At 43.2% G+C, this 119,718-nt stretch overlaps 1 protein-coding gene and 1 long non-coding RNA gene across 6 annotated transcripts; one reads left to right on the forward strand and one right to left on the reverse strand.

The window, feature by feature from the left end:
* Positions 1–17,566: 17,566 nt before the first annotated feature.
* On the reverse strand, positions 17,567–116,368 carry zeb2b (zinc finger E-box binding homeobox 2b). 5 transcript variants are annotated; one of them, XM_082523257.1, is made up of 10 exons: positions 116,270–116,368; positions 114,725–114,865; positions 42,848–43,099; positions 36,323–36,391; positions 33,000–33,188; positions 31,390–31,604; positions 27,480–27,588; positions 24,434–26,436; positions 21,539–21,719; positions 17,567–20,005 (listed from the first exon to the last, which is right to left on the reverse strand). In XM_082523257.1, the coding sequence occupies exons 2-10, from the start codon at positions 114,795–114,797 to the stop codon at positions 19,431–19,433; spliced, it is 3,666 nt and encodes a 1,221-aa protein (XP_082379383.1). In that variant the 5' UTR covers positions 114,798–114,865; positions 116,270–116,368; the 3' UTR covers positions 17,567–19,430. The 5 variants fall into 5 exon arrangements, with proteins under 5 accessions (XP_082379383.1, XP_082379381.1, XP_082379382.1 ...); XM_082523255.1 differs by having other exon boundaries at positions 21,617–21,719; positions 42,848–43,102; XM_082523256.1 differs by having other exon boundaries at positions 42,848–43,102.
* Positions 116,335–118,948, forward strand: LOC309699964. The gene is made up of 3 exons (XR_014274538.1): positions 116,335–116,424; positions 116,651–116,892; positions 118,350–118,948. It is a non-coding gene; the product is annotated as an uncharacterized lncRNA (long non-coding RNA).
* The last annotated feature ends 770 nt before the right edge of the window (positions 118,949–119,718 follow it).

Consider the following 119,718-nt stretch of genomic DNA (forward strand, 5'->3'; position numbering starts at 1 on the left):
ATACCCTGGAGGACGGGGCTGTGCCCCCCCCCACACTCCCTAGCAGATCGTTACATGGAGAAACCTTTGGAATACAAGCATGCTGATCCACACAGGTATGCACACGGGTGTTCACTGCTCGTAGACTTAAATTACACCTTTCTTGGCTACTACTTCGAAGCACATCTGTCCTGCGTACTGCACAACAACATTGAATATTTAGTATTTACTGCTGTTTACACTTAGCTAGATTAATGCGATGGTGTTGTGTTTAGTATGTTGCTTTGTTTTTTTTTTGTTTTTTTGCTTGTTTTCTATTCTTCTCTCAACAGGTGATCCAAGAGATTCTTATTTTTTTTCTCCCCCCCCTTTCTCACTGTCCCTCTCCCCTTCTGTTTTTCCTTTCCTTCCTCTTTCTTTCTCCCTTTCCTATCCCTCACTCATGTCTGTCCCATCTGTAACATCTGAAAATAAAATATAATAAATAATAAAAACAAAGATCGACCAAATGGACCAATACGGCAATGCCACGAAGATCCATTTGGCAAAGTAAATCCATTGGGTATCCTTGTTGGTCTTCAGACAACAATTCTGATGGCTAAAGAACCAAATGGGACAGGCAAAAAAAAAAAAAAAAAAAGAAGCAAATTATTGTGGAAAAGACCACCGAGTTCAACCCACGCAAGTGATCTCCTCCATACCTGCTTCATGGACGGGGCTGTGGCTCCCCACACCCTCTACCGATCATTACATGAAGGAACCTTTTAAATACAAGCGCGCTCATGCTCACAGGTGTACACACGTGTGCTCACACACACAAACTACACCCTTTTTGGCTCCTACCTCAAAGCACACTGTGCGCTGTTGATCTTATGTGCTGCACAATAATGTTTAATATTTAGTATTTACTGTTATATTCCCATAGATCATCGTGATGTTGTTTATTATGTTGCTCTTTTTTTTTCTTCTGCTTGTTTTCTCTTTTTTCTTTCTCAACAGGTGATCCAGATGATCGATAGATGTATTTTTGTCTGCTTATTTTGTTGGTTTTTTTCCCTTTATCCCCATCCCTCTTCCCCGCTGTTTTTCTTTCCCTCTTTCTTTCTCCCCTTTCTTTTCCCCAGCCAAATCTGTCCTGTATTTAGCAAGTGAAAATAAAATAAAATAAACAATAAAAGGTGAATCAAATAGACCAATACGGCAAGGCTGGGATGGTCCATTTGGTAAAGTAAATCCGTTGGGCATCTTTCTTCGCCTTTAGACAATCATTCTGATGGCAAAAGAGCCAAACGGGACAGGCAAAAAAAAAAAAAAAGTAACACACATAAACATTTGTCACTGTCACTGCTTAGGAGCTCTAGACAATGTAACTGCCACCACAATGCCCAAACCTTTTATGGTATTTAGTGTACTGAATATCTGACTAATAGGACTGTAATAATAGCAACTTAAAACACTTTCTCTACAAAAGCAGTTGCATTACTACTAGCTTTATGTGTCTGCTCCCACCCCCACAACCTCACCTGCAGTCAGCCTGGAATCCAGAGCCACACCACTGTGCCAGCCTCTCTCTTCACATGTTGCCTCCTGTGAGATTCCTGACACCCCTCCCCCACCCATCACCTTCACTCAATACCAGGTTGAGATGCAAATGAGGAAACTTCACTCAGGCAAGTCTGCTGGACCAGACGGAGTGAGTCCCCTTGTCCTCAAGGCCTGTGCCCCCCAGCTGTGTGGAGTCTTTCATAAACTGTTTATGCTGAGTCTGAGTCTGCAGAGGGTCCCGGTGATGTGGAAGACATCATGCCTCGTCCCTGTACCAAAGACGCCTCGTCCCAGTGGCCCCCAGGATTACAGGCCCGTGGCACTGACCTCCCACATCATGAAGACCCTGGAAAGGCTCATCCTGGACCAGCTGCGACCCATAGTAAGACCACATCTGGATCCCCTTCAGTTCGCTTATCAGCCTCGTCTCGGAACAGAGGACGCCATCATCTACCTGCTCAATCGTGTCTACACCCATCTGGACCAGCCGGCAAGCAATGTGAGGGTCATGTTTTTTGACTTTTCCAGTGCTTTCAACACCATCAGGCCGACCCTCCTGGGTGATGAGTTAGCAGCGATGCAGGTGGATGCTTCTCTGGTGTCCTGGATTGTTGATTACCTGACAGGAAGACCACAATATGTACGTCTCCCACAGTGTGTGTCTGACAAGGTGATTAGCAACACAGGGGCACCACAGGGGACTGTCCTCTCCCCCTTCCTCTTCACCCTCTACACCACAGACTTCAGCCACTGCACAGAGACCTGCCATCTTCAGAAGTTTTCTGATGACTCTGCGGTGGTTGGATGCATCAGCAGGGATGATGAGACAGAGTACCGGGCTGTGGTCGACTCCTTTGTCACGTGGTGTGAGCAGAATCATCTGCAGCTCAACGTGGCAAAGACCAAGGAACTGATCGTGGACTTCAGGAAGACCAGGAAACACTTGACCCCTGTTTCAATCCAGGGGGTCAGTGTTGACATTGTGAAGGACTATAAATACCTTGGAGTACACATTGACAATAAACTGGACTGGGCTAAAAACACCACAGCACTTTACAGGAAGGGCCAGAGTCGTCTCTATTTTTTGAGGCGACTGAGGTCCTTCAACATCTGCCAGAAAATGCTGAGGATTTTCTATGAGTCTGTTGTGGCCAGTGCGATCCTCTATGCTGTTGCATGCTGGGGGAGCAGGCTGAGGGTCGCAGATGCCAACAGACTTAATAAACTGATCCGTAAGGCAAGCAATGTTGTGGGGATGGAGCTGGACTCCCTCAAGGTGGTGTCGGAGAGGCGGATGCTGTCCAAGATAAAGACAATGTTGGATAACACCTCCCACCCACTCCATGACATGTTGGTCAGTCACAGGAGCTCGTTCAGTGAGAGACTGAGATTACCGAAAAGCACCACTGAACGACACAGGAAATCATTCCTGCCTGTGGCCATCTCCCTGTACAACGCATCCACTTAACACACTGTTTGCTGCTACAACTACACATGTTTCTTTCCAAATATTTATTTATAAGTGACTTATGTATGTATGTATGTATATATATGTATATATTGTACTATTCTTAGTTAGCGTATTGTCTGTCTTGTCTTAATGTTGGTTTAAAATGGAGCACTGTAACAAAAAATAATTTCCCCCAGGGATCAATAAAGTATTCTGATTCTGATTCTGATTCTGATTTATTTTAACCCTTATTCTAACTGTACCTTAACTCGTACAGCTTCTACTTGCTCCATTTCCTAGACGGTAATTAAAGTTCTTCCCAAATGTGACCCACATTACCAATGTTCCATGGGCCACATCTGACCTTAAGTCTGGCTGCCACAAACCATCCACAGGTGCACCTTATATTGCCCAGATGTCGCATGTATTGCAACATTGGGGCAACATCTGGCCCACACAACACTTGCCAGAATCCAAATCAATGCCAGCTCACGAGTATTAGGCCCGTACTTCAGCCGCAAGTGCCAAAATAAGCCCAGATCTGGCTCAAATGGGTTTTCCTTGTACTCCTATAGTTTTTGCCACATGTTCAATATGAGATGTATCAGTGACCCTAAAGCAACTCACTAGTTTTTGTGGTGGCAGACCTTTTTTCACTTTTCACTGAAATTTCCTCAGTTTTATATCCAAAACTGCCTCAAAATAAAAAAAAAATCTTGGTTTCCAATAAACTCCATCGGAGAAGAATTTTACAGGAGCACCAGCAGCAGAGAAGCTATTCCAGATCTCGGCAGGAGCGCTGCCATACCATGACTCCGCTGTGCCAAACATGGTGTTTCGGTGGGAGTGAGAGGATAAAACGATAAATGCAAATTAATAAAATTCCACGCGGGGGGTCCTTGCAGAGCTGTCCAACATCACCGCAGTGCACCGAACCCCCTCTGATGGTGAGAGCATTGTTGTCTTTGTGGACGCTCTGCAGCTGCTGTATTCACTGGACGAGGCAGCGATAGCACTCTATTCCCCTCATGCTCACACGGTCACCTCCAGCTCGCATGCAGTTCTGCAGAAAATAACTCCAGCACATCCTAAACAGACACATATATGTCTAAAGGATTTATGTGTAGCGCTTGTGATGGTCCACACTGTATAGTAAAGACTGAAGCTACCTAGTCACTAAGCATTCTGGGAAACGTGGGACATCAACACTTTAAAAATGAGTATTTGAAGATGTCTTTGCCCCTTACACCGCAGGAACACATTTTTTAAATTAATGTTTGATCAACAACAAGATCAAGAACAGTGACTTGGAGATGTTAATCACTACAGGAGCATCGGTCTTTAAAGATAAAATTAAAACAGCAGTTCACAACTTTTTTTAACCCTGTCAGCGGGAACCCCCGACTCAAATCTGCTCATTTAAATTAATTTTTAAAAAGGATCTGGATCATGTTCAGCTTACCATTTACTCTTGCTGATTATACTCAACTCAGGATTTACTATTATTATGTTAAGCTACACTGTCAGCTAATGTATTTAACAATACGTTTAAACCATTAGTGGTTTTTCTACTATTTAGGCATGCTTTTAGCTAAATATTTAAAGTTTAAAGTGGTTTTTTTAATATATTTTAGTAATGATTTTAGTTAACCATTTGTCCGGTCTGCTTAGCTAACATTTGGGGGTTTTTTTTTGTTAATTTATACTGCTGGTTAATAACAGTTTCAACAATTTAAACATGGTTTTTACTACGTTTAAATATTTTATTACTTACAATCATTTTATTTTTCTATTCAGATAGTTCTGGGTTTATTACTTTTACTGTAGTTTTAGTGAAACATTTTAACATATACCTATAAAAGTTTCACATTATACTTTCCAGCAATAATGTTGTTATTTTAGCTGGGTTTAATCAGTTAGCCAAGAATTTCAACTGCGTATCTACACTCACCTGTGACTTTGTTTGGTTCACTTGCTGAACTGCTGGTTGATGTAATTATCTAACCAGCCATGTGATTGGTGCATTAGGCATGTAGACATGCTCAAGACGACCTGCTGAAGTTCAAACCGAGCATCAGAATTGGGAAAAAAGGTGATTTTAATGACTTTAAATGTGGCCTGGTTGTTTGTCTGGGTGTTTCAGAAGCTGCTGATCTGCTGGGATTTTCTCACAGAGCATCTCTGAATGCACAAACTTGTCCAGCTTTGAAGCAGATGGGATATAGTGGCAGCAGAAGACTTAGACATGGATACCAAACTTGTCAGCTAAGAACAGGAAACTGAGGCTTTAATTCCCACGGGCTCACCAAAACTGGACAATATATTCAATATTCAGATGGTGTCAGCTGGTGATCAGCTGATCACGGGGCCGGGTTTAAAAGAGACGCCACCCACCTGTTCGCCGCTCAGACATCGTTCTCTTCATGTCAGGAGCTCCAAAACTTTGCCGACATCAGTCTCCGCCTGATTCAGCAACTGTGAGTGTTTTTCCCTTCGATTCTTTTTCTCATCCCGGCTCCGCTCGCTCTCCGTCTGTAATGCCAGTTCCGAAGCCACGCTTCGTGCACTGATCGTTACTAGAATAACTGCGTGTCTGTTCCAACCCACCGCTAGCCTTCGCCGCGTTTGGGTCTAGCCAGCACGCCACACGGGCACGCCGAATTACTGTGTGTAATTCGCCCGATCGTGACAGGATGTCTGAGCCACATATAGACCCAGCGGAATTCGAACGGCTGAAAGCTGAAGTACTATATCTTTGCGGTGTGGTGAATCGGATGAGCACAAAAATGGAGTCTCTCACCGAAACTGTCCTCCAACTTTCCACTTCCGTCACCTCGCTGCAACGTCAGCCAGCGCCAGTGAGCGCGGAGCCCCGGATCGGACTACCAGATAAGTGGAACGGAGTTGATGGCCGGCCTGATGGTTTGCTCGCCACTTTAGACATGAATGGGCCGCGGCTCTCTACAACAATAAATCTGCAGCTTGCAATGACTATGCCCTGTTTGTGGAGGAATTAAAAAAGACATTTGTTCCCCCGAGCAGTGAAGTGGAAGTGAAGTCACAGCTGCTTCATTTACGCCAGGGCAGTCGACCCGTCTGTCACTTTGCCTCCCAATTCCATACCCTGGCTGCTAAGCTAAAGTGGGGAGGCGCTTCTCCATTTTTCTGGAGGGACTGGCTGATTACATCCGAGATGAGATGACCGGCCGTGAGACCCCAAAAACTCTGGATGAGGCCGTGGACCTCGCCCTGAAGATCGACCAACGAGTGATGTCGCGGCCTCGCCACACCCCTCGGGCCTTCAAACCCTTCCAGCCTCAGAGGGCCACGTCTTCGCAGCCTCCTCCCCCCTCTGAAGGAGCCACTGCTAACCCAAGCAGTACATCCAGCGAGGAGCCCATGCAGCTGGGTAGACTCTCCAAAGAGGAGAGAGAGAGACGCTGGCGTGAGGGTCTCTGCGCCTACTGTGGATCAGCTCGACACCGTCGTCCCCAGTGCCCGCTACGTCCGGGAAACGACGACGCCAGGTAGACTGCGGGGGAGTCCCACCTGGCCCTTCCCACTCCTCTGACCCCTCTCGTTTTCTGTTACCAGTAATATTTCACCTGAAACACCAACAGTTCTCATCTAAAGCCCTCCTGGACACCGGAGCCGCTGAGAACTTCATGGACCAAAAACTAGCCTCTCGACTTCGCATTCCGTTAACTTCTGTTGATCAATTTCTCCTGGTGACCTCAGTAGATGGGCGACCCCTCCAACCCTACCCGATCCAGTTCCAGACCCAGCCGGTTCGCATGTCTATTGGGGATCATCAGGAGGAGGTCCGGTTTCTAGTAGTCTCGGCCACTTCCTCTCCTCTCATCCTTGGATACCCCTGGTTCCGTCAACATGACCCCCACATCTCCTGGTCTTCCTGCCAGATCCTGGATTGGGGTCCCCAGTGTCCACGCCGCTGCCTTCTCTCTCGGACCCAAAAGACCTCAAAGTCAGAAGAGGCCTCACCCCCAGAGCCCATTGATCTGGATAAGATCCCTCCGGCTTACCACGACCTATCTGAGGTCTTCAGTAAGAGGCGAGCCTCATCTACTCTACCTCCTCATCGCTCCTACGACATGGCCATCGAGCTCCTCCCGGGAGCGGTCCCTCCTCGTGGTCGCCCGCAGAGAATAAGGCCATGGAGGAGTACGTTGCTGAGGCTCTCCAACAGGGCTTTATTCGCCCTTCTACCTCTCCTGCTGCTGCTGGATTCTTCTTTGTCAAGAAGAAAGATGGCGGGCTCCGCCCCTGTATAGATTATCGGGGCTTGAATAAAGTCACTGTCAAGAACCGCCATCCTCTTCCTCTGCTATCCACCGCGCTCGATTCCCTCTCCCAGGCCTGCATCTTCACCAAACTAGACCTACGCAGCGCCTACAAATTGGTGCGCATTAGGGAAGGGGACGAATGGAAGACGGCCTTCATCACCCCTAACGGGCACTGGGAGTACCTGGTGATGCCCTTCGGCCTCTGCAACAGCCCTGCTGTCTTCCAACATCTGATCAACGATGTCTTGCGGGATAATCTAGGCCGGTGGGTGTTTGCTTATCTAGACGACATCTTGATCTACTCCCGCACCAAAGTGGACCATATTCGCCATGTGAGGGCCGTGCTGAGCAGGCTGCTTGAGTACCAGCTGTTCTGCAAACTGGAGAAGTGTGCTTTCCATCAGCGGTCCACCACCTTCCTAGGTTTCACCATCTCCTCCGATGGCCTGACCATGGACCCGCAAAAGGTCCAAGCCGTGACCCAGTGGCCTCAGCCCTCCAGCCTTAAGCAGCTACAGAGCTTCCTGGGCTTTGCCAATTTCTATCGGTGCTTTATCCGTAACTTCAGCACCGTTGTCGCCCCACTGACATCCCTCACCAAACCAGCTAACCTGCCTAAGCCCTTCTGCCTCTCCCCAGGTGCAAAACAGGCATTCCAAGACTTTATCCACCGGTTCACTACGGCCCCCGTCCTGCTCCACCCTGATCCTGCCAGAGATTTTGTGGTGGAGGTGGATGCCTCCGATGTTGGCGCTGGCGCCGTCCTTTCTCAACACGGCCCGGATGGAAAACTTCACCCATGCTGCAATTTCTCAAGGAAATTTTCTCCCACGCAGCAACGGTATGGTGTCGGAGACCGAGAACTCCTGGCCATCAAGTGGGCCTTAGAAGAGTGGCGGAATTGGCTCCTAGGAGCGAAAGACCCTTTTCTGATCTGGACTGATCATCAGAACCTGATCCATATTCGTTCTGCCAAGCAGCTCAACCCAAGGCAGGCCCGTTGGGCCTTATTCTTTGAGCCTTACAATTTCCACCTCGCCTACCGCCCTGGTTCCAAAAACGCTAAGGCGGACGCTCTCTCCAGACAGTTCGCCCAGGATGGCCTCACGTCAGACCCTGGACCTATCCTACCTTCTCATTGCTTCGCTGCCCCCCTTCGGTGGCCCTTGGAGGACTCTATCCGGGATGCCCTGAACGCCGAACCACCTCCGCCTGACACCCCTGCTGGGAGGCTCTATGTACCATCCCGGTGCCGTCAGGAGGCCTTGCTCTGGGCTCACTCCTCCCCACCCTCTGGTCACCCGGGGCCTGACAGGACCCTCCAACTCCTCCGTCGTGGCCCTCCATGACGTCCGTGAATTCGTTTCCGCCTGTGACACCTGTGCTCGGGCCAAGTCCTCCACTCAGCCTCCCGCTGGCGACCTTCGCCCTCTCCCTGTGCCAGGACGTCCCTGGTCCCATGTCGGCCTTGACTTTGTTACCGCCCTCCCATCCGTGGACGGTCTTGACACCATCCTCACCTTTGTAGACCGGTTTTCAAAGGCGGTGCACCTGGTCGCCCTGGCCGGTCTCCCTTCCGCCAAACAGATGGCCAAGCTCCTCTTGAACCATGTCGTCCGGCTTCACGGTTCCCCAAGGACATAGTCTCCGACAGGGGGCCTCAGTTCACCGCCAGGTTCTGGAAAGCCTTTTGCCGCCTGATTGGAGCGTCTCCCAGCCTCTCGTCCGGCTATCACCCTCAGACCAATGGGCAGGTTGAACGGACCAATCAACAGCTGGGGCGCTTCTTGAGGTGCTTCATCTCCGCCCAACCGTCACTTTGGCCTCGTTACCTGTTGTGGGCTGAGCTGTCTCATAACCTTCACGTCTCTTCTGCCACCGGTCTCTCGCCCTTTGAAGTTTGTCATGGTTTTCATCCTCCTATCTTCAGCCATCAGGAGGCAGAGGTCAACGTGCCTGCTGCTGAACGGATGGTCTGCCGCTGTCGTCTGGCCTGGATCAAGGCGCAGGTTGCCATTTCCCGAGCCAACGCTCTGTACACCAAGCAGCATCGTCGCCGCCACCGCCCGGGTCATCCATTCCAGCCGGGGGATCGCATCTGGCTCTCCACAAGGCACCTGCGGCTCCACACCGAGTCCAAGAAGCTCACTCCCAGGTTCGTTGGCCCGTACGAGATCGCTGCCCGGCTCAACCCCGTGACTTATCGTCTCCGGCTTCCACCCGCCATGAAGGTCCATCCGGTTTTCCACGTCTCGCAGCTTAAACGGCGCGTTACTTCCCCGCTGGCACCCCCCTCCCCGGCCCCGCCTCCGCCCAGGTTCGTCGATGGGGGTCTTGTCTACACTGTCCGGCGGATCTTGGACTTCCGTCCCCGGGGTTGAGGGGTCCAGTATCTGGTGGACTGGGCTGGCTACGGTCCTGAGGAGCGCTCCTGGGTGCCGTCCCACTTCGTCTTGGATCCTTCCCTCATCTCGGATTTCCGTCGCCGCCGTCCTGGACCGTCGGGTGCCGGTCTTCGGGGGGGGGAGGCCTGTCAGCTGGTGATCAGCTGATCACGGGGCCGGGTTTAAAAGAGACGCCACCCACCTGTTCGCCGCTCAGACATCGTTCTCTTCATGTCAGGAGCTCCAAAACTTTGCCGACATCAGTCTCCGCCTGATTCAGCAACTGTGAGTGTTTTTCCCTTCGATTCTTTTTCTCATCCCGGCTCCGCTCGCTCTCCGTCTGTAACGCCAGTTCCGAAGCCACGTTTCGTGCACTGATCGTTACTAGAATAACTGCGTGTCTGTTCCAACCCACCGCTAGCCTTCGCCGCGTTTGGGTCTAGCCAACACGCCACACGGGCATGCCGAATTACTGTGTGTAATTCGCCCAAGTTGTGACAGATGGTAGAATTTGAAACATTTATGATTATATTTTAGCATTCCTTTTACTTTTAGTTAACTCATTAGTTTCCATTTATTCAAATCTGGTAATTTCTTTAATCAAATGTAAACTCGTTTCAGTTTTATCAGCTTTATGTAATGACCTTTTTATTTTACATTTGTAGACTATGCATGACTCCTGACTCACTTTTACCTTTGCTGTCTTTTACTTAATTGCTTTTTCGTTTATGCTTTGTGAAGCATTTTGGACCCATTTCCCAAAATGGCCCATAAATAGCTGAGATATTCTTATGTCCCTGGAATATTTATGCATAATAATCGCAGGCAAAGGAAGCACCAGGCAGCCAAAAAAAAAGAAGACACCAAGTCCAAAAGTAATGCATTAACAGCTCTGCATTAGGCAAGGATGGGTTTCTTTTATCGTCCTCTTCTTCTTCTTCACCTCCTTTTTTCCCCTCCTCTGTAGCACCGCTGGCACCGGACTGCACCACCTGCTCCACAGCTCTTTTCACTCCAGCCAGAATGAACAGCTGGCTGCTCTTCTGAAGCTCTGATTGGCTAATCCCTGCTGGTCACTTGCGCTTTTCCTCCCTGCGTGTCATTGAACTTTCTCTCGCCGAGTGCCAGGTCCGAGGAGTGTTTTCTCTCTCCCGTCTTTGCCCAGGCCCGTCCTTCATGTGCCCTGCGAATGGTCCGGGTGGCATATGGGGATATGTAAATAATTTAATGAGGTCAAAAGTGTGAGAGTCTCCTCTTTTTTCCCTTCATTCAAACCTTTTTCATGGCATCGATGGTTAAATATGAAACGTGCTTGCTGGGTTGTCAGGAACACCACCTTTACACCTGCTATAACATGCATCTGCATTCACTGGATACTTAATGAAAGCTGCGCATGAATGCAAGACCTCCCCCTTCCTCGGCCAGGAAAGTTTCAGATAAAAACAGTGTTCAATGCACCTCAAAACACCTCTGAGTTCAGTTGTTTCTAACTTTTTCCATTCAGAGACAAATACAACTCCAATTCCAAAAAAGTTAGGATGCCATTTAAAAGAGCTCGGGATCAAACAACTAACCATCTGGTAAATAGATCACCTCACTCCACCTCCAAAGACACAGCTACCCTCTACTTTACAGCACCTGTTGTTCCCTGAAACTCTCCCATCCAGGTATAAACCAGACCTGACACTGGTTAGTGTCTGAGATCTGGAGTGCTCAGGGTGATGTGGTTACTCTCCACTGTGGACATTGATAGCTGGAGAGCCGATGGCCGAGTAGTCATTATTGTTGTACTTCTTTGAAGTTCGCCAACTGTCCATGTGGTCACAAAAACAGGCAAGCACCCAGACAGCCACACGGATCCTCGCACTCACCGTCTAATGATGTATGTCCTTTACACAGGAAGTTGTCATCAGCCTCATGCCGATTACGTCCGATCTCTGTTTCTTTACTTGTCAGGCTCACTTGATTTTAACCCCAATAAAACATGATTCAGACTCTTTAATGTTCTGTGCCTCGCCAGATTTGAACTTTTACACCTCAGCAATGCTCCACAGAAAATAAAAAGCTATTTTTTTAGTGCGTGTGTTCTGAAAGTTTGCTCACAGTTTGCTCAAACTTAAACGAGCTAATCTGACATGGATGCACCTAATTTGGAGCTTTGGGGACTACACAGCCACATTTTCATACTAGTTCTTCTTTACTTGAATTTCAGGTGCATTTCTACTCTTCTTAAGTCTGGATAAATAAAATGACTTAAAACTGTTCTGGACACACCACCGGCTCCAAGAACAGGTCTAGGATCAGCATTAAAAAAGACAAGAGGAGGAGATCACATGTAACTTACACAGTTCTAGATTGTTCCACTGAGGGTGGAAAAACTACAAGAAAGGAAGTTGAACCTGTTTACATGGATGCTAAACCTCTCAGTATCCTTTGCTTCACTTATTGGATTGGCTGGTCTTGTACAGCCTCCTCTTCTCCTCATCAAATGCAAAGCTAGCACTGAGTCATATACTCTGAATATTTCAGGGACTAATCTGTTCTCCAGTGGAGCCCAGACTGACTTCAAAATGGAAAAAATGCCCCTCAAATCCTCAGTTGCAACCAAACCTCAAACCTATTTTCATTCACTGGCCTCCGACGTGTTCTGTCATGCTCTATCAGTCATATTTTGTGCATTAAAGCGTGATCTTTTTTTCCCTTACGACTTCATTTCGCTGTTGATGTTTCATGCTCTGGCTCCCTTTTTCCATAATGTAACCCCTCGGCTTCTTAAAGCACATGTATGCGCCGGTTTTGTATTTATAAGCTGGTGTATAAATAGAGTTGATTGACAATCACCTACGGTATTTGACAAATGACCTTTGTGTCTCTCTGAGGATGAGAAATGCAGGTAAAGGAGTGAAGACGATGAATAATACAAGACGGACAAGCATTTTTTAAATGCAAAACGAGTCGATTTTACTACTAAGTGTATCTGTGGAGGCAGCAGAGTAGCCCGAGGCAAAATGTACACTTAGCTTTGGTCTATACAAGGCCCAGCACTGAATCATCAGAGCTCAGCTGTCCAAAATACACCACCAATCTGGCCGAGGCATATGGCTGCATGACACTCATATGAATTACTACTACACGCTTGTGTTGTTGTTTTTCCTCCCTTTTAAATGTTCTATGAGCCGGGTAGTGCTCCCACCACCGTTTTACATGAGAACAGATCAAAATCGCTGCCCCGATGCCCGAGAAGAGCGGCCAGACAGGTCTGCTTTTTCAGCTTCTTAACACCAGAGAGAGAGACATGCGATCAGGCTCAAGGTTTTCACAGATCAGTCTGAAAGATGTGAAAATGAATATTTGTTGGTGATAAAACTGCATTTAAAGCAGCAGACTTCAAATTTGCCTTGATAACAATAGGCCATCTTCAGTGACTTATTTTGGGATTTTTAGGCTCTCTTCATAATTCGTAACTCTGAAGGTCTTTCAATGTTTTTCTCTGCTTTTTTACTCATTTTCAGTCCAGTCCTGACCATCCTCGTGTGGATGGTTTTGTTTTTGTTTGTTTGTTAAGCTATTTTACACTGACCTAAAATTCAAGCATAAGAAAGGCTGATGAACCAGTGTTGTGTCTACACATGACTGAAATATTAGCAAAGAACCAAGCAGGTACAATAAGGAAGATCTCACTGGGCTGCCTGCTTTTCTAGCTGTTGTCTACTCTTTACATCTCATGGTATCAAACTCACTGCTGTAGTCCAGTCATCTTCATTCCCACCTTCTACTTCTTACTGTCTGTGGTTGGCATCCACGGTCACACCCCTACTACTGCATAATTTTAAGTCCTGAAACAATTGAAATGGGTAAGTTATTAAAAAACTCAAAACCTGTGCAGCTTTCACAAATTTGGGCTTCAGGTATAGAGATTAAAACTGTTTTCATAACCCTATATAATTGTGTTTATTTCTGCTGTAAAGTTGGACCTTTTAACATGGGAGTCTATGTGGAGAGACTCACTGTAGGAGCCAGCCTCTAGTGGCTGCTAGAGGGACTGCAGCTACTGGAATTATTTTCCTCTCTTATTTTTGATTTATTTGTTTTATGTATTTTTTTCTGTGTGATGTGCAGCTTAAAAATTTTAAAGGAGCAAATTTCAATTTTCTGTCAAAACATATTTATAGAAAACACACACACACAAACATACAGAAACACACAGACAGAAAAAAAATCAATTCAGGGCACCATCATGCAGCTTGATTGCAATTAAAAGCTGTCCTCCTCTGGGCCCAGGGCTAATAGTATGAGACAGTATTGATCAGTAAATGTAAGAGTAGACTGGATCAACATCAGTGTCAGTCAATATTTAAGAGTGACAGCGGGAATTCATACAGAAGGAAGAAACGCGCAGGAGCTGGATGGCAGACACACTTCAGAAATCAGCAGATTCTAATGTAAACAGAAGTGGAAAACTCATCTTCTGCCTTTTGCACCTTTTCCCTGTTTTATTTTCCTCTACACCATCTAATAAGTTGAAATCCTGTCATTTCTTTCCTCTGTTTCCAATTCACTCTCTGCCTCCTTTACTTTAGGGTTGCAGGAATGTTTCATCACTCCCATCTCGACCTTTGACCTTCCCCATTAGTGGCTTGTAAAGTTAGAGAGTGGCGAACGCAGTCTTGTATGCAAGTCTAATAGATGTAAAATGCAGAAGTAGAGGAAGGTTGAAAATTTCTCCCTTAATGATAGTGATATACTCCAGAGGATTCCCTCCTCACCCGCTCATTTTTCCGCATGCGTAATTGTCCAGGCGGTTCACGGCACATTATCAAATTCATCAGCTAATCATTTAAGACCCCCTCTTTTATCTGCGAGAAGGTCCGCGCATGATCCGATGGCGTGCCGATCGATAGGAAAATCGAGATATGCAAAGCGCGTTCTGATGTTTGGCATCGCTCAACCTTTGGCGCTTTTATCTCTGCCTTTTGATGTTGCTTTTAATCTGCATAATGCCGCGTGAGTGGATGATAGAAGCGAGCGTCTTCTCCACTGGAGAGGACTCCTCCGATGGAGTCCACCTGTCAGGGCAGAGGGAAGTTTCAAAAAAAGAGATTCAGGAAATGAGGAGCTGATTTTTGGTTAGGGGAGAAAAAAAATGTCAGAAAACGGTGAAAAAATGCAGGTCACGGGTTCAACATGAAACCTTCAGATGTCTTCTTCAGTCTCGCCACAAGTCCAAACCCAAGAAATCTTTAATGTCATGATAGAAAAGAAACAAATGCTTACATTTGGCATCCTTGAACCATAATTGCAGTGTTTGTTTTTGTTATATTTAATTATAATGTTGAATAGATACTTGCAAATGCTTTAATTTGAAATTGGTAGCTTTATTTTGAAAGGAGAAATTGAGTCAATCCTTGTTTACAGATCTTTGTAATGTGCCTGAAAAGGTAAAGCCATTTCTTATGCTAGACACGAAATAACCTAGTTGGAAAATGGTAGCTCCACACATTTGATTTGGCAGGTTTTTAAATGTAAATTTTTTTAACACGAGATATCATTCCAGACGCAGTCCCAAAGGGATTTGCATCTCTCTTCCTGGATCAAACCAGGATCTTTCACTTATTAGGTGACAAGGAAGACCACCCTGCAATGAACCCTCGGCTAACGAACCACATTAAGACAGTTAAAATTTGTTGGCAGCTCTGATTTGGACACACGATTTCACAAACTTGTACTTTAATTGTTCAAGCAGATTGCAGGATTGCTCAAGTTTTGACAATCAAGAACGTATAATTAATAGAAGATTATGTAATTTCACAACTTTTATATACTCACACACATTCAAGAAGCTTTAAAAGAGCTTCTGATTAACCCCGTCCATTGTCTCCATTAAAAATAAATGCTGTCTTGTGCAGACAAATAAATATTAATTGAATAAGTCAGGTAAAAACACACAGTTTCATCAAAGAAAAAGTTTAGTAATTTACCAAAACAGCTGATCACTGTAGTTTACACTTAATCAAAATGAAGTAGTGCATTTGGACTATTTATAAGTACTATTTTCAGTAGCAGATTAATACATGTGTTATTCTGTAGGCAGTGAATTTCATTATTAGTAGTTTTTTGGTCTTTCTGTTGGATATTATCAGTTTGATAGGGTTTAAACCCCAGGTGTCAAAAATAAGGCCTGGGGGCCAGAGTCAGCCCAGCAAAGGCTTTGGAAAATGGGATAAATTTTAAATTTTTACTCTATTTTCTAAGGTTTTACAACTTTTATCTTCTTATAAACACTTCCTTCATGTCCATTCAGACTACACTGAAGTAAACAATTGATAGATAAACAATTAAAAGGCAGAAAGTTCCTTTTTTTTCACTAGCTGTTATAAAAATGTTCAATTTTTAGAGATGTTTCACTGTGAAACTTTATAAAAAATCGAGGTCACATGTTTCATGTCCAATGTGACACTTTTAAATCTGAATGACATTTATTGTTTAATGCTGGTAGAACAAAAGCAGCAGAAAATTTTAGTCATCAGCTCCTAACATTTTATATTTGAAATAATCCTCACAAAACCATAAAAATCGCAGGTCCCAGGATCTCAGATAGTTGAACCTAACCTAAAGATGATACTTTCTTCCCTAAATGTACTTTCAGCAACTCAGATCAGCTGAAGGTGCTTTAATGTTATGTTGTCATACTTCAAAATAAAAATCACAAAAAAGTTTCTTTACATTTAAAAGCTTCTGCTCTTTTTATCTAGTGTTATTTCACTGATTTTGACAGTTTTGTGAAGCCTTTAAAGTAATCTGGGAATGCAGTTGCATTTGCTTGTTTTTTTTTTAATATTGGTTTTTAATTGAAAATCACATATAGAATATATAGAACTACCCTTTACTTCAAAAATGTGGAGAAACAGCAAAAGATGCCTTTAAATCACACATCTATTCTAGCTGAAAGCAATATAAAGAATATAGTTAAAGGCTCAATAAACACCATATTTTAATACTTTAATACAAAAACTTCCAAATGTGTTTTTATTTAAACTATTCGTGCTTTTTCAATAATCAGTGTTGATATTGAATGATACATGCAGCATTTTTATTACTGTCATCACTGTAGCTTCTCAGCTGCTTCACTATAACGGGAGGAAGAGGGGGGTTTATTATGAACTATTAAATATTATCATACAATCTCATACTTCAAAACGAGCTTTAAATAAAACCTTTAAGGGTTTTAAATCCTTTAAATGTGTCTTGAGTTTTCTTGTAGTAGCTTTTAATCAGTTATTAAGCGGAGGTGGTGTATTTATTTAGAATTATCAGGGATAAGTTGGATCGGTGCATGTTAGATCCTTCAGTTAGTCGGATCAATTCAGTGAAACAACAAGGAGTTTATCAAAATTGTCATGCGTCAAAATAAAAGCTTCAAATATGCTTTAAAAACCTTTAAATGTGTCTTCGCCTTGTGTTTTCTTGCCTTAAACCAGCCTTTAAATAAGTAGTAGTCGTAGGTTTGCTCTGGTGTACATTTGGTCCTCCAATCAGCGGGAGTAACTCAGTGAAACAAAGCAAATCATTTTGATTCTTAAACCTGCTGACAGCTACATAAGTATGTTATCTGCTTACAGCAATTTGCTCAAGATGCTTTAATTAAAGCGTTAAAATGTCATTTGTTTCAAAAGAAAAGCTTCCAAATATGATTTTAATATTTTTTAGAGGTTTTAAAAAGCTTCACTTTGTGTTTTCTTGTCTAAATTAATAATTTGTTTTATATGTACAGCATTTTTTAACCTGTAAAAGAACACTTCCAGAACAGCTGGACACAGCACATTTCAGCAAATTCAGTAAAAACAGGATGAGACTATTTTCATTGGCAGATTGATTCACATTCACACATTCCAGTGACTGGAATCCAAGTTTTAGTCATTTAATGTGATTTACTAAGAAACTAATACAGAATATTTTTGGCTTTATTGTTTAAAACTTTGGTCGTGGCATTTATGTTGTTTTCTCATCTTAAAATAGTGATAATCAGCAGGAGGGCTGGGCTCAGTTGACTTTAATCCATCTGAAAAGAAAGAGTTCATTGTGACGAAGCCAAGCACACCTCACCGTTTGTGAACAAACACGAAGCCCCGAGGGTTTGGTACTCTGTAATTTGGCTACTTTTATTCGAGCAGGGTCATTTTCAAGAGAAATTACAAATTAAGAATTCAATAATACTTTTACAAAGACATTTCAGGAAAGATTCTTCTTCAGTCATGATATCATACATAGTATTTAACAGTCCCTCTTCATTTTTTTTAGCTTAAAAAAAGAAACAAAGATGAAGAAAGTGGAATTTTTCAGTCGAAAATACAGTGTTTTCACAATTGTATAAAAGTTCCCAAATTTGGAATTTTCCAGTAGCTGGAAAATAAAGGAAAAAAAAATAAAAATAAAATAAGATTAAACTTCGCATTTCACAATGTTTCAAAACACAATAAATGCTCTCTTTACGTAAAATTTGCCCCTATGATCGACACCATGTTCCTTTTTACTAAAATATATCTATATATTGAAGAACTATAGTACTGTACACAACAGTATGAAATAAATAAAATTAGGAAATATAAAATGGGCCACATAAATAATGTTTTCTTTTCAACCTACAAATAAATGAAATGCAATTTGTTGTTTTCAAAAAAAAAAGAAGAAAAAATGGTTTGGTGTAATACTGACAAAGAAAAGAGGTGAGAAAACATTGCACAACATAATGTAAACTAAGGAACTGCTGCCTATAATACTGACACGGGTGCTTCAAAGAACAACGGTGAACCATTTCATCAATACTGAAGCTGGTGAAAAAAAGTAACCTTCCTTTTACACAATACGAGGGTGGCACTTGCAGAAAACACACAGGTTAAAAGGTTTGCATATAAGGCTTCTTTTTTCTTATCAAAAACACCTTACAAAGGCTTCGTCCTTCTTTTTTTTTTTTGACCCTCCCCAAAAAACAACATCTGTCCGTAAAACTGTATTTTCCCTTAAAATGAAGGTCTCTTTTAAAAAAAATAATAAAGAAACAAACAAAAAAATAAACGGGGGGGGAAAGCTCCTTCACACAGTCTTTGAATTTTAATTCCTTCATTTGATTCAAGAGGCCTAAAACAGTGTGGCTGGAGATGAAAACTAAAGACGACACCGTAGGTAGGTTGGTGATAACAAAGGTAATACTGAAGGACTGTAGTAGTGCAGATACTACTGCTCTTTTTCCAACACTGTATAAATATATACATAGGCAATACTTTTTATTATTTTTGTTCATGATTATAGAAGCGGAGTGCAATTTGTACAAGTCACTAGTTGTGCTATAAATACTATGGAACACAGGGGTTTTTATTTGAGGAGGTTAGCACCACACATATTTTTAGGCCTTAGTACTGTACATTTTTTGAAATGTATTCATTTATTCATTGTTCGGTTTGCATAATGCAGCTTATTTCACAAACCCAAGCCTCCCCCTTCCCCCTTCAATGCCTCCTTCTTCCTCCTCCTCCTCTTCCGGATTGATATTTGAGTCCACGTTGAGGAGTCCGTCAAGCTTCCCGGAAGCTTCAGGCACGTGCACGTACAGCTTAAAACACGGCGTTTTAAACCGAGCAGGTAAGAATACTTGAACCGAAAAGAGAGAAACTTAAAAACTTTTTTTCTTTTCTTTTCTTTTGTTTTTTTTTTCATTAGTTTTTCTTTTTTTAAACTTCTAAAGATGGGAAGCTTCTGAAGTGTCGCCGCCGATTACACGCCATCCTCCATCGCGTCCTCGTGATCCGATTTGGTTTCCGTTTTGCCGTCCAGCGAGCTATCGTCCATCGAGTGCTCTCCGTTCTCCTCCTCGTCCCTCAACGTGTCCGGGTCCGTGTCCATGCTCTTGCTCTCCTCCTCCTCCTCCTCAAACTCGTCGTCCCTCCGTCCAATCTTTGCGTACGTTCCATCCACTTCCTTTCGCCCTGCATCTCTGATCCCTCCGTTCACCACGTCATGCCTCAGAATAGCCTCTCGCTCCGCCAGCTCTGGGTAACCCTGAGGAGTCATGCCCTGCAAGTACGCCCTGCTCATGAGCAGCTCGGTGGGCTCCAGGTGGCCCTTCTCGCGGGCCTCCCTCTCTGCGGCCTCCCGCTCCTCGGCCTCACGCTTGCAGTAGGAGTAGCGGTGGTTCATGTGCTGCGAGTATGAGCCCGAGTGCGAGAACCTCTTCCCGCACTTGTCGCATTGGTAAGGTTTCTCCCCCGAGTGCAGTCTGGAGTGCTCGATGAGATGGTGTTTGTGTTTGAAGGCTTTCTTGCAGATCTGGCACTGGTGCGGCCTCTTGCCTGCGGAGACACAAAGCAGAGAAAAAACGAAAGGGACGTGAGAGGCGTCCTGCAGCCACAGCAAATCAAACACACACACACACACACACACACACAAGTCAGAATCAAAGCAAAATATTGAGGAAAAACTCTGATGAACTGGATGGCATGGAGTAAAAATGACATCACCGAGCATTAAATCCAACTTACGACTTTGGGCTATTTGTTTATTCAAATTGGGAGCACGATGAGAAAAGCGTGCTCGCATTCACAGGCCTACATTATGGAAATTCCCCTCCTGTGGTTGAAGCATGAAGAAACTCAACCGCAACTACTTATTTTAGGCCCTGCGTGCCACACTGATGAATGCAACATAAATAAACTACTGCAAAAGCAAACAAACAGAGAAGGCGACAAAGGGGTAAACAAACCCGAGATGGGGCTGTGGGGCGGGGAAGGCTCCGAGGGGTAACCCTGCTCATCTCCAATTGCAATTCGAGTTCATGGCGAGGCCTGGGACTATATTAGGTTTTGAGCTGGAGCTCCTTCCCTACCAAATATGACGGCGTGGCTCAGATGCCAAGGCTCAAAATGAGAAACCCGAGCTGTCCAAGAGTGCAGGGTGAGATAGTTTTATGGCTGGCTAAATGGCACTTTTTCCCCACACTCCTTCACCTAAAATATACCTGGATTCTTTTTAAAAAGCTACAAAGAAGCCTCTAATTTTGGCATTTCCCTAACTGCTGCTCACCACGTGTGGAAATATGGCTTCCTGCCTCGCACAAATCACATGACTCCCCCCTCTGACAGCTCCGAAACTGCACTCCAGGTCCAACATCTGGCACGATATTGTTAAAAACACACAGCGACGCATCAGGAGTGGAGATAACGCATCCCCGCGCCCCACCCCATATTTTCTCTTTTAAATGAAGAGGAGATCTGACGGTGGAGCCTCCCTCCCTTTTATGTCCAACCAGATAACACGAAGGCTGCGTAAAGCACAGAGCGCTTCTCTACAGATAGTGGATAAAATAAATGATGCAACTTGGTGAAAGAGGATCTCTGTATAATAACTATAATGAAAGACTTGTTATCGGTGCTCTGAAGCTTCTAAGCACTACTCCGCTGATGTGATCTATCGTCAATAATAGGGCCGATAAAGGCATTAGGGGGCCTTTTGCTGGCTTTACATATCTAGGTGAATTGATGTGTGTCTTTAAAGATAGCAAAGTGGTTCATACAGGAAGACATGATTGGGAAATAAATGGTACAATCCTGCCTATACCTGCAAAATTACAGAAAAAGAACACACAAAGCCTTTACTCATTCGCTGGATTTCAACCCTGTCAATGAAGAAGCAAGTTAGGTGTGGGTTTACATATATACAACTTAAGGGTTAAACAGAGAAGGAAAGAAGGAGGGAAAAGGGGGATAACATAAAAAAATATTTATATATATTAAAATATATTCATACTGATAGGATTTGGCAACACAAACATTTAAAACATAAAAAAAAGCATGGGGTTTAAAATAAGGGTCTAGAACAGTATATACCTGTGTGTTCATATTTGTGTCTTAGAAGGGAACTGCTCTTCTGGAATGTTTTGTCGCACAAGTCACACGCGTACATACCACTTTCGGTCTTCTTAATCTTCTTCCGCGACAGACAGGAGTCGGGGTCTGTCATGTCGTCCAGCCCTGACATGTAATCTGGTGTACCGTCGAGCAGGTCCCCCTAAAAAGAAAAAAAATCACAAACAAAAAAAAGGGAGAAAGGATAACACAATAATGAATTTAGTGTGATGATGAGATGTTGTATATTCTTTTAAAAGTGAGAAAACAGTGAGGTGGTCACTGTGTGTGTGGCAAATAACATGACTCTAGCTTAAGCTAGCTTCATGTAAATGTTGCTAATATCTGTTGCTGACATTATTCCACATGTAAACCCTTTAAATTTTTACTTAAATTATGAGTTTATGTTCTTAATGTGACTCAAACAAAAATGTATTTATTTATAGTTATGTTTAACCAGAAGACACCCTTTTCTGAAGTGTAAATTGCTAAGCTAACTGTAAATTAAGAGTAAATATCAAAATGCTACACATTGCTCAAAGAGCGTTCGTGTTATAATCTCAAAAGGTGTGACAAATTTTTTTTTAGCAAACACAATAAATATTTTCTGAGCTGCTGGGAGTTTTTAACCCCTTTAGAAGGGTATTTACCTTAAGCCGCTGTAGCAAAAAAGCTAATATTTGTTAACCCACTATCTGGTTTTAATGAAAAGTGGAGTTTATTTTATCTATAAAGCTATAAAACCTATAAGCTCTTTATAAGCAGTGTATACTTTTTTAAATGTGAAAAAAGTTTATTAGTTGTTTATTTTTTTAGAATATGTATGTTAGAAATGCTAAAGTTTATTTTTCCTGCTAACTTTGTCTTGCTAGAAAAACAACCTTGTACTAGTAGTTACATTTTCAAGCTATATAATCTTTTAAGGTGACAGTTAATTATAACTAAATTAAGGAAAAATAAGGTGCCTGTGTTCATGTGCCGGTTTATTAACTCCTAATACTAATTTGAGAGAAAGCTAATGTTTATAATTTTAGTTGCAATTTCTTATATTTAGGTTTGCTATGATATATCTTGAAAAATTGTATGAAGTTTGACAAAAAGTTAGCAATTAGGTGTCATGCTAATTGCTATATTAACAGCTAAGTGTTTGTTAGCTAATTAGTATGCTTTGAGAGTGTCATTTAGCAAAACTACAAACACTTTGTAGCTCAATCTACGTTGGTGGAAAAGCTCATACTTGATACTTATATTATTTTAAATTACATTGATTTACATTATTAGCTGATTTTTGTGAGTTTAGGTCATAACTGCTTCATATTACATTAATATAAAGTTACTGATAGCATGCTAATTTCTAAACTAACTGTTAAATTTTAAAGGAAAGTCCAGAAGATCAACGCAAAAAAAGGAAGTTATTTAGTTGTGAATATCCTCTTTTCTTTAAACAATAGCTGGTGAAAGATCATAAAAATATCTAGCCAGACACCATTTGTCCACATAGGATCATTACACTGAAGCGTTCCTCCCAAACAATCACACAACGCTACATGTTCTCATGCATTTTTGATTACCAGCACATACCGGCGTTTATTTCTTATAAAACTTTCAGCTCTGCAGTAATATCACCCATCTATAACTGACAGTCTCCTCATTATGAAACACCGCTATAATGGTGTATTCAGTGTGGTCTAATTTTGTACACGAGCGTTAATTCTGCACATTCCTTTAAAATTCTCTTTTATGATGAAGATTAGTCTTAAATATGAATTGATGGAGAACAATATTATAACATTAGAGGAGGCACAGTGAGCCATTCTTGACATTGCAAACTCATATAATGATTAAAATCAGAAGGTGCACCTTAATGGCCAATATTGAGCCACTGAAGCTTTCCTTAATGAATATGTGTGTGATAATGTGGGGACAGCACTGCACTGTGTTTTAAGAAGGGACCACTATCACTCTGCAATCAATTTGAACTAAACGCCTGTAGCTGTATTTTTAAAATCTAATTTAATAACTTAGAATAGGAAACATTATTAATACTTTTTTTCATCAAAATGGCTCCCTCTATGTTAAACAGCCTTCAGCATTCACTGGTAATGAACATGGAGACTGTGCATTATTAATCCACATGTAGAAGCTCATTTTGGCTTTGGCTCTCTTTAAAATGCAGCAAAGTTGCAATGGGAAATTTCAGAGAAGTGCACAGCTCCGGGGCTCACCTTTGTCATTTTTACAAAGGCCTTTCACCCATATTTAATAACAAAATATGTGAGTTCAGGCCAGCTCTGGAGGAGGACTGGAGTCGAGAGCATTAATGTACTCCAGCGGGTAAAATTTACTGTGCAGAGTGGTAACAATTAGAGCTTTAACGAGATTAAACTTTAGGGCCAATATGGGTCCTGTCATATATTTTAACCTGATGCTGTTTGATATTTTGTGCCAGTGTTTTTTTGAGGGTAAAAATTAAAACACCACTAACATTCATAAATCTGCAAATGAAACTCTGGTAGAAGGGCTGGAGGCTCATTAAGACGGGATGAGATAATCCAGTTAAAATGAAGTCAAGGAAGTAGAAGCAATCCTCAAAGCTTTTTCTTTTTCATCACTGAATGATATTACTGCTAAAACAGCTGAACACAGGCTGCACAGGCCCTCCTTTCCTCCCACTAATGACGCCTCACTTTTTCCACCCCGGGGTTGTGTCACAGCTGTTTATCTCCATCGCCTATGCCAGTTCAGTCTACCTCAGGTGAGCGTTTCACTCTCCTAACTCCTGAGTGGTTTTTTAATTAGTACAGAAATGAGTTCAGATCATTTCAGAGAATCTGAGTGAGCCTGGGGCTTTCACAAAACCACAGGTGGCTTATTTACCTGGAAACCTGGTTTCCGCTGGTACTTTCTCCTCTGCTGCATCTCGGCAAGGGTAGCTGCCCCTGCTGCATAAGTGTAGGCCATGTGTGGTAGGAAGCCCATTTGATCCATGCCCGGATAGGGCCTAAGACCTGGTATGCTGGCCTGCATCGGGGGCATGAATGTGGCGGGTGGGAAAGCGCTCTGAGGTGGAAGCGACGTGTACAAGGGTTTGGCCGCAAACGGGTTAATGCCGAAGATGGGGCTAGTGCTTTTTTCTAAGTTTCCATTGTTGGTAGAGCCTGAGAAATCCTTTTTGAGATAGGCCAAGTTCAAAGGCTCTTCGAAGTGCTCTCGGGGAGAAGGGATGCTGTTATGGTCAATGGTAATACTGTTGACTTTAGGTCTGCTTTTGACAGTCAGTGCATGCTTGGGTTCCTTCATGAGTCTCGGCAGAGACAGGTCCAGCGGCTCAGCCTGCAGGTCTTCTGAAGTCAAGCTGTTTGGAGTGTAGGAGCTGCTGTGAGAGTTTTTGGAAGAAGTGGAGGACAGATTTAGCGGGGAAGGGGTGTTGCTGCGGGAGTGGTCCAACTTTTCACCTGTGGGTTTGGTTTGGCTGCCGCTGAACTGGTGGTTTTTCAAATGTCTGAGCGAGTTGTCACAGTTGTTCACGTTGTTATGGAGCTCTGCTATGGAGGGTGATGTGATGCGGTCAGTAGGCTTGATTAGAGACAGTGGCGACCTAGCTGCCAAAGAGTCTTTTGGTGGAGTGTGGTGGTTATTTGTTCCGACAACCATATCCATGTTGTTCCTGTGCTCTAGTGGTGGGGTCCTGTTAGTGCCGTACTCGTACATCTTTCGCTGCTCAAACCACTCCTTGACAAATTCCTGAGGAAGACCGACCGCTATGGAAATCTTGAGCAGCTCCTCCGAGTTGGGCTCCATGTTCATGGCAGAGTATGCCTTCAACACAGACATGTGGTCCCTGTAAGGGTTAAGAGGCCCAGTGAGTACCTTCTCAGACAACACGGAGGAGGGTAAGTGAGTGTTCTTCTCCATGAATATCCCTGGTTTATTGGGCATCAAATTCTCACTGGGCTGCAGCACAGCTTTGATCTCCTCGTTCATTTTACACAGGTAGCGTTCGTGCTGATGCAAAGGTATTGGCCCGGGGAAGGTTTCTTTGCAGTATTGGCAAGCGTAAGGTGTAAACATGTTGTTTTCCTGCACCTTCTCATCCACACCTCCTTCAAGCATGTGGTTGGGTTTCTCTCGTTTGATATTGCTAATCTGTCTCTTTGAGTCTGTAGTCAAGCTCTGGAGGCAGGCTTTGGCTTCGTTCACTTTTTCTAATGTGTAGTCGATGATGCTTTTGGTGGCGCCGTTGTGATTGACAAGTGGAAGACCGACCTGAGCCGTTGTCAGCGCTTGTTTCTGCTCCTCTATCTGGGATCCCAGCTCCTTCATGTGGGCTTTGAGCTTGGAGAGCTCTTCTGGCTTGCAGTCCATTTTCTGCCTGCACACAGTGTTGTCCACGATCTGGAGAACCTTCTGTACTTCGCTCAGGTTATTCCCCAGTGGACCCGGGTAGCTCAGGAGCTGCGCTTCAAGTCCGGCCATCCCAAGATGCTGCAAGGGGCTCTGGGCCGAGCTGTGGTGGATCCCAAGTGGGCTGTTTCCCCCCACTCCTCCATTCATGAAAGGCCCAGGAGCGGCAAATCCATGAGAAGCCATCATCAGCTTGTAGTCGAAGTCCAGCGGCTCCGTCTTGATGTTCAGGTGGTTGTTGTGCTCGGCGAGGCTGAGTGGCTTTCCGTTCTCAAGCTTTTGTCGCAGCTGGGTGATGGCAGTGTTAGTGGGGGAGGCGGAGGCAGAGGTAGGGGAGGAGCCTGTCTTCATGTTGCTGCGCATCCTGCCATTGACTGCAATCAAGCCAATACACTTTTTGCTGCTGATGTGGGAACTGTAGGAGCCCGAGTGAGAGAAGCGCTTCTTGCAGTTGGGGCACTCATAAGGTTTTTCACCTGAAACAAGAAATATAGATGGTTAGCCAAGACCAGTAAACAACCAATTGGCTCAAAGGGGGGTCATGCAATTTTGCTTTTTCTCTCATATTATTTTACGGTCTATACTTTACAATATAAAATGCCTTGAGGTGGCTGTTGCTGTGAACTGGTGCTATGTAAATAAAACAGAATTGAAATTAACTGAATTGTGCCAAGATGTGCGATATGCGCTAGAGCCGGTAATCTTCCAGTATAGTGTCTGCGTTTTCTTTATTTTCTGCCAAACTGAATTGGTTTAGAGATCTTTGCTCTTTTTTTGTACTTACATGTTTTGAGTGAAAGTAAACCATTCTTTAACATTTATTAGCTTTAACATTTTCTGCTCAGCTCAGTGAGCACACAAAGACACTAAACACAAAGGCATGGAAACCTCACTGACTACTTTTGTTTTGGACATTTTAAGCATGTTCAAACAAGTGTGATGACATGAAATTATTTTTATTTGATTTTATTTGTAGGGAAAAAGGCTCCCATCCAATAAACTGTAGGAATTAATTGAAAAAACAAATTCCTTAAGAGTTGGGGCACTGTTAAGAAAATGTAAAAGTTATTTAATTCTTCATGTTTTGCTTTGAACCTAAAGTCAATATAATCTGAAAAAACTGCATTAAAATTAAATTAAATTATATAAAATAATAAATTATAGTTGAGCAATAGGGCTTCCTAGGTAAGGATACTATTTGTTTCATGCTTGTATTACCAGAATAACAGCTCCACAGTACATGAAGTTTTGAAGTAAGTTTAATGTACACATCTGAACTCTGCAACAAAATACTCTTTGTTTAAGGCTGATAAAAAGGAAAGTTTGCAACAAGTAAACAAATAAATTCAATTCAATTTAAAAGCTTCACACACATAAGCAAATATTGCACACCCCGAGGACTTCAGTGTCCATTAACAGCTGACGAGTGTCCAAAATAAACCAAAAGGAATATCTGTGGATCCTTAAATCACCGTTATGAATATTCAAAGAGCAGGGCAGCGTTCTTCCTGCAACTCACCGCTATGAATCCGGAGGTGTTCCTTCAGATGGTGCTTGTATTTGAAGGCCTTGCCGCACTCGGTGCATTTGAACTTGCGGTTGCCGGCCGCTTGGTTGAGCAGTTGGTGCTGTGAGAGAGAGAAAAAAAAAGAGCGAGAGAGAGAGAAAGAGATTTAAAAAAAAGAAAAATGTACAAACATGGAGGGGGTAAGAGTTCAGTTCACGCTACAAGCCAAATGGCTCCTGTCGCAAACGAAGCATCTTGGCTTTCTACTCCCACCTCCATTGAGCAACTACAGGCAGCGGCGGCGATAACAGAGAGAATCACATACCTTTTAATTTCCTGGCTGCACAGCCAAAGGAGGCCTGCCTTTAGAATTTGGCAGCCCAGAAAATAGAATAAATGAAAAGAGTCTTTTTTTAGAGCGTTTCTCCTTCATTAGAGGTGCCGATGTGATCTACTTTTCATTAATTTGGGGTCTAATCAGTCCAAAATGTATTCAGAATCATCTGTGAGCTCTCTCTCGCCAGCATACCTGTATTCACACCATCTCTGAATTTCACTTTTTTTTCTTTCCTCCCCTCTGCAAATGTGTTGCAGTAATTAGGTCCCCCCCCAAAAAAAAAACAAACAAAAAACCCTCAAATGTCTTTTTAATAATCTTGGGATAAAGAAGCCAGCACATGAGCCCGGCCTTGATTTTGCTGTTCAAAAAAAAGGTAAACATCAGTTGCAATCCATCACATTTGCAATTCAAACAGAGCCTTCCTCTCTTAAAAAAAGGGAAAGAAAAATCAAAATATAATAATACTCAGCAACAACAACACGGGGTGTGTAAACCTGGCTCGTCACTCACAAAACAATTAATTCCAAGTGGGAGGTAGGGATGTTAAATGGTTAGTAAATATGGATAAAAGAAAAAAAGAGAGAGAGACACATTTTCTCTGAGCTTGCTAGGGGGAAAAGCAGAGCGACTCCCTCCTCCCAGTTCAGCCTTGACAAATGCTGGGGTGTGTGCTGACTCTACCCACATTCCTGGGGAGACAGATGGTGGCGCGCAGGACACTGGGAGGACTGGGAGGAATTGTTCAAACAGCCCCAACCTTCAAAGATCAAGCAGGGAGAGTCGAGGCCCCGCCAAGCGCCGGAGAGGGACCCCACCGCTCGTATGTTGCTGAGTTGCATAAACAAACAGCAACAGCTGCTTCGCTACCTCCGCCCCCACCTCCATCGCCACCGCCACCACCTTCCTCTTACTTCCCCCTCCCTGAGGACCCCTGCCCGGTTAAGTTTAGTCTCGCCACCACTGCTAATAAGACACAATTGCTCCGCGCTCATAATTGTGAATGGCACTGGCGAAAACGCTCCGTCTCTCCTTCATGGCTTGTTGTCTGTGTGAATGCCACCACTGCTGTTTGTGGGCGGGGGCCCGACTGGATTGGACTGGATGTTTGCATATGTATAACCTCTAATTAGTCATATTTCAGCTAATTGCTTAAGAGGAGGAGGAGTATTAACGCTTGTAAACATAGCAGACAGAACGGAGCAGCACATGTTTACCTATCAGAACATTTCTCTTTATGTTAATCTGACTGCGGCTCGGCTTGTTGTTAATTGCCAAATGTACATCTAATATAAGCAAACAGTGGAGTTTGTCAGTGTCGATAATTAGAGGACAGGCTAAAAAAAAACAAGAGCGCCACCTAGGGAAAGGAATCAAAATGAGTAAGACATCACCTCAATCTCATCTGGAGGATTAGCACTTAAACAATCCAGCTCATTTACAAATCAAGATAACCGGCTTTGTAGAAGGAGCCACGGTGCTTGAATAGGAGTCTTTGGCCATTGACTGGACTCCGGAGGGGAGCAGCAACAGCATTGTAATATGAGGATTGGGACAGCGGCTCAGTCGGCCGGCCCATCTGCTCACGTTTACACCCAGCTGGTAGATCAGGTGAAAGTGCTGGCTGCTGACATCTGATCAAATCAGCCACAGTCTGAGCCTGTCATCCTCGCTTCAGAGAGCACAACACAACACCCACGACCTGGGACTGAACACCGCAAAGCATCAGAGTACATGATATCATCTGTTATTGGCTGAATGGCTCAGTTCTTTTTTTATAACTCTACTTGCATCACAAGGTTTTTCTAGCAGAGGAAGTCCAAGAGAAAATTGGACACCGAGACGTGACAGATTATTTTTCTCCAAACGGGGCTGACCCATTTGAGCTGTAGTTTCTCTGTATGTAAAAGAAAAAAGTCTAACATTTTATAATAAACATTGGTAATAAACGATAAATTGGTAGTTACCTTTGTATCTCTCCAGGACCAATTCATTCTTGATTTTTCACTTAGTTTGGCAGACAAGTACATTACATTCATTTTGGACCCCCTACATTAGTCTAGTTATTATTACAATCCGCCAAGTTATTACTGCTATTAGTTATTAGTAAAATGTTTAACTAAGTTTCTTACTGAGACCCATACATAATCTGATTACTGGCATGTCTACAATAACCATTGCAACACAGATTTACATCAGTTTTTCTACTTTTAACAAACCACGAAATGACAATATTATTTGCTACTTAATAGTTTGTGTTTATAGATGGTTAAACATCATTTCCTGTCTTACTCATTGTTTGGTTTTGTTTGTAGTCTAGGTTCACATTAGGCTGGGGAAGGCTGTTCAGATCAGGGTTGACTGAATCTGTGGTTTTATAGGTGAGCTAAGAAAATTAGGAAAGTAATGGTAACATTTATTAATCATTAATAGCTTGTTATATAATCAGAATGTAACTATTACAGAATTGTATTATTTATGTAGTTAAAAATAATAAATTAACAAATTTTTACAAATTATTAGCCAATGATTTCAGGGTGTCTGAGTGAAAAAAAAATTCTGTTTTTTTTTTTTTTTTTTAAAGGCCAAACAGCTGCCTGCTAGAGGTCTCTTCCTGAGAAAAAGGGAGTTTCTTGTCCCTACTTTCATCAAGTGATTGTTCATAGGTGGATCAATGGATTGCTGGCTGAAGTGTCATTAACTCATAATACGATACAGTTTGGCATGACTGTTGCATGGCGCTGTTTACATGTCTGCATAAGTGGATTCTTTACATTTAGAGGTTAAGTCGCAGTTTTTAATAAAGCAAAAATTCTTCAATTATAATTATCCTCCGAAGCAAAAACATCAACTTCATCTACTTTGAAATTTACTGCTCCGATTTTAGCTTACTGAGAACTTATAATTATCCCCAAATGTGCAAAAACTCTGAAAGCGTGCAATTTTTTTTTGCCACAATCTATCTCAGCGCACATCTTCAACTAAAAGCTGACAAGCGAGTTAAACACCCGTAACTGCTGGATGCGTTTTCACCTCACAGAACTTTAAGGTGATTCATGCTAACTGCCAGCGGATTCACATTATATTTCAGACGTACAGGATATAAATCGTGGGAGAAAAAAATTAAAGTATACACAGATGTTTATGCAGTGCATGAAATTAGAAGTGGAGGGGGGTGGAGTTTGATGGAGTGCTACGACTGCGGGCTGCACCAGAAGAACATTAAAGGCCAGGAGTGAAGTGAAGTTAAGGAGCTGATAAAAATTTCCAAATTGGAAATTAACACAATCATTCGATCGTGAACACGAGACTGGAAAATCATATCAGGGAGGGCCATCAAAAAACCATTTAGGGCCTCAATTAAAGTTATTACCATTAAAGGATCTGCATCTTCAAAATGCCATGAAAAATTAATAATGATTGCCAATCAGAAAAAATGATCTCCCTTCTCTGAGGGATCGGGGCACATTAGAAATGAAATGAAACAGGGGACAGGCAGAGGAGGAAAAGGAAGGAGGGAAAAACAGGAAGAAGGGGATGGGATGAGGAAGAAGAAGGAGAAAAAAGAAAGAATATCCCCCTCACCTGATCCCTTGCAGGCTTGTGTGTGGCCATATGCCGCTCAAGCTGAGTGCGGTAAGCAAACGTGTAGTTGCACAGGGGGCAGGCGAAGTTCTCCTCGTTCTTCTCATGGCGGTACTTGATGTGCTCCTTTAGCGATGTCAAACGCTTGTAGCCCCGGTCGCAGTAGGGGCAGGTCAACAGTTGGGCGAAGGCATCTGGCGTTCCAGGTGGCAGGTCTGCACAGGAGACAGCGGGAGGAGGAGAAGGAGGGAGGAGGAAGGGGAAAGGAAAGCGGGCCAAAAGGTCAGCGAATCAATGGCAACTAACGGGCGGGCTGCCCAGAGTGGTATGGGAGTTATCTCTGCAATCTGCTCCACATGAGAGTCACAGTGTCAGGCTGGCATCCGCTGCACTACGACCTCCTCCCGACTCACACACAGCACTCCCACTCGTTCTCACTTTCCTCCACATAGTTACAAACACGTACACGGTACTGGATGCACACACTATTCCACAGATAGTCCGAATTTCTTTAAACAGCCCTCATTTTCTAGTCCCCCCACACCTAACCACCACCGCTGGCACGTTCATAGTGTCTGTAGCGTGAATCACAATCCCGCTCAAATTCAAGCCCCCCTCTTCCAATTCTTTCCCTCCGGGGAGCTTCGGAGGTGTGCTATCTGATTTCAAGCCCCTGCCCAGCTGTTGCTTAAGACTGTAGGTAAACACCCAGGCATCCGGCGAATCTGTGGGACCAACAGCTGCCCGGTCGTGTCAGCGAGAAGACTTTTTCTCCCCCTTTCTTTTCTTTTTTTTTTTAACATTTGCCAGGACATTAGCTGAGCAAGCACCCTCAGTTACTGCAGCAGTTATGCTATAAGAGTAGGCACATTTAAGGCTGGATATCCTTTAAAATGGTCTGGAGTAATAGGAAAGGTTTTTAAATGCATCGGTTTAAAGAACGTTTTAAGACATTCTTCAAGTTTAAAGGTTATTGTGGGTGTCTTTCTGCAAAAAACATCCACCAAGCTGCTGGCAACACATCTAGAGTTAAGAGCAGGGTTTGGGTTAGGTTTTGTCTACTTGGACAACCTTGAACTGAAAAACTATGATGCCAGAACAAATGCATGAGGCTTAATTTGAAAGATATCATATTATCCTTCCTGAAAATATGCCTGTTTAGCCCTGTGAGGTCTAACCCTAAACCTACTTATATTTTAGAGGAAAAAAACTTTAATAGATTTGATGCTTGCCATCTAGAAGGATCCTTTTTGGTATCCCATGATTGTGAACATTTGGAAGAACAATTAAAAAAACATAATGACAAATTCTGATAGGTTAGGGTTCGGGTTGGGTCAGTGCCAATGACCCCAATGACTTAGACTTTACTTTCTTTTAACACGTGACTAAAAATAACCCTAACCCTGACTCTGAGAGGTTAAACCTACCTGTAACTCTTCCTTAACACAGGGAACCATAGATAGGTTATCAAAATTAGGTCAAACTTAGCATCAATTCCCAATATTTTCTGAGTCATAGCTGTTCTGGGTTACATCTTGTCTTGTTTCCTTCCTCTCACCCTAATCTTTCGACCCAGATCCTTCCTACAAACCCTTGGACAGGACCCGTACCGTTCTCCTCCGGTCCAGTGGCTTCCGGTGTGCCCAGGCGGGACAGCTCCTCGGGGGCTTCCGGGTAGATGATGGCGGTGTCACCCCGCTGCAGGTACTCGGCGATGCTCACCACGTGGCTGTCGCTGTCATCCAGCTTCCGCTTGGCAAAGAAGTCCTCCAACTCTGAAGTGCAATCGACGCTCTTGACTGAAGTGACAGAGAGGAAGAGAGAGAGATGGAGATTGTGAAGGAGGAGACTGAGGACAGGAGGGTGGGGGGGAGGCGAGAGGAATAAATTGGATTCCCTTCGTCCCCAGAGAAATGTCTTACAGGAGGATATTGGGAACATCTTGGTGGAAATGTGATGAGGATAGCCACCCTAAAACATTACAGCCGTGCTTTGGGGAGAATGCATCTAAATTACTGGGCTTGCTTGTCACGCCACGTCGGCTAAAACAAGAACTGTAACTTAATCCGAACAAAAGTCAGGAGATAAAGGTGCTACCATGAGCCTTGAAAAAACCTTCACTGACCTAATTTACTCAAATAATTTAAAAAAAAAAGAGCCTCATATACATACACATACAGACAAGCCTGGTTTAATCAGCAACAGAGCCACGTTTCTCAGTATCGACTTTCACATATAAGGTCAATCAAGAGGCTGTGGCTTTTGTTGATTCTGTGTTGAACAGATTACCAGGGCCAAACCACAAAAAGAGAAGAAAAAAAGGGAAAAAAAGGGCGAGAGAGGAGAGAGAGTGTGGGGGGTGGGGGCGGGGGGCATGCTTTGCCATAGCTGAGCTGAATGAATCTTAAGCCAACCAAAGTGCTGAGGCCACACAATGCATTTTCTCAAATTATTTCCCAGTCCCTTCTCTTCAGGGAAACTCTTAAGCTGCAGCGTGGAGATAGCTGCCTCCTAAACAACAAACCGGAGCAAAAAGAAAATCAGCAGCCTTCATTAGTCAAGGGGATGGCCGACTTTCAAAACATCACACGTACGCGCGCACACATACTGTTTACAACCTGGAGAGATCCTGGAGGATGTTTGGTGACCAAAAATATATTTTTTAAAAAAATCCTCACAAAACAAAAACAACCAAGTGACATCTCATCAGACTTCACCCCCGTTAATTAGGCTTTTAGACTGCGAGCCAAGGTGAAGTTTAAAGAGCGATTTGTTAGACCGTGATGACTTTGCAGGCCAATTTGCGAAAGGTCAAGGTAGTACATATTTGGATGTCAAAAATGGCACCGAAATGTCATCGGTGCCAATGGATCGCTTTTGATAACCGTGATGGCATAATTCTCAGTCTTCTCATTAGATGATTCTTTGTAGCTTTGGAAGAAGTCCTAAGCTAATTGTGATGATTGACTGATGATTGACTGGGTGCGGCTCAGTGCAAGCAGTTCCTGGACTTAAAGCTGAAAAGCTTCAGGGTAATGAAACATGGTTTACTTTAACATTCAGCTGATGCAAGCGACCAAGCTTCTATCGTCAGGAATAATAAAATGAGGACATATTCTGGATGAAAAAACATACATGCAAAGTGTTTCTTTAAGGAGAAAACGACCAGCTTTCTTTCCAACGGACGAGGAAATCACCTGGATCAAAGTGTGCTTTGGCATCGGGGGACGTGATCAAACTGCTCATGTCTTTAAATGAAATCACATGTGATCTAGTGGCGGGGAGCTTCCACAGCGGTGCCACAGTATTGTTTCCAAAAGTCCTTTAAATGGAAAACATTTGCTGGGCTTGAATTTCCAGAACATGAAGAAGGGGAGAGGAGAAAAGAAAGCGAAGAGGAAAACACCAGCAGAAAGTAACGGTAATTAAAGCTGAAGGGAGGATTTTGATTCAGGGCTGCATGGCGTTCTGCGGGGCGAGTTCGGTTTACCATAACGGCGTCCGAGGCCAATTGTCAGGGTGGCCAGGATGATATCATGGAAGGGAGGGTATGTGGCGACAAATCAGCTTTGGTGGCTTAATGAAAAATGGCAGATCGTGTTCGACTCCACCAGAAGAAACACTTAGCTAACTGGGAAAGCTGAAAGTAGCATGTGTAATCAATGGTTATTAAAATCAAAATCACTTCAGCTGCCTATAAACATACACGGGATTGCCTCAGTGATCACTGAGTCAGCAGAGGAAGATTTCCTTTTAATTACAGCGCGCAGTTTGTGGATATGTTTGCTTTGTTCTGTTCAGGAACTCCTCCAGGGACTGCAAAAAGCTAAAAAGGCCTGTATTAACTTATTAACATTCACCAGGCCACCAGCAACCCATTTAGGTTTGATTTTTCTTTTATCCACATGTTAATTAGGCAAATTTTCACAAATTGGAAACCCATAACTCTAGCTCTAGATCAGTTGGCAGTGACCTGGTAGATCTTAAGAGATTCAGGTTCTGTGGTTTAGTGGTTATAACTATTACAACCTTTTATGTTACAGCCAAATTTAGTCTAGTTTTAAACCCAGTTTTGACTTGGAATTAGTCATTTTGACCCCATCAGTCTTCAGCAGGTTATCAATAAACCGTTAAGGTTAGAATTACAAACTAGTGACCCTTCAAATTAATCAAATGTCTTACATACATTTTGGCATTACAGTTCTTCTTTTTTGAGATTATCCAACTGAGTATCTAAAACAGGCAGAAGTGCCATCAAAGGGCTGGATATTAGCTGAAATCCAACCCCACTGAAACAAGCCACATTCAGCCTGATGGCACATCAAAGACCTTCTAACCTCTTAACATCCACCAGGTCACTAGCAACACATCTAAGAAGGAGGGATTTGTTTAGTTTCAATCACTTACTAAATAGTCAATTTTTCATAAACTAGAAACTACAAACATATGCTTAGCCTAACACTAGATCAGTAGTCGGTAGTTTGGGGTCTTTAAAATGTACAACTTTAGCTGAATTTGAACCCAGTGTTGGGCGTGAAATGGTCATGTTGAACAGTTCACTTTCAGTTTGAGAAGCTCTTAACATCTACGAGGTCCTACAAGTTGCAGCTGAGCTGCTGGAAGTAAGTTTTTAACCTCTTAACATGACCTGTTAGATGTAAAGATGGTAAAAGACAGTAAGAGAAAGAAAACTAAAATATCCAATCCTTGACGTAGAGGTAGAGAACCCTTACCCTATATTTCGGAGTTAAAAACAAAGGACTTCCATTATTATGTTTATTTGTTCCAATAGGTTAGAGTACTAATCATCAACGATAGGGCTGTCAGACCTTAAAGACTTGCAGACTGACAAAGAAACATGCACGTAAGGCACCAGACAAGAATGGCTTAATATGAAAGGTTTGACACACATACAGCAAATATCTGAACTCACCTGTACCATTTCCAACTGTCTGCAAAGTGGTATCAGGCCCCAGGGTGTCAAAATCATCTTTTATTTCATCTGCACAAAAACAGAAGAAGAAGAAAAAGCAGAGAAGGGAGGGTGAGTACCTCGATGTACCATGCACGCTGACAAACGCTGACAATGAGGCCTTTAAGAAGAAGGTATGGTGAAACCAATAAAGGCACCGCTGTGAATCGCAGTGCACCACGGCTTTATTCAGCATGCTTAATGAATGCTATCATCTGAGCCAGACAGAGACTTATTTACCTTTAACGTGACAACAAGCGGCGGGGGAGGCGAAGAAAGCTTCAATCGCCAAACAGAGCGATTAAATACAACACGGAACACATCCACCTGAGCAATCATAGAGCTCCAGCCAACACGCAGGCTGAGCTTATTACTCCCCGGCTGTGACGCCGCTGCAATCCGCTGCATGCAGGATCACGCTTGTTTTTTATCATATGTCATTTTGGTGGATGCTTTTATCCAAAGCAGCTTGGAGTATTGTGAGCGCGCACATTTTTGTGATTCACCACAAGCCCTGGCAGAGACTTAGTAGTGCCTTGCTCCGAAACTAAAAGGAATACAACCCTTAACCACAAATTAAGAGTTTTAGTTGCACAAACATTTCAGAAATAACCTCATTGGTTGGGGTAAACCTCAGGTGGGTGGAGTCAGAAAATAAATAAATTAATGTTTTCTGGTGAGGTATGAAGCCCGACAATACAGAAAAACATGTAAAACAGGCGGAAACTATTATTTCAAAGCCTCGCACACACGATACTGAAGGGGAAAGTGCATTTTTAACCAAAAAAAGACACACATTTGATCTGCCCTATTTACCACTTTTCCAGGCCTTACAGGCCTTTGAATATTCCTTATTCTACAGCAACCTATCTTGATTGAAAGCCTTTCATAAAAGCCTTTTATTTGAAAGTTATCAAGCAATATTCCTCAGTCTCTGGCTAGATTTTAGGCTCTAAGAATCTGTGGCTTTCCTTTTTTGGCTCCACCTACTCAAGCCTGACCTCAGCTATTCAGATTATTCCTTCATCTCAAAGAAACCCTTCCTCGGAGAAATGTTGGTTTAAGCAGGACAAGTTCTTACTGCCAATCAGGATAATGGCTCCCGGTCTGTGCAGATGGGGAGATATTGCCCTGGCACAGGTGAGGCGACAGTAAATAAAGGGTGGATTGACAAGCTCATAAACAAACCCTCTTTTCCACCTCCACCTCACGGTCGACAGGAGGACAGAGACTTGACAATCAGCTTAAGAAGTCCCTGGTCCCTCCTTCCTGCCTCGTCAGTAAAAATTAAATCAAGGTGCTTCCGAGAACATGAGGCCTTTGTCTTAAAATAAAAAACAAGAACAAAAAACCTGCATTGTCTTCTTTTCACGCATCTGTTCTTGCTCTGCTGCTCCTGCAAGGAGGTTACAAGCGTTGCATTGTGAGCATTTTTTATTTTTTTTCCCAGATGACAGCAGGATCCGATGTATCGGACTATCCCTTGGCTATTAAAACAGGATGAGCGCCTACATAAGAGCAACCTGGCTGAGATAATACAGGAAAGGTGGTGGGTGTGTTGTTGATAATAATGTTATCCTGCTTACATTGCTTTGCACAAAAGCCAGAAGCAAAAAGAGTTTTTATTTGGAGTTGGAAACAATGGGCTTGATCGTTGTGGAATGCTTTCTAAGGCTTGCAATTCGGGTTTGCTTGAAATTAGAGATTTGGCTTCTGCGGTGAAATGATAAATACCCCTGTCAATGGCTTCAGAGAATAATGACAGACTCTTCTGCAGGGGTATGTCCTAGTTTAACTTTCCCCATGCTGTACATTTGATTGCACGTCTGCCAAACAGCATCAAAACCACAGTCGCACTATGGGAAAATAAATGGGTTTTAAAGAACATAAATTAAAGCTACAACAAAACAAAACAGATTTAAAAAAATACTTCCACCACAGATTAAAATATACCCACAAGTATCAGATATCAGAATGTAGAAAAGCCTCCCCCCACCCCGTCCACCCTTTTGTGCTTAAAACTCCCTCACATTTCTGTGTCCTCGTAGGCACCGTGTTTGCGTTGGGTAATCAAATTTGACTGCATACTTTTAGTCTGACGCAAGGGGATGACCAGTGGGATTTACTGGCCCTTCACTCTCCCCTATTTACCTTGGAGAACTTTTGTTATCTGTGGTCTAAAGGGAGGGACGGCTGCTTCCAGTAGGAGGTAGACTAACACCACATACACCTCTCTGCTATGGCCTCTGGGACACTTAAATACATAGATCCATGCCAGTGCTGAGCTACATTCAAATGGGACAAAGTGCCATTGCAGTGAGTGACAGTGGCTCATTGCTCTTTTTAACTTTTTCTGTTTACATATCGCACAACCCTCTCTCAGAGAGACTCAAATTAGTTTCCTTGTTTTAAAACTGGTACTAAAAAGGCATTACATTGAGTCTAATGCCTTTTTATTCTATTTAGCGATGTATTTATAACAATTTAATCATTATGTTAAGTTGTGCTTTTTCCCCCGACATGACAGGGATCAGTAATAACTGTTACTCCATGTTGTTGTCTAGCTATTTCATTTGTTAATCCACATTTTTAGCTTGCAATTCAAAGTGACTGCTAGCCATACTGTTAAATAAAGAATTTCCAAATTTATTTCCAACCAAAATTTGCAATTTTAGTTCACTGTTTTAAGTGTATATCCAAAGAAATTATGGGCCAAACTGGACTAAAACCATGAAAATATCTTTAAGTCTCTTAGCTATTTCAAACAGTTATCTATATTTCTAATACCCTGGCAGCTTTAAAATCTTCATTTCTCTATTCATAATTTTAAGTCTTTATTTCAATTGTTATTTATACTTTTACTAAAAAAAATCATTGTCTGTAAATTCTTAATTTTAGCTACCTATTTCAACTATTGTCCACAATTTAAGCTAACTGTTAGCTATATTATTAGCAAAGCTAATAAGCTAGCCAGTTCAATTATATTTAGTTTGTAAAATAAACTGTATTTTCTCGTTTTTCATATTAGCTGGGCTGGGCACAGAATATAGAAACACGCCCTTGGCAATGGATGGGAATTATGATTAGTGTCATTGGCTGGGAATTGCTGCCTTAAACTAATAAAAACGTCCAACATTAGTGTTATTAGCTTCTGTTTAGAGAAGAATTCTTAGAAAAGTGAGTTTATCCTTGAAAGGGAGCTTAAAAATGTTACATTATGAAAACAAAAACTGCAAGTAATGTCAGAAAAGCAAAAGAAGAGAGGCATCTGATTTCTGCTGGATCCACTTATACCACAAATATGTGCCTATTCTTGGTCATGGAAAGCGTCTTGGATGAAAGTGTCCGCTAAATGGTGGAAAAGTGTGTTTTGTTAGCAGTAAATCACTGAAGACCTGAGGCGGTAAGGTACACACCTCCTTGAAGAGTGATGTTGAGGTTTGAGAGCCGACTCTGGACTCAGGAGGAGTCCAGACTACCTTTGGCCCGACTGTAATTCCACCTATTTTCATAGCAGCTCAGATGCTGTTTATTTTGAAAACATTCCTGTTTTTATGGCCGGTCACCGCAGTCACAGGCGCTTTAAAGTTCTGCCTTTGTGCATTTAGCCTCATTTATCCTGAATCTGTCATGTTTGAGTCAAGCGCCTAATAGTTCTGAATCTCGGAAACAAAACAAAAGTGGCAGGATTAAAGGTTTTAGAAGGCTAATGCAAAATGGGATATTTTTAGACTTGTCAATGGCAGATACTCTGTTCCATCGCTTCAAAATTGAGCATTTAGCAGCCAAAGAACACAGTGTTTTCCTCTGAATTTTATTCTTGGCAGGATGGATAGGCATCTAAAACGCTATGGGAAAGTCCTGGACTGCAGTAGGTGTTTAAATGACAAATTAATAACTGCACAACTCGATAGATGTGCAAAGAAAACAAGAACCACTGTTTGATCGAAAACAGAAGGCCAAATTTGGCTAAAAAAATATATTTTTTCGTTTTGTTTTGTTTGCAAACAACACAAACATGAAGCAAACAGCGCTGCTGTCAGAAATCCCCCTGCCCCCCCACCGACGGCTGGGAGAAGGGGTTTAAAAAGGGCAATGGGGGGAAGACAGGTGATTTATTTGAAAACGCCTGTCAGTGATAATGATGTCATGCTTTCCAGCACATCGTGTCCAGCCTCACTGTGGGATTAAGGAATGTCAAGGACAATGCCAGACACAAGACTCTGATTGTGCGGTGGAATCAGACGAGGCTCTGCGATAAACTTTTTCTTTCTTACATGCTGTAGTTGTGTCTGGGAGAGTCACCTCGGCTGTTTTTGCCCCGTACAGTTTCTATTTGGCTCGAATATTCCCAACCCTTCCCAGGACCTTCATTCAATCACGCTTCCAAGACCTGTGCAAAAACTCTCGATAGGGGAGTGACGACCAAATCAGTCCGAGTAGGAAGGAGGGAGGGTGCTAACTTATCTCAGGCCTGAGTTATGTGCTGAGGTATCACTGTAGACACTTAGGCACCGCGGATGTTAAAAAAAAAAAAAAAAAAGAAAAAGGCAGGCTGGGAAACACAGCACCCGCAAGATTGGGAAAGAGACTCCCAAACGCTCTAATGAACTTGACTTGCTCTCCGAAATATGTCAGACGCTTTATCACACAAGAAGCATATTATCTGGGAATTGCAACATAGTTGAATTACAGACATTATGGCACCGCAGGTCTTTATCAAATAAACAATTACCGTGTGCAATGACAGCTTGTTTATCCTTTATCTTGATTTATTTACCAAACTGTCTTTTCTTTCTTCCACCCCTTAAGGAGGCAATATGAACGGTTATTTAGGAGAAGTGAAAGTTGATACCCGCTAAGTTTTTCCCCCCCTTATCCCTAATAAATGTGCAATTTTCCCCCATATTAAAATTTAAGACTGCTGAATGTTCCCCCGTTTTTCGGCACTGTGCACAGCTAGTTCATTAGCAGAAATGAATAGCAAAGCCCAGCTCATTTAAATGGGCTGTCTTACATGACTTCTCGCCATACTCTGTTCCTGTCACATGCTTCCAAGAATCATTGACTCTTATTATACATGTAAATGGCTATCATAAAAATAAAAATTTCATTTAAGATTGTTAATGACTTTTTGCAGCAGTCTGGCTTCCTTTAATGATTATACCCTGCCCCCTAATTAAAAGTATTTATCTTTCAAGCATCTGTGACTGGGGCCCCTGCAGAAGGAGTTGCTCAAACAAAAGACAATAAGTCAGTCAAGTTGGGGTAGGTATCACCTGCCTGGGATTAGGCAGCTTGTTAGGGGCGAGACGAATTAAGCAGCATCAGTCACTGCTGGACGTTGCTGAAACACCATAAAAACACGCTAAGATTTCATTTCCTGCAGCGCACAGGCTTCTTCCCCACTCCACCTCCTCTTTATACATTACTGTAAATATTTTTTTGTTGTTTGGCTTTTCTCTAAGCGTGAACCAAATGGTCTCTGCCGCTCACAGAGAAACTGTTTATCATGTCTGTCTGCTGAGGGAGCGTCATCGGGGCTTCACCGTCAGACCTGGCTCAAGCATTGTTTGCAAAACGCTCCGTGGCGTTTGTTTAAGTCTGCTCGGGCACCAGATGGGTGGGGTTTACAGCATAAGATGATACCACAAGTGGCAGGATGAGCACACATTCACTATAGAGTATCCATGAGTGAGCTTAGTGGTAGTTTTTCTGACTGACAGCTCACCTGAACCCCACACATCTGGTAAGAAAAGCCAAGAGTTCTTATGGTTCTAAATCTTCCCAACCCCAACCCTAACTCGAAACCTAAAAAAATCTAAAATCTAATTTTTGCTTTATTAAGTCTTGGCAATCAGGGTACAAAGAAAATAACCATCCTAATTGACCAAAATCAACCAAACTTAACATTTCTTCTACAAAAAAGCCCAAAACATAGGCTGAGGGTAGGGAAGGTGTTAGTGTTACCACCTATAAGAACTTAAACCGCAAAGGGTTAAAAGAACATGGATGTTTGCATGATTTAAAATATATTCTTCTATCATCTTCTGATATTTCTAATAGTGCAGGTCACGTTTCTCAAATAGTGGATATCCGAGTTTGGAATAAACACCCCCATATGTTTTCTTTGTCATTTCAGGCAACAGATTGCTGCCTGTTTAGGAACCTCAGTGGGCAGATCCACAACTGTTCTAGTCAACAAAACCTAGACTGAAAGCCAAGCAGAATTTAATTAGGAAATCATCAATTTGCCGTTTTGCCAGCTTTACAAGCTCAAGAAAAATCCAGCACAGAGTTACTTTGGGAAGTCACAGAGCTTATCCGCGATCACGACATCAAGCTGATGCCATTCTACACATCTGACAACTGCCAAGGCTCATTTTAAAGTGTCCCATTAAGGTTGCCTGTGCAAGCTGCTTTGCAACCCAACTATTACCAAACTCCTACAGTTGACATGACTGAATTTACTTGTTCTACACTCACCAGTACCGTCCACGGAAGCACTCAGCATGTCATTGTCGGGCCAAATGTGCTCCACGCCGCTGTCCCTCATCTCGTCGTCATCGTCGTCCTTGTTCAGCAGGCCGTGTCCCTCGATACGTGGCGAGACCTCAGGGTTGGTGAGGCTGGCCGGGCTGCCGGTTCCGTTGATCAGAGGGTCTTCCTCAGACACTGGCAGCTTGTCTTCCTCCTCCGTCTCTGATCCGGTCTCCACCACATTCTCGTAGTTGAGAGCTGTGATACAAAGGAAGAACAAATTTGGTCAGTACAGGAAAGCACGGCGGAGAAATAATGCAGTTCTCTACAACTTCTTGTGGACAGATGAATCTGACGAGGGATTTAGACCAGTTTTGGAAAACTGAGGTCTATCCGCAGATTAAAAGGATAACCCCACATTACTGCTCAATGCAAGGCGTAGGCCCCTTTTTCTTTTGGTGGGTTACACCCCAATTACAGCATCCACGGCTGGAATTTGTGACTAAACCACAGCGGTGGGCAGACAGCTGTCGAGGAGATACGAGCCAAAATAGCCACTAATTTTCAGCCGTGCTCACATGCCTTGGATGCCAACGAGCTGCACCTTTCAGGATGGCTCTGCTCCGGAGCATACCGCTCACATTTGAGATGCTCCACATAGCACGTACAATATTACAACTGTTGTTGCTATGCATACAAAAGGCTTAACCTATAGTGATTTAGATTATTCACTGCATGTAGCCCTCGGATGTCTTCACATTTGCATTGCCAGTGAACCATGAACATTAATATAAATGTTTCCTAACATATTAAAATATAAAAGCATGGCAGCGCCTTTAGGCACATACACACACACACATTCAAAACTCCAACAGCAGGGCTCGCCCAGTTCCACAACACCCAGGTCCCAGACATATGCCTGCATTTCTTAAAATAGACGGCCTGTAAATAAGGGCTGTGAACTCAATCAAAGGTGGCTCTCGTGCAAATTAGTCACCACCATCGGCTGGTTCTCAGCGAGTACGCGCCACGGCGTAAATCACTGCAGAAAAGGGACGTCAGAGGACTTATTGGAGCAGTGCAGATGGATGGCATCACATGGGGACACACCTCATTGGCAGCTTGTGCAAAAATGTTCTGTGGTGAGAGCCAATCATGGGAGGGCCCAGAGTCTGAGCCACCGAAGTGAAGAGGTGGAGGCTTTCGTTGAATTTATGTTTCCGAGTCATAAAAAAAGCCTTAGTGAGCCCACAAGTCAGCAGAGCTTCGGTGAAAATCAATAGATTTATATCTTGTTTGTGGAAAATATGCAGAACTCCTCACATTGTGACCCTGCGAGGAATGAACAAGCTTAATTAAGGCGGTTTTTATGCCAAAGTTATAGCTACAAGTGTCCCTGCCTCTTGAACTCTCTGAGAATCAGGAGTGCCAACCAGATGAAGTTCATGCACGGCATTTCTGAAAACGTTATACATATCAAAAGATAAGCCTCCCCACATCTCCTTCTGACACGTCTCTGTGCGATTGACTGGTCTGCACTTGCCTTCAGCGAACAACTGCACAACAGGTGCAAATTAAAATGAAAACAGGGCTTTCAAACGTGGGAGGGGAGGCAGTTGGGGGTGGTGGGCAGGGGTGGCAGGCAGGCAGAAAGTGGGGGAGGAGATGAGGAGGAGGACGAGGAGGAGGGTGGGAGTGCGGTGACCTGCCTCGAATACCAATCGACGGAGGAAACAAAACCTTTTCAAGAGGTGTGATCACAAGGGTTTAGGCAAGTTCAGACTCAGTAATGCTCCTTGGGGACGACAAAAAAGGCAACCGAGGCAGGAGACCCACGAGTGGAGAGAGACGTTAGGAGTTCCTGGGTGGTCCACATCCACCTTGGTACAATTGATATTGTGCTTTTATTTGAAAGGTTGGATTGAAAGAGAGCCGTCTCTACCTGTCAAACGTCTAGACGTCTGAATGAGATGAAAGTTTGCCAGACTTAGAAATCTCTTAACTTAAAAATTGTTGGAATTCACCTCTCTGCGCCCCTTCACCCCTGAAGTTTTGAACTTTCCTCAGCAATGTCCCATCAGCTCTGTATCCCCCTCCTCCCCAGCTTGCCGAGGAGGGGGCAGCAGCACAGGATTGGTAGAACAAAAGGCCAAGAGGCTTGGGAAGCTATCAACCCGTTGCTGTGAACCTGATCTCTGGATGCAGATTCAATGACGGCCGGGCAGGGGCCGGCTGAATGAAATTATCTAAGGCTGGACAGGTTTTAAAGGGCCTATTCTTCCCTAATAAAAGGAGCTAGGGAGCTTCTTTTTGTTTAGCAACACATCCACCGCAGCAATGCACACCGTTCTGACTTCCCACATAAGGAATGAGGGAGCGGAGCAAACTTTTCAGGGCAGGACTGAGAACACCGGACCTCAAAGTAAAGCAAAAGAAAAAGAAAAAAAAAGAGAGAGGAGCTTTCTTTTTTATTTTTGACACCAGTTTATGTCTCCTGCTGCTTTTTCTTATCTCTCGTGACGTCTTGTCCTCAAGTTTCTGAACAAATTTAAACACGGGGGCGTTGAACTGTCTCCGTGGATGCAATCTTCCCCGAACGTCAGCTGTCTCCTCCGCATTCAACGTATACCTCCAAGAAGGCAAAATGACAGTGGGGTGCTCGTCAAGTCAAACGCGCAGTATTAACGTCAAGAAAGCTGCCATTGTTTAGGTGCCACTGCTGACAAGAGCCTCTCCCTCTCTGAGCATGAAGCATCTATTGGTATTGTGTCAAGCAACAAAGTAATTCTAACCTACTAATATTTCGCAGGCAGTTATTTCATCCCCCTCCCCGAACCTCACTCTTAATCAGTCTTTTGTGTTGCCGAGGAGAGCGAAAGACAAAGAAAAGATAGTGTTTACTTCTCCAGTGCCTCTCCTCTTCTCTCCTTTTCTTACCTTAAGTGTCATCCTTGACAAAAGCAATTATGAACGACGTTTCGCAAACTGTTGCCGCTACCTGTTTGCTTTCTTCTACTCCTCTTAAGGTAAATTGGGGGGGGGGGTTCTTCGACTTGCGTTTTTGTTGATAATTAAAGTGACATGTGTAGCAGCGCAATTCTTGTTTAATATCAGGTTTTAAGCTATCTGACATAACCCTTTCACAGTCCCAGCATTATTCTGTCACTCACAAAAAAAGTACAGAGTGAGGACTAATATTGATTAGTACGGCTGGAAGCATCAGCAATGACAGCCTGAGAAAAAAATCAAGAGTGCAAAGGGACAAAGTCTTATTAAAATCTCATCATTTCTTTGATAAAGTCAGGGAGGAAGAAAAAAAACAACAATGGCGCAGGCAATTCTTCAGCTGTGACAGTTGCACTCTGCAGACACAGAGAAGCCCGTGGAATTAATTTAGTCCAACTCTAACATGATTGTATTTACAAAGCTTCAGGTTTGACAGGGAACGAGTAGCTCCAGTGATCAAAACACGCTTTTAATGTTGGAATCACAATTGACTCCTGCACACAAAAAAGAAAGAAAAAACCCCACCAAAGATAACAGTTGTCAGGCCACATGCTGCGTTCAAAGATGCCCAAAGTCACTTGGAGGAATAGGCAGCTACCAACTTGCGTCTTTGATGTTGACCGCACGCATCTGTTTGTCGGAAAACTTTTGCATATATGATAAGTCTGTACAAGCCGAGCGTGCTTGACACAGAATAAAAAGTCAAAAAAGGAGCTTACGTTCAGATCCGTTGGGCCTTTGATACCAAAGTTTGCTTTTAAAACATCTGACGAAACCTGATTAAACTCTGCGAGGTCTAAGTAATCACTGGTTATGACCACAACACTAAATCTAGGCAATTATAATATCTTTTTTTTGTTGCTATTTTTCTGGCAATCAGGATACCAAAACAAAAAAGGATCATTCTAACTGATATGCATCAAAAAGACTTTTTTTCCTTGTCTCCTAAACTCATCATTAGGGATTGGGCTCATCATTTAATTGTGACTTCATCACAAAAAATACATTAGTGTCTAAGTACTTAAACCTAACCCCTAAAATCACCCAAATCCTACATTTGGCCTATTTTTAACATAGAAAAGTGGTTTGGGCTCCTTAAATAATAGAAATCAGGTTGTAGCGACACATTAACTCTTTGATGACTTAGACTTTGGGCTGGAAATTGACTTTTTTGGTAAAAGGTGAACAACTTTTATTGTATGTCAGATGGAATGATTATTTTCTTTTAAATCATTAAATTATTTTCTAATTTAATAAAAGCAAAAAATGAGATATGATTGTCTACAAGGTTGCAAATAGGTTCAGAGCTGTATTTTGGGTCATTAGTCGTTAAATCTAACTCTTAAAATCATGCAAACCCATATCTGTGCCTCATTTTAAGCATCAAAACTTGTTTCTGCTTCCTTAAATATCAGATATCTGATTGTAGCATCAAGTTAAATGAAGCTGGGTTACAACAAATCAAGAACATTTCTCTTCAATGCCCAAGTACACTAGGTTACTCTATGCCATAAAATCCACCCTCCTATGCTCTAAAGCCCGAGTTCAGAGGTGTTCCACTTGCGTTCTGCCAAGAAAAACCACTTCACAATGCTAACAGGTATAATCACATTTATTTAACAATCCCAAAGTAGTCATCAGGTGCCCAGAGGAGGCTGCGCTAAAAGCCCTTCCTGCTGGAGTCTCCGAGCCAGAGAGGAAAAAGAGCTCTTACTGTTCGGCAGGCCAACGGTGGAGGTGATCGCTGCGGGGAGAATGACTAACACCCACGTTCGCGCTCTCACGCTAACCCCGGCTGACTTTTTAGTCAAGTGTCGAGGCTTAGCTCCAGGTGACACGCTCGGCCTCCTACGCCGATAATGAGCCAGGACATTCTCCCTATTGGACGATAACTGCTCGCGCTCGCTCCCTGTCTCATGAATGTGAGCCAAGCGGATCACCTGGATGGCTGGGAGGGAGATGGGGAAGCAGGGGCGCTCTGTTAGTCAGAGTGTGTCCGTGTTTGTGTGTGTGTGGGAGGGCATTAAGGTGGAAGCGAGGTCGCTGCCTTGTGGCTACCGCCAGCAGTAGTGGATTCTCGCGATGACCTTTTGTCTGCCATTGTTCCTGTCTGCAACAGTTTAAGCACTTCCTCGGGTAAGTCTTACTCCTGTCTGATGGAAAGCTCACACCTACAGCGAAGACGGTTAAATCTTATTTTATACATATCCTTAGACAGACTTTAAGGCATTTTTTCTGAAATAAAACTCAAACTGGGCTAACAGCGCTCCTTAAAGAGGAACTATTTTATAGATTATTTCACCTTTGTGTTCAAAACAAGAATACACCCTCCTTCAGTCGCTAAACCAGAGCCACCCCAACCCAAATCAGGCCAGACAAAAGGATAGCAGACATGTTTGGATATTTTGTGCTATCTTGTCTCAGTATAATGGTGTGATCGAGCACAAGGGGCAAATCAGGGCCAAGTCGGTGAAAGGACGGTGGCAGAGGGCAAACAAAAGCTCTGAAAGGAGACAGAGGGGGAGAGTGAGGGGTGAGGGCCGGAGAGAGGGGAGGGAGAGACGATGAATGGTGAAAACTCAGTGAAGTGTAAACGCAACCTGGGAGTGTTTGTGTGTGTGCGTCTGTCTGGGCACTGCATGTGTGCGTCTATAGAGAGGGGGAGGTGTGCTGCTGCAAAGTGAAGTAAGTGACGGATATAAGTTGCTGGGGACGACACCTTTAGGTGTTTAAGAGCTAATTTTGAGTCAGATTTATGAGCAAATAGCAGTAAAAGAAGTCACTGTCGAAGCTTAGTAAGTTAAAGAAAGTCTAACTGTGGACATCCAGAGTGAGGCAAACAAAATAAACTCCAAAAACTGCGACGTGATGAGAGTTTTGACGGAATTTAAATCATTCTGCTTGCAAGAGAGTGAAACGTAAGAAATACTGCACTGTTTTCATGCCAAGAAAAGCCTCCCAGCATGAGCGTTTTTCAGGAAATTTGCTCCGACTAATGTGTCTGATAAGTCTTGTTGACCAGATGACATTAAAGCATTGCAAAAAGGACCGATTGCGGGGTTCAAATGAGGCAATCGTAGCCCTTTTTTCTTTCGTGTTTGCAGTCGTTTAACTTTAATACGACAGCACTATAGCACGATAGCGTAGGTTGCCCCGAAAACAAACGACGCTCATAACTCGATTGTGCATAATTAAGCTGAGATTACAGAAGGATTTTTACACGGAGACACATAAGGGGGTAAAGAGGCCACCAAATGGCAGATTTTCTTCCTCTGTTAGAGACTACCAAAGAAAAAACTCGCAGCATCGATATTTGTGGCATCTTCCGACCCATTGGACTGCGTCGAATCGCCGCTGGGTTGTGTCCACGAGGAGCCCCTCGCGCAGCCCTGACTCTAATTCAATTAAAGCGCCATTTATTTGCAGAGGAGGCCCGAGCAACAGGCTGGGGAGGGCGAGGGAGGCACAGAAAGCTTCAAGGTTTGCTCAACAGCTCAGAGGTCCCACCTTTGCCGGGTCCTGCATGGATTCACCATCTGTGCCCACCCCGCCCCTTCCTCCTCCTCCTCCTCCCCCAGTTCACACATGTTCCTGCCTCCAACAAATGTTCGAAGAAGTAAACCTCCCGTCCTTCCCCCCACCGCCTGCCTCCTCTTCGTCACACAAGCCAAAGAAGAAGAATAAAAAAGACACACAAAAGCTTCCCCTGGCTGCCCTCAGGACTCCCAGGCCAGGAGAGTGGGAGGGAGGATTCAGAGAAGAAGAACAGAGGAGGGAAAGGTTGGGAGGCAAAGGGGAAGGATGAGGAGAAGGGGGAGGTGGTGATGGAATATATATATATATCCATACATATATAAAATGTTTTCTCGGCACAGGTGAGCTTCCCCTTCGTCTCCTCATGTTACCTGACAGTCGTCAAGCAACGGGAAGAAGGGGGAAAAAACGGTTAAAATTAGAAAATTTAATTTATTTGATAATTTCCCAGAATAATTAGAGTTAATATGGGTTAATTAATATGCAAATCTCTCAGCAGATGTTCAGCAGCGAGGCTGCGCACGGCTGAGGAAAAACAGCCCCCTTCTACTTTCTCCTGCCTGGTTTTGGCTGTCAGTTATTGGGCCGTAATTACTGTAACTAACCAAACACACACACACACACACACACACACACACACACACACACACACACACACAGAAGGGGGAAAAAAGAAAACGTTTGCTGGGTGAACTGCTTCCAGTTTTGGAGTCGTCACAGGCAAAGCAGGGCTTCTTACACACATAAAGGGAGACCATCGCTAATTTCCCCTCCACTATAAAGGCCCTTTTTAATGCTCGGAGCTGAATGAATGCAGCAAGTGCTTTAAACTATTTGAAATTTGCGGGGCTTTTTCTGTGCGTGCGGGTATTAATGTGAATTGTAAAGAAGAAGAAGAAGAAGAAGCATCAGTGCAGGCAGCGACAAGAGCACCTGCGGGTTAATATGAAGAAGGAAACACAGCTAATAAAACAGATGTGTGGAGCCGCTGCGAGCATAATAAAGAGACAGACATGTTTACACGCGTGTCTACAGCTGAGCCGAAACACAATGATCGCACGTGGATTCAAACCAGAGTATGGACAAGTACCAGGGCCACGCTAGGGAAGGAGGACTTTCGGTGTTACTGTTTGTTAGAAACAAAAAGGAAACAAATCAGAAGATGTGATGTTATTCCCACATTTGAACTTTTAGTCCATCATTATTTTACGTACTTTTCAAAAACATTTTGTGGATGAGTTGATCATGTCCTCCTCTTTTCATCTTTATTCTTCGAACTTTCCATCGTTTTTTGTTTACTCTACCTTTCTCCTGTCTTCTCTCCATCATTTGTAGTCCCATTATTAAAACTTTTATTTACTTTTTCACGTTTTCTCGACACGCTCATCACATCTTCTACTTTTCGTCTTTGTTCTCAGCATTTCTCCTTTATTTTAAAAGTTTTAACTACATCTTCCAACATTTTGACTTTATTGTACGGTCAAGTTTCAGTCTTGATATTTTAACTTATACTTCACTTTGTTTAAGATGTTGATTTTACCCTCTGCTCAACTTTTTGACTTTATTCTCAAACTTATTTTAACTTTGTTCTTAAAAAATTAACTGTATTTTTTAACATTTTGATTTTAATCTACTTTCCAACTTTCTTCTTCTTTTATCTTTCTTCTGAAGTTTTGATTTAATTTTCCTACATTTGTGATTTTATTCTTGACATTTCAACTAGAATCTTGAAAATTATGGTATTTTTTTTCAGTATTTCAACTTTATTTAGGCTTAAATTATACTATATAACGGTGTCATTTTCTTTCTGACTTTGTTCTTGATATTACACCCGTACTCACATTGTCGTCATTCTCTGTAAGCATTCAGAATTTATTCTCAAAATTTTAACTTTACTCCCAATATTAAGATTTTGAATCTTTATTTGTTAAACTTTGTCAACAAGTCAGTTTTGCAAAATTGTTGGTTTTATTAGGAAACATTTTAAATTTACTCTTAATAATTTAACTGTATTCTAAACATTAACTTCAATTCCAACTGATTTCTCTACATTTTGTTTCCACTTTACTTCTGATTTTATTTATTTCTCCTACTTTTCAACTTTATTCTTGACACCTCTCAACTTTAATCAAAAAATTATAGCTAGTTATAATTAATATTTCAATCTATTTCTTGAACTTGATTCTCATTAAAATGAAAAATAAAATAACTAAATTCTCCCTACACGTTTTTTAAAATTATTAACAGGAACTATGCCGTGCTTCTTAATATGAAACACTTGCACTGAATATAATGCTGGATTTTTTCCATTTTTTGACACAAATATCTGCACACTTCTTACATAACTTAACAACTTGCTAATCAGAACTTGAAGAAAAGTGCCATCTATTCCTACATGTTAACAGTGTAAAAACATGCTGTTTCAATTTGAACATCTCTGAATCCTGTGCTGACTTTAATTGAGCTCCGACGGCTGACAGTAGAGTGGCTGGGTCTTTTTTAAAACAACTTATTGATCAGCTTACCAAAACAATAATCAGGAGATTGTTTGGTAATGAAAATAATCACCAGTTGCAGGTCCAGACTGAATACGTCTCCCTCTCTCTCTCCCCCTTGTTTGTATTCTTGTGGGAGGAGGAGAGAGTTACCTTTAATAGAAAGATTTAATTCATGAATTCTTCCCTGGGGAGGGAGGAAGAATATAAGAGCCTATCTCGGGGTGCTTGCCAGGGTTCTCCTGTGGTCAGCTCTCTCCAATAATAATGTGTTTCTGATAGCAGCTGTGTGTGTGTGTGTGTGTGTGTGTGTGTGTGTGCGTGCGTGTGTGTGTGTGTCCATGTGTGTATGTGTGTGCATGCCACAAGCTGAGACTGTTATCTAAATCGTTCCTCTTTCTCTCTCTCTCTTTCTCTCTCTCGGTGTCCACTCCTCCTCCTCCTGCCCAGTCTCAAAGGGACACTGTGGCTCAATGCCATGAGTCCACGCCCCACAAAAAACACACATGTACACACACACACACACACACCTTTGCACAGCCGCAACATGCATGTATAAAAATAACGTTTTTAAATATAGACAAACATGTTAGCACACACTCAGGTGGAGGAATCTGCTGACGGAGCCTTGGATCAAGTTGGAGGTGGGGGTAACAAATTGATAGAGGCAGCCTTCTGTTATCAGGTCTCCCTGTTTAAACCTGACTTCATCAAGTGAGTGTGTGTGTGTGTGTGTGTGTGTGTGTGTGTGTGTGTGTGTGTGTGTGTGTGAGCCCCAGGAGAGCTGGTGTGGCCTTGCAGTACTTTGTGCACAGTGCCACCATGATAACACATCTGCTTTGGGTTCATCTGTTTATGAATCACTCTTATCTGCCCTGCAAGTGTGTGTGTGCGTGTGCTTGTGTATGTGTGTACATTTGCGTTCCTGTGTACCCAAGTGTGTGTTTCTTTGTAGGCTCGTGTTATTGTGAGCATTTACACGGGAGGAAAACAGCGAGACGAGGAGGAAGGTGGCGTTTTATCAAGTAGCAAACACACCTGAATCCGTTACAGGCCATATTTGCATTTTTATGATAATACAGGCCAAAAGGGCAGCAAAGGGTAGCATTCAGTACGGTACGAGGCATTAAAGTGGCATTTAAGGTGCTTTCTTTGATTTGCGAATTTATCAGGATTACTCAACAGGTTTGAACAACATTTTTACCAAAGTTAGAGATTAAATATTAGCTAACTTCCATGATCAATAAGATTCCAGGAATCCCTTAAGAATGAGAAAAAGTAAAATACACAACTGCTTAAATTGCAGTGGGATTGTTGCTATGGCAAGATTCTAGAATGTCAAAACAGACCGAAGGAAGTATTCTAGAATGTTGCTATGGTCACAGGCAAGCAATTTAGACTGGTAATGGAACATTCCGCCCATTAAAGTGAAAGTTTTTTTTCCAAGAAATTGGTAAATAATTTGAAAACGCTAAATTTTAATCGCACATTACATACTCAAGTCAGTCATTTCCAAGTTTGAAGAGTATTTCTATGACAAACTGGTGCTGCAATAGGGTGAATTTGGTCTCCATTATGTATGTAGAAATACATTTTTAAGAATGAAAGGAAGAAATCCCCCAGTAATAAACTTAAAATGAATACACTTTGAAAGAAAATGGGCATTTTTCTCTGGAAACAACTATTTACAGGTCAGAATGTAAAGAAACAGGAAACTTGCTTTGCAGCTTTTCTGAAGCTCTATGTTCATATACAAATAGGCTCATATCTCAAGCCTTAATAAAAATCTGTAAACCCTAAAACAGCGGTGTTAAACACACTCCTCCATGGCTCTAATACGCAGTGACCTTCAGTGCAGGCAGAGACATTACAAACAACAGGAAACAGGGATGAAACAGCCTCCTCACAACACCCCGGGCTGCCACCACGTGACCCGTCGCCTCCTGTCAGGACAGGTGCTGTGACACCTTTCCTCACACCTAAGAGGAAACCCTTTCCCTCGCAGCACGGAAAGCCAAAAAAACCCCAGCAATTCCTCATCTCTGACGGCTCCCACGTGCCTCAGTTTAATAAAAAAGAATCTATAAAAATAAATTACTCGCACTAAGTATATGCAAATTCAAATGTAAGCAATCATTGCAAAATTAATTTTGCCAGAACTGATTAAAAGCTTTAATAAATCTATATACAGTATTGCGCCAATCTGATATTGTAAATTTATTACGCTCCCTGTAAGATTAATTAGAAAGCGACGGTAACATATTGCACTGCCAGGCCAGATTACTGTACTTTTTTGTTAATAATAGTTAAGCAGAACCTGAGCTGTAATTACCGGCTAACGGGAGCTTTTTGATGCTGATTTCATTCACCGTGAGGAAGGAGAATGGGGATGCGGTGAAAGGAAACAAAAATGAAGGCGTCTATTTTGGAGGAATTAATCACGAGGCTTGAAGTTCATCTTTTAATATTGCTAAAAATTCCAAAAGCTGGAAAGCTGGAGGACTTCGTTTTGTGGAAGAAGTCGTTTGGTCTGCGAGTTGAGCAATTGTTGCAAAGGTTAGCAGTTGCAGACCTAGTTGGGCAACACTTTGGGGGTCTGAAAAAGAAAAAAATGTTGCAAAAAAAAAAAAAAGCAGTAAAACATCAGTCTGGTTCATTCTGCTTGCATAAAAGTGTCTGAAGTAATCTCTCCACCCCCTCCAACCCTTTGACAACCAGCCACCTCGCTGCTAGAGACACATCACCGTGGTTACTCCTTTCACCTTTCTCCTCAGACGACAAAACTGTCGCACTGGCCAGATAGCAGCAAGGGGAAAAAAAAGCACAACACACACACACACTAACACAACAACCGGTTTGATCTGGCCAAGGTTGTTTTGCATTCTTGTCCACAGCGATGGGGCCACGGCCGCGTTTATCTCAGCAAAACAGCACCTGAGAGCGAAAGCGAGCACTTCTCAGTCCTCAAAAGCGGCAGCGGCGGCAGAAAGAGAGAGAAAACGCTCCTGTGAAATATTTCTTTGAGCAGAGTGGGACCTTGCGCAACCATAAAACTGCCAATCAGCAGCTGTTTAAAGGTCGATCTGTGTGTGCGTCTGTGTGTATGAGTGTGTGTGTGGAATGAACAGGGAGCTCAGATGGACTAAAGAGATCAGACAGGATGAACCGGGAGGGTGGGGGGTCCAGGTGAGGGGCCACCACGTTAAAGCGAGGAGGAGGTTTGAATCTGCTTCTTCTTCTGTGGTTGAAGCCAATCTGGGGGCCTGGGGCCTCATTCACATGGTAATGAGAGTGTAAAATCACATCTGTTACCCCCTCACACACACACACACACACACACACACACTGAAGCTCTTTGTCACCTGAATAGCATCCCCACCAGGTATCAAATAAGGACCAGGAAATGGGGAAGTGTGTGTGTGTACATGTGTGTGCTTGTGTGTGTGTGTGTGTAACGTTCCCAGCGGGCAAACTGGGCTCACCCCACACACACACACACACACACACACATAGAAGAGGTGGCCTGGACCCTTGCAGAGAGGGAAAGCCCTCTGGAGAAAGGCAACTCTCTCTGACACTGTTACCAACTTCCCAATTAGCTACTAGCCAGCCACAGGGAGGAGAGAAAAGAGGAGGTGGATGAGGAGGAGGGGGGGGGGGGTGTTAGGGTTTGGGCTGACAGGGGCACAGCTTATTGTCACAGCAACTACCTGAGCGTCCACAACCATCTCCTAGGGGCTCTTTTGTGAGGTGATTTCAGTTAAATCTCAGCAGCATTCGGTGCCAAATATCTGGCTCGGTAGCATTAGAGGTGCCCCTGTAACCCAAAGGTCACGTGATGATCCCCTACAGCTTGTCTGCTAGCACCTTATGATATAATAAGCTGCCCTTAAGCGTGACAAAGACCTACAAAATCATAATTAGGAATGATAAAAGCTGGTTAAATGGGACCTATTGTGCTTTTTCTTATCTGGTTTCTCACACTGCTGAGATCATGCCAGGTTACCGGTCTTACTTCCAGGCTAAATAAACACATAAAAGTGCTCTAAATATGCTGTTTCTGACAGTTTTCTCTCCTCTTGGAACTTTATGACATCAGAGAAATCATATAACCCTAGTATGGTCATCTGACAGAAGCCCCATCCACCTGCTTGTGAGCGGCAGCCAGTTAAAAGAAAGTTGCCTTCTGAGGGGAGGAGCCATAAAGGCTTGTTTTGATTTGTAAATCATGCAAAGCATGCTAATAGCCCAGGAATAAAAAAAAAACAACAAAAAAAAAAACACAAAGCTTGAACTTGAGGTGAAAAAAATGCTTATAAATATATATTTACAGCCTTCCTCAATTGATTTTAGCTCTTATTTTGATTTCCAGTTGAATGAGATTTTGCACACCTTCATATGTGCAGATCTGTGTGTGTGTATGTGTTAGATGGTGCCAGCGGCAAGGTACGCCAGGTGTAAGACAGTAGCTAGATGACACAACTTAACCTGTCTCTCGATCTCGGTAAACGGCGCAAACAGGCAGCGCTGAAGTTGGAGGGCCCCAGAGCCCATGACTTACACATGACGTGGGTGGGTGTAAACAGGAGCAGATCGAGGCATTTTGTTTCCTTTCTTCCCTCTTGCCAGATGCTTTTTTTTAATGTTGTACCTGTCTTTCTTATCTAGCTGCAGGAGGGCGAAAGCTACACTTTTAATTACATGGTGGGAGTAGAGGGTGGAAGCAGGCGGTAGCAGTGGAGGGATGGAGGGAAGGAGAAGGAGGGAGGTGTGTGTGTGTGTGTGTGTGTGAATACCTTGGGCTCTTTTCAAAACACCTTAATAAGGGAGCTCAGACGTTAACGGCAAAGTTCAAAACAGCAACAGCCTCGATGTGCACAGGTGAAAGCCATTTATTTGATTAGCTTAGCAGTTAACAGCAAAATTAACACCTTTTCTGACTCCTCAAAGCAACACCAAACTATATTTTGTGGACACAGATGCGCAAAAAAAATCCTGCAAGATAATTGGCTAAAAACCCAAGAAAGACAACATCTAAGAAAGTTATAATATTTCTAGTTATATTTTATATATATTTATTTATTTTTTTTTTTGTTAATTTATGTTGTAATTTATGTTGCATGTAGCACCTTGGTTCCTGGAGGAACGTTGTTTCGCCTCACTGTGTACTGTTAAACTGTATATGGTTGAAGTGACAATAAAGCCAACTTGACTTGACTTGAGGTATTAGGCTGTACTTCTAATCCTACCATTAATCCCTAGATCAAAAAATACAAGCAATGAAGTAAAGCCTTGTGCTTTCGCTTTACTCGATGCAGAGAAAAGTACAACGGTTAATTCTTGTGGTGCATTTCTTACTGTAACTACATAAGTTGTGTGGTCACTTCATTAGGTATACCTGTTCAGCTGCATTTTAAGGCAGAAATCTGATTATCCAATTATGTGCCGGCCACTCAGTGCATTTAGGGCATGGTGACATGCTGAAGTTCAAACTTAGCATCAGAATGGAGATGAAAGGTGGCTTTGAATCTGACGTGATGAGAATTTTTCTGCGTCACCCATCTCTGGGGTTTACAGAAAACTGGCCAAAAAAGAGAAACTACCCATCGAGCAGCAGTTTTCTCAAGGAGAAAATGTCTTGTTGAAGAAGTCAGAAGAGAATGGCCAGACTACTCGGTCAGCCAAGGTATGCAGAAGAGCATCTCAACAGCAGCAGCAGACCACACTGTCAGCTAAGAACAAGAAATTGTGACTACAATTCATGAAGATGGACAACAGAAGATGAGAATTGGACTCTGATGAGTCTCAATTTTTGCTGCAACATTTAGATGGCAGGGTCAAAATTTCAGATAAGCATAATAATCGCATGGATCTATCCACAGTCACCAGATCTCAATCCAACAGAGCACCTTTGGGATGTTGTGAAACGGGAGATTCTCGTGTCAATATGCATCAAAATCTCAGAGGAATGTCTCCAGCACCTTGTTGAATCAGTGCCATGAAGAATTAAGACAGTTCTGAAGGCAAAAGATGGTCCAACTCGGTACTAGCAAGGTCAACATAATAAAGTGGCTGGTGAATGTATGTGCTTCTTAAAGTCACCTCCAAACATGATATTTTCCATCATAGATGCAACATAATATCTCCAATCAAATTTCAGGTACTGGTAAGGTTTCTCGTGGAGAGAAGTACAAACAAAGGTCACAGTCTATGCAAAAATGAGAATTTCCTACTATAGGCTATGATTGCATACACTCACCCCCATGTGTGTATGAATGTATATGTATATAGGGCTTACATAATTGAGCAGCTCCATTGGCATGATGTGAATGGCTGAAACGCGGGCACACACACACTCACTCGCACACTTGTGGTATACTGTAAGTAAAAAGGAAATTTTGATCTAAGGCTTTTCCCCCCACCTACCCTTGGGTTCTGCCTCCCCGTGTTTCTGTCAATCCCCTGCTTTTTTTTTTTTTTTTTTTTTTGATCAGTGGCTTGAAAGAGGCGAGCATGTGTGAGTGCTCAGGTACCTGGGGTATGCAGAGGTGCTAATTAGCTCGGCAGGATAATTGATGTGTAGATTACACCGTTGAACAAATGCTCCGACTTGTTTGTTCTTCGCACTTCTCGGTCGCCGTGCGAGGAAAAAGCAGGAAAAAAAAGAAAGAAAGTCCCCCCCCAACCACCCACCTACCCCACCACCATCTCCTTTTACCTCGGCCCTAATGAACAATTTACCTGGCTTGTAAAGGAGGTGGTTAAGCCTGCCAAGGCAGAGGGAAAACAAAGGAGGGGTTGCACCAGAGTTCATTTCCCACAGGTGGAACTACTGTCTCCTGTGCTTCCAGACCTTACTCTGGTCCCTGGTGTTAGTGGAAGAGGGGAATGTGTATATACGCTTTGCCAAACCCTGAAGGAGAGGATGGCGAGCATACATAATTCCAAAAGGGAAACAATTTTCAAAATGAAAGAGCATGCCATTAAGAGCGCCGGTAGGCCTCCATTGTTCTACCCCCTCCTCTTCCACCTTCTCTTCCTATAATGCTATTTCCTCCATCTTTTGTCTTTGGGATGCTATTATTAGCCAACTGTGCACGCGTACAACCCTCCTCCCCCTGCGTCCGTTCAATAGGGTTTGAATTTGCTCATTAACGGCTAAGAATCCGCAAACACATTCGCCGGAGCTTTTGCTACTGCTAATAAACTAATCATGCCCTCGCGTCTAATTGGGAAATGGAATGAGCGCTTCGCCTGAGGATTTTAGGAGCCCGCTCTCTTAACGGCGGGGAAGTGTGGAAGCGAAGCCCATTAGCAGGACAGATGTAGAGGCAAAAGGTGAGCGGGCTCCTCGCCACACTCCCTGGACCGCCCGTAATCTGTCACCCACACTGGTTTACAAGTTAAACACATTATAGCGCTCGCCGAGGCTCATTTCTAGGATGCATAGCCCCGGCTGCTTTTTCTTTTCTCCCCCCCTCTCCCTTGTGAGATGCTTACAAACCTGCCAGGGCACTGTCACCAAGCATTTTTCTCAGCAGTCCTGATTATTCAGGCAGAAAAACAGAGACATCTTAGATCTGAGTCTTATTGTTTCCTGATATTTCCCCTCACAAACCAAACCCGAGAAGGCCCCTCAATCAGCTCGCCGTAGTCTGATCTCCACAGCTTCCGGAAGTCATATCATTTTTATTTTTCCTGTGTAAGAGGCAAATGATTTCAAATGAGAGGAAATGTGTTCAAATGCTCCTGTTAAGTCTGTATTTACCAGTGAATTAAAGCCCACCTCACCACCCCCCCAAAAAGCACCACATACACAAACACACACATAGTTCAGCCATGAAAAATGAACTCAATACAACCTTCCTCAAGAAGATCATTTTATTCTCTTGTTATTGTGTCGCTAGCCTTAGGCACCTCCAGTTTGCTATGTCGGTGTGATAAGGAGGAAAAAAGATGAGCCCTCTTCTTTAGATCAACCCTGAACTCCCTGGGACAGATTACCGTGTCATCGAAAACCCGCGGCGGCATGTTTGGACTACACCGGATTGGGAGTCTTGCTGACTAACTGGCAGTTTCCATCGCCAACCTGATAACTCTCCTCCAACATCCCTCACCGCAGCTCAGCCAGCCAGCTAAACAGGCAGCCACTTTCTTTTTTTTTCTTTTCTTTTTTTTTGTTTTTCCTCCCTGCCTTTTTCCTGTCGCCATCTCGGTATTTAATCTAACACCGGCAGGCGGCAAGAAGGGTTTACTTTTCCCCCCTCAAAGACAGCTTTGCGAGACAGAGAAGGCAAAAGTGGAAGGAGGAAGAGAGCCGAGCACTCAGGCAGGGAGGGACAGGGGAGTCTAGGCAAGGCACAGGAAACCTGGGCCAAGCGTCACTTTTAACAAAAGCCTTTCATCTTTCTCTCTGCTTTCCCCCCAAGACAGTGTGCTTCCAGCAGTGGGATCCTTTTAAGTACATACCTGATAAGGAAACTTTTTTCTTCCCTTTCGAGAGTGCATAAAGGAAAGTATCCCCCTCCCACACACATATACGCACACCCCAGTGCGGCTAAAAACCTCTCAGTGCTTTGAACGCCAGATACTGTCCCTTTTATCCCCGGCAAACGGGTTTCCTATGGCTATTAACTCATTCAAAACAGGTAATTACGGCGGGCAAACAGAGACGCCACGGATCAGAGCAAGCTGCTCAGGCCCACTCCACCTTTGCAATCAAACCAGGCAACATCTCGGCTAACAGGATGGAGGTAGTCAAGAATCCATTTGTGGATAACTGTACCTAATCCATTTTAGTCAGGAGTCGCTGTGGCAGGGCTGTGTGCACATTGGGGGAGGGCCCATGGGACGGATCTGATGGAGAGGTCATAAATCACGGAGAAGAAGTTGGAAAAGTTGAGCTCCCATGAAGGGAGCGAGATAGGAGAAAAGAGAGGGGTTTTGGGATTGGGAACGCCCCTCAGAGGAAAACAACTAAGGCTATCATCACCTTAGTTAAAATATCAGCAACCTCAGCCCAGTGAAGGTGGGGGCTGCCAAACAATGCCCTCTTCCCTGTGGTTGGAGAGGAGGATACATGCAGAACCTCCAGTGGGTGGTTGTTATTGCGGGACAATTCCCTCAAGTACAGTTAACATAGCCTGAGCCAGTTGGTGGACATTTTTATCCAAAGCATTTTTGCTGCGTACAATTTTAGCATGGGCGACACCAGTCGGAGTTAGACTGGTAGTCTGACATTGTTGCTCCAGGAGGGCTGAACCTTTAACCCTGGAGAACCCAGTGCAGAATCACACACCAAACACTTGCAACATATTTTTCAAAAAATCATTTATATGGACATGAAGCAATTAAAAGGTCAAAGCTGTAGGTAACAGATATTACAATAAAGTAGTGGTTAAAAAGTAAAAAGGAACACTGAAATAGCAAGTTAAAATTCTTGCTTGCAGTAAAAGCCAACAGTATGAAAAAAGCTCAAACTTTCTGAGCTAACTGTATGGCTAGTAGTTATAATTGCCAGCTAAAAGCAGTTAAAATTGTTAGCTAAAACAGCTGGATTAGTAAAAACATGGTAAAAAGTAAATAAAATTTTAAAATAGCAAGCTAATATTAGCGAACAAATTGCTGAATTGTTGTTAGCTAACAGAAAAAGAGAAAAATACAATACTTAGCTAAATGTGGATAACTGGTTGAAATAGATAAAAGAAAGATTTAAAAGTTCAAAATGACCGCTTATAATTACAACTACCAATTATTTTTTTCTAGCTAGCAGTTCATATTGAATCCCAAAAAATACGGATTTATATAATTTTTTTATAAACACCAGCTGAAGTCGTCATCGTAAGTACCGGTCAGTGGTTAAACTTTTTCCATTGCTATCAGTTTGTGTTTTTACCTCAAGAATGAAATAACAGTGTAAACTAAACTGTTAGCTAATTGTATGGATAAACAAGCAAAACCTGACGAATAAGTAGTTAAAATGTGTGACTAAATAAAATGCTTAGTCAATAAAGTAGTAAAAGTAGTCTGTGAATGCGTTATTGAAACTATAAAGCGTTAGCTATGCTAAAGTGATAAATGGTAAACTGAATGTAATACTCAGAGCAAATGCTAAGCTGAAATTAATTCAGATCTAGTTTAAAGATGAGTTTAGATAAAGCTATTTGAATTAAGTTGTTCTTCAGTCCATCTGCCAGGACTATGAGGATTTTTGGATGAAAAAGCTTGGATCCATAAAAGATGACAAAGAGCAAGTGGAAAAAAAGAACAGACAAGAGTGAGAATCTTAACCCAATCTCAGGAGCCAAGTAGTCTTTTTTCACCTATCTCCTCATCTACACAGGAAGTAAATGGCGCCCCAAGGGAGCACTCACTCTTTCCTTCCTCGTCTCCTATTTTTTTTCTACACTGTTTGTTGTTTCAGGTAATGAAAACAGAGTGGCTGACAGAGACGTTTTCATGTTGTTTTCATGACCTGGACAACGTGCCAGAGCCTCCCGCCACGCTTGTTCAAGCCAGAGGTGAGGTTTGACAAGATCCTTAAACATTTTTCCCCCTCTTCTCCTCCTCACCCGTCCTCCACTCAAATTTTGAAGCAAGCTGTTGCGTAAGAAACTCTCTGTATCTATGGTAATGGGCAGCTAATTGATCACATGGGGCTTCGCTGGCATGGGGAGAACTTATTTACTCTTGCGACACAGGAATATTTCAGCTCAGACATTTTTCTCCCTCCTCTCAAGCTCTTCCTCTAATGTGACTACAACTCTCAAATTCTCTTATCTGTGCAGGGCACGGCGAGGTGCAAAGGAGGACAATGTCTACACATTTTCCCATTTGAGAAACATGTGTTCATGGGGTGACAATCAGCCGCCCGTTGCACCACAGAGAGGAACCAATCAAGCTTTAACACCTTGACTCTTCTCACCGAATGTGGCCGCCGCTGCTGAGCCGCTACACCGCTTCAATGTCAGTGCAACAAATTGGCTTCCAACAGGAATCCAAGGTGCCAAAGAGCCATTAGACGGACAAAGGCTTGAAGTCTACCCGGCGATTAATGCGTCAGAAATCCTTACACTGCAATGAGCTCTCTTTATTAGGTCTCGCTATAAAGGAAAGAGAGGCGATGTCAGTTCACCTCAGCATTTACTATCATTTCAAATGATTTGAAGGTTTTCAAGAGCTTGAGCATTTACCTGATCCTTCCACTCAGGGTTACAGATATAAGTCTCTCGAAACCTAGTAATTCAGTGAGGTATTTTCTAGGAATCTAAGAGTCATTACTGGATGTACAATGATGATAAATACCAGTTCACCTCAGTATTTATCATGATTTCAATGGATCTCAAGCTCGAGCATTTATCTGATCCTTCGAGTGGGGGTCATAGATATCAGCCTGCCTAAAACCTTGTAATTTGGGGGCCTATTCCACAACTCTCGGATGCTCAATGGTGATGAAAAGCACCGGTAAAACACCTGCACAACTGAGCAACAACAGGTACGATTGTTTGCGAAGCCCATCTCCAATTAAACAGTCATAATCTGCCCCTGACAGAGCAGATTAGGTTTTGTCCTGGAGGGACCCTCATAGAGGGAGGAAGGAGAAGGAGGCGGGGGTTAGCCATGGCCGGCAACTTCATTTCCTGTGAGTACACCCTTGTATCCTCCCGTGAAGTTACCTGACTCAGCGCAGTCTGTCCGGCGGGCAACTGACTGTCAGCTGACTTGCCTTCCTGCTTGTAGGAATCAAATCCTGCTCAAGATAATGGCTAATCATTTGTCACCCTGAGAAGCAATTCCCCCCAAATCACCCAGGAGGAGAGCGCCACTTTATTCCGTGGTGCTGTCAGGATGGCAAGAAATTACATTCAGCCAAGCTTTCCCTTAAGTCCCCCCCCTCCCGAAATCTCTCCCGAGTCCCGTTTGGAATGACAGAACAACAGCTGAGAAGACTGGAAGACACTGTCTTTCCAACTCCGAAGACTACACCTGGCAGGATATTCCTTAAAAACAACTGCACTTCCAGGCTTTACCCTAAACCTTGCAAAATATCTGGTGCAATCTTTGCCGTTCTTATGCAAACACATTGCCCCGAACACGTAATCACACAGGGGCTTTGGGAAACTATGGGAAAACACATGCTGGCAATATGCAGGCCCGTATCAAACACACACACAACCACACACACACACACAGAAACACTTCAGCCTGTCCATGCAGCTGTTTCCTTTTGGGATTCTTGAGCTGTTACACTGTGACACTTGCTCTGCTTTCTCCCTCACATGAAACAGCATCCAAGTTTCAAATTTTGCAAGATCGTCAAAATGTTCAAGAACGCAAACCTACACTAATCTGCAAACATGACTTCCAAGCTGTTTAGGAAAAAAGTCTAAACAATAACCTGCCAGATATCACCAGGATCACATATATCCGCCCGTCCCTTCTCTTTTACAGCAGACAGCAGCTTCGTGTTTCCCACAGCTTTCCGGTGAACTTTAGCTTTCCATTTTGAAATTATTTTCTTGAGCAACGGGAGCTGTTTTATCATCAAGAAAAGTTGAACTTTGTGCGCCAAACTTATGTTGTGTTTGAAATGTTGCTACAGACAGAGCGTGGCCCACATTTGGCCTCGTGTGACGGCAGGGTGAGTCGTAGCTCCAAGTCCACCTTTAATGGGCCAGATGTGAGGTGTACCGTGACTTTTGTGCCACCTCTGATCCGCACAATGCTTTCCATAACACATTGGCCTATGTCTGGCTTGTACTACATTTGTCAAGGTTGTAAATGCTCAAAATAGCACTGATTAGATCGAAATGTGTGTGAAAACTGAGCAAACTTGTGCCAACACAACCTGTGTCAAATCTGGCTGGTGATTTTTGGGCCCATGTCTGGCCCACACTGTGTTTGTCAGTGCCGTAGCTGAGCCAAAAGTAGCCCAGATTAGGTTGAAATGCATCACACAATGCCACACAATACGTATTTATCTAATAGATGCTTTTAACTGTCACATTTATAGAAAATACATATCAAGTTCAGACAAATAACGTCGTAAATCGGAACTACAACACAGCTTTTCAGATAAACGCAGCTGGTGTCACTGCCACAAGAGCTCAGCGACAGAACAGCAAAGCGGTGGCAGTTCATAAGGTTTTTATATTTTGAGTTAGTCAACTGACTGGCTCTGGGACGGCTGCCCGCGCAGCATTGGTCATACTTAATTACATTATGCACGGCGTGGGGATATTCATAGCATACATGAGCAGCAAATTAAAAGGAAAAAAGAGACAATATTGCCAGTGTGGAAAAGGACCTCTGACACTGAGCGAATTTGGCGATTTATTTTAAAAAAAGACACCATCCCATTTGATTAGCAATGCTAAATTAACGTCAATTTAGAAAAGGGGAGAAGAAGTCCAACCTGAGAGGAGATCAGTGCGGCGGTGGCGTCTGGGAGACACCAGCTTGTTGATGGCACAATGCTAAGTCTGTGCGTTGCAGATAAGAGTGCCATACAGTAGGCCCTAGGCCCAATGCTGTGTGCGTACGGATGTCTCATGTGTGTGTGTTTGGGGGGTGGATGTGTGTTTGTACACAGATATATATGAGTGCATGTGTGTTAGCGTGCAAGACAAATGAGAAAGGTGCTTGATGGCATGAAGCGACTTATCTCTCATTATGTGGAACAGTGGATGAATAAGGCAGTCGATAGAAAGGAGAAACAATTAGAGGAAGAAAAGTCCAGGGACAGAGTACAGATGGAGCAATTTAAGGTGTGCGTGTTTTATAATTTCTTCTTTAAAGAAGAAACGTGGATTGTTTTGAGTTTTTTTTTTTTTTTAAATTTTCAATTTGATGCTAGCATTTGGAAAAAGGGAAGGGGAAACATCTGATCTTCCTCGGGTTCAACTGAATAATGTATGCATACTTTCATTTGACGGGCGTGATGAAGCAATTTTGGTCTTTACAACCTGCGAGAGAGGCGCTTCCTTGCACCTTTAAATAATTCAAGTGGCCAGGTGCAGACTCTCAGAATAAACTCCGCTGAGTAAAAGGGCTTGATTTCCACAGCACATTTAACATAGATGTAAGCAAAGGAGGTGGTGTTGCACAAACAAAAGCGTGGGTTGTCCTGAATTTATCACACCCATCTGAAATTTAAATTTTTGAAAGATGGATTTCAGGGATCAGAAGGTCACCAAACCAGCTCCCCAAATTGTAATAAATACATATAAACCTGACGTCTCCTCCTTCGGCTCTCCTGCTTTCACCTACATCTGACCATTCGCGTTCAGCCCTGCCGTTGCACTGTCTCTGTAAGTCACCCTGGATGAGAGCGTCAGCTAAACGGCTCAAATGTAAATGTAAAATGACAGGCCCTGGAGATCTCCCAGCCCTGGATGTGTGTGTGTGTGTTTTCCATGGAGTTCAGGTTTGCCCTTGATAAAAGAGAGAAAGGAGGTGAAAAAAAGGGAAAATATATTTGTGCCGAAGAGGAGAAAAATGAATAGAGGGATTTGGCATCATAAAAGTGTGTCTGACAGGTTGAAGGGCTGGAACTGTGAACGACTGGACACCTTGGTGGGTTTCCTGAAGTGGCGGCTCTCGAGCAGATATGAAAGAGAGAATATATGATATATATTGGGAACATAGCAGGATGTCCTTTCTGCCTAACCGTTAGGGAGAGTAAGTAACACTCCAACAGCTTGGATTCTCAGTATTTCAACGATATAATGTATTTATTGTGTCCCACCTTCTCGCTGACACTTAAAATTTCCCTCTGGGATAAACAGGCCCGGTATCCAGCAGAGGCCCCGCTGTTTTAACACACAAGCTCACACTGAGCTCTCTGCGAGAAAACTCAGGTACCAGTCCCTGCAGAACCTTCAAATTACTTTGAATCAATGCAGTAAAATAAAGCAAAATGCATAATAATGTGTTAGCGCTCCACTGGGAGCACAGAAAACGCAGAGAAGACGAGGATAAGGAGGCAAAGGTTTCCCGGGCTAGGCAGCACAGTCGGTTTCTCGGCTTTCGCTCTTAAACTCTAAACGCCCCACGCTGCTCGCGCCGCTCGTTGCCCTCAGTGGCCAAACAAAGAGGAGGATGTTTGTCAGAAAAGTAACGAAAATCAATAAAAGCAAGACCCCACCACCAACCACCTGGCCAAAGGCTCGCTGTATTCATACACGTTGTTACGAGCCCTGCTCCTTTCCCTCCTAGGTTTTTCCTTCCTACGCTAGCTACAGCATGGAGGAGCTGAGAAGAGGAGACCACGGGGAGCCTCACAGGAGGCCGGAGGAGCTGCTGGGCTCCTCCCACAGTGTTGCCCATGGGCTGTCTGCACTGCTCTCGAGTCGGGGCAGAAGGCCACAGATCATTTGGATACTATTACCATCAGCACTACTACCTACACTCAGATTCAAGGTATTTAAAGCGATGGTTGTGAAGTCAAAATCCTTGCTGTTTCCATCTCTGGTGCTAAGTGGTCTTTGTTGAGGTATTTTGAGCTGAGATCACTTGGCAGTCTAATAGTGTGGGTGGTACTGTGTGAACTACATTCTGCAAATGAAAGGTGGGTGAAGCAAACCAGAGTTTGGGAGGGTTTACTTAAATATCAAAACCAAATATCTTAAGCACTTCTATAAGAAAGTTTTTAAAGGCCCAGCAAGAAAAAAAATTGTGTTTTAGTTGTACATACAGCAAAAAACATTCAATAAAACAAATCGACCTGTCTGAGAAGTTACTGCGTTTGTCCCAAGTCCAAAGGATCTTTATTTGGAAAGTTTCTTTGCTTACATCAGGTCTTTTGTTTTTACTTTTGAGGTCAGACGTTGTTTGGCAACTATCAAGAAATCTTATCAGCTTTCCTTGGCTTGCCTCGATAGTAGTTTTCTCGAGATTATTCAGTGGTTTTTTTTTTTTAATTATTCGTTTTGGCTGTGGATTTCTAACCTATTAACATCTACCAGGTTGCCAGTGACCCAAAGTAAGGTTTAGGGTTATAAACCTTTGATTAAGTGGAATTGAGCAGTTTGGTAACATCTTTTAGCTTTTGAAACTAGGCTTGTTTAGCCTCTGACTCCAGTCCAAGCAAACCCTAAGTGGTTTGAGAACAACCTGTTGGGGCTAAGGGTAGGATTCAGATCTATTCCTCTGACATACTCACATGTGAACTGGAAGGCCACGTTTTTTCTAGAAAGGCTCCAGTTGTAAGGTAACATCTTCTAGTTTCTGAAACTAGCCTTGTTTATAAAAGGTCTAAAAACCAACGCTAACCATTATTGGTTTGCTAGTTCAGGTTAGCATCCACAAGGGTTGTTAAGTTAAGACCAGCTCCACCAGTCTGACCAAACCAACAAAGCACTAAAGCTACAGTTAAAAATGTGTTCAACAACCTGCAACTGCCAATATATCTATTGACGTCTATCTGAATCCAAAGCAGTTACTTTGAAAGCAGTTATTTACTGAAGTGGAATCTCAGCGAGGTATCCATCCATCCATCTCGTATCCCAACCTTAAGGCAGAAGTCTAAATTGCTAGATGAAGTGAGAGATAATACCAAAGAGTTGCTGATCAATAATCAATAGATTCGTCCTATTGTACAACCCTTACAGAGACATTAATGTCTTATTGCTTTGAGGTGACTTTAATATAAACAAGCCTTATATAAAGACTTTGAGGTTTTTCCACTTTCCCTTTTTGCTGTATTTTTCAACCTCTGGCTCTTTTACAGCTTTTAATTTCTTCACCAGCTTGTGCCAAATCCAGTTACTTCAGTTTCAGTCAGAAACCCTTCCTCGCTGGCTGTTTCAGAGTATTTCCCTCTGACATCATGCATGAGCTCCTCTGGATAACAGTTGAATGGCTAAAATCAAAATATGACTCAACACTCCCTCCCTCCTTCTCTCTTCCACTCTGACACACTGTTCTGGCAACATATGGCAAAACAACATAAAACCCCTAATGCACTCCAACTGTGACTCGCCCTAAAATGCTGCTGCACCCTGTAAAGAGAGTACTTGTTTCCTCCCACACAATATGAGAGTGCGACTTAATCTCAATTACACCTAGAGGTGAGCACCATTTTACTTCCCCACCTGAGTGATTGGTGAACAACAACCGGCTGAACTCTTAAGAGCGGTGCTTTTCTCCACTCACCCGGCGAGAGGAGAGAGTATTGTGGTTGAGGTCAGCAGAAATGGCCTCTTACGGTTCCTCATTCCTCCACTGCAATCTGTATTAGAGCGTCTTAAAGGAAGGATTTTAGTGACCAGGAGAATTTTCCTTCATTTTTTTTCTTCCAAAGGTTTTGGCTCTGGATGCCAGCAATCCCCTGGATGCTGGGATGTTACAGCAGAGGCCTGCCCACGCCGAGACCGCATCACGGCCAGCTGCTATAAGGGTCACAGCTACTGCCCTCGGCCGTCGAGCTGAGCGATGTAGGTGGAGGTTACGCTGGAGAACTGAAACTTTTCTGGCGGTCTGATTGTTTGGTAGTTTGTTTTTAGCCATTATTTCCCCAGGAATTAAAAAAAAATACTTTAAAAGAAAAGCTGGCTTATTATTACAGAGAAACTGCAATTTCAACCATTTGTGTATATCATATCTTAGAAGTTACTCAATTTAACAGGTTTTTTGTGTATGTTTAGTTACCAGTTCTCCCACTTACATTGTCAGCCAGTAATTACTGTTAATAATTCACACTGTTAGCCAACAATTTCTACTGTTTATATCTATATTCATACTTATAAGTATGTTTCTGTCCATTAACGACTCAATTTTGGCTAACTATTTCTGCCAACAATCCATTATGTTTATCTACAAGTTTAAATAGTTAGTCCGGTTAGTTAGTCCAGTTTTTTTATTCCAAATTTTACTTTTACTTTAGTTTTTAGTTAATTCAACAGTTAATCTGTTATCAATAAGTAATTTTAGCTAGCTATGTCATGTATTATCCTTTATGTTTAGCCAGCCATTTGTAGCTAATAGCATCAACTGGTAGCACTACTGCTAGCTAAGAATCTTTTAATTCATTATTAGCTTAGTATTAGCTATCAGTTTCATCTATTGACAACAATTCTAGCTATTCAAACATTTATATTTGGTTTTTGACCATTACTGTCATATATTTCTTCTGCTCATCCATACTTTTAGGCTCACTGTTAACTTTGTTCAGGTTTACTGAACTACACCCCTGGAGTATCCCTGACTGGAAAACATTGCACTTACAACATTTAAATTGCTCTCACTCTCATTCAACTCCAACGTTTTCTGTCTCCCACTGAATAGAGGAAATAGCCCAGCTTAAAATCCTGGTTGCACTCCTCCACAACTTTTACCTGCCTCCCCCCTTTCACATAGAAAAGAGAGAGAGTGTGAGTGGGTTTCAAGGACAAGGACAGGCAACATGTTTTTGTATTTTAAATAAACATGACCCTTGTGGTTTCTCCCAAGGCGAGGCATTTAAAAAAAAGAGAGAGAAAGAGAAGGGCTCTCAACAACAACAACAACAATGATACCTTCGCCTGGACAAAAAGAGACGAGGAGAGTTATCAGAGAGGGGAGGCAGAAGTGCCATTCAGAGCCACTCAGACCTGCACTCTCTAAAAATAGCACAAAGTTAACCCCATTGCACTCAGGACAGGAGAAATAAAGACAAGGAATTCTATATTGCAAGAGTATTTTCATCATTCAAGAGTATAATCTAAGTATTTGAGCTGTTTATAAGACCACAGTGTGCCTGCAGATAGGGCGTATCAGGCAAAAATAACAATCATAGTTCAACAGGTAAAAGTTCAGACTCTCTGTCTCCTTAGATTAGCTAATCTTGTTTTCAGGGGCGCTCAAATTGTCTGTGCATGTACAGTAGCAACAACAGACATAGCAACGCAACAAATATATTTTTACCTGAAGAAACTTTGCTGAAAGTGCATTTTGGTGGACATTGGTGCGTTATATTAAATGCAGGAGAGGTAATGTATAGGAGGGTGACGGCGAGAGCGAGGGTCTGCTTTCTGAAACCTCTGCTGAAATCTTCCAATAAGGGATTATGACACATCATAAATATACTCAACCTTATAAATATTTGAGCTTGGCTACTCCCCTTGCTTAATGTGCTGTACAGGCCCTAATTAAGCTAGTATCTGATAGATGCCACCGCATAATGATGTGCTGGTGTCTGGGGGTGGACTGGTAAAAGGCGGCGGCGGCGGCAATGGCGGCGGCGGCAGCTGGGGAAACAAGTATGATCCGAACTGCTCGCTTTGTAATAATGATAGCAATGTTAATGATGGCACTGCTGCTTCAATTAAAACTACTTAGCTACTACAGCTGACCCCGACTGAGCCCATGAGAGTGGAGAGGTAAGCTAGTCCTCCGTCTCCCTCGTTCACGGGAAAAAATCCTCCTTTTATCATCAGGTCATTTGGAGTCTATTGTGGAGCCTAATTCTCTTAAACCAAGTGAGAATATTTTCAATAGAGATCGACTGGTTTCCAGAACAGTTTGGGATGAAGGGTCATTTGGCGCTGTTCTAGCGTTATTATACCTACTTTAGAGATAATCACAGGGATTAAAGTTGCACTAGTTTTCTAAAATCAAGTGCAGGTCAGGATCTGACAGCATGTTCAGGGCAAACATCTGCAGTAAAAATAAAGTTCTGGAAGTAATTTACTGTGAACACTGATTTTGTTTTGATAAAACCGATATTTTAGGGCTCAAACGCAGACTAAAGCAGCCGATTGGATGGAGGATTTCTATCTTACACTCCGTTGTTTTTGCTTGGCAGTAAGATCCAAAAGTTTGGTTTAACCCCTTGTTTTCCGACATTTTTAACTGAAAAGCCCTGGGCTCCATGTATGGATTTAAATGCCATAAGTCTCTTAATGGTGTGAGTCCCAGCTGTTGCCAACTTAACTTTCCCAAATATGTTTTCCCAAGTTTAGTCAGTAACAGCTGCAAAGCTGTAACACCTTGGACTGGAAAAATTGATAATATGAATTTTAGCATTCAAAACAGGCAAAACTAGCCAATCTTTGCCTTTTTATCTTTTGGTTGTCTTCTAAATACCTACCTAGTACGCTACGAGAGACATGGGAGAATACAGTTGTTACACCAACTTAAAAGATAATAACACAGCATAAAGTGCTGGAGTTTTGCTACAATCAGCATCCCAAAAAATCCCTGTAATGCATTAACAGCATCGAAAAAAGTTAAATCGCCTTTATGTAAATACTAATCGTGTGTCAATAAAACTTTCTTTTCAAGTGTTAAAAATAGTCTAAATTTACTTAGAAGAGAGAATTTCCTTCTGTGTCGCATCATTCAAGCTTGACTTGAAGAAAACTTTTGAAATAAATGAAGTGCTTTCAAAGTGGCTGACAAAACAAACGTAAGGAAGACTAACGCACAGCAAAAGCTGCTAATTAGTGATGGAAGAAAGCCATAATGGGACAATAACACTTATTACTGATAGCTAAAATCCGAAAGTGAAATTTGGTGTTAGCAAGAAAATGTATAGTGCATTGTTATTCTATTTTCAAGGCAGTTCTAGACTTTCTGTAACTTTCAAGTCTACGTAGAGCTTCTCAGCCTCATCCTGTCTTCTTTCAAAATGTTTTCAGAGCTAATATTATTGTTTCCAAAACAGCTTGAGTATCTAGAAATAGGACAAAATGAGGCAAAATGGCAAAAGAAGTTAGATGTTAAATTCTTGTATTGTGTTAGAAAGAGGTATACATGAAAAGGATTTTCACTTGATTTAAGAAAAAAGACACACATACACACACACACAGCTCGTATCTGGATGAGATAGAGCAGGCATTGATTTACACGTCTCACTTTCACTCCCTCCTCTCTCCCCTTCACTGCAGCCGACTACCTTCTCCCACCATCCGTGCCTGTATAGGGACGCCGTTAGTCCCCCTGCACATATTTGTACATTTCCTGCTAAATCCTGCAGCAGTGAACGCGACTTGACTTCTTTTTTTCTGTTGATGAGGTCAGTTTCACGTGCCGCACTTGCTATCCAGGCCTCACAAAGAGGAAGTTTCCCACTCCTGACCAGTAAATTATTCTAATAAAAGAACGATAAAAGGTGGCCATTTTTAAAACTCGCAAGTGCGGCTTTTATTGCTCATGCTGAAAGCTCCAAACAATCCAAATAAAGAGAGGAAACCTGACCCAGTTTGGATTCTTGAAGCGGTTTATAATAAGAAAATAAATGCAGAAAAGTTTTTTACGACGCTCCTCCGGGGAGCTGATTCTTCTGAGCTTCCCCTAATTTAAAAGCTCAACTTGTAACCTTCATTAAGACCCGAGACTGACTCGTCACCTCGAGTTCAAAATGTTAAAGCATTGTCTGGCCAACCCGTGCTGCCACGGACCATCGAGAGAGACGCACAGAGCGAGCGTGGAGTGGGGCGGGTTGGGTGGGAAGGAAGGGGGGCACCTGAAAACTTCATGACTCAATTATTCCCGGCATTTGATTCATGTGCTAACCAGATGATCAATGCAGATTAATTATGTAATAGTCGTTTTGGCGGAGTGCCACTTGCAGCAGAGGTAAAAAAAAAAAAGAAAAAAAAGAAAGAAAGAAAAGAAGCTGTAGACCCTTGGCTTGAATCAGGGTTTAAAAGCCACGTGGGCTGCAGGCTTGCTCAGGTACTTATTCAATTACTGTTCTGCAGAGCAGTGCTGGAAGTGTACACGCTCCCCTTCTCTCTCCGCTGCCCTGGCCTGCTTCTGACAGGCTCTTATTACTGAGCAAACACGCCTGCCAAGTAGCCATGAAGCAGATCCTAATGAGCACATTATTGTATTTACCTTAGATAAGGTGAGCCACCCGAGGTGATAACAGACAGATAATGCTGTGTTTGGATAGCGGACGTATACACGCAGTGGATCGTTTGGTATCTGGTGAGCAGGTTGAAGAGGAATGTGATACACCTGGATCAAAGGGGAGACAGGGAGTGGCTAAAGGAGGGTGAAGAGGGGCGCTATTATTTAACTACCACCCCACAGTGAGCCCTACCACAACAAATAGAGTTGTCATATCAGTTTAAGAGTTTAATATTTCAGGGATAATAATGTTGAAGTCATTGCAAATATAGCTGTAAAAATAGAAATCTTTGTTGTGTCAATAATACACACAGTGGAATTGTTGTTTTTGTATGATTTCCAAGATTATATTTAATTTAAAGTATAAAAAAAATTGTAATAACTAGACTAGTTCCCCCCCAGTTTTGTTCTTTGCCAATTTTTTTGATCACACATTGGTGCATTTGTTAATTTAGATTAGTACTGGCATTATTTTTTAAATTTGTCATAGAAATTGTTTAAATATCATTATATACTTGTGAAGTTAAAGCCTGATGAAATTAAAGTCCAGCTATGAATCAGTGGTTAATATAATAGATCTTAAAAAGCGCCGCCTCCCCAATCGCAGCATGTTTTTTTCCACTAGCTACTATTCCCTAACTCCTCCTAACTTAAATCAAAAGAAATGTGAGACACTGATCTGTACTTCTTCCTCTCAGCAGAGTCAAACATAATCAGTCTTGTAAACACACTGCATTCTGTTGGCTCCATTACCTCCCTGGTTGAATTTTGTGCTTCAGTGCGGGGCTGCCGTATCTCCTAATGTGCATTTATGGAGGCAGGTGGTCTGCTGACAATTAAAATTATTATAGCTCACTGATTTTTCAATTTTCAAGTGGGCTAGTTTGGTATTTATCACTGATTACTGAAAATTTTCTAATTTCACCCTCCCCCCACCCAGCTGGGTTGTGGTCCCCCCATTCAAAGAAATCCTAGAAATGCCCCTGAACAGTCAACAATCACAGAAAATCTGATTGAAATCTTTTTTTTTTTAAAAAACCCAAATCCTTCAGAATCAGGGAAAGGGTCAGTAGGCTGTAAGTGGCCTAATGCTCTGACGCTGGAGGTGAAAGGTCACCGTTGAAGCCTTTTTATTTTACTTCAGCTGGACTGCTGCCTCCTTACCCCTGGAGAGCTCACATTTAAAGTACTGCAAAGAGCCCCTGTCAGATTTATCACCTATTGACCACAGTTCACGGCAAAGTCATAAATCCCCGCTGCTGCCTCTACAGATGGAGCTCTGTCAGCTCCATAATACGAACGGGATCCAGGCAGAGAAGAAGAACAAAAAGCTACGAACTCGCTGTTGTGTGAAAAGGTATCCGCCGCTGTCAATCCCGTGCATTCGCAGCCTCCTGATTTGGAGTTTTTTGTCCCCCGGTGGCACCTATAGTGTGCCAGATGTGCATTACCACCCCCCCCCCCCCCCCCCAACCCCTTCTGCCGATTCTCCCTCCCCACTTCCACTCCAACTCCCGTCCTCCTGCATGTGACCTGAGACAGGCCCGGGGCTGAATTCTGGGTAATTTCTCGCTCACATCCTACACCGTCGATTGCGGCGCCTTTTTGAGGTGAGGGAAAGTGACAGCACCGACTCTCCAGGGCAGAGCTTCCCAGTTGAGTGGATCAGCGGTCTGAAAATCGCTTATGAATAGTCATTAGGGCCTTCATTACAAAGCCCCTCACTACCCACTTCTTCCTGTGCAACCAAATGCCTCTTGTCATCTTCACAAGGTGTATCATTTAATTGCCAATTGATTTTTCTCCCCCCCCATCCACCTCCTCCTCCTCTCCGCATATGACAACATGTCACATAGCAAAATGCAGTCCTCGACCAGCCCAAGGCGGCCACATATTCTTGGCATCCCAAGCAGCCTGTGAATATTCTTCAAAAAAAAAATAGAGAAAAAAGAGAAACAGGGAGAGAGCTTAAGCGCCTCACACAATAATTAAACTCAATGCATGTGAAGACAGAAAGAGAAAAACGCTCTTTGTGCGGCGGATTGTTTCTTTGTGACCCATTTTCCGTTTCGGAGGCCACAAAGCTTTAGAGAGAGCGCACGTTCACCCCTCTTCTTTCTTTCTTTTTTTTTGTTATTTAAACATACAGGGTGACTCGTCATGGTGGCATTTTCTCCTTCTTTAAAAAAATCTGTATATTTCCCACTGACATGCCTGTTTGCTGCTTCACAGTCGCTGTCAGTGCCATTAGCACGAGTGACACACCTATTTTGTCTCAAAGTAAATGTGGGACAATCGTCTCTGATCGCAAAAGAGTGAATCTACTGTAAAAAAAAGAAGGAAAAAAAAGGAGGAGGAGGAAGGGAAAAAAGCAACATTTCAGTGACAGCTCGACACACGTCTGCTCAAATCTCTCAGCGTTTTCTGTCAGCCTGCCGCGAAACCCCTCAGGTTTTTGCGCCCAGAAACTATGGAGCATTTGAAGTCAGAGGAAGGACGCAAATGGCCTCCTCCTCACTTCAACATGCTTCCTCGCTCATCAGATGCTGCTTGTTGTGTTTTCTTTTCTGTTTTTTCTTGTTTAAATATGTGTGTCTGTGCTGACGGATTGCTGCAGCCCACCGTTGTAATGACATCCAAATCGGCGGGGTTATCTGTCAGGTGCACTTTGCCTCGGGTTCGACTATGGGGAGGAGCGTGCATTGTGTCACGGAAAGACAGAGAAAAAAAAGCAGCATTACACGTCGCCTGTATTTACAGAGCAATTTCATCCCGCCTGCAATGCGTGGAGGATTGAGCTCGGAGCCTTGTCTAGCCTTCAAATGTGGCAAATCAGCACAGTCGCCCCCTTTGACACGAAATGCGGCACGATTATCGAGTTGGTGCAGCCTTAATAAGCTGAATAATGAGGGAATTTCAGAAATGCCCAAGCGCCATTATACCCCAACAATAAGAGCTAGGAGTGAGTAAACCAGTGCAGGGCAGAAGGTAGGCGTCGGGGATATAATGAGGCTACTGTGTAAGTAATGTAGTCTCTATTGTATACCCATGTAAATGCCCATTTCTTCACATGCACAGCAACGACGGCATTAAGCCAGTCAGAGATTTCTGGAAGAATGGCACACACAGTGGCGCTCTCTTTTCTACTTCACCCCTCTCTCTCTCTTTTTTCTTTTCTCTCTGCCTCGCTTCTCTCTCTCTCTCTCTCTCTCTCTCTCTCGTTTTATTTTTTTCCTGCTCGTCCCGGTGACAGCCAGTGACAGTGGCTGGCAGCCGCCCGGCTTCTTGAAGGCAAACATTACAACGAAAGATGAGCTGCAGGTGTGCCAGACTTGTAAACATGCGCTAATTACACATTTTTCCAGTGGATGACAATGAGGTCACTGAAATAATTGCTGTTTTTTTATGTTGTTTTTTATAACTGCACAGCGTAATGTAAGTAACAACGACAGGCGTACAAATCCTGCTCCGCTGCTGGGCTCCAGAAAAAGTGTAGTGCCTACAAATTAAGTGATTAAAAAACAAAAGAACAAAGAAAAACAAGAACCAGTGTTTTTACCTGTTGCAGGGATTTCTGGACAGATTTTATGACAGAGAACTCGTTTGACTATCAAACTGAGCCCGTGAAGAATTATTTTAAGGTAACTCCTAATGTACGCTGATGTTTTTAAGAAACGCAGTTCCTCAAATGGCCACTAGAGGCTTGCTCGGAAAGTAAGTCAATCCCCATAGAATACCATGTTAAAAAGCCTACCTTTATAACAGAAATAAACACATTTATCACCTGCCACGACAAACAGATTTGCTTTCTAAAGCTAATTTACACCCTTGTGAGAGCTTTAAGGGTGGTGAATCGCCCCCATTTTAAGTACATTAGAGTTAGGCACAGGCCATAGCTTCATGCTAGGCTCACTTCAGCCAATTCAAATTACTGAAGATGACCTCTCTGCCCTGCGATTTTGAAGCCTTCTGGAGCTCGTTTAGTGCAATTACCTGAGATCAGTGAGCTTTAGTACTCATCGGGGGTGTGCATCTGTGGATACAGCTTGCCAACCAACTTATCGAAGCATTAGCCAATCAGTTAGCACCCTTGCCTCCAAATAAGTTCAAGTTTGATCGTATTTTTTTTTAAATACAAAATTAAAAACCACAGGATGGTCATAGCCATAGTCTAGAGCTCAGGCTTCAAAACCAGAGGGTGGGGTCTCAGGGGCTACATCCATCTTTTATATTCAGTCTGATGGATTCTGCCCTTTGCCCTGTTTTTGCTTTGTAACCCTGAACACAAAGCCCGATCACTATTTTACATCTGCTAAATGCATGAATGGGGTAAGTGGGCGAACAATTTCCGCACGATCATGATCGCCATTAATTATATTGGCGGTTCATTCAATACCGTTTGTCCTCATCTTTTGAAATATGAGTCGCCCGGACAGTAAATGATGTCAGGTACCTCACAAATCATGCCTGTGGCCGGCTAAGTTGCTTCAGCTGGGAGATGGCGGGGGAGGTCTGTTTGAAGAAAACAATCTCCCTCCTGCATTGTCAGACATGGTGGTGGTGGTGGTGGGGGGGTTACGCAGCGAATAGGCACATACATCAAAAGAACTGCCAAACAATTGTCTGTTTTTTATTAATAAGCTTCGAATATTGCTGCTGGACAAGGCCAGGAGAAGTGCCTGGCTTGCACTTTTTTTTCTTTTCCCCCTCCTGCAACACAATACAGGTGCAGCTCAGTGGTGTGGATTTTCCTGCAGCATAAAGAGGCTTGTAAAACGTCCTAATCTGTCAGGCTGCGTTGTGGCTCGGCTCTATTGAGGAGGGAGATAGGCCTTCGCCAGGACGCCTGCTCCTTTTCAAGCCGAGGTCACAAAAAATCCAGGTGGATCGTGTTCGCGAGCCAAGTCCCCCCACATTTATTCCCCTAACACAGTTAAAGACATGAATACAGATCTCCCTGAGCCTGCAGGGCCTGGCAATCCTCCACAGTGGAGCTAGTGTGAACAAACTCCATCTCAGCGAGTCACTTCTGACTAAAATTGACTCCTAGGAGACTCGTTTTAAAAAAAAATAGTTTTCTAGAAATGACCATGGATATGAGTGGATAATAAAGCAGGAGAATCAAGAAAAAAAAAATCAAAAGCAGGGATTTTTTGGCTTGTTTTTTTTTAACCGATGTTTTCTTTTTTAACTTATATATCAGTGGTTTATGTTTCTGTGAAGTTATTTTTGTTTATATTCAAATTATAAATGCTTAAATATATCATTTCTGATCCAGTTGAACTTTGAGTCTCATTAAAATATTGATAAAAAGATACTTCTGTTGCATACGCAGTAAAAACTCCAAGTTTTTTGAGGGACAGTTCACCTCCAAAACCAAATTTACATATTTCTCCTGTGGTTTGGAAGCTGCAGAGATGTCCACCTACTATTGGATATGAAGGAACTAAATACTGCTCACCTTGTAGCACTTAAATCTGCCAAAAAGAAACCAAAAATTAAAACCCCAGCAGAAACCATGACCTAGTTACTCCACAAACCTTACTGTGAGCAGTTTCATGTAGGAACTGGTTTCTTTCTACCAAAGAAGCATTTTTTTTGAGTGAACTGGCCCTTTAAATGTCCACAATGTCCCTGCTAAAGCCTCCGTCTTAAACATTTTTCTCCAATACACATCAACTGAAACAAAAGACGCTGGTTTTAATGAAATGTAAGAAAATGGATACTTTTTTTGGTTGGCGGATGTAGGCTGTGGGAAAAAAGTAGTTCCTGTATGAAGATGTATTAGTACTTTTTGATTCCTGGAGTCCTTCAGAAGACTACATCTATTATATTGAAGCCATCTCCCCAAAACAGCTCCACAGGCCAATGGGAAAAAGCATGAATTGGATGAGTCAAGTCTTCCCAATCGACTGGTGAATATCATTTTCAGAAATATCCACCTGCTGCCTCACTAACCACCTCCTCACTAACCACAAACGCTTGAGTTTCTATCTGATCTGCTACACTTTGTTTAAGTATCTCTTTCCATTTGTTGGGGGGAGGCTAATCCTTTGCCGAACTCTTTGCAAGCTGTTAATATTGATTGCCGCCGCGGACGAGAGTAGGGGCCGGCTCAATCTCAATAACAGCATTCCATTATATGGCAGACGACAGCCGTGCCGAGTGTGCATCTTCCATGCGGCCACGCATTTAGGGTATTATCAAATTGATAGTGACTCAAATTGATTTGGATAATGAAGGTCGCCGCACCTTGAAATATAATGGCCACTTATTGTAATTACCATCACAATTATCAAGGTCACTGCATCAAAAACAAAAGGGGGCTGACATTGTGACCGGAGCAATAGAGTCTGATGAGCCTTTATTATGAATCCTGATCACAGAGAAGGGGGGTGGGGGGTGCTGTTATATGTGATGGCGATAAATACAGATAAAGGCTCGAGTGTTTTATCTTTTGTATATAGGTCAATAATTTCCAAAAAACTAAAAAAAAAGCTCAAAATCCTTGTTTCATTTGAGGTGAAAAGGCAAAAAAAAAACCAGTTCACACAGATATCTCCTCCTGATTTTGACTTCTACTGCCCTTCACCCTCCCTCTTCTCTTTTCTTTTTTCCTCCCTGACGCCCGTCAACGTGTCAGGGAAAACGGGGATGACATCCCAACACGAGTGAACTGTCACGCTCGACACTTTGGCTGGGGCGCTCGCGGGCGTGACTGAAAAAATCCACACAGAAAAAAATAAAAATAAAACCCCACATCAAAACAAAACCCACATCTCTCGGTTCAGATGTAAACCGACCTGCTTGATAGCGATAATACGGCCGTACAAGCATTCAGAGGAAGCAGCAGGGATGGCTGCCGACTATCTCCGAGAATCAAACAATGTTGGAGTGTGTTTCCTTTCACACAGTCGGGCATGCAATAAACCCTTGGCCTTTGTTTCGACTACGCTGAGCAGAAGGATGACCTCAGCTTTGAAACAATAAAGGGCCTGTAATGGTCTCTCATGAGGCCTGCTGCCTCAACTTTGTTTCTCCTGAAAGTGTGAGAAGGCAGGGAGAGAAAAAAAAGAAAGAAAAAGGGCCGGGTTATAAACTTTTCTTGCTCTTTAACCAACCGTGCCCATCGGTGCCACCTAGAAGATACATGATAGCGATAGCAAAGCTTTTAAGTCTAGACCAGGGGTGTCAAAACCAGCCCACTGGATGGATATGGAAAATGTGAAAGTTTTAGACTTTTGACTGAATGCCTGGCATGCTACACCAAAGTAAAAGGTAAACCATTAAATGAGCAAAAAGTTCCTGATTTCTTACTATTTATCTTTTCAGTTCGGTCCACAATAAAAAAAGAAAGGACATACTGTGAATTACAAGTCATTTTTTCTGGTCTCCAAAGTACAAGGTTCTGGGTTAGGGTTGAAGTCATCATTTGAACTCAACTTAGACCTCAATGTGTTAAAATCTTTAATTCAACGCACCCGAGAAATCACACAAAGCCATATAAATGCCACAGCTTGGCATCCAAGACTGGCTTCTACTTTGTTAAATGGCAGATATCTAGTTGTAGCATCAAGTTAACCCTTTGAGGTCAAAGATATCATTGGTCATACAACCGTAACCCCCAACCCTAGACAATCAGGGTTGTTTCCAGTCTCTCCGTTCAGGGAACAAAGAAAATAATTATTCTATCAAAACGTCCTTAAAAACTAGAGACATATTTCCAAGAAAGTCACTTTTTGCATCTTCAAAATACAAGGTTAGAGCAGTATTAGGATTATCACCTATAATGCCTTAAACCTCAGATTTTCGAATTCTCAGGGTGTTTTTATCATCAGTTTTTTAAATCAATGATTTATTAAATGTCTGAATAAACTTTTTTTCCACCATGAGAACTCATTTGCATGTGCTTTTTTGTAGGCTATTAGGCAATATATCCCCTGGTCTGGCCTACTTAAGACCCACAAACTAAAATAAGTTTGACACCTCGGTTTTAAACAATCACAGAAAAGTGTTTCCCACCTTGCTGGGAGGTAACAGCGCTAAAAACAAACACGCTGAGGTTATTTTCTAACAGGTGACAAGAGAAAACGAGAGAAAGAGCAAATGAAAGTGTGTATGTGTGTGTTAATAGTCGTAGTAATAGTGGTGGAGGGTACTAAGGGGGCGGAGGCATGGCAAACTGCTAAGAGGATCAAATATCGAAGCACAACAAAAGCTGTGTCACAGGGGCGTTTGAGTCACAAGTCTCCCTTCGACAAACCCCTCCTTCGCCACCCACCTCTCCCCCCCGCCCGCCCGCCACCCCGTACCTCTAACCTCCTGTTACCACGACAGCGCTCTGCCACAAAGACAGCCCCCGATATGACAAAGAACAAAACGGCAGACAGATGTAGGTATTGTCATGCAGAATGTTCCCTCCCTCCGCCTCCTCCTCCATCCTCCACCTCCTCCTCCTTCTTCTCTCACAGAGAAAACCTGCTCTTCTTTGCCTCGAAAAAAGAAAAAGAAAAAAAGAGCAACCGCGTCGCTGCCCCAGAGTTGCTGCCGCTGGAACTTGGAGGCGGCCATGTCGGCCAGCGATCAGGCCAACTCTCTGGTCACGTCTCTGCAGCCCAGTGGTGGCGTGGAGTGACACAGAGGTGAAGCCAGATGTTTTTAAAAAACTGCAAAGGTGGTAGTTTGTGCTGATATTTTGGTGCATGTAATGTGGGCGCTTACGGTGCCAAAAAAAATCCAAAGATTCCTGCTTGTTTTATTCTTAGGGGAGAAAGCCACAGAGCTCAGGCCTCGCTATCACGGCGCACGAGAGCTCTGGAGTGGAAGTTTGCAGCAGCTCCTTAAGGCCGGTGAGGCCAGCTGATGCATTGATCTAGTTTCAACATCAAACAGGTTTTATTTTTAGCTTGTTGGTAAACTGGGTGAGACTGAATGCTCTCATTTCGCTCTCAAATCACAGACGGATAAGAGCAGACTATATTTGGTTTGAACTTTCCATCATGAGTAGAAAGTTTAGTTTAGACGGGAAAAAAAGACTCTTTAGGACTCTTCAGTGTCCTTCTATTCAGGTGCTGGGTCATCTGACCCGTGGGCTCTTGGTGAAGCCGGGGCATATTATTACAGCTGGGAGACCCAGAGGAGATGCTAGCGTGGGGACGAGGTCCTGATTGATTCAGACCAGATGGGCGTCCCAACACGTTGCAAAAAGCCACGACCGTAAACAGCTCCTACGCCGACTTGCTGCATTCCACGGGAACACATTGTGCACTTCATGGCAGAAGATCTACAAGTTGCTCCCCATAGGGACGGATGGGAGGGGGGGGCAACCTTAAATCCAGCTTTTTAATATCCACACCGATTGCTTATCAGAGTTGGACAAGAAGTGAGACGCTTAGATCAACAGATATTACAGGAGGAGGTTTAAAATCAACAACCTTTCTTTCCACACCCACATTGGGTGATTAATCACCTGAGCAGAGCCATGCCAGCTACAGTACATGACTAAACAAACAAGCCTCAAATCTGCGGTTTCCAAGCACTCCGGCATGATTCTACTTTTCAGAGGTAAATTAACACCTATAATCGTGCTCGTCGCTATTGTTCCAACCAATGAGCGTGCGCACCAAAATAACACATTGCTTAACACTGTGGGAGTTGCAATGGCCAGAGAGGTACCTTAAATTAGCTGGGGATTTAGCCTAATTGGTGAAAGTCATCTGCTTCAACCTTCACCCTGCTAAATCCCCCCTCTGCTCTGCAGTCTAGACTGAATTCTTGACGGCACTAATGTCCCAGGCCGCCGCCGGCTGCAGTAGCAGGAGAGGGACAAATGCAGAGAGGCAGGCCAATCTGACATGAAGCCCGTCTCCGGGGTTTTAATGCAGGGTGGCAGCAAAGGCCTCTTTTTTAAGGAAATCAATTAAGGTTTAAAAAGGTGATTCCTGGACGCAGTGTCTGGCTTTATTCCTGGGAGGGAATGAAGGGGAAAGGAGGAGGCTGGCAGGAGGAAAAGAATGGAAGGGTAGTCCCATGGGGGTAAAATAGAAACCACACACACACATAATCACACACCTCAATGGCACCATTGTCGTAAGCAAAGCACATAACTGTGAATTTGGCAGAGCCGTTTCGCCTGATCTGCAAGTTTACACGGTTGTTTTAGTGTTGATTGACTCTTGGACCCTAGGAACATGCTGAAAGTTTAACTTCTTTACATCTTTCATCCCTCAACAGAGTTTTCTTGACAGCTCGGATAGGCTTCAGCCTCCCCGTGACCTTAAGTTGGATAAGCAGCTAAGAAAATGTTTGTATGTGGGTGTTGGGATGGAGAGAGAGGTATCTAAATTAGCCTTCAGGCTACATTGTGGACAGGTCACCAATCCACGATTGGCAGTCTAGACAAAAAAATAAAAAATCTCCTCTAGAAAGAAGGCCTGGAGACATCAAGCGAGCTCTAGTGCAGACTGCCAAACGTGAGGAAAACATGGTGCCTAAAAATATGACGACGACTTTCCTGCGCGATTCTAAACTTGTGACACTTTTGAACACAAAGTGGCTCTAGCAGAAGTCATGGGCCCAATTTGAATGCAGAGATCACTCAAGTAGAAAACTGAAAACAGCTGAGTTGTTATGGCTCAGGCTTTTGCTGGTGCTAAAACGACTATTTTCCTAATGAACTTTGGGTCACCCTGTCACCCTCCATTTAAAACCACTAGCCTCTTTCCAAGTAGCCCTCTGTTTCTGTTTTCAATATAGCTCACATCTGATACCGCTATCACTCGCCACCAAAACTTTCAAACCTGTGGGAAAGGGTAGGAAGGGTTTTAGCCTCATTCTGCACCGTTTAGCAGTGAGCTTGTTGGATTTCACTCGGTTACACCATGTATCAAAGGGAAGGAGTCTTTACCAACACAAAGGTGCCTCTACACCTTAGCAGCGACTTTAATCTCCGCCCGAGGCACCAGACAAACTATTCTTTCCTCAGCGAGGCACCTTGCATAAGATGTCGAAATCAGCTTACGACATGATCTTTTAAGAAAGCTTGCTCTTGTGTGCAGGTTTCAGACAAGGTGAGATGTGCAGGGGTAGAGTAAATACCATTGTGGTCTCTGAAAGATATACATCCTCCTCAGCTCCCGATCACAAGCCTTCAGCGCTCAGCTACACATAAACAAATCCAGGGAGTCTGGCTTAATGCATAACTCTTATTTATGTCATTCAATTTAGCCCCAGTCGCTTGGCAATTCATTTTCATGATCAATTACAAAACCTAAAGGCATCTGTAATGCATTTGGCTTGACAGGGCGCGTTCACAGATGCTCGCTCAAACACACAGCTGTAAAATATTCAACTCCAGCGCCTATGAGAATAGGCTGATTTGGCGAATTTTCCTCTCTTTTCATTGAGTATTTGTTTATATTTATCCCCCGGGAGTCAACAGTTACCTACACCTTTGATGCTAATAGCAGGCTTTGTGTTGTGTTGAACTCGCACACTCGTGTGAGGTGTGTCTGCAGCTGACTGAGCTTGTATGAAACAAGATGAGAAACAAGCAGCAAAGTGGTAATTTGTACTGCAAAGATACAAAGAACAGGGTTGATTCTGGATATCTGACTTGAGCCAAAGAGCAAATAATGGCCAGTTTCAGGGACAAAGAAGATATAAGAATCTCGCAGTGGGTAAAATGGTTATTAACTACTTTACGTACCTGATTATCAACATTACCGCCAATTAGGATGTATAAAAATGGCAAAAAATAAAAAACTTGGACCCAACTATGACCTGTTGTTGTTGATGTGCCACTCAAGATGATATAATTAAGCTTATATTGATGTCTTGCCATATTCTGCATGGGCTCACCATTGTTTAGTCTCTTAAAAGGGAATTTCTAGGTTGGCCCTTTATCTGGCTAATTGAGTGGTCTGTCTATCTCAGAAATTTGGCTTTACCAAATCCCAACCTTTAACCTTTGGACTTAACTTTGACCTTTTCTGTTTGAAGTTGATATGTTATAGCCACACTGACATCTCTTTAGATTAAAGCATTGGGTGAATGGGGATCTCTGTCGGCTATCAGCAATAGGCCAAGCGGATCGCATGTTGGTCTTTCAGAGGTGATTTTTGCTTTTGGTTGTTTGATTTTTGCCTGCTGGAGAATTTATCTTAATCCGGACCTTTGACCTTTGGACCTGACTTTGACCACTTTGTTTCTCAAACACTGTGCGACTGGGCAACTCTATCGGTTATCAGCAATTTACCAAATCCATCACCGGTTGGTCCTTTAAAGAAGATTTGTGGCGTGACTTTCCATTTTATTTCTCATTGCTTAAGAGTTAGGCCTTACCTAATCCTGATCTTTCATCTTTGTGCCTAACTTTGACCTTTTCTTGTTTCATCTGGTACTCAAATTGAGAACCAAATGATGTAACGTGAGAAATTACCATTTGTTGGATTGACAGTAGCTTGTTTCATAATATCTAGGCAGTGTCATCTACCTTTGAGCTGTTGATGATTTTTAGATTAATCCATAGTCTTAAAGCTTCTTGGACCATTATATAATTAACTATCAAATAAATTAACTGTTATTGAAAAGCTTCTAACACAGAGAGACTCATGTATCTAGGTTTTAGTGATGTTGGGCGCCCAGTGATGGGTAGGATGAAAAATCCAGAGGAAATATTAAACATTTTTAGCAGATAAATACCAGCGCTTGAATTATCTGCTGCCTGTAGTAAGAAAAAAAGTTCCTAGTATGAAAGGGCAAAAGCCTCAGCAGCTCAACAGCAGATGTAAAAAATAAACAAAACATTTGAAAACCACAAGGCTGTCCTGTTATTCTGCTGTTTCTCTTTTCTCTCCTCACACCGAGTTCCTCCTTCAAACAGGTTCGATTTTATGAATCACTGCTTGCTCCTCAAGGGAACACATTGTGCATTCCTAAAGCCACGGCTCCGGCCGTCTCTGCTCATATAACTGGGAAAATTCATTTCAATATTTATCTCCATGAATATTTTTCGTTTTCTTCATCCTTTTTTTTTTCTTTGTGAAGTGAAAAATAACGTGGAAATCACAAAACGGGTTTGGGGGATGCGCGCCTGGCTGCAGCGTGGAGGTGGGAAGCTTGGAGGAGATCATCAGAAAGGGAAATTGTGCACAGCGGGAAGAAAAATCATTGTGTTACCCCAGGTGAAAAATATTGTTGCTTTGCTTAAAAGTGCATGCAAGGCGAGCTACATTATTAGAATGTTTAAATATTAATTCTTCTGCTGGGTAGTAAAGATGATGGAGTCGCGGAGTCAACTACTTTGTTTTTCCTCCCCCCGCTTGTAGGCCACAGCTGCATTATTTTTTTTCCCATCTAACCTCGCTTTGTTCCCTGTTCCTGCAGAAAAATACACTTTCCTCTTTGCACCCAGGGTCACTCTGCAGATTCCTTTCACAGCTCAACATGTTAATTTTTGATGTTTAAGCAGAACGTTGTACCGCACGTGATAATACTGAAAGGATCCGGAGGGTTTAACGTGTCATCTGAGCAACTTTGATCTGAAAATCAATACTTCTTGTCTTGACCGAAGGTGAGGTCACATTTCAAGTGCTACAACAACATGCACTTGATGTAAAAGACTCCTTTTGAGACGCAGTCACAAACGGCAGCTTATGTTGGCTAAAAAGTGCTTCTTCTTTTTTTGTCAAGGTGACTGTCATCTCACAGAGTGGACATGAAGTGGTTTCAGTCCAAAAACACTATGAATAAATTTCAAAAAGTAATTATCACCTGATGCTCATTTCCACAGCCTCACTTCTACAGATATCATTCAGTAAAATATTAATATTTCTTGTGCAAATGACTCCAGATTGCTGATAACTTCCACGCAGCAGCAGCTCGCTTCATTTCGAAATGAAACCCCTCAGACGTTAAGAAGTGCTTACAGGGTGTTACCGAGAAGAAAGGAGGGGAAAGTGTTTGCCCAACAAAGCCAGGTGTGATTTAGAAGGATCTCCACCGCCACTCAGGTAAAGTGGAGGGAAGCTAAGTTCCCTTGTTAGTCAGAAAGAGATTTCAAAGCTGCCAGCTTAAAGGTGGGTATTAACTTGCTCACATCTGAAATACTTTGGGATCCTTCAGACTGAAATGGATAAAGATACAAAGAGCTGAGGGCAGGGGGGAGGTGGGAAGGGAGGAGAAGGGGGTGGAAGAGAGAAGGATGGAGAGGGAGGCAAAGGCAGACCTAGAAAAGGAGAGGCTGCATTCACACTGCAGCTGAGGGTTTAACTGATATTTCTAACTTGTCTGGAAGGAGCACTAGACCATATAATGTGGGCTATGTGCTACGTCAGTGATTCCCAACCATACCCGTGGTGTATATTTACTATACCTCCATGCTTGTTTAGTTAATTTTTTATTGTGATTTCATTTTGAGTGTAGCTTTTTAAATTATTTTAGCTTCTAATAGTTTTAAATGTTTTATTTTTAGTTTAGTTTTTATCAGTTTCTGTGTAAGCTTATATGACAGGGGCATAATTTGAGGTTTTAGTCGACTAAAATATCCCCAAGCTAGCTAAGATTAGGAATATAAAGTTGGGAAAAAATAACATTTAACAACTTGCAGTTTAATTTTAACTAAAACTAAAGCTAGCAGTTAACATAAACTGTTAACTAAAAGTACAAATAGCAGATAAATGATTAGCTCACAGTGTAACAAACATAATGTAAAATTATGTTCAAACTGTATAGCTAGCACTCTAAATTGTTAGCTAAAAGTAAATCTTGTGGTTAAAAATGTAAATAAGGCATAAGAATGAATCCTATTAGCAAAAATGTAGTTAGCTAAAACTAAAACTAGTAGCTAAAAGTTTGGATTAAGGTTATTAGCTAAACACAATAAAAACAAAAACATTAAAAATAGTCTAGTAAAATTAAAAACTATATGATCTTGGAGTCAAATCATTAGTTAATGTCAAAATGTAACTGTTAAACTTTAAGCTGAAAGTACTGATTAACAGCTGAAATTATAAGCTAACAACACAAATAAAGAAAAGACGCAGCAAGACAAAGAAAAACTGTTAATTACACTACTAAAAGAGGAATAATAATGTGGCCCAGATCAACTTTAAAGTGAGTTCAAATAAACACATTTGACATCATTAACACAGAGATTTGACTTAATTTGAAAGTGCTTAGGGGGTCCATAATGAAAAAGGTTGGAAGCCACTGCTACATATGGTACTAAATCAGACCTGGAGTACAGGTGGCTGCTTTTAGTTGCTTTTGTCACCTTCCAGTGGTAAGATAAAAGTTCGCTTGGAGGCAGATAAAGAAGTTCAGTGAAAAGTCTCTGTTACCTGCAGGTTAACACAGACTGTACCAAGAGTTTAATTTTCCTCTCTTGAGCACATTTATGTTGGAAATGGGTTAAAACTGGGTTGGCAGGACTTGCTGAGATGGCTCTTTTTTCCAATATGTGAATGCAACCTGACACCATCAGAGCAGTGACACAAGGAAAGGCAAAGGGACTGAGCATAGACAAAGCAGACCACAGATAGTGACATGAAAGCCTCCAGTGTATGAAAGTGAGAGTGCTGTCACTCTTGGGAACCCCTGCCAGCAGTCCTCACCCTTCCAGCTCTCTGAACCACCCCACCTGAGAGCAATTGCGATGCATGTTCTAGTCACTCATGCGGGAGAAGCAATACATAAGTTGGGTGTACAGCCACTTTAAAAGCTCATCAAGCACATACTCGGCTTGTAGGAAATACCTTATTCATGACGGAGCTGGCTGAGGCCTAGGTAATTACTTGAATCAAGGTGGCCTCGGAAATGTTTAAATCTACAAGGACTGGGAGAAGGCATGAATAATGCAAAATAATTTGCATCTAAATTTTTTAAGTGTGCTTTATTCGAAAAAACTAAAACGCGGGCTCCGATTAAACTTTGATGAGTGAAAGCTGAGAGCATGCAGGCGGGTTAGGGCAGACGGGCGTGTGTGCTTGTAGTAGAGAAAACCTCCTCATTTGTAGAAATTATTTAGAGGGAAAGGGACAGAGGTAGTGCCAATAAATAATAATTAAGAGAGAGGTATTACAGCGGCAGGGTGTCTAGAGGACGGGAAGAAGAGTATCCGCTGTTGTGCAGTCAAACAGGTTGCAGCCGCACTCTTACATTTATGCTGAGCATCTTGTTTGGAGACTTTTCCCCTCCTCATACACACGTTTTTACAGCTTGGCTTGTGCTGAATATTTATGAGATTGTGTTGTGCACGGAGCAGTATTTCCCTCTTAGTTATAGCTTGGGAATCTATTGGGCCTAGATAGCCAGGTCTGTGTGCATTATGTGAAACAAAAGGGGTAATGCAGGTGCAGTTTACATAATGTAGCATGCGTGAGGAGATGAAATGCTTACCTGCTTTGGAGTGAAGAGGCACAGGTGGAAGGAGTCCATGAACCAGGAGTACAAAAAAGAGAAAGACAAAGAGGAAACTGATTAATAAATGACCACTTTAAAGCTTTCAGTCATCTTTTGAGTCCTGGAATTTGTCTCACAACCTCCTAGCAGCTTGTCAAAGGCTGCCCAACTGAACCAATATCAACTTTCAGTGAACAATATGATGTTCAGATTTTTTAAAATCCTGATAAATCACTGAATAATTGTCAGCTTCTGACTCTGGTGAAACACAAATATTTATTATTGGCACACAATATCATCCGTTCAAATCCAAAGTGTCCAAAAATCTGTCACCGTGATTCCAATTTTTTTTTAAAAAAGCACTGAAAGGATGCACACACACACCTCTCTCTTTGTTAAACAAACCATATATCTCTTCTTTTCTCTCCCTGTTTGGCCTGGACTGGGAGGTGATGGAGGAGTAGGGGGGAGGAGAAGGAGGAGGCGGCGGTGGGTATTTTTAAACGGAGGCTGGAAACAAAGGCCCCTCCTGAGGCCAGCCCCCTGCCCGGAGGATCACCTAGTCCCAGGCTACCCCACTCCACTTTTCCCACGCTAACCTCCGGCCTCATTTGCATCCCCTGCTGCCCCTCGTAGCGATTATTTTCAGGTGAGCTGCTCTGTATAGGCGGCCCGGCTTAAGTACGTGTGTGAACGTCTACGTGCATGTGTGTATCTTTGCCATTTTATGTCCCTAGGTCTATCTGTATGTGTGCGCCCACCCCCTGATCCTGCTCTTAATTACGACTGACTGGCACCAGACACAATTGCCCCCTTGATTCAGTCAGCTTGCCCCCCAACCCCCCCGAAACAAGCAGCCCGCAGTGACCCGAATCATCTCCCAGCAGCTGGAGGAGGAAAACCTTGTCTGCACACGATTACGAGCCCAAACAGAGATAGCTGAGACAGACTTGCGCTGTCTTTCTGCTCAGCTAACACAGCTCGGACACTGCTTAGGCTGTCACTGCTATTAAAAAGGCTTTCTATAGGTTACAACAGCCCCCTGTGTGCTACTGTATCATCCCAGCAGAGGAGCAGCAGTGTTGTCCTATTCATTCATTAACGCAGCTGTCACACATGTTAACTAGATTCACCAGTCAACTGTTACATATTAACACTAAAGGCTACAGCACAGTAATATACTGCTCTAATGGTTACTACAACACACGCTTTAAGGTGGAAACAGAAGATTCTTACCACACTTAGTCTCTGCAGATTAGTAAACTTGATGATAAAACCTGCTACATCATTTAGCCACACATTACCATACACAAGGCTCCAGCACGCTCCCTATAAAAGGATCCTGTCCAGTAACATGTGCACTTATCCTACACAATTTCAAATTCCCATATCAGATGTACTATTCAACATTAAACACACAATGACGCTACATTATAATATATGCAACAGACTTGCCAACAGTAACGGTGCGATACTGTTGTTTTACATTGAGCAGACTGTGATCAACAATAATAGTGTCGTACTGTAAACAAAAAAGTGGTTTACAGGGTCTGCACTGTAATTTACAACAGCAGATCCTCACTGTGAAACTTTTCTATAGGAAACCGTTATTTTACAGTGCCCCTACTTTACTCTACTGTAACATGCTGTATAGATTTTAAGAGCTAAAATGCAATACTCTCATTTTTTTTTTAATTTTACTGTTAGTATAGAGACAATAAGCTAAGAACATAAATAGTAATACAATGTTTCTTTTACAGTCTTTAATGCAATGTACAACAAATGTTTCCTACTGTTAGAAATTTGAAGTAAAAGCATTTTTCTTATATTATGGGGACATTTAAAAATATAGCAATAACGGGTGTTTTAAATGGTCTCCACTGTAATCTACAACGGTTAACAACCTTATAAAATATAACAGTTGCTTTACACTGTGTGGACAACAACAGTTTCCCACTTAGAAAACATAACGGTAATAGCAAGACGCTGTTGTTTTACAGCACTTTAATCTAACAACAGCTTTATATTTAAGACATTTTACTGTAAAACACATTGTTTTACACTGTCTGTGTAATCTGTAACAAAAGCGTCCTACTTTAACAAATAGAACAGTACAAGAGTGTTGTTTTACTTTGTGTGGACTATAATCTACAAAAACTGATTCTTAATTTTAAAAAATGACAGTAACAGTTTTTTTTCTTACAATACTATAAGTTGCAACAACAGTTAACTACAAAAACACGTCAACAACAAACATCCCCCACTTTAAAAATATACCAATAACAGTTATGTGCATCACTTTGTGTGATCTACAACAACTTTGATGTAGTTCGAGGACACCATAGAAGACTCTATATTAAATGAACTGTAAGAAATTATGTAAAAATGTCCCCATATTTCGTGTTGCTGTCCCAAATAGACCCGAACCCTTTCACCCCAGCTGTGTTAGTGCCTTGTTCTTCCCACTGAGCAACACATACAGTCAGCCCACTGATCCCAGCCACAGCAGCGCTTTATCGAGATAGCAAACAGACAAAAACAATGTTTGTCCTGCTACAGCCGGGAGCCGCACACATAACTACACCTTATTATTTCATATCATCATGAGCTCCGAACTCTCTCAGCTGTGGTTTGGGGAAAGGTAGCTACAAGGCAGCGTACAGGGATTTACACATACAGAGAAACAAACACACACATGCCTAATATAATTGTCAGCGTCTGTCCCTCCCCGTCTCAGAGTGAAGTCCCAGCGTTCACAGAGAAGGGTAATTATCGTGTATCCGAATGGGAGGATGCAACCATCTCTGGCTCTGATTAAAGGGGACAGGAGAGGAGTGTCGCCTCCCTTTTACAAGCCACCGTTTACGGGGAGGCGCACCTTTCACTGTCCAAACAATGTCTGTCAGCCACTATCAATAGCTGCCGTGGGAGGAAACAGTAGCCAAGGTGCCTGGACTGCAATACAGACTGAGAAATGGATATAAATTGGGTGAAAAGTGCATTACAAGGCTCTGGTAACCCCACAAATCCCCGCGTGGAGGCGGAGCGTAGCGGCGTAGCAGAAAATGTTGTACAAATGTCCCTTTGCACTTGCAGCAGGTTTCTATTATAAATCACCGTGCCATACTTTGTAAATCTCGATTATATTGCACCTGCAAGCGATGATTGAGCACATAAAACAAGAAGTAAATGAAAGGATTCTGGGTTTGTGTTTTTTGTTTAGTTTTTTTAGTCGGCCTGTATGTCACGCTACACTCCTCTTCCCTCTTCCTGCTTCACTCCCTTCACCTCATTTCGCATCCCCAGAGGTTACCATCTGTACCCGCTCCCCTCCTCTCCCTGCCTTTTGCTGCACATTTCAGCTTCATCTTTCATTCTACGCCCCCCTTGTTTTAATATTTTTTCTATAATTGTCTTTTTATTTAAGGCGCTACCTTTTTGCAGGCTGAAAGTCTCAAAGAAGAGCGCAAACTTAATGTGCCGACTGCCTTTGAAATTCAAGGAAAAGGAAGTTACACGCCACTTGAGATGTCATAGCTAATTGTCCATTGCATACAAGATCATAGAGCAAAGTGAAGAAGAAGGAGGAGAAGAAAAAAAGAGGGGGATAATGACAAAACAGAGAAAGGAAGAAAAGAAGTGAGGGGACATATGTGAAGGTGTCATTTAGTAAATAAATGAGCTAAAGGGGGAAAAGGAAGCTCGCCTTACACACAGCCTGAGCTGAGTTAACGCATCGCAGAAGATGATCGTCTCGACTCAATTTCTGAAAATTGCCACTGCTGCTACACCCCCACTCACTCCCCACCCCACGAGAGAGAGAGAGAGAGACAGAGTAGAGGAAAAAGAAAAGAGGAAAAAAAAACTTATCAGCAGTTACTCCTCCTTCATTTTATTTCATTTATGAATTACAAGGAAAGATGCCATTATATATTATTAATTCTCTGCTGTTGCTTTGGCTCTGGCTGCTGCAGCGGTGAGCTGCGGATGTCGGCGGCGGTGTAATTACGTTCTAGCCGGGCAGCCATCCGTTTCCTTTCAAAAATTTACAGGATTCTTAATCACGTTGCTCATTTGGGTGCACGGTGGCGGGGATGGCGAAACACAAACAGGGGCACGTCTGTTTGCACGGGAACACCTGCTTAGCATTGATAGCAGATGTCAGTCAGTGAACTGAACAAAAAAAAAAAAAGTGCAGGGAGGGGAGGGGGTGGAATTAAAAATGCAAGCATCACCAACTTCTTATTATTTACTTACTCCAAAAATGAACTACTGGAATGGGAGAAGGAAAATCCTGGCAAACGCCAGGGAAGCTGGGCCTTGTAATTGTGCTGCTGCTGCTGCTGCCTCCCTAACTCCTCTTCCTCCTCTTCTCCTCTCCTCCTTCCTGTCAATCTCCTTCTCCCTTTCAAATCCAGCTAAGTAGTGAGCATCAAGAGGCATTTTTAACCTTTTCCCTTTCCTTTCCCCCCACTTTTTCCTTCTCTCTCTGTCTCTCGCTCACATTCCCCTATTGAGCGCAGGAGTCTTATATTTCTATCCGTTTGCATCAGTCTTTGCTGCATTATTCATTTGCATTATAGCGCTGGATGGTAATTAAATCTTGCCTGGTATGCTGTTGTATTTAAATGAAATGTGAATATTTTAGCGGGGGAAATGCAGAATGCTTAATCTGCCCCCTCCCCAACCCACCCACCCACTCTCTATCCTTTTCTTTTTTGCCTTTTAAGAGCTCGACTATTGGCCAAGCTTTAAAACTGTTTATTGTTCTCGCAGATTTTTTTCCTGAGAATAATAGTGTTGAGTCAACAGCTGCATTGATGAGCATATTTCAGCTGATGCATTTGCCTGGGCAGGGTTATTTGATACCTCGGAGACCCACATGCTTGCATTCAGCTTCCTCTTCCACACGCATGTATGGAGGCATACAAAATCTGGCCCACAAAATGGGCACTGAGGACCTTCGACTCACAGAAAGAGAATCGGCGAGAGAGGGAGACCTTGATAATGTAGCAAAAGATCACGAGAGAGAGAGTTAAGGAATTAGGGAGGAAGAGACAGAAAGATAACAAGAGGGACGACCGACAGAAGTGAGACGATAAGAAGACAGCGAGAGGGGGCGGGAGACTTGTGTCATACATTCGAAGGATGAGCAAAACCAATAATGAGTTTGGAACCTGTAAACTTTTAAAAACTTGCCTGCACATCAGTCTGGTATCATGAAATGACGTATGAGTAACACGTCATTACCTTGCTTTTTATCTTCCAAATGAAGAGACTTCATTTGGAAGGTAACAACATAACCCTACCCCTAAGTAGTTCATCACGAACCAAGTGGATATTAAAGGGGTTGGAACCTGCCTACACAATAGCTTTTCGTATTGTCATGAACAGTTACATTTAACTAAAGCATTTTTTGCCTTTTCCTTTGTAACGTGAAACTTTAACCCTAACCCTGACCATAATCTTTTTCCTTGTCCAAGTAATGTTTATATCTTGTATGATATCTTTGACATACCCAAATGGAAATGGGAAAAAAAACTTATAAAATGTGTTGTGGAGACTGCCTGCCCTCTTTTTGCATCCATGACATAAGCCAGAAAGCATCGTCAGCTAATTAGCAGGTATCTTTAACCTCCACCAGGTTGTTGGCAGCATGTTAGAGATTAGATTTGCATTGTTTTTTACCCTAGAACTCCAGTACAGGAGTCTAGCTTAGCCTGCGCGTTAAAGTAGTAAAATTAGCCAGCCCTGTAACTTCAGCAGATTTATCCAGTCACCAAAATACCCCAGAAATAACCCCAAAAACACTTGTTAGGTCAATCAAACCTCTAAATGTAACAGCTCTTAGTTGCTGGACAGTTTTAAGATGTAAATATACTTTTATTGATCATTTCAGAATCAAGGCCAATTGACGACAGCCCTCACTGAATGAACCTAAGTGAGACTAGTTTACAGAACACCTTAAAGAAACCTTTGGCTCGAACACAAGAAAGCTCAAAACCCTTTATTTGCAACAAACAATAAAAATCACCAGTTTAATTATGCCATCTCTAAAAGATCTCTTTATATGGAATCTGCACCCGGTTGACCTACCCAGACGGAAACTTGCAAGGCCAGATTTTAATCTGAGAGGTAACATATTCTAGTTTGTGAAACAAGGCTTGTTTAGCATGTGGTTAAAATGCAACCAAACCGAAATATTACCCCAAATTTGTTAGCTCTCAACCTGGCGGTAGATTAATCCATTTTTTTCCTGCTATTTTGAGTCAAGCACAACCACTATTCAATGTATAGTTTTGCCAACAATAAATGTGATAATAAAGGGGAAAATGGCTGTTTTCCTGTTTGTAAGGAGGGCTTCCCATGAATGACCTGAAAACATTAGTGTGGCTGCCTTCCTTTTGTAAATGTGTTCAGAATTGGTCGGCTTAGTCCAACTAACACAGTGAGGCTGACAAAGAAACAGTAAAACGCTGAGGGGAGAGGAGGGAGGCAATAAACCTTTGTCAAACATTTGCAGATAGTAAGAAAAAAAAGAAAACAACGGGAGGAATCGGAGAGCGAAAGAAGCAGCAGAAAATGAAAAAAAAGAGAAAGAAAGACAGAGATAAAGAGACCCCGCGAATGAGATGACAGAACAGAGAGAGAGAGGTTGAGAAGCAGAGGGATGAGCTGTGCCTTTAATGCCCATCTGGCCCGGAGATGTAATAAAATTGACATATTGATTCCTTTGAATTTACGAATGCCTGTTTCATAAACTCCATTTCCAAAGCCGAGGCCTCTTTAGAGCCCTGTCATTTTTCCCCCAAATGGATCAATTATGTGCCCACGTAATCCTGTTACCTGAGAAACCCACGCATACTTCTCCCATTTGCGGCGCTTCACCGGGCGCACAGACTCGCATTATGTGCACATAAACAAACTCTAGGTTTTCTTTTTTTTGTGTGTGTGTGTGAGAGAGTGTCTTCACCTCCTTCCCCCCCTGCCACCTCTCCTCCTAATATTAGCGATTGTTTTCTCCCCCCTGGTGTCGTTGTGTGAGTCTCTCCCGGAGGGGTTTTAGGGAGGCTTTTCCTCTTGTTCCTCCTCTGGCTTGTTTTTGAAGTTGTAGAAAATCCCTTTCACCCCTTTTATAAACTGCAATTCTGCCACCACTACATCAACACTAACATCACATCCTATCCTCCGTTAAAAGCCATATAAAAGCATAAATTTCATTTTCAGCTGAAGGGAGGGAAAAAATGGCCGCTTCAGATCTTCTTTAAAACGTTAATCACAAAGGAAGACAGTTACAAGCTACAGGATGATTTTCTTTGATAAATACACCTTCTTCTTTCAACTGCGCCTCGAGCAATAAACAGAGAGTTTGCAGTACTACGCACAGGAGGTTTACCCCATCGCCTGTAAGATAAATACTCTTTTGTGGCACTGAGTAGCTGGTTATGAAGGCGAGACACTAGCTCAGCCAAGGATTGGGGATTTATTACTCGAGATGGTCACCTATAAGAGTAGCAGCAGCAAAAGTGAGCCTTGCAAATCATGTTTTAGCACATGAGAGGATGAAAAAGCAAAAGAGCACCAGTATAGTGAGAATATTTAAGGATCTTTCCTCGAGAAATCAACCCCTTTAAACTAGCGCCATGAGCTAAGAACTTGTAGAAATCAATTTTTTTTCTTTTTTCTTTATAGACACAAAACTTTCTATACATTCACGTGACATTGCTATAGTACATAAATTCTGATAGCACAGGTTATCTTGAAACAAATGATGCATAAACTTGGAAGCTGTAAGATTATACAAGTATTTTTTCACAAAGAGGCTAGATGGATTGAAACCATGGAAAAGACCTCACAAAGTTAAAGAATATCCCTTAAATCAAAGATCCTTATTAAATAATACTCAATGAAAGTGGATTTTTTTTTATCTTACAAGTGTATCTACAGGGATTTCCTCATGTAGTCCATAAAACAAACTGGTTTCAGGGAACAAGAAACACAAGTGGAATTTGGCCTCTTCTCATTGGTGCAGAAACATGTTGACAACAGTTTCTGACCCGTTCTGACACTACAGGGACGGCTCTCATGCCTAACCCCGGTGAAAACAGAGGAGTCAGTATGGCTACCGCCTGGCCGGTAATAGCATAATAGGCAACTACAAGTGGTCACGGGTCAAACTGGTGCAAGTGTAAATGTTGGAGCAATACAGTGGGCTGTCAGGTGGAACGGAAATGTATGAAGAGCGACAGCAACGTCGGAGCACGGGAGCGAGCGCTCACTGAGCCACTGGATATCTATTTTACTATCTTACATTGTTGTAAAACCAAGACGGAGACAGAGAGGGAGGGAGAAAGGAGGGAGGTAGTGGGAGAAAGAAAAAAAATCAGTCCTCGATCTTATTTTCCACACTCCAGCAAGCTACAAGCGGCTCAGTTACACTACACTTGCACTGAACAATCAGTCTGGCAAAGGTTCACAAAACGACGAAATACCTTGTCACTTACTGCCTGACCTGTTCAGCGAAGTGACTCAAAGAGCGGGGGAAAAGGAAGACGAGGAAGAAGATGGACAAGGATGTAGAGGAAGGAGAGGTGGGGGGGGTGTCATAAAATAATCATGAAGGAGTTCTGCTATGGGTGATGTCCATGGAACAGTTTCAGCAAATTCCTTCACGTTCTTATTCCTGTTTTGGAATATACTTGTAAGACATGTACTCCAGCTTTTCCTTTTCTTTGTTTCACCATAAAGCTGCCTCAAAGGCTTGAAAATATCAAACCTAGGATAATTTTTTTGCCCAGTGCACCACATGGAAAAGGTCAAAACGGCTTCTAAATGAGCGGTGCCCAACTTTATTTCACGAGATGTAACGTCAGAGGCCTGTCAGATATTCAGAAACTAATTTGAAAATTTATCTGGACTACTTTTACGTAGCATCATTTAGCACTTATGTTTAGGAAAATCGCTTACTGACTTCAAAGCCTAATCCATTTAACTGCTATATATTATGTTTACCGACCAATTTTAGCTCTAATACATGATACATACTTTGATATGTTCCTTTAGCTATATTTCTACCTAACTAAAAAATGCTAATCTGTAGCTTTAGCTAACTTCAACTGTTAGCTAAATTTTTAACTAATAATTACCAACATTTCATTTTAGTTTGAGGTATTTCAACTTAGGAGCAATCTTGTTCATCCATACATTTTTAGCTGTTATCAGTTTATGCCCAAGTTAGTTTAAAGTAAAAGGTTTTGCTAACTATTCACCTGCTATCATTTTAGCTAACAATTTTGTTTGTTTATTTACATTGTTAGCTAACAATAGCAATACTGATAGCTAGTTTGACCGATTTCAGTGTGTTAATCTGAAGTTTTAGCAATCCATTTCCACTTTTAGCCAGTAAATCCAATATTTTATATACCATTTTAACTAATAGTTTATTGAGTATCTATAGTTTACAATTTTATTAGCTGATCTAAACTGTTACATAACAATTACAATGGCTTTTCCATATTTCTAGCAAAAAGTTTTCATTACTATTAACTAACAATTATAGCTGTTAGCCATACTTGTACAGAGCTATTTCAAGTATCATCATTATTTTTAACTTTAATCACATATGCATTTAGTCTGTTTCTGTTGCAGGTCTGTTATATTACAGCTTAAACTTGTTCAGGACCAGTCAGTTCTTGTAATTAAAACCAATCTGTCCACATACTCCATGAGTCCATGAGGAATACTGGTGTCCATGCTTTGGAATCACTGTTCTGAATTATATACATAAATATTCCCCCACAAATTCATCCTGACATTTTCAGTATGTTTGAACAAATTACAACCACTGTGAGGCTTTAACACTAGACACCTCATGTTTTAGGATGAGAGAACTCCAGTGGATGCTGCAACAAGCATCTCTGGTGTCAAAAGCAGGGGGTAAGAGGGGTATAAAGTAGATGATTTGTCACATAGCAGCTGTGGAAAGTTAGGGGAGCTTTGAGGCTGAGTGAGAGAGGCGATTGTTAAAAAGTGAAGAGGAGGAAGAGGAGGAGGGGGGCTTAACGGGCTGACAGGCGGCTGGGTTCTGCTCACTGGACTTAATCTAAAAGAAAAAGGCCCCAGTTATGATGAAAGGTCGACAGAGTATGTCTCAGCAAATTGGCTTTCCTAGTTTTTTTTTTCTTTAAACCTTGCGCTGGCTGATGCTTCAGCTCCACCGCTGTGGAAGCCTAATGATCTCCGGCCTGCTAGCTCACCCCCTTCCTCCCACCTGTCCAACCCCCTTTCTCGGTTCAAAAACGGCAATTTCTGTGAAAACTTTAGCTGCTGATGCCACTGAAGTTTTTTTTGCTCCAAAAACCACTGCTGGTGACAAATCAGAAAAGGTCAAGCATCAAAGAAGAATTTTTTTTTATTCGGGAGCAAGGCCTGTCTTTGTCAAAGAAGAGCCACTGACAGAAGCATGTAAACTTATGCAAACTCTGACACGTTTCAAGAGAGACAGATAAAGCAGATAAATGAGACAGATAGGTCAACGGGGCGAGTTCAGAAACGGGAGATGTGACCCGGTTGCGGCCAAGTTCAGAACACGCTGGAACAGCTTGGCTCGGTCTCGTTCCAGGCCTGACATTTCTCCAAGGCCAACTATAATGATGGACAATGACAGGTAATTACTAGTGTTGGGAGGGGTGGAGAGCATACAACGAGAACTCGAGATCAGCGGTATCTGTGAAGTTTCTGGAAACTCTGAGTGGGACGAAGGACGTCGGCCAACAAAGCCCGAGCGGGGAAAAAAAACCCACAGCACCGCAGCTTCGATGTCGTGTTTTCCCTGACTTGGATTGAAAGATTTACAACCACCATTTGAGCGCTGCTACAACCAAAAAACTTCTAGGCAGATTTAGGATGCAACCTCTCCTTCCTACTTCCTCAACCCCCCTCTTATCTTACTGCTTGGAAACGATTCTCCTGACTCCCTTTTTTAACCTCTTGGAAAGAAAATATGTGTTTGCCTTTACTCGTAAAGCGGCGGTAACTAAGACAGAATACCAAGCGGCTTCGATGTTTTGCAAACAACTTCACCTGCATGCTGGGAAACCAGTTATGTGGATGGAGGGGTTGGGGTGAGGTGCAGTGGGGTGGGGGAGTCCATGTTGCAATCTCAGCCTCTCCTTGGTGCTCCCCCTTTATAAATTACCTCATCAGTGACTGAAATTAACACCGATTCTTGCAGGCAATTTCTCAATTTCCAATGCTAATTAGCTTTCTCTCTTTACTTTTAAATTCTGTAGCACCTGTTTAGGGGGAAGACATCTTAGGCAGTGCAGGCGCATTTAATCACAATTTTAATTAACCATCCCCGTAGATGTGAAAGAGAAGCAATTATAATGCAGATGAATGATGATTTTTCCACATTAAATTGTTTTGTTTCTTCGTTATGTTGATTGCATAAATACGGAGCGACGTTCAGTTTTTATCTACTGTAATTTTGTAATTGTTTTGCGGGGAGGGAGGCGGGGGGGGGGCAAAAAAAGGCAAAAACCAGCAGTGGAAAAGAAGGGGGTTTGGATAGACTCGTCTGTTGACAAATTGTTTCATTTAGTTAACTCGTTAATCGCTGCCGCAGTATGGGGAGGATTTGGCAGGAAGTGTCTTATTTACTTTCTTCCCCACCACCACCACCTCGGAACAACTGCCATCAACTTCCTTGCTTGTCAATCATCCCGAGGTTTTAAGGCTTTTCGAGGAGAGGGAGGAAGGGCATGTGGATTAAACCATCTCGTTTGACCTTAACAAACTATCTAACCGAGTGAAAGTCACCGGCGCGTCTTAACTCTGCCTCCCCCTTTAACTGCTCGGCATATAGACGCAAATGAAAGCACAGATGGGGTGCGACCAAAATGGACTCATAATCTTTATGCGCTCGTGAAAATATCATTGGGTTCGATGACGGCGCTTTCGACTGCGTTTACGGCCCCTTGTTCGCGGAAACTTTGATTTTACTGTCTGAGTCACTTGAAGCGAAAATAAATAAATAAAGCAAACGTGCCACATTGCGGAGTAAATCCTTAAAATGCTTGTGTAAGCTTGGAGGTGCGACTTTTTTACCCTGAGCCACAAAGGTCAAATTTAGGTGTTGCAGGTGTTTCTGGTGTGAGTTGCATAGTTTTGGAGTGAATAATTTGAGTAAAATGGCGCTAAAAGGACCTCATGAAGGACCAGGTCCTTCATGAGGTCACTGGTTTGATTCCAGCAGAAGACACTAATCCTTTCAGGGTTGTGTCAGAAGCCGGATCAAAGAGGAGGAAGCAGCTGAAAGTAGCTTTTCATGACCAGGTTATTCAAAAAATCCACAAACATTGTGTGAGCAGTAGCTTTTAGCATGCAGGAACTATTTTCTGTCTGCTATCTACATCCGCCAGCCAAATTGAGAGGGAAGCCATTAATGAGTACGCCCTCTCATCAAAGGTAGATAAACACTTTTTCCTGTAGAGTGATGCAGGTGTAGACAGAAGACTGAGACCTGCTAGAGGAAAAATGTGATAAATTTATATATATTTTTTTGTATTTTAACTTGTAGATTTATTTATTTATGCACTCCGTGCAAATTAAGCACCTTTCTTTAAATCTCCCAGCTTCCCAGGTTACATTTTTGGGAAATGATTTGCTATCAGGAGCGATCAGGATCTAGGATTTTTTTTGTACGCGCCCTTTAGGAAGCAGTTGTTTTCTCTCTTTAGCAGATTGCTGCTATAGCACAGGGAAAAAAAAAACCTCCCAGAATCCTCTTGTGTTCTGCCCCCCTTCCACCCACCCTCCGCCACCCCCAGCAACACTCATTCTCTAATCCCACTGAGCACTGCTTTCAGTTTGCCCAAAGACCATGCAGGGTAACTCCAACGGACCAGACACACACACACACACACACACATGTTCCCTCTGTGTGACACACACACATACACTTGTTCCCTATCTCTCTCACAGTCACCGTCAGTCTCGCTGTTTGCAAAAAGCATTTGGTGTTATTTTAAAGATTTATGGGATTCGCAGGAAGTTTGAGATGTATATAAGGAGCATGCCACTACTTCCGTACAACTGCAGGCCCAAGGTTGACAGTTTGATTTGAATACAACTTCCTTTTATGATTTTCGATGAATACCCTGCGTTACACTCCTCTACAAGCAAACCCGCAGGTCTTTCTCTTTTTTGAGGGATCTATCTTAAAGGAAGAAGCTCCTCTTTGAATATTAGTGGTGATTGGTTGGAGGTAAACAGAGCATTAAATCTTGCAAAACTGTGGCAAGGCCAATATGGGGACGGGGGGGGTAAGGGGGGGGACGACAATGGCTTGGCCCCGGCATCTCCGAGGCCTTTGTTCTCGGCTTAACAAAACTCTGCCGTCACACCGTTTTACCTCAATGCTGCCCTGTCGCAACAGCCCATCAGCCCATCGGAGGCACATGCAAAGCCGAGGACAGGGAGGCAGGGAATGGGAATGAGAGAAAGGGCGAAAATATGAGGGTTAGGCTAGGGAGGCGGGGGGGGGAGATTAAGATAGAAGGTGGGAGAAAAGGAGAAAGTGGCGAGGAAGGAGCGAGGAAGGAGCCAGGATGACGCAAGTAGATGAAGATAAAGAGGGAGAAGGTGTGATGGGGCGACGCAAGAGTGAAGAAGGAGCGTCAAAAATCCTCAGAGGCCATTAAAGGGGCAAGAAAAAAACAACAAGAAAAGAGAAAAAGAGCACTCACCTCTCTCGCTTAATAAGAATATATAGCAGCTGTGAGGAGGGAGGCGAGGAGGGGTTTGAGCTTCGTGTGACGTGGCTGCGACAGAACTGGAGCAAATGCGAAGAGTCGCTAAAAGTTTCATCACTAAATGTCCCACTGCGGGCCACAGCGAGGATCAGGAGGAGGGGAAAACATGTGCACCTGCGTGCCAGTGAGCATGCACAGATGGGTGGCGTATAAATACATGTGTCCAAAAATATGCAAATATGGATGCATGTTTGTGGCCCCTCTTTAAGAAGATGACCACCACCCCTTTAAAAATATGCAAAATAAAAACTCCTCTGACTTCCTTTTTCTCCCAGCTGGTAATTAATATTCATACTTTCCTTAAAATTTATGTTTTTCGCTACGTCGTGGCTCCGAGCCGGTGGGAAAACTGCTCGTGTCAGTGGTTCCAAGCAAGAAGAAATGTGGCAATCTGGCCCAGTAAATATCCAAACTGTTAGCTATATTCTCGCTAATAAGATTTGATTCCGAGCTGACTTATTAGCACTTAACCCCAAAGCTTGACCTCCCGATCACCATCTTGGATGTAGTTCAGGTCTCTCCTTGTGTGCCGTGATTTGCCTGCTTCTTTCCTCCCTCCCTTCCTTCGTTTTCTCCTCCACTGTCAGGTTCTGGCCTGCCAATTTCCACTTGAAGCTTGACTGGGCCTGATTTGATGCAAACTACCTTGGGGTGAGCTAGGGGAGAGAGAGGGCGGCGGTGGTGGCGGTGACAGCAGCGGGGAGGACTGAAACTGATGAACAGTTATGTCAAGTCAATTTTGCACCGTTGGGAAAAGGTAACCTCTCCGTCGGGGAGGAGAAAAAGGTAACAGGAAAAAAGCAGAAAAGGGGGGCAAAAGAAAAAAAAGACAAGTGGAGTAAAAGCTGCAAGCTGTGGAGGGGGGGTAGGTAGGGTGGCAGAGGGGCGTGTAATCGCACCGGGGTGCACCCAACCCACCCTTCGCTACCTCACCTCGCCTCCCTCTGCTTAGTGCCGCTAACTGAAACGCTAACTGTCAGCGCGAGTACTAATTGCAGATGTGCCAGTCTGCCATCATAATAAAATCAGAGGCAGGGCGGACATTAAGCATGGCTGGCTCATTTGTGAGACCGCTGAAAAGGTAGCATAAATGAATATTTCATTACCTTAATTACTAAGGAATACTCCTTTCCGCCAGTCGTGGAATGAGTGTTGCTGTAACTAATTATGAAAAGTAATAACATTAGGGATACTGTGATTGCCAGTTTATAAGGCGGCGTCTGCTTGCTGTTGAGGTATAAACCATGTTGGGTAACATACGGCGAGGAGCGGAAGGAAGGAAGGAAGCGAGGGCGAACCCGTACATCTGCAAAAAAAAAAAAGAAGCGGTAGCAAAAAAAAAAGAAAGTGGGGTTTGTGGGGATGAATGGAGCACTGATTATTTACCCCAGGATGCTTGAGATTGCCAAGTGGAGGTTTTAACAGGTATGAAGGAGCTGGTGAGGTTGTGAAACTGGCTCGGTGCGTAAATGACAGCTTTCTGGCAGCGCAGGAAGCCCTTTAGTGTGCCGTTTTCTATAAATACAAACATGGAAATATGAAAGGACACATGCAATACCTGGACCGCCGAGTGCAATTTGACTAATCCTTTACCACGCAGCCCTCGAGTACCTGCATGGCTACAAAGGCCACAAGCTGCACATTTGCATCGCTTCATCATCCCACACGTCTTTGAAGTCGGCTCGATACCTCTGTCCGTTATTCACCTCTGCGGCCTGTGGGCACGCCTCCCCCCCATGCCCGACTGTAATGTATGACCACAGATAAGGTCGTGAGGGGGTGTGTGAGAAAAAAGGCAGAGTACAAGGTCTGCTTTGATGGCCATGCTAATTCCAATACCCCTAAGTAGTAAGAATAACAAAGTGGTGGAGAATTTATCTCAGGAATGCCGGAGCAAGACGGCCAGGCGATAAGGAAGTAGCTTCCCTTGGGTGGGGGAGAAGTAATTAGAGACGGCTGACTGATTAGATGACTGACTGGGATGGATGGAAGTAGAGGTAAGGGGAAATGGACTGGTTGGGCGACACAAAGGTGGGGCGAGGAGCAAAAAGGAGAGTTAGATTCCCCCTGGTTGTTCATGTTTAGAGTTTAGGCACCGATCTAATGACTTGATAGTGCAACACAAGTCTAACCTGAAGGTTTTCCAACCAAAAATGAGAAGGGAAAACACAGAAGAGAAGAGGTGAACCCTTGACTTGATAGCTACCCCCTACGGAATTCGTAAGATTTTTGAAAACCCCAAAGAATAAACCCTCAGCGATGTACAAAAACATCCCCAGGCTATCAAGCGATAAAATGTTGACTCAACCAAAGACCAGGCTGTGTCTTAGACTGAGTCACAAGGCCAAGTATGAACTCGAGTCTTCATATCGGACCAGATCTAAGTTGTCTCCCGCAAGGTTTCTAGGTCAGGAAATACCCTTTCGTCCCAACAATCCAGCGTGAACAGCATGCCATAGCCAAAAGGTCTCATCGGATTTCTCAAGACCTCAAAAGCAAGCAGCAGCTACAACCACACAAACCTTGGGTTTATCACCTCATCATGACTTCTAAAGGTCGATAATAATTCAGCCTCAGAGCTTTTTCCAATCCAAAACCAGAATCGTGCTCTGACTCCTGAAAACCAAAACTGCAACCACAACCACAAAAAGTTCGACCCTGTCAAACCTAAGCCTCCAGCTCCAAAAATCCTTAATTTACCGTCATGTATTTTACACTCAAACCCACGAACTCTTTGCCAGACCACCTTGCCGAAAAACCTTGACCTGCGCTCTTGCCAGAAAAAGCTTTTTTCTGTTGCAGACCCCCCCATCCTGTTCTTCCTGCGTGTCAGAAAGGCTGAGGACAGGCCTGTCGGTGTGATTATCCCCCCTCTACCTGAGGAGGTGTTTGTTTGACATTCGTGTTTGACAGCGACGGGACATGAGGCGTTCAGGGGAGGGGGCTCCCTCTCCAGTCAGAACCCATTAACACGTGGATTCACCTCTCAGAGTCCACTGCCTGCACCACAGATGACATTTAAAAGGGGTGGGGAGGGTGCGCTCCCTGTCCGTGTTCCAGCTCTCCTTCGTGCCAAAAGGTTAAATGAACGTCTGAATAACAAGGAGGTCGGGGCAATTTCTGACCATCTCCCTCTTTGCGCTGCAACCTCCGGTTAAGAAGGTGCTTGATCAACAGCGAGATGAAAGTGAGTGAAATTTGTGCAACCGCAAAATGACCTAATTTTGTCCTAATCTCACTTGGCAATCTGGTGCAATTAAATTGAGATAACACATCTGAATTTACTTCCACGCAAGACGGGATTGGAGCTGGGAGGGGGGAGACTGGAGCACAAAGAGAAGCGGACAGCAAGTCCTCGTTAGAAGGAAAGAAAAAAGAGGAAAAGGTAACAAGAGGGGCGCACTTAGGTGGCAGAGAAGCGGGACACCTTCTGAATAATAAACTATGGTAAGAAAGCGAGCCCCCTGATCAAATAGCATGTTCTATTATCCAGAATTAAAGGTGGGATGGAAGCACGAAGGCGAGCGCGGAAAAAGGGACCTAGATTTCCAGATGTCACCATGCCTTAATCTGCCGATCTGTTATTGATTGTTCCACGCGGCCGTGACCTTGCCAGAAGAGCTCTTCCACCCGACAATCAAACATACATCAAAGAGTGTGTGTGTGTGTGTTTCCTACTAAATGTGTGTGTGTGAGAGAGTGTGTACATGTGGCAGCGAGCAGGCGCTTGCAGATCAGCAGCGCCGACATCAGAGCAGAAAAACTGGAGGCTCCTTTCAACACTTGTTTGCACAAAGGTGTCATCTCTGAAGCAGCTGCCGCCAAATAAAAAAAACGGGGAGAGAAGAAGAAGAAATGGGGAAAAAATTATTTTAATAGATTATTTCATGAAGCTGTGCCCTGCTTTACACTTGACAGCAGCAGCGATAAGTCACGCACGCGTGCTAGCACACGAGCTCAAAGCAGCTGTGAGGTGTTTGCTCTTTTGATTAAATCTATATTTGATTCTTTGTTGCTCTATTAAGACTCAATCTTGTTTGTTAAAAGCGCTTCATAATCGGAGCTGACGCCTCGCCTCCCCCCCATTATGATCGATATTTGTGGTGTGTGTGTGGGGGGAGACTCTGAGCCGCAGTAGTCGTGATGAATGTGCAGAGAAACGGGACATTTTAGAAGAGTTGCCGTGCACACAGACGGCGCTGTTAGAAAAAAGGAAGTCAGTGTTTTTTAAGTTGTCTCTCCTTTCTTTCTTTCTCTTCGTCTTCTTTTTTTTCTGTTTTTTGCCTCTCCTCGCACCCCCCCCCCCCCCCCTCCTTCCTGTGTAATTATGAAATCTGAACGTTAGTTTACACCTGCTCAGCAACCTGTCGCCTGTCGCGCCCAGACTCCCTCGCAAATGGGAAAAAAGTCGTGGAAAGAATGTCGAAAAGCATTTTTAAAAAAAGAAAAAACAGAAAAATCACAGGCGTAGAAAATGCAACGACTGAATAAGTGCAAACAGCAGGAACGAGATGGAACGGATGGGCCAAATAAAGACTTTGCATCTTCACTTGAGAAAGACTCAAATGAGGCATGATATTTTTTTTAAGGGAAAAAAATGAGAAAATGCATGTTTTTTCCCTCCCTCCTCCTACCATCTTTCCTACGCGATGCATAAAACATGCCTGGGCTTAGGGTAAAGAGTGTAAATGAAAAGTCCAAATGCATGCAATTATTTGCCGGACCAGTGAAGTTTCAATTTCTGTGTTTGCTTTTTTTTTTTTATGTCCCCCCCAAAAAATGAGAGAGAAAAAACAAGAGGTGGAAGAAAACACGCATGGAGGCATGAAATAAAGTCAGGGAAGCAGGAGAAAGACATCTGAGTGCAACTTTTAGAGCGAGGAGGAGGGGGAGGGTGGAGGGGGAGTTGATAGGAGCTGTCAAATTCAGGGATGGTGGTGGTGGAATAAAAAAAAATAATAAGGAAGGAGGGGACAAGCCGGCTGCCACAAACACCTTGAAGTCTGTCACCTTTGCTCCATCTTTACTGCTGCCGCCGCCTTTACACCACCACAAACTGCCAGAGTCCAAGCAAACCGAGCTCGACCCTTACCGGCGGTTCAGGGAACAGATACAGTAAAAAGTTTTTTTTTTTAAAGAGTTGCTTTTCTTTGGTCTGACGTGTCATTGCAAGCGGGTTTAAAAGCATAAAGGCAAGTCAGAGAGGGGCAGAGTTGGCTCACTATTGGCTGATTCATGCCTCGGTGTTAGTCAGGCAACGGATCCCGGCCACCGCTCTCGCTTTCATCGTTCTTGGCAGTTGCTTCGTGTTTGTGTGAGTGTGCATCAGCCCAAATACATTCTGCATGAAAAAAAAAATATATATGTGAGTCGAATTTTTTCAAAATTATGGGAATTTTATTTAACTAAACCCAGAAAACAAGAGAGGAGGAGGCGGCGGCAGGGACGGTCACAGCGCTCTCATGCAAAGCATTAACCCCTCCACCCCTGTTTTCTCCAACGCACGGGTTAATATCGTGGCTGCCTGGTAAGGCATTATCCAGAACCTCTCCGAACAAAAGGCCCCTTTTGCAAACAGACTCGTATTCCTCTCTCTCTCTCACCCCCCCCCCCCCCCCATCCACCACCACCACCAACAAGCCCCAGTGTCCAAAGGTGTTTGCTGAAGTAAATCTGCCTAAATCCTGCGCAGCTTGGGCCAGTAGGGAGGGAGGGAAGGTGTACCGATAATCCTTCTTCTTAACCGAAAAGAAAGAGGAAAGAAAAAAAATAAAGAGAGGAAAGTTGTGGGTGAGGAAGGGATGAAAGGAAAACTGAAATCCAGATCACATGATACCCCCGCCTCTCCATCCATCCAACACTTTACAGCTCTGGCAATCCGACGATAACAGATAAATAATTAAAGACTGCGGCTACTATTTTATTTATTTATTTGAATTCACGTGCAAAGTTGCCGAGAAGTTGGTGCCAAACAGAGGAAGAAGAAGCAGAGGGAAAAAAAGCGCATCGTGCAGACACCTGCTCCCGACTCTTATCTCCTTCTTTGTGCACAATCCAATCGGTCGCAGCCAGGATCTTTTTCTTTTTTTTATACCTCTCTCTTCTTCTCCTCCTTCTTCTTAAGTGTGAGTGGCCACGAATAGTGTGGGCATCTCGTAACACTATCTGTCTGTCAGGAGGGGCCCGGGGACCCTTGCAATGGAGTAAGGGAGGCTATAAAAGGCTTGTAACCAGGGGACAACCAACAAACAACCACAAACACCCTAGTTATTTCTCTCCCACCACCCACCCACCTCTAGTTTTCCCCCCTTTCCTCGTCTCCCTTTTTTCTCTCCTCTCTCTCTCTCTCTCTCTCTCTCTCTCGCCCCCCTTTTCATCTCAGGCCCTTTTTTTTCTTCCTGATGCTGAATGCAAATGTGCGAGCCCTGCTGCTGGCGGCGAAAGGGGCTGAATTGTGATTAAGAGGGAGAAGAAGGAGGAGAAGAAGAAGGAGAAGAAGAAGGAGGAGAAGAGGAGCTCCTTTTCTTTGTTCCCCCCCACCCCTCTCTACTCTCCTCTTCCTCCCTCCCTCCTCCTCCCCCCGGGGGGATGTTTACCAGGAGAGACGCGGCGGATCAGATATGAAAGGCATTCAGGTCAGCATTGATGTGAGCGAAAGTGAAATCGTACCTAAGGCATTCCAAAGACCCGCGGTGTCAGGGGGTCCGGGCTCGCCGTGCCTCTGTGAGTGTGTGTTCTCTGGCCGCCAGGCGGAAAAAATATCTCCACACAAGTAGGCAGGGCGGTCGAGGAGGAAGGAGGAAGAAGAGGAGGAAGGAGTTTTTTTGGTTTTTTTAAGAAAAGAAGTGTAAAAAAAATGCCTTTTTTCCCCTGGGGTGTGTGGTGCGTGTGTGTGTGTGTCTGTGTGTGTGTGTGTGTGTGTGGGGGGGGGGGGGGGGGGGATATAATAATAAAAATTAAAAGAAGGTGGAGGAGGGAATTGATGAAAGTTTGCTGTCCTGCGTTTAGGATGAAGATGAGATGATCATTAGCTTCTACCTCTCCTCCTTTTTTAAAAATATGTGTGTGTGTTGGGGGGGGGGGGGGGGTTACAGCCACAAGCCATGCTATTTGCTTTTATCTGCCTTATCAAAGCATGAAAAAAAAGAGGAAGAAGTCGAAGAAAAAAAACGTGCATGTGCTGCAGCAACATTCCTGATTTAATTCCTGGTGGAAAGCACACGCTAAGAGGAGCAGACATCACACCGCATCTCCGAAATAAATCCCAATCACAGGAATTTTATAAGGAATAAAAAGTCCCTCCTTTTCTATTTTCCTTTGAATATATTTTTGTTTATGTTTTTGCTTTTCCTCCCTCCACAGCAATCTCATTCACAGATATATTTAGCTCCGTGCAGGAGGAATATCGGGCCTCTCGATGCCGAAGCAGTGCAGTGACAGGCAGGAGGCTCGGAGGAGTCGTCCCTGCCTGATGTCATCATTTCACTTAAAGAAAATAACGCACAGCTGAACTCTTTCTCTCTGTCCTTTCTTTCTTTCTTCTCCTGCTCTGTCTGCTGGTGCACAACAATCGCCAGCCCGTATGGGAATGGCAGCAGTGAATGGCGTGCCGTGGACACCCCCAGCCCCCCCCCCTTGTTCGCCACTATTGACGGTATAAACATGTAAATGAAACACATTACCGCTGACAATCAATTGTCCGCGAGCGCCCCGTGAAACCTCCTCCTCCTCACCCCCAACCTCTTCCTTCTCTTTTTGCTTAGTCGCCCTCACCCCCCTAAATTTTTGACTGCAGATGCTCCAAACACAACTTTAAAAAAAACAAGCAGAATAGAAGAAGAATAAAAAGATGGTTTCTTCCTCCATTTTACTCATAAATATGTGACAACATTCGCACAACTGAGGAGAAAGAGTCAGCAATAGATAGAGAGCAGGATTCGGACTGCTTCGGATTATGTAATAGGAGTATTTTGGAGGGCGAAGAATCACCGAAAAAGAAAAAAAGAAAAGGAAAAAAGAAAGCAGGACGGGAAAAGCACCTGCAACATCTGCAACATGTGTGTTTCCTCCTTCCTCCTCTCCTCGTGCAGGGAGTCCAAACTGCAAAAACAGAGTCGAGCTTTTCGTGGTTTCTTTTTTGTTTTTGATGCTGGTTGAGTAATAAGAAAATAAGGACAGGTGTGTGTATGTCTGTGTGTGTGTGTGTCCGTGTGTGTGTGTGTGTGTGTGTGTGTGTGTGTGTGTGTGTGTGTGTGTGTGTGTGCTGTCACAGCTGGATGTGACAAGCAACACCTGGCGAAGGCCAAACTCTCAAACGCTTCACGCTGCTGAGATCGAGTTTCACAGCAGGAAGAAGAGACCCTCTCTCTCTCTTCTCCCTCTCTCTGCGGTGGTTCTAACAGTCGTGTGAGAATAAAAAAATGTCATTTCTGCGCTTTTTCATAAAAAATATTTTCCTCGGAAATCTGCAAGAGAGGCGGGTTTTTTTGGGAGAGGGATAAGTGGCGAACTGCGCTGTTAAATACCACATGACGTGAGAGCGAGCGCAGCAACTCCAACCCTGAAGGCCAACAGTCATCTGGAGGAGAATGTCAAAGAGGGGCTCCAAGAAAGCGCTCCACCGAAGAAGAGGAGGAGGAGGAGGAAGGGGTGTGTGTGTGTTATTTCTATTTTTAAAAAAATAGTAAAAAAAAAAACATAACAAAACAGGTGGCACACAAATTAGAATTAGCGCAACGCCGCCTCAGAGACACCAGCTCTAATTCAACGTATATCGCATTTGTGTACATTCATCTGATTTGCCAGTTAGTGCGCCTAACTCGACATCCATCTGCTGGAATATTTAGCATTCCTCCTTCTTCTTCTTCTTCATTTTTAAATCTGTGTTTTGTTTTTAAGTGTGGCAGCCGAGCCGTAAACAAACCACCATCCCCTCCGAGCGACCCGAGCCCGGGCAGGAAGAGGACAGAGAGGAGAGAGTGGCCAAGCCTCAATAAGCCTCTGAATTCCCAGAGGAGGGGGGTTGGGGGGGGGGGGGGGGGGGGGGGTGAGGGGTTGAGGAGTGAGGAGGAAGAAGGGAATAGTAGGGGGGGGGTGTCATCAGAGAGGGCTTGTTTGACTTTTTTTTTTTAATAAATGTACTTTCTTTTAAAATAAGGAAAGAAGAAGAAGAAGAAGACGGGAATACGCTGCATGCTTTCCCTACAACGGATAAAAATAATCTCCCTGCAGCCGTGCCAGAGCTCCGTCAGGTTTAAGGGTGTGAAAATGATATTTGTGCTCCTATTATTATTATTATTATTTTTATTTCCTTTTTAACCAAAACAGGTGGCCAAGGCTAAAATGCACACACACACACACACACACACCATCACATCTCTTCCGTCCTTGTTATTCCATCTTGCCGCAGATCCAGAACGTGAGAGATCTCCTGCACTGTTGTGAGGCTCTTTAAGCGTGGAACAAAATGCTTGTCTGCCATCGATTGTGCGGGATCAATAAGTGAAATCTGATCTAGATAAATAACCTGTGGGGGCACAGTTTTCTCTCTCTCTCTGTCTTTCCTTTCTTTTAAAATTAAAAACTGCAAATAAAAACCTGCTGAATCACACACACTTACACACACACACACACACTCTCTCTCTGAGCCTGTATGGAATAATCAGGAATAACGGGGGCCAGGAAATGTCACTGCAGATTTGCCTCTTGTGGGGAAAAGTGTGGTGCAGTCAAATGGAGGAAGAAAAGCAACAAATCTCCACCTCCAGCGCTCCCCAGTCCAGACCCAATTAATGTCCAGCATTTATCGGACATGTCACCCTATTTATACAAGACTCTCGTGCTGCCTTCACTTACTGATAGGAAAATAAAGTTGTTGTTGTTGTTTTTTTAATCGTTTAAAAAAAATTCAAAAAAGGAAAAAAGTGAACCAGAGAAGCCAAGTGCCACCTCCTGTGAGATATGTCCCGGAAAAGCAGCGACAGTGAGGCGTTCAAAGACTTCGAAAAATACTAATGAAAAAGAAAGAATATAAAGGCCCATTAGCGTGGATTTATTATAGAAATAGAGGGGGAAAGTGTGTGTGTGTTTTTGTGTGTGGTGGTCACGGAGTGCCAGCGCGTGGATTAAAAACTCAAAGTCACAAGACTGGACTTTTTTTCCTCCACAGCCAGTGACCGCTACACTCAGGCAGACACTCAGTCCTCCCCCATGGCCGATTTTTCTTGTCTTTTCTCTTTTTTTCCCCAAAGAGAAAGCAGCCGGCAACCGCCAAACTTTCCAACATCCACAAGTTTATTCTCACTATTTAACATTTTTGGACTTTTCTTTTGTTTTGTTTTTTTCAACACAAGCCTCCTGACAATCTTCACCCCCTCCACCCTCCCCCTCGCTTCACCACAATTAAAAGCCGCTATTATTTCAAATTATAAATAACTAAAAAAAATAAAATAAAATAAAAAAAGGACAGAGAAACTGAATCCTAGGACGCATTTACGCACACTTTCTCTCCCGGGGTAACGCTCTCTTTACATCCACGCGTAAAAACTAAATAAAGTAAATAGTCATAATAATTTATTTTTTAAGCCCGAATGAACGCGGACTCTCTCTCTCTCTCTCACACACACACACACACCCCTGAACCGCAGCGAGAAGCCTTGAAAGCGGGCTTACATCCAAAGATACCACCACCTCTACACTACACACACACACACACACACACACACACACACAACCACCACCATCACTAACACCACAACAACAACAGCAGCAGCTTTGCGTCCCGTCATCTTTTCTCTTACCGTTTTTCCGTCTCGGGTTGGCTTGTTTTCGCCTCTTACACCTGGGGCCATCCGCCATGATCTCCTGCTTCATTGATAAGTGTGTGTGTGGGATCAGATGGCAGCTCGCATGGACTCGATTCCTTGATTTCAGCTTGAGATCTGAAAACACACACAGACACACACACCAGCACCAACAATGTGAGTTGGGGTGAAGGGAAGGAGGAGGTAGTGGTGGTGGTGGTGAAGTAGTAGAAGGAGGAGGAGGAGGGGTGTGAGAGTGATCCACATCCACTTGCGCCCCGGACGAGAAGCTGAAAATGCGTGTTGGATCGGAGGGACAGATCGTTTCAAAGAGAGAGAGGAGGAAAGAAAAAATGGGAGAAATAGGGGAAAGGAAGGAGAGGAGCGGTGAGGTGGAGGGTGGGGGGGAGATCCGTGTCCGTCTAATTTAGATTTTCAGCTGATCGGCTCAGAGATCAGGGCTGAGGACGAGAAGCGGAATTCTTCTTATTTAAAATCAGGAAAGTTTCACAGCCCGCTCTCTACCTCCTCCTCTCCGTTGTAAGCAAAATATTTTTAAAAAATCCACTTCTTTTAATTAAACTTCAAAACAATCATTTTCTAGTTTTTTGCGCTTTTTTAGGGAGAACAAACTCACATTTCAGTCACTCTGTTCTTTTAAAAACGGAGGGCTTTCCCTGGGATTTAAAAGTCACGCAACACCCGATAAACACTTGAGCAAAAATTGCTCTTTCAGGTTTAATAAAGTGAATCCAAACTCTGCTAATAAATAACAGATGGACGGGGGGGGGGGGGGGGGGAGAGAGATAATTGTTCAAATGTGCCAAAAGAAGAAGAAGAAGAAAGAGGAGAGAGGAAAGAAAGCTTTAAGGCACAAATGGCGCATAAACATAAAAGTAGAAGAAGCGATTAGAGCCAAATTGCGCGTTTCGCCTGCGAATCTATCAGCGCAAATCGCCGTTACTGGGAAAAGTGGGTATTGGAGTGGAGAGCTGAGTGAGCGAGCGAGTGGGAGAAATGGTTCAAATAAGATCCAGAACGAGAGGAAATAAATAAATGAATAAAAAAAACAAAGACACCCGTACGGAATCGCCTTTTTTTTCTCCGGGTCTCCGGGGCTGTGCGGCGACAGACGCCCGACAAAAAGCAGCTTCTCCCCGACTGTCACAACCCCGCAGGACGCCTCTACAGGACACCGCGGAGGGAGACGGCGAGCAGAGCGCAGGGAGGCGTGTGTCTGCGTGTGTGTGTGGGAAAAATGTAAAAAGCGGAGGATTTTTTTTCCTTTAAAGAAAATAAAATAAATAATTTTTTTAAACCCAAGCGCACCTTTCTCCACCTGCGCAGGTAAGTCGAAGTTTCGGAGCTCCCAAACTCTGGCGCGAGCGCGTGGAAGTTGTAATATCCGACACAATTTGTCCGCGAGACAGCGAGCGACAGCGCGAGAGCGACAGAGAGAGAGAGAAAGAGAGAGAGCGCGAGAGAGGAGGAATATAAAAGAAAAAAAGAGTGGAAATGATAGAAAAGTAAGGATGCACATACCTGCTCGGCTCTGTTTTTTCTCTTTTGGGTTTTTCTTTTTGTTGTTTTGTTCTTTTTTTTTTTTTTGCTTTTTTTTTTTAAAGGAGGGTCCAGAGGCTTCTTTTTGCGGGGAAGAGGAGCTGCGAGGACGGGCTGATAGCGGGAGCTTGGCGGCGGTGAGCGGGTCCTGTTCCACCGGTGTTGATAAAGCCTTAGAAATAAAAGCCTTAGAAATAGTTGGGAGGAGGGAGGGACCGCTATTCCTGCTAGGGCAGGTTTACAACTGATGTCTTACACCCACTCCAGGAAACAAACCTGGGTAGGGACTGACGTGTTACGCCTCTTCTAATGACATTTTTTTTTCCCTTTCCACCTCCTTTTCTTTGCCGTGCAAACACACAGAGAGAGGAGAAGCCCCCTGAAACGCACGCCACCTATCTTCACGGGAGGGGATAATTGAGGAGAGCCAAACGTGAGCATCTTTCTGGGCTCAAGTTCCCCCCTCTCTCTCTCTCTCTCTCTACCCTCCCTCCCTCTCTCTCTTCTTCTTCGTCTTCTTTTTTTCCCTTTTTTCTTCTTCTTATTTTTTTGGAGCGTGAAACCAACTATGTCGGGCTTCGACACGGAGTAAGAACCAGGCGACAGTGAGTGTACTTCTTTTTTTAACCCCTGTCTTCTGAGTGTTTGTGTTGCAGAGAGAAGATAGGTGGAGGAGGTGAGGTGGTGGTGGTTGGGGGAGGGGGGGCAAAAGGAAAAAAAACTCATAAGGATGATTCATTTTTATATGTGTTCGCTCGTGGAAATGTGTGCCTGTTGTTAGGAGTAATGTGGTTTAAGTCGCAGAAACAGGAGAGGGATGCTGGAGCTGGGGGGGGGGGGGGGGGGGCAGTTACATGTGTTCTGTATTTAATTATTATTATTATTATTATTATTATTATTATTATTTTGTAATTGGCTGCAAAAGATTGGCGGATGTTCGGTTTTTATTTACGCTGTAAATATGTAAATTTGGTGAAAACGCAGCTTTTCCTCAATTTTATTAGTTTTTGGGTTCTGAAAAAATGTTTTCGTTTTTTAGTTAAAAATGTTAGAAATGATCATTTTCTTGTTTTCGGCTCGTCTTAATTCTTTTATTTTTTTCCCCCTCATATTTATTTTTTGATCCTTTTGGAACAAGTTTTATTCTTTTTTTTGCGGTTCGTTTCTGGAGGTGTGTTTAAATCAATGCACCTGCGCGCAAACTCGGCGCATTATCCAACTTAAAAAACTGAAAATAAAACACGAAAAAAAATAGTCCCATGTTTGCCGGTTTGCAGGAGTCCTCGCCGTTTGTTCCCCCGATGCTTGCCGCGCAGCCTCGGCGCGTGTGTGAAGGCAGGGGGGGAAATCAATACATTTTTTTCTGTTTGTTTGTTTTTATTTAAAAAAAAAAATAAAAAAAAAGACCCCAACTGGAATAAAGTGAGTGTGATGTCACACCGCCACAGCCGCACGAGCCCGCGCAGGAATATCAGAGGAATATTCCGGGATGGTTCGAGTGATTTTTCCCTCTCTGTCTGTGTGTGTGTTTCTGGACGCCACTTAACAGGATGAATCCCGCATTTATTACAGAAGTCAACCATCTCTGCACCACTCACAGAGAGAGAGAGAGAGAGAGGGAGAGAGAGAGGGAGGGAGAGAGGGAGGAAGCTCCACCTTTGCAGTGCTCTGATTGGTTATGTAAATAAAGCATTATTTTGCGTCCTGTCCTCCCTGCAGTTCGCCACTGTATGGCTAATTAAATCATCAATCAAGGGGCTGAACTGGATGATTTACCCCCACCTCACCTCAACCTCCCCATCACCTCCACCACCTCCACCCCTATGCCCCCCCCCCCCCCCCCCCCCAACACTCACACCAAAAAAACAAAACAAAAACATCAGATGTTGCAAAAGAAACTTTTGCATAGAAACCCCTCCTCTGTGTTATTGTTATTATTATTATTGTTGTTGTTGTCTGCAAGGAGAGGAAGTGTCCTCTCTCTCTCATTATTTTTGTTTTTCTGTATTTTTTTAATCACTTCCATCGTTTCTTCTCGTCTCCTTCCTTAAACCCTGATGAGGATGATGTCGTAGGAGGAAGACAAGGAACCTGAGCATGACGAGGACCAGCGAAGCTGCTTCGCCCCCCGTTGCTGTTGCTGCTCGGGGTCCAGAGTGGTTCTGGTTCCGGGTGAATTGTTGTCACGTGTAATTTGCTACCACGGTGTAAACCAAGCAGTCACGCCATAATCCCCCCACCCCACCCCCTTTTTCCTCCTCTTTCACTCTCTCTCTTACACACACACACACACACTTGAACCGCAGCTCCAGCTCTGCCCCCACTGAGTGGCACCTCTCCCACACCCCCACCCCTCCATCGTCCGTGGGGCCACCACATATTCACCGTGAAAACGGATTACAGTCGGTGTGTGACCTATAGGGGGACCTTGTGCTTAATGAATATATTGGTTTCAATGAAGGGAGGGGAGGGGAAGGGGGGGGGGGGGGTACCCGAAACAACACATGCATGATTCATCATTTTGTGTGTGTGCGCATTACCTGCAGAATAAAAAGTGTGAGATAACTGTGCAGGTTTGAAGTGAAAATGATCAAAACGTGTGTTTTTTATGGCTTTTTTTCTTTTCTGGAAATAAAAACAAGAACATTTCGCAGCACATTACCCGCTGTTGCTTTTTCTTTTGGCTTTCTTTCTTTCTTTTTTCTGTTGTTCCTCCTTCCTGAAGTTGAATTGTTGCCCCAGAAAAATCAATAAGTGGGAAATTCACTTGGGTTTTAATGGTTTTTAATGTCCGACGCCTAAATTGGAGCTCTGCAGTTCTGCAGCTGCCCGCCTCGGGCGTGACTGCTGATTACCGAGATTATAATCCTAATTTTCTCTCCCAGCCTCAGTGTGTGTGTGTGTGGGAGAGAGAGAGAAGGCCCACTTTTAGTTTTTTTCGACGGTGTAAACACACAAAGACAGCAGTGCAGAGGCTTCTGCAGGAACGTCTCGCAGTATTTGGAGGATCTGTCGGTCTAATTACGGCTTCTGTTTGTGCGACTGCTGAGCAGTCGGGTTACGCTCGCTGTCAGCTGCTGTTACAAAAAAAAGAGAGAGAGAAAAAACCCTCCGTGTTAATAATAACAAACGTCACTCATAGGATGCAATTTTGAGATCACAGGCGGCGAACGGGGGAGGTCAGAGGTCAAAGCAGCTGACTTTTAGTGGGTTTTCTGCAGATCGTTTTTGCCCACAGCGACTGAGTCCTCAGAAGATTTCACGTAAACGACCACAAATCAAACCTACAAAAGGCGGCGTATTTACCGCTAATGGGGCAGGAGAAAAAAATCAGCAATAAGAAGCCGAATCAGAGGCAGAGATGCGTGCTGTGCTTCAAGCAAAAAAATTCAAAATAAATAAAATAATAATAAGAAAAAGCACTTTGCTGG

The sequence above is a fragment of the Aulonocara stuartgranti genome (assembly GCF_965226115.1).
Source record: "Aulonocara stuartgranti genome assembly, chromosome: 23".
In the NCBI taxonomy this organism is placed as follows: Eukaryota; Metazoa; Chordata; class Actinopteri; order Cichliformes; family Cichlidae; genus Aulonocara; species Aulonocara stuartgranti.

What these genes read in the sequence shown, in the direction of transcription:
- zeb2b (XM_082523256.1), bottom strand. Translation starts at nt 114,797, where the DNA reads ATGAAGCAGGAGATCATGGCGGATGGCCCCAGGTGTAAGAGGCGAAAA. An exon ending in CAACCCGAGACGGAAAAACG is followed by an intron (nt 43,103 to 114,724) that starts GTAAGAGAAAAG and finishes TCCTTTGTATCA; the next exon opens with CAGCTCTCAACTACGAGAAT. An exon ending in ACACCTCCGGATTCATAGCG is followed by an intron (nt 26,437 to 27,479) that starts GTGAGTTGCAGG and finishes TTCTTGTTTCAG; the next exon opens with GTGAAAAACCTTATGAGTGC.